The 144,179-nt window shown below is 36.8% G+C and overlaps 1 protein-coding gene across 4 annotated transcripts; it reads right to left on the bottom strand.

The window, feature by feature from the left end:
* Positions 1 to 46,656: 46,656 nt before the first annotated feature.
* SHPRH (SNF2 histone linker PHD RING helicase) lies at positions 46,657 to 132,129 on the bottom strand. Of its 4 annotated transcripts, none has more exons than XM_023513517.1 (30): positions 131,981 to 132,129; positions 124,290 to 124,960; positions 121,524 to 121,653; positions 119,459 to 119,677; positions 116,645 to 116,723; positions 115,854 to 116,004; positions 114,907 to 115,012; positions 114,092 to 114,348; positions 112,066 to 112,722; positions 110,435 to 110,686; positions 109,410 to 109,488; positions 102,230 to 102,393; positions 101,861 to 102,117; positions 100,672 to 100,793; positions 91,863 to 91,951; positions 90,014 to 90,106; positions 86,828 to 86,935; positions 85,713 to 85,855; positions 82,809 to 82,982; positions 82,422 to 82,484; positions 81,067 to 81,292; positions 78,681 to 78,824; positions 77,747 to 77,848; positions 72,883 to 72,954; positions 69,996 to 70,184; positions 58,291 to 58,383; positions 56,854 to 56,940; positions 55,724 to 55,902; positions 50,030 to 50,110; positions 46,657 to 48,555 (listed from the first exon to the last, which is right to left on the bottom strand). In XM_023513517.1, the coding sequence occupies exons 2-30, from the start codon at positions 124,926 to 124,928 to the stop codon at positions 48,459 to 48,461; spliced, it is 5,052 nt and encodes a 1,683-aa protein (XP_023369285.1). In that variant the 5' UTR covers positions 124,929 to 124,960; positions 131,981 to 132,129; the 3' UTR covers positions 46,657 to 48,458. The 4 variants fall into 4 exon arrangements, 3 of the variants coding, with proteins under 3 accessions (XP_023369285.1, XP_023369284.1, XP_023369283.1); XM_023513516.1 differs by lacking the exon at positions 131,981 to 132,129 and adding an exon at positions 131,573 to 131,964; XM_023513515.1 differs by lacking the exon at positions 131,981 to 132,129 and having other exon boundaries at positions 124,290 to 125,092.
* Positions 132,130 to 144,179: the final 12,050 nt, after the last annotated feature.

Below are 144,179 nucleotides of genomic sequence, written 5' to 3'. Positions count from 1 at the left end.
AAGTGATTTTTGGTCTTTTGGATATACCTGTACTGGAGGAATTGCAGGATCAAATAGCAGGTCTACTTTTAGATCCCTGAGTATTCTCCATACTTCTTTCCAAAAGGGACATATTAGCTTGCACTCCCACCAGCACTGTAGAAGTGTTCCCTTTTCTCCACATCCACGCCAACATCTGTGGTTTTGGGATTTTGTCATATGAGCCAGTCTTACAATAGTCAGATGTTATCTCAAAGTGGTTTTGATTTACATTTCTCTGATGATTAAAAACCATGAGCTTCTTTTCATGTCTTTAGGCCATGCTCCTATCTTCTTCAGAGAAGCTTCTGTTCATGTCTCTTACCAGCAATGAAATGAGATTAATTGTTGTTTTCTTATAAATAAGTTTGAGTTCTCTGTGGATTCTGGTTATCAAACCTTTGTCAGAAGCATAACCTGCAAATATCCTTTCCCATTCTGAGGACTGTCTGCTTGCTTTACTTACTGTGTTCTTGGCTGTGCAGAAGCTTTTTAGTTTGATCAGATCCCAGTAGTGTATTTTTGGTGTTGCTTTAATTGCCTGGGAGATTCCTGTCATAAAGTATTCTCCCAGGCCAATTTCTTCAAGTGTTTCTCCTGCAGTTTCTCCAAGAATCTTTATAGTTTCATGTCTTAAGTTTAAAAGTTTTATCCAGTGAGATTCAATTTTTGTTAATGGCAAAAAGTGTGGATCCAGTTTCATTCTCCTACAGGTCGCCAATCAATTCTCCCAGCACCATTTGTTAAATAGGGAATCTTTCCCCCAACTTATATTTTTCATAGGCTTATCAAAGATCAAATGACGATAAGTGTCTGGGTTCATCTCTTGGTTCTCAATTCTGTTCTATACATCTACCTCTCTATTTTTTATGCCAATACCGTGCTGTTTTGATCACTACAGATTTATAGTATACTCTGAGGTCTAGTAGCATAATTCCTTCTGATTTGTTTTTATTTCTGAGTAATGTCTTGGGCAGGGATCCTCAAACTTTTTAAACAGGGGGCCAGTTCACCGTCCCTTAGACTGTTGGAGGGTCAGACTGTGGGCCCCGGGATGAGTCGGCTGCTAAGCAGGACAGGCAGCAGTGGCAAAAACACCTGGCGGGCAGGATAAATGTCCTAGGCAGGATGCATGTGGCCCGTGGGCCATAGTTTGAGGATGCCTGGTCTTGGGTATTCGAGGTTTTTTCTGGTTCCATGTAAAACGAAGTACTATTTTTTTCAGATCTTTAAAGTATGACAGTGGTGCTTTGGTAGGGATTGCATTAAACTTATAAATTGCTTTGGGTAATATGGACATTTTAACAATGTTGATTCTTTCCAGTCATGAGCATGGTATGTTTTTCCATATGTTAACATCTTCAGCTATTTCTTTTCTCAGAGTTGCATAATTCTCTTTATAGAGCTCTTTCATGTCCTTTGTTAGGTAAATGCCCAAATATTTCATCTTCTTTTTCACAACTGTAAAGGGAATAGAGTCCTTGACTGTTTTTTCGGCTTGACTATTATTGGTATATATGAAAGCTACTGATTTGTGAGTATTGATTTTGTATCCTGAGACACTACTGTATTCTTTCATTACTTCTAAGAGTTTTGTGATTGAGTCCCCGGGGTTTTCTAGGTATAAAATCATATCATCTGCGAAGAGTGAAACTTTGATATCCTTTGACCCTATTTGTATACACTTGATCTCCTTCTCTTGCCTGACTGTGATGGCTAAGACTTCCATTACAATGTTAAAAAGCATTGGAGACAATGGGCAACCTTGCTTGGTTCCGGATCTGAGTGGAAATGTTTTCAATTTTACTCCATTCAATATAATATTGGCTGTGGGTTTGCTGTGGATGGCCTCTATCAGTTTAAGAAAAGTCCCTTCTATACCTATTTTCCTAAGTGTTCTGATCATGAAAGGATGCTAGATATTGTCAAAGGCTTTTTCTGCATCTATTGAGAGAATCATATGGTCTTTGTTTTTTAATTTGTCTATGTGATGTATTATATTTATAGAGTTACATACATTGAACCAACCTTGAGACCCTGGGATAAAACCCACTTGGTTATGGTGTATAATTTGTTTGATGTGTTGCTGGATTTTGTTTGCTAGGATCTTATTGTATATTTTTGCATTTATGTTCATTAAAGATATTGGTTTATAATTTTCTTTTCTTGTTGAGTCTTTTCTTGGTTTGGGTATCAAGGTGATATTTGCTTCATAGAATGTGTTGGGAAGTATTCCTTCTTTTTCAATGTTTTGGAAAAGGTTAAGGAATATAAGTACTAGTTCCTCTTTAAAAGTTTGGTAGAATTCTGATGTGAACCCATCTGGTCCTAGACTCTTCTTTTTTGAGAGATTTCATATAGTTGATTCTATTTCAATACTTGATATAGGTCTGTTCAGCATTTCCAATTATTTCTGATTAAGTCTAGGAAGTTGGCGTGCTTCCAAGTATTGGTCACTTTCTTTCAGCTTTTCATATTTCTGAGAATAAAGTTTTTGTAGTATTGTAGATTTTTTTTTAATTTCTGAGGTGTCTGTTGTTATTTCACCTTTGTCATTTCTGATTGGTGATATTATGGACTTTAATTTTCTATTTTTGTTTAGGTTGGCCAAAAATTTATCAATTTTGTTGAATTTTTTTTTGCAGATTTTGCCGGGGGCCAGGTTTGAACCTGACACCTACAGTATATGGGGCTGGCCCTCTACTCCTTTGAGCCACCACCAATTTTGTTGAATTGTTCAAAAAACCAACCTTTTAATTCATTGATCTTTTAAATAATTATTTGTTTTTGATTTCATTTAATTCTGCTCTAATTTTAATTATTTCTTTTCTTCTGCTGGGTTTGGAGTTGGAATTTTCTTCCTTTTCCTGTTGCTTAAGATGTCCCATTAAGTTATTGACTTCTTCTCTATCCGTTCTCTTGAGGAAGGCTTGCAACACTATAAATTTCTCTCTTGGGACTGCCTTTGCAGTATCCCACAAGTTCTGATAATTCATGTCTTCATTATTGTTTTGTTCCAAAACTTTGGCAATTTCCTTTTTAATTTCATCTATGACCCAACTATCATTCAGCATAAGGTTATTTAGTTTCCATGTCTTTGTATGAGTATGCACATACCCATTATTGGTGAGGTCAACTTTTATTGTGTGATGATCCAAGAAACTACAAGGAATAATTTCTATACTTTTACATTTACTGAGGTTAGACTTGTGACCTAAGATGTGATCAATTTTGAAAGATATTCCATGGGCTGATGAGAAGAATGTGTATTCAGTTTTGTTAGGATGAAATGTTCTGTAGATATCTGTTAAATTCAACTGTTGTATGGTGAAGTTTAAATCCAAAATTTCTTTGCTTAGTTTCTTATTGAAGGATCTATCCTACACTGCAAAGGGGTATTAAAATCTCCAACTATTATGGTGCTGGAAGATATTAAATTGCTCATGTCTGTTAGGGTCTCCCTTATAAATTGAGGAGCATTCTGGTTGGGAGCATAAATGTTAATAATTGACATCTCATCATGTTGAGTGTTGCCCTTAACAAATATGAAGTGACCATCCTTGTCTTTCCTTACTTTTGTTGGTTTAAAGCCTAGTGTATCTGCAAATAAAATTACCACCCCTGCTTTTTTCTGATTTCTATTTGCCTCAATTACAGATGCCCATCCCTTCACCCTGAGTCTATATTTATCCTTTAAGGTAAGATGAGATTCTTGTATGTCACAGATATCTAGTCTGAGTTTTTGTATCCAATCAGCCAACCTGTGCCTCTTAAGAGGACAGTTTAAGCCATTCACATTAATTGAGAGTATAAATAATCCTGGTAGTATTTTGGGTGTCAAGTTTTTTGAAAGTCCAGTGCACATTTTGAATCTTTTCACCACTGTGGAAATTGGGTTTTGGTCAAGAATTTCAGAGTGAGTTTACTTTGGTGGTAGAGCATTGTGCTGGTCATTGTGGATGATGGGTCTAAGGATATCCTGAAGAGCTGGTTTGGTTATGGCAAATTTCTTCAATGTGTGTATGTCATTAAAGTATTTTAACTTCTCCATCATAAATGAAGCTCAAGGTAGCTGGATACAGGATCCTGGGATGAAAGTTGTTTTGTTTTAGGAGAATAAAGGTCGATGACCATCCTCTTCTAGCTTGAAAAGTTTCAGCAGAAAGATCTGCAATCATTCTAATATTGCTCCCCTTGTAGGTTATGATTTTCTTTTGTCTGGCTGCTTGCAGGATTTTCTCTTTCATATTAACTTTGGCGAAGTTAATTACAATGTGTCTAGAAGATGTTTTATTTGGGTTGAATTGTGCTGGGGTTCTGAAACTGCTGTCTGAATTGCAGTATCTCTTGCTATGATTGGGAAGTTATCCTCAATTATCTCTTGGAGTAGAGTATCTGTGCCTTTCAGACCATCCTCTTCTCTTTGAGGGATTCCTATGAGGCAAATGTTCGCTCTTTTGGAGTGGTCTCACAGTTTTCTCAGGGAATGATCTGGTTTTGTGCTCCACTTCTCTTCCTCTCTGAGTGTTTGGCAGCATTGAAAAGCTTTGTCTTCAATGTCAGAGATCTTTTCTTCTGCCTGCTCCATTCTGTTATGGAGGAATTCTACTATATTTCTCAGATCTTTGTGGCCTGCAAATTCTTGTCTCAATGTGTCAAAATCTTTGGTGATTTTGTCTTTGAATTCATTGAATTCTTGAGACAACTTTTCAATTGCTCCTTTTATTTCTAATTCCATGTTTACTTCCATTCTGTTAATCTTATTTGCAATTCAAATTTGATTTCTGACATCTCAGCCATTTGTTTATGAATGGAATCTTCTGTTGTGCTTCTTTATCATTCCTTGGGGGAGTTGATCTACTCTGATTATTCTGTTGCCAGAGTTTTTCTGCTGATTCCACCCCATGATTATTTTCCACCATTTGGCTAGAGAAGCTGGCAAGGTGAAATTGAATTGAGGGCTCCTGGAGTTGTAATTAACCAGATCTTTACCAAAGAACTTGTCCTGATGATTGCAGCTTTTCCCTTAGAGCTTTACAAATGTCCCATTCAGAACTACTCCCTGAAACTCTGGGCACCTATTTGGTGTTGTGGGGCTAGATGGCGCTGACCAGTATTCAGCTAGTCTCTGTCCAATCCTAGTGAATCAGTGGCTTTGGGCTGAAATCTCAGCTATGGAGATATATAAGCAACTAAGACACCCCACCCCCCATAGGTGACAACTGGAATGGGAGAATCTCACACTCCCACAACAACACAATCAGTGTACAACCTTGGTGGGTTCCCAGATCATGCCAGGTCAAGAGTTCCAAACCAATTGTCCCAGTCAACACAAATACAGATCAGGTGGAAGAGTTCAAAAAGTTTTCAGCATCTAGGAAGTGGTGGTCCACTGGCAGCTCACTTTGACCCCAGTGGGAAGGACCGTGGAGCCACCACCACTGTCAGGAGCAGCACTGCCACTGTCAGGGGTGGTGCCTCCAGTCTGGGATACTGCGGTGTGCAGGTTGCAAGAATGCACAAGGTGTGCACAAGGATCACAGGAACCAGGCAGGAAGCCAGAGGGCAGAGTTGCTGGCTTCAGGGCCTCAGGGGTGTCAGAAGACAGGCAGGAGTTGCCAGCCATGGACTGAGGGTTTCAGAAGCCAGGTAGGGGAGTTGCTGGCCATGGGTCATGGGTTGCAGGGGCTGGGCAGGAGTGCAGCCACAGGCCACAGATCTCAGGAGCTGAAGACCAGAGTCCCAGGCTGTGGGCTGCTGGAGTTACAGGAGCTGAGCAGGAGTCGCCAGCGGTGGGTTGCAAGGGGCACTTGGGTATGGCTGGCCGCAGTTCTCAGGAGCTGGCTGGGAGTCACCACCCTGATTGCTGGTTGCAGGAGCCCAGCAGGGAGCCGAGCTGCCCATGGTGGGCTGCCTGGCCAGGGAGCTGGTGGGCCGTGGAACCCGGTGGTCTGTAGCACAGGTCCAGAGCTATGTCCTTTATCACACGGGGCAAGTCTCTCTCCCCTTTGACTCCCACCTCTATTAAAATTATAATTTCAGCACAACTGCCCCACAGCTCATAAGGTGCCTCGCCCTAGCAAAAATCTGCCAAACACTCTGGATTTTTCAGGGGGTAGTCTTCCAGACTGCCAGGAGAGCTGGAGGGGTGGATTGGGAGTTCAGGATGGTAGGGAGACTATTAGATCAACTTTGGCCCAGGCAAGAGACTGCCTGGGCTTGCAATGGTATCTCTCAGTGGAGGGAGCCCTGGCCCTCAGTCTTCTGTCCCCTTTGGTGAAACAAAAGGTCCTCTGTTCTTTCCTTGACTCAAGCCACTCTCCTGGTGTGTGTGTGTGCGCGGATTCCCATCCTCTTTGGGATGGATTTTGTACCTGAAATTTGTTTCCTTGGAGTGCCAGCTTGTCGCAGCAGGGGTGATGCGACCCTATCAATCCTCTCTCTCAGCTCAGCTCCCAATCTTCCACTTTGTTGGGTTATTTCTGGCCATTATTTCTCCCTCCAGATGAAAGCCTCTGCCAAAAGCTGGCCTTAGTGGGCCATTTTGCCTCCCTCCCTAGTTTAATTAATTATTGTCCCCTTACCTACCCCCCAATAACTACTTCAAAAAAAAATTTTTTTTTTTGGTTGCTAACTGTCAATGATTAAATAATTATTAAGAATCAAGGTAGAGGCTGGGCACCATGGCTCACACCTATAATCCTAGCACTCTGGGAGGCCAAGGCAGGTGGATTGCTTGAGCTCAAGAGTCCAACAGCAGCCTGAGCAAAAGCAATACCCCGTCTCTAGTAAAAATAGAAAAACTAGCTGGGTATTGTGGTGCAAGCCTGTAGTCCCAGCTACTTGGGTGGCTGAGGTAAAGGGATCGTCTGAGCCCAAAAGTTTGAGGTTGCTGTGATCTATGACACCATGGTACTCTACTCAAGGGCACAGAGTAAGAGTTTGCCTAAAAAAACAGAAAAAAAAAAATCAATGTCACATGTCACCTTGTTCACTGATTTTAATGTACATCTAACAAATAATCCCTCTTGGAATTCTCCCAGAGAGTAGTTCAAGCCTTGGTGCCCTCAAGTGTTTCATAGGGAACTTAACTTGCAACATAGAAGAATTGCCAGCTACTTGTTAGGAAGTACACTCTTAATTTTTTGTCTCTCAAGTATCTACTAAAAGCTCAACTAAAGGAAAAATACACATTTTGTCTCTCAAGTATCTACTGAAAGCTCAACTAAAGAAAAAATACACATTTTATCTATTCCTTTGTATCTTGTTCCCACTGTGTCTGACAAGTGGTAGTACCCTACAAGTAATATTTAATTTCTTAATTGAATAAATAAATGAAATATTTTACTGGATTAAGTCTCTTAAAAGCTAAGACATATATTCCCCGAATGTATCTGCCCTACAGAATTGTTCTTAAATTGTTTTTGATTGATAGCATGGTCTTGCACAGATAATTGCCCTGTGTACCTTCCTAAGGAACTCATGTTTTTATATTTCATACTCTCTACCTTACAAATGCTTCAACATTTCTTTTCTGGGATTAGTGAAAGGAATAGACTTACTTAGCATGAGAAATTGACTTGTTTTTATTTTATGGATGGCAATAAATTGTGTTACCAGTCAGATTTTCCTTTTACCACTCACTGTCGTAGAATGAAATTTGTAGCTTAAATAATAGTATGATTGCTTTTTAAAATTTTTCTTTCTTTCCTTTCTTTTCTTCTTCTTCTTCTTCTTCTTTTTTTTTTTTTTTGAGAGAATCTCACTATGTCGCCCTCCATAGAGTGCAATGGTGTCACAGCTCGCAGCAACCTCAAACTCTTGGGCTTAAGTGATTCTCTTGCCTCAGCCTTCTGAGTAGGGAGGACTACAGGTGCCTGCCACAATGTTTGGCTATTTTTTGGTTGTAGTTGTCATTGTTGTTTAGCAGGCGTGGACTGGGCTCAAACCCATCAGCTTCGGAGTATGTGGTCAGTGCAGTAACCACTCTGCTGTGGACTCTGAGCCATTTTATTTTTCTTATTTGAGGCAAGGTCTTACTCTGTTTTCCTGGCTAGAGGGCAATAACCTCATGGTACCTCATAGCAGCCTCAAACTCTTGGGCTCAAGCCATCCCTCCTAGTAGCAAGAACTACACAGCTCTAACACAATACCTGGCTAGTTTTTTTAAAAAAAAATTTGCAGCCATTGTGGGTCTTGCTGTTCCCCAACGTAGTTTTAAACTCTTAAGCTGAAGTGATCTTCCCACCTGGCCTCCCAAAGTCTTAGACAGTTTTCATTTAGCTCAATTCTGCTGTCAGTTTCTGTCCCTGTGCTTATTTTTCTGTTTCACTCTTGTGTAATTTGTAGTTTATGATCTGTTGGCATGTCTTATTGGTTTCCTATTGTTATTTCTGTATTAATATATCTCTTTAATGATCTTAAACTCTCTTGAAATAAGAGAAAGTATTAATACATAAATAATTTAATTGAATAATTAAATAAATCACTAAGTATATGGAAGAATTTGACAGTTGGTAATCTCTGCTTTTTTTTTTTTTTGGCTAGGGCTGGGTTTGAACCCACCACCTCCAGCATATGGGGCCAACACCCTACTCCTTTGAGCCATAGGTGTCACCCCGGTAATCTCTGCTTTTAAAAGCCACAATGCAACCTTTGTTGAGTATATTATTGGTTGTTCCACCAATCATTTCCCATCTTCTTCAGAAAAAAGAAACTCACTCTTCTGGAAACTTCTCCTTCTGCTGCAATTCTGCCCCCTAGAATGAGGTAACCAAACCAAACTTTTTGTTTGTTCATTTGGGGGCAAGGACGGTGGGATAGTGGTGTACGGGAGGCAGCCCTGTCTCATGATGGAATTGAGATGTAAACCTTAGGAACTGTCAGTGATCATATTTCCTGCCACATGGAGAAACCCTGGCTCAGTGTGTGAAAAAATTGGCATAGAGCCATGAGACAGCAAAGAGAAAGTGAGAGGGAGAGGGAGAGAGAGGGAAGAGACCTAGCATCATTCAAGTCCTAGTATGATCTGTTCCTCCAACCAAACTGAATGTTTGCCTATCACACGGGTTTGAGGTTCACCGCTTTTTAGGTTTTGTGTGATAAGAAATTCTTTCCCCTTTCCTATGTGGATTCAAATGGGGTTTCTGTCACTTTCAGGCAGGAATCTTTCCTAATGTATGTTGCTTTCAATCTCCCTTTTGGAAAGCTGTGGGCCTAATCCTGACCAACCCCAAGGCCTGCTCTTCAGCAAAGATAGGATTTTCTCCATCTTTGAGAATCTATATTTGGTTCTGATTTTCACTGAGAAGAAAATCAGCTTTACCTCTTACAGATTTGGTACATAAAACATTTGAAATTTCTTTTGCAAAATACCAGTATTGCAGGCATTTATTGGAGACCTCAAATCAAATTGTTTTCTTTCTTGATTAGGTTAAAAGTTGTACCTGTATTCTTTGCATTGTGGGAGGCTGAGGTGAGAGGATTCCTTGAGCTTAGGAGTTCTAGACCAGCCTGAATAAGACCAAGAGCCCATCTTGACTAAAAATAGAAACTTATCCAGGCATTGTGGCCAGTTCCTGTACTCCCAGCTGCTCAGGAGGCTGAAACAGGAGGATTGCTTGAACCCAGATGTTTAAGATTGCTGTGAGCTAGGCTTACCCCATGGCACTCTAGTGCGGGGCAATAGCATGAGACTCTGTCTCAACAACAACAAAAGTTGGACTCAAACAATGGCTATTGGAGGTGTAGTGACATGATAAATAGCATTTTCTGCATTGTTCTACCTCTATCTTCTCATTAAATCAACAGAAGCTGTATGCCTGGCCAAACAGAGTGGAAAGAATGTGATTTTTAGGTCAGGCAAGCCCAGATCCATGTCTTAGCATTGAGTGACCCAGGTCCCCCTTCACAGTCCCCCTATGCAAGTTCTAGAAGAACAGTATCTGCCACTCAACGTTGTGGGAAGAAATATGTATAAGGTCCTAACACATATTTATTTCTTAACACGTATTATCTTGTTCTTTCAATGCCTATATTGTATATGTGGCTTTTACTTAAGTGAGTTTTCTCAGATTATGCCTGGAAGTAGGTAGCAGTGTATACATGCAATGAAGGCATGCACTTTAGCAACCCTCAGATGGACAGTGGTGAACCAGGAGTGTGAAGGGTGTCACTCCTGCCTTTGACAGCTCTGGGACCATGCACTCCACACCCTGGAGACCAGGCAGCAGCTCCCCATTGACCACCCCTTTTCTCACTCTTGGTCAGGCTTTGTGAGAGGCACCCTTGTCTCTCAGGCCCAATTGCCCACACAGCCCATTGCCTTCCATCTACGAAGGGGGAGTGCAATGTCACAATCTCTTCAATTTGATTCAGGGCAATCCCAGACTGGGGGAAGGACATACCTGTTGGTAGACACAGGGTAGGTAGACATTTAGAGAATTAACATCTTCCTTACTGACTTGGACTGTCATTAACCTTGTCCCTCTGAGGAAGGATTGACCTTCCTTTATGTTTTTGTCCTCTGTTTTTATTTTACCTACATTTGTTGTTTATCCTCCTATCTCAGTCCATTTATGCTCTTATAGCAAAATACCACAGACTGGGCAAAGAATAAAAATTTATTTTCTCACAGTTCTGGAAGCTGGAAAGTCTATGATCAAGGCACCAGTGGGACTGGTCCCTGGTGAGGCCTGAGGTCTACTCCCAGGATGGCACCTTGTCACCATATCCTCTGAAGGGAAGGAATGCCGTGTCCTCACAAGGTAGTAGGAACGGAAGGGGTGAGGGAGAAGTGCAAACTACCTCTGTCAACTCTTTTACAAGGAATTCCAATTCCATTCATGAAGCAGACCTCATGACTAAATCACCTTTGACAGCTCACAAGTGTTTTTTTTTTTTTTTGAAGTTGCATAGCACTGAATATGGTTTTTATTTGTCTATTTTTTCATTTATTTTAATTGATTTAGGGGTACAGGTGTTTTGGGGGACTTGGATGAATCCCATAGTGGTGAGGTCAGGGTTTTAGTGTACCCATCTCCTGAACAGCATGCATTGTACCAGGTGAGTAATTTTTGACCCTTACCCTCCACCCCCTCTCCCCTTCTTCCTTTCCTATGTCCATTATAAAGACCACTTCATATGACCATAGGTAGTATGTACCCTTCCTTTAGCTCCACTTATAATTGAGAACTCTTAATGCCATTGTATTGGGGATTAAGTTTCAAAATGATTTTGGAGGGGATAAAAATCTTCAAACCATAACATCATCTGCTTTCCTTACTGGAAAGAGGACTCCTTGAGGTTCAAAGCTGTGGCTTACTCCTCTCAACATCTCCAGCATATCTTTCAAAGCTTTGCCCAATAATTTTGAAAAAATAAATAAATGGCAATGATCTTTATTGAGAATATCCTCATCGTGGCAAGCTGAAATGATCATTAAATCACTACTTCACTTGTACCATTAATCTAAAATGTAAGAGGTAAAAATATGAAAATAATTATTTCTGCCAAGAACAAAATATAAACAGAAATTATTCATCACAATGATATTTTGTTCTCAGTTGTAGAAATCAGTTTTATTTTTATTATAAAGAACATTTGATCTTAAAGTCTTGATTTAAAGGGATATAATGCATATAAGAAGTAGATTAACTTTGTAAATGTTCTGAAGTATCTGGAAAGCTCTCTAATAGAAAGATAAAATCCAGGAAATTTTACTGGGACAACAGGTTTTAAGTTGCTACATAAAATATAATGTGCCATTGTCAGACTATATGCCACCGCAGGGTCTCTGTTTGGGGTTTAGATATTCTGGCCCCTAGAGGACCTCTTGGGACAGTTGCTATCTGGTCACCATCCCGTTCCTTTACTACATGGAACTGCCTTTTAGTTGCATATAGTAATACTTCTTAGCTCTAGCAACTTATCCTTGTATAAAAATAGAAGGTAGATTCTAAAGGTGAAACATGTTTTCATATCCTTTTAAGCAAGTTTTTAAAAAAAAAATTTTGTATTTCCAAATTCCACAAACTGTTTCCTGAAAATATCCTGAGATAAGTAAACCATACATTTTCTTTTATTTAGCTCAGAAACAGCAAGTGTAGATTAGCCAATAGACTCTTTGATTATGTTATCTGTCTACTTATGGTTCTAAGTTTCAAGGTATGGCTTGGTGTGATTATTTTCCCAGAGTTATATCCTCCAAAGCAGCTTGGGAAACCTGAGTCAAAGCCCAAAGGATTTTTTTTTTTCCTAATTTAGGAAACACTCTGCTCTTTGTTACTAATTTCAAATAATTCTTCAGAGATGTTTCATTTTTATTTACATTACAGAATATATTCTCTCAGCTCCAAATACTTCCTGGGCTCTGACTTTTGTTAATTGAGCTTTGAAGGTGCACCAAGACCAGGACAGCTTTATACTCGGCACAATGATGGTTAACTTTGTATGTCAACTTTGCTAGGCCACACTATCCAGATATTTGGTCAAACATATTCTAGATGTTTCTCTGAAGGTTTTTTTTTTTTTTTAGGTGACTTAACATTTAAATCAGTGGACTTTGAGTAAAGCAGATTGCCCTCCATAATTGGTGTGGTCCTCACCTGATCAGCTGAAGGCCTTAATGGGAAAAGGCTGACTTCCTTGAACGAGGGATGTCTGCTGGCGACCTGCCTTCACACTCAAACTGCAACCTTAACTCTTCCCTGGTCTCTGACCTACTGGCCCACCCTGCAGATTTTGGAGTGCCCATGATTCCATAATCACATGAGCCAACTCCTTGAAATCTCTCTCTCTTCCTTTCTCTGTCTGTTTTTCTCTCACTCTCTGTCTCTTTTTCTCTCTTTCTGTCACTCTCTCTCTTCCCTTTTTCTGCAGAAAAAGGTCAGAACCCTGACTAATCCAGTGCCCTTTTATCCTATTTAATCAGTGGAACCTGAATAGTTTCAAAAGATGATGCCACGTGGATCTCTTCATTTTATTGATTTGCTTTAATAATTGTTACCGTATATTACAATTCTATTATACAATTATAATTACGTAATTACAGCATATTAAATACCAGGAAAAGTAGCTTGTTTAAAGCTATTGTTGGTTTGTTGCTATAACAAAATACCACAGACTGGGTAATTTATATAAACAATGGAAATTTATTTTTCATAGTCTGGAGGATGAGAAGTCCAAGATCACAGTGCCAACAAATCCTGTGTCTGGCAAGAGCTGCTTTCTGCTCCAAGAAGGCACCTCTCACTGCAAACTCACATGGAGAAAGGGGAGGAAAAGGGATCAAATGTGGTGTACTCCTGTGATAGGAGACAAGGAAAGGCATAAAGACTTTAGGGTGCTTCCTAAAACCTCTTTTATAAGAGGACCAAGCCCCGGCGCCTGTGGCTCAAGCGGCTAAGGTGCCAGCCACATACACCTAAGGTGGCGGGTTCGAATCCCCAGCCCAGGCCCGCCAAACAACAATGATGGCTGCAACCAAAAAATGGCCAGGCGCTGTGGCGGGCACCTGTAATCCCAGCTACTTGGGAGGCTGAGGCAGGACACTCGCTTGAGCCCAGGAGTTGGAGGTTGCTGTGAGCGTGATGCCACGGCACTCCACCCAGGGGGACAGCTTGAGGCTCTGTCTCAAAAAAAAAAAAAAAAAAAGAGGACCAAGCCACTCAGAAGGCAGAGTCCTCATGGGCTAACCATTACCAGAGGCTCCATTTCTTAACACCATCACCTGTGGGTTTGAAGTTCCAATATACGAGTTTTGGAGGAACACATACGTTTAAATCATAGCAGCTAGAAATAATTTTTTTTGTTCCAGAGTCTTACTCTGTCATCTGGGTAGAATGCCATGACATCATAGTTCACAGCAACCTCAAACTAAAGTTCAAGTGATCCTCTTGCCTCAGTCTCCTATTAGCTGGTTATATAGGCCCCGCTAGTTTTTCTATTTTTGGTACAGATGGGTCTTGCTCTTGCTCAGGCTGGTTTTGAAATCCTGAACTCTGGCAATCCATCAGCTTCAGCCTTCCAGAGCACTAGAGTTAAAGGCATGAGCCACTATGCCCGCCCTAGGAAAACTTTTAATTTACATATTCCACATATTTGGCTTCTCTGCTAAGGAGCAGGTGATTGTATGTAACTGACCAGTATACTTTTTAAAAGTCTAACACATGTTGATCAACTGCATACTTTTCTACTCACTGCTGTTAAAGCTATAATTTTCGTTTGAAAAATTCTCAGTGGCTTGGGCTACAATTTAGACCATACAGGAGATGGAGCCATTGTTCTATCAGGAAATTGTTTGCCAGGATTCTTGCCTATAGCTCCTACATTGTTCTATCAGGAAACTGTTTGCCAGGATTTCAGTTGCTCATCAGCTCCTGGAAGTGCAGAAATGCAGGGAAAGCTAGTCCTACAAAATTGGTGTGTTGTTGGGCAGTTTATAGTCTAAGTTTGACTACGATGACCCAGGTGCTTTTAAAGTTCCCTTCCCTCACTACAGGATATGGCAAAACTGGTAGAAGCAGAGCCAGGCAGAGGCAACCTTCTCTCTCCTCTCCGCTACCTCTCCCTGACTATCGTTCTTTAAATGAAGTTCATTTTCATAATACGTGAATTCTTTCCTCAGGGTTTAGTTCCACAAAGTGCCAAGCAGGGAGATGGGAGGAATTTCTCAAATCCTCCCTGAGAATTTGGAAGGCAGGGCCTTTAAGGACAGTTTGGAGAGCCAAGGACTAGGCAACTGCAACAAGAAAATAGCTTGATTCTGTGACGGGTGTCTATAGTCCCAGCTACTTGGGAGGCTGAGGCAAGAGAATTGCTTAAGCCCAAGAGTTTGAGGTTGCTGCGAGCTGCGACCCCACGGTACTCTACCAGGACGACAGCTTGAGACTCTGTCTAAAAAAAAAAAAAAAGAGAGAGAGAGAGAGAGATTCCGCCTTGACTCCTGCAGAAAGGAGACTGTTTCCTTTTTTAGTCTTTGCTCTTGCTCAGTGATGGTGGCTGGGCGGCGATTGTTTAACTTGTAAAATGCCTTTTATACAATCTGTTGGGAAAGGCATTTTGTTTATGGCATGGTCTACTGTGCCAGAGTTCAGAACTCCTTTTCTTTGTTGGGGTTTTTTTTTTTTAAGGTCTGACATGAAATGCTGGCTCAGAACCTCTTCTCTCTCCTGCTGTGGTCCCTGCCTGTCCCCTGCCTCTGCTTCCAAAGTCAGTCACAGAACAACAGGTTATAAGCAAACATTTCTTTATTGAACCAGAATGGAAGAAAGGGTCTTCTTCCCCCTAAATTGTGTACAGAGATAGGTTTGTCAATATTTTATTAAAACTACCTGATGTGAATAAAGTTTTGAATGATACCAAGGATTTTCAGCGATAAATTTGAGGGTTCTGGGCCATATAGCACAATTACAAGTTTCAGAAATGGAGATCTGCCTTTCGATTTAGTTATTTCCCTAAATGCCAGTCTGTTTCGCACTTGGTGTGTTGACGTGTTTTCTTTGCAGCCTGCATCAGCAAGCCTCATATAGTCCATGAAGATATATCCCGAACAAAGTTTTTTGTTCACTGCAGAGAAAATGTTAACTCATATTCATTTGAATTTAAAATAACTAAGTCTATTTAAAAGTGTGTTTTAATACTTACAGTTACTGGGAAAACATTTTGTGATTTTTGTTGATGGAAGTGAGAAACAATCTTTTTCCTTCTCATAGCATCATAACATATTCTTTGAATATGTGAAAGTATTAGAAATAATTATTTTTTAAAAGATATTTATATATTTTGGCTATTAATAAAGAAAGGTTTTCTGTATTTGGCTGGCCTGTATAGAAGACGTCTACAGTTTGTTTATTTTTTATTTCTTATGCATTTTTTTACTGGCTTTGCACGTTTTCCTTCTGGAGAACCAACCCATTTGCTATTCCTGGGTCAACCCAGTTCAGGGTGGTGGGTGTACGTAAGCAGGTCAGTCAAGGGTCCATTACTCCTCTGCACACAGTGATCAAGAACAGGCAGGTAGCTCCAGCCAGATTGTTGACTGTAATTCTTAGTGTCAGGGAAAGTGGTGCTTGTTTTCCCTGGAATCTGTGGCCATTAAGATAACGAAGCCTCAAGTGTCCAGGCACCATCCTTCCAGAACTTGGAAAGCCAAGGATGGAAACACACACTGCAGCACTAGAGATGGAGCAAAGGGCCTGGGGACCTGGCCTGGTCTCCCCAGTTCATTCACCCCTGACCCACAACAGACTGGGCGGTGACTGACAATGATGACAAATTCTCTCCTTTCTGTTTGCTTAAGGTAATTTAAAAGAGATTTCTAGCCTAATGTTGAGAACGTTCTAATATGCCCATTCATCTGTAAATGAAATGTAGCATATCACAGGCATATGTGTACCAAGACAGAATGTGATTTATATTTATTTTTACATCCTAATCCCAAATCTTTTTTAGATTTGCCAGTTTGCTGATAGCAGAACCGTGATATATTGGAACTACATTATGGAGTACAGATTGCTGTAAGACATCTTAACAAATCTGAGTATCTGGATTTGTTTTCTAGATTTTTTTCACTCATTATTTTCAATAGCGTTTTATGTTTTCTAACTCCAGTGTGCCTAGAAAAGAATTGAGAAGTCATAAAGTCACAGATTTTACCTGATCAAAAATCAGGAATCTTGTTATTGACACATACTGACCTTCAATGTTTAAAACATCATTTTATCTGGCTGAAACAAGGTACCTTGGCCAAATAAATGTGAAGACCCAGAGTTCAAGCATCAGTTTTCTATTGCTTAAAAGCTTCTTCTGTCTGGATTTAGCTCAGCATATGTCATGCCTGATAGCAAGTCACTCACAGGGAGAGGACAGCCAGGTCACCACATTACTCAACTGTCTACAAACTTTGCTCCTAACTTAGCCAAGTTGTTGGTGACTATGCAGTTCACATCGCAGGGAAAATGTTGTCATTCTTACTCAGTTATTTACTCATGAAGTTTATCATTAATAACTTGAATTCTCCGGATCGAATACCATTAAAAATAGAAGCAAGAATCCCATGATTCTTATTCTGCCAAATGAGTCATTTTTTATTTCTGCCAACGACCCCCTCGGAATCAGTCTAAGGTTTAACTCCTATAAGAGCCATGTAGGTGGATTTCCTACTGGGTAGTACAGAAGGGCATGGAAATCTGTGGCTTAGGAGCAATTTGGGAGCCGCAGAGCAAAAGACAAGAGAACACCAGCTCTCAGAATTCCTCCCCAGCCGCCTAACAATGTTTTATTTATTTTTTTCCAAGCCAAACTGTATCCACCTTTATTAAAGATACTTTTTGTAAACAATCATGATGTTTCAGACAGGACACAGACAATTGTTACTAACATACAACAACTTCCAAACTCCTTGCTTCAGTGGATTACCAAAATCAGAAAGCCACTATGAAACAGACTCTTCCAGTACACAGCTATCATTTAATAAAAAAAAAAAAAAAAGAAAAGAAAAGAAAGAAAAAAAGAAACAGTCTTCCTTGGATGCTCTGAACAGGGAAGTTCAGACTGAAGGTTGATGTTTCACATTTAATATGCTGTTTAGTACTTTTCATGAGCTAACCCTGACTATCAGGAATGAAAGGAAACTGGCAGAATTTATTAGAAGATCCACAGTCTAGAAACAGAACCGCTGGTCTTTTCATGGATGCCATTTCAGTGGCATCACTGGAAAGTCCAGATTACTGGATATACCGGTAACTGGTTATTGGGAATCAGGTCCCAACAGGTGTCTGGGTGTAAGGGAGTCAAGTCTGTGCTGAGGACAGAGAGAAGAGGACGTAAAAAACAAATTTATTTTCCTATACCACAGGGCATTTATGCCAAGGTCACTATGGGTGTCAAGGTCAGGAAATCCCTCCTCCTGACAGCCAAGAGGAAGCCTCTCAGAACTAGATGGGACAGATGTTTTCTCCACATCAATCCAGCATCGGAGACATTCTTTTAGCAGCATATAACCCATCAATGGGGCCAAAACAACAATGAGGTGTTCTGTGTGCTGACAACATAGCTTAAGAAAAAGTAAAACAAAAACCTCCCTTTTCATAAAACTTGATAAAAGTCAGTACTTCAAACTGAACAGTCACCAGAAGCACACAGTTATCAAAAGTGCACACTCTTCACTCGGCACCTCCAGCGGCTGCAGCCCCTGCACCTGGTCTGTCTGGGCAGCTCCGTTTTCTGCAGGGTTCTTCCTCTCCTCACCCGGGCCAGCTTTCCCCTGTCTCCCTTGGGGTCCCATCTCCCTTCTTTGTGGGGGCATTTTGAGGCCTGGGCTCTGGCTTTGGAGGAGCAGTTTCATCAGACAACCCTGCAGGTCTTCTCTGTGGTTCACCCTTGGCCTTGGCTTTAGCATCCTCAGCCTTCTCTCCAGGATGGTGGCAACGCAGCAGGACCCAGGTGCTGGACCTGGGGTTGCAGCAGCACGTGGCTTTGCTTGGTAGGGGATCGTTCTTGCCTCTTCTTTTTCACGCTGCTCCCTAACAACATTTTAGGGTCAAGAGGACAGTCTCAAAAACAGAATACTAAACAAATGTTGGCAAATGACTTTATGTTAACCTTCATCTCCCTTTTATAAAAATGACAATATGCTTTGTAAGACTCAGTAATATGTATGAAAAATCAGCAAACACACCTTTCCATCATGATCTGCCCCCACCCGCCTCTTCTGCCTTTCCTTTTCATTGACTGCTCCCATTCTCCTGAAGTCTTAATCCTAAACGCTATGATCTCTCTGGCCTCTGGAACCTTTTATGAAACGATTCCCTCTCTCTACCCCAATCCCCACCAGAACGTGGCCAGTGTCACTCATTGTTCAGAATTCCAGTGCATACCCTGCCTTCTTCATCTCGTCAAGCCGGATTTAGACATTTCTTCTATTGTGGAACTTCAGATATTGTGTTTTAATCCTCAGTTTTTCTCATTCCCTCTCTTCTCTGGGATGGCTTTGCCTATGTCATCAAATCTGGCATTATGAGGAAGATAATGCCAGGAGTTTTCAAGTTGGATTATAATTTTCTCTTTATCAAACTTCTGTGAGGAGATGGAGGGAAAAACCGATTAGATTTTTCTTTGTGCTCCAATTTTATACCCTGGATGTACTTATTGTCATGAAATAATCTAATTTATGAACAATACAGGTAACTCTTTCATTTTTCCATTAAAAGCTAACAAATAGCCTTAAAGTAATGAAGTGAGTGTTGACAGTGGCTTAAAAACATTCTCTAAAGATACTTTTTTTTTGCGACAGTGTCTCACTTTGTCACTCTTGGTAGAATACTGTAGCATTGCAGCTCACAGCAATCTCCAACTCTTGGGCTTAGGCAATCCGATTGCCTCTGCCTCCCGAGTAGCTGGGACTACAAACCCCCACCACAACTCCCAGTTACTCTAAAGATACTTTTAAAAGAGGAGTTTTAATAAGTTTACATCGATTTTAATATGTGGAGAAAATCTCCCTTTGCTTTGTAAATTTTGTAATGTACTACCATGAAATAAAAATTTTCACAGGTTTTCACAGGTGGTTAGATTTACTTGAGATGTAGTCATTCTACAAAAAGAAAGAAATTACAATGAGCAAAAGAGTTTAGAAAATTCTGCATTAGAAGATGAATTTAGGATTTTTCTTTTCTTTTTTTTTTTGAGGGGTAAACATGTTTATTATCTTTATTACAATGACTTGTGGCTATATATGTCAAATTTTAACAAACTATTGCTTAATTTTTTAAAAAATCAATACAACTGTGTCAATTATAAATTTAAAAATTAATTTTAAAAGTCTTAATATATCCTTTCCACTTCTCTTAGTCTACACTGCTGGTTTCCAGAGGTTAAATGACACTGATGCCTGCATTTCTTATAACTCATGGAATGTATGCTCAGGTACTTGTTTTGAATTTTTCTGTTTTATTTTCCAATAAGGTAGATATCTATCTAAAACCAGTGGTGTGCTCGAGCAGGATTGCACCAGCTCACAAGAGCTGACTGTGCATGTCTGTTCCCAACTCAGTGTTCACAGGTATCAACTTGATAGCCTGGACTCAGCCATGGTAAAGTATGCCACAAAAATCAGCAAAATCAGAGCTTTTTCTCTTTAGGATTTTTCTTATAATTGGCTTAAGAATAAACATTTCGTATATCCTTTCATTAAAAGACCAATTCCAGAATACGTTTTCCCCTTTCAAATTTGTTTGGTCAATAGGAAAGCATATATTCTGAGAAAGAGAATAATAGATATTTGGGGGCAATAGAAAAATTATATATGTTTATATTGATTTCTATTTGTGTGTCTTTTGACTGAAAAAATAGTGTCCTGATCTGTTCTTGCTGATATAGAAAAACTAGGTAATACCACTTGGCCAATTGCTGTAACCGATTGTGACTGGTCATTCTTTTACTTTAGGAATTTAGTTGAAAGAAATAAATTCTTGGTAGTAATGGAACTTACTTCAGTTTTAGAAAAAAAAAATTCCACAAAAGCCTGATCTTTCTAGTCAAAATAAACAACAAAAAAGAAGCTAATGATTTTCTTGCTATTTAAATCTAATGAAAGGGAACTCCTGTGCTTACATGGACCTGATTCCTGTTTCTGAATTTGGATCCAATTCTATTAGATCAGGTATCCTAAGGCAGATACCAAGACGTAGTTAGAGGTGCAAGAAATTAATCAGGAGTAATTTCAGTGAAAGATAAAGGGGAAAGAGAGAAGAAATAGACAGAGAAAAACTCAGGCTGTGCTGCAAGGCTGACTTCTATGAAAGAAGAACAAGGAGGAAGGTTAGAAACTGCCTCAGAAAAGCTTGCCCAACCCAAAAGGGAGCTCCAGCATGAGGGGTGACAGAAGAGGAGCCTTGCATTAAGGTGATACAGCTGGGCCTTGGAAGGCTGTGTCCAGGCATTGACAGGCGCTCTCAGCCAATGACACTAACCCAGCTGAAAAGCAAGTTCTTTATATCTGAGTGGCACATTGTGGCTGTCCTATTAGCAGTGAGAGACACTTCAAGTGTCATGTTTAAATTTCTTCCAAAGTGCCTTTCAAAATTTCTTTTGTAGTCTGCATTATCCTTCCAAACTGTGGGGACTCTGTGCACATCAAACAGCATTATAGTAAAGACCGCTGGGCTCCTGAACTCAGCTCACTCGTGGAAGCCTTATCTGACTATCCTGTGGGCCATAGTCGTCTACTGAAAAGTTCTATGGTTTATGCAAGACAATGAGGCACATTTATGACACAAATTCTTATTAACTAATTGAGGGAAATTTAGTAACACTGTCAAAAATAATGATACGTACTAAATCATCTTCCGGATGATAACTGGGGCAAAACTGAAATTGTCACAAAAAAATGGTTAAGGTACAATCAGGGACATTTCATGCTCTCTGCACTTCTGTGATATCTGTCTGGACTCTGGACTTCTAGTACCCAGTCTCTTTTTGTGCTACTCAAGCAACCCATTCCCAATGTACTACATGATAAATACCACATATTTAATTTGAAAAAACAGAGGTCATCTGCATCCAGTGTTCTACTATTAATCCAGCTTCTTCAAAGAAACAGCACCATGTTATAATATATTGGCTCACACAATTATGGAGGCTGAGATGTACCATGATCTGCAATATTAACTGGAGACCCAGAAAAGCCAGTGATATAATTCCAGTCCTACTCCAAAGTTCTGAGAACTAGTGGAGCTGGTGGTGTAAACCTCATGTCTAGTGCAGAAGAGTGATGTCTCAGTCCAAGAAAGCAGGTGAGAAACCAAAGAGAAAAATTATTCCTTCCTCTGCTTTTTTGTTCTATTCAGGTGATTAGCTGACTAGATGATGCCCATCCATATCAAGGAAGGTAGTTTATTTTACTGAGTCTACTAATTCTGATGCCAGTCTCATCTGGAAACATCCTCATAGACACATCCAGACATAATGTTTCATCTGGGCACTCCGAGATTAAACATAGCATAAGCAAGTTGAGACATGAAATTAACTGTCACATCTAGATACATAGGAGTAGAAAATTCTGCCCGGGGGACTTAGTGGGAGAAAGAAAGGGAAGATGACATAGGGAGAAAGAAAGAGACATTTAACAGGGATGAGGAAGGGGCATTTTAGGCAGAGAAACAATAGCAGCAAGTCCACAACAGTCTAGAATATGCTCAGGAAATAACAATTTGTCTGATGTGTGTGTGTGGAGGGGGCAGAGAGAAAGAGAGAGAGAGAAGAGAAAGTGTGTTCTGTTTGGAGGAGAACAGGTAAGAGGAACCACAGATAGATGAAATCATAGTAGATAGAGGGGCTTCATTTTGGTTCTTGGAGGCTTTAATTACCTTTTTTTGTGCTGTTTCTTGTGACGTCGGGTGGAAACTTCTCTATGATAGTTCCTTTATGCTTCATACAGTAGCCTCTAACCATTTGTGGCCATTTAAATTTAAGTTAAACAAAATTAAAATAAATTAAAATTTTTGTTTCTTAGTTACACTATTTACATTTCAAGAGTTCAATACTCACGTGATTTTTTTTTTTGAGACAAAGACTACTTTGTCACCCTCAGTAGAGTGCTGTGACATCACAGATCACAGCAACCTCAAACTCTGGGCTGCAGTGATCCTCTTGCCTCAGCCTCCTGAGTTGCTGGGACTACAGTTGCCCACACAAGGCCTGGCTATTTTTAGAGATGAGGTCTCTCTCTGGATCAGGCTGGTCTGGAATTCATGAGCTTAGGCAATCCACCCAACTCGGCCTCTCAGAGTGCTGGGATTACATGCATGAGTCACTGTGCTTGGCCCCTGATAAATAAGCTTTCAATGAAAAACAATTTTTTTTCTGCAAAATTATGACAGAGACCTCTGATTTCTGGCAAGACAGAAAAACAAGGACTAAGTTTATTCTCCTGTCTGAAACAAATTAAAACATCCCAGAAAAATATATGAAACAGTGATTTTCCATATAGCAGACATCAGGCAATGCAGGAGAGTGATATCACAGCATTAGGAAATAAACAAGGTGAGCCATGTGACTGCCCCAAATCACTTCCTTAAGAGTATTTGCAAGTCTTGGCACAGGGGTGAGATTGCTGGTGGATCCCAGCAGACTCCTAAAGTGAGGACAGGGAACTGAGAGCTTGAGGAAATTAAGGTAGCTAGACTTCACAAAACAGAGTTTTAACAAAAAGACAATTGTACCAAGAAAGAATCCAGGAAATAAGCAAAGCACCAATCAGTGCTCATATATGATGAAACTACTTGAAGCAAAAAGTTAGATTAAAAACAACTACAACAATGACAATACACAAAAGAATTAGAGAAGACAGGTGCCTGGAATTCACATGGACTAAGAACAGTTCATATTCCCACCAGTCAGAGCAGAAATTCTCATGTTTAATGGGGCATGTAGGAGGGAACTCAGGAAAGCCTTGCCTCAGTAGTGAGAAATTATTAGCCCTTTTACCTATCACTGACGCAGATGGCTGATCAAATTATAAAGGTAAAATTTTAAAAAATTTAACTGTTTCCAAGTAATTTAACTACATCTAAGATTCAATGATATTTGTAGAAATACAAAAATGTCCAACACCCCCAAAGATTTCCTTTTTCTAGCCAAAGATTATTAAGCATGTAAAGAAGCAGGAGAATATGACCCTTAATAAGGAAAATGATCAATTAAATAAAATGGACACAGAAATGACACATTAGAAATAGCAGATAAGGATATTTAAAAGTTATTATAAATGTATTCTATATAGTTAGAAAATCTAAGTGGGAGCCTGGTAAATATCAAAAGATTCAAGTTAAATTTCTAGAGAAGAAAACTATAATTAATAAAAAATTTTAAAAAGTAGATAGTATAAGCTGGATTAGACACTGTAGAAGAAAAAAATGAATGACTTTGAAGACATAGAAACAATCTAAAATTAAACATAAAGGCAAAAGAAAATTAAAAAAAAAAAAACAGTACCCAAAAGTTATAAAGCAACTTCAAATTACCCAGCATAGGTGTAGCTGAATTTCTGAGTGTGAAAGGGTGAGGGCAATGTATAGAAAAAAAGTCTGAAGAAATGATAGCCAATTTCTTTCTGAATTTGATGACAACTAAAATCTACATTATATATACGCGAATAGGTAATAAACAAATTGTTCAAAATCACTGATAAAGAGAAAAATCCTAAGAGCAGTTCCAGGGAAAACAAATACTATGTATAAAAGAATAAAGATACATATAATAGACTTCTCCTCAGAAATAATATAAGTGGGCAAACAAGAGTGCAACATCTTTAAAGAACTGAAAGAAAAAGAAATCCTGTAAGCCAAGATTTCTATACCCAGCAAAATAACATTTTTAAAAAGCAAACTATAGGGCAGCACCTGTGGCTCAAAGGAGTAGGGCACCGGGCCCATATGCCAGAGGTGGCAGGTTCAAACCCAGCCCCGGCCACGGACTGCAAAAAAAAAAAAAAAAAAAAAAGCAAACTATATGAACTATATGCACAAAATTTGGAAGAATTTATAACCAGCAGATCAGTGTGACAAGAAATGTTAAAATAAGACCTTCAGGCAAAAGAAAAGTGGTATCAGATGGTAATATGAATCTACATAAAGGGATAATGAGCAACAAAAATGGTAACTTTTTTATAATGGATATTTTTATCATGGATAAATATAAAATTTTTTAAAATATCTTTTTAAAAAGATAATGATTGAGTATTTAGAACTAACAATAATGCATTCTGAGACTTACAATGTCTGAATAAGTAAATTGCATACCCAAAATAGCATAAAGCCTGTAAAGGGAGAAATAATACATGTTATTTGAAGGTTCTTACACTATATATGAAGTGATATAATATTACTTGATAATATATTGTGGTAAATTAATAATATACTATAAACAACTGCTACAAGAAGAACAATAATAACAATGACAACCACCACAACAAAATAATTATACTTAATAGACAATCATAAAAAAGATTGACACAAAGAAGGCAAGAAAAGAGGAAAAAGGGAACAAAGAACATAGGAGACAAACCAAAAACAAATAGCAAGACATTAGACTTAAGCCTAACAATATTAATTATCACATTAAATGTAAATGTTATAGTCACCTCAATTAAAAGGCAGAGATTGTCAGAGTAGCTTTAAAAAGCAAGACTGTAATGTGCAAATCAATGAAATAAAAACCCAAAATTACTAGAGGGAAACAACAGTGAAACCAAAAGCTGATTCTTTGAGAAGATCAATAAAATTTACAAATAACTACTCAGATTTATTAGACAACAAACATAGAAACAGAAATTATTAATATTAGGAATGAGAAAGAAGACATTACTACAGATTATACACATACTAAGGAGGCATTAAGAGAATATTATGAATAACCTTATGGCAAAAAATTCAACAACTTACCTGAAATAAACAGATTTTTTGAAACACACAGCTACCCAGGATTACTAAAAAGAGAAAGATAGCCTGAAATGCTCTATAATTATTCGAGAAATTTCTGCAAAAAACCTCACCTCAAAGAAAACGTCAGATTCAGTGGGGTTTTTGGTATGTTCTATTGAACATGTAAGAAGAAATAGTACCAGCTGTACACAAACTATTTCAGAAAAATGAAGAGGAGAAAATACTTTCTATCTCAGTCTACATTGAAAACTATATAACATTGCAGAAATTGAAGAAGACCTAAATAAATGAAAGCTGTACCTTTTTAATGAGTAGGCATACTAAATATTGTTGAGATCTCAATTCTTTCTAGTTTTTTTCTGTAGATTCAACACAAACTGAATCAAAAATTAGACAGCTTTTTTTTTGTAGAAATAAACAAGTTACTTCTAAAATTCATATGTGAATATAGCTAACTAAATTTGAAAAAAAGATAAAATTCAGGAACTAAAATTACTAGAAATGTTTATTATACATCTGTAATTACCATGATAGTGTAGTATTGGTGTAAAGACTGATAAAAGGATTAATAGAACAGAGCAGAGAAGTACACTTATACATATAAGCACAACTGATTTTTCACTAATATGAAAAGACAATTTAGTGGCAAAAGATAGTTTTTCAAAAAGTGATGTCAGAAAAGTTAGCTATCCATATGTAAACAAGTAAAATTTGATTCATACCTTGCAACATATATCACAATTAACCCCAAATGAATCATAGTCCTATACGTCAAACCTGAAAGAAAAAAAATTTGTGCCTTAAAGTCAGGCAAAGATTTCTCAGATACAACCGTAAAATATGACCCTAGGAGAGAAAAAGTGATAAATGGAACTTCATCAAAATTAAAAACTGCCATTCTTCAAATAACACTGTTAAGAAAACAAAAATGACTCTATTTGGTGTTTGTTTTTTCATTCCTTAGAATGAAAATAATCCATTCAGATTATTGCAAAAGGTATTAAGTCATCTTTTTATGGGTGAGTAGTACTCCATGGTATACATACACCACATTTTATTAATCTACTTATGAATTAATGGGTACTTGGGTTGATTCCACATCTTTGTAATTGTGAATTGTGCTGCAATAAACATTCAAGTGTGTGTTCTTTTTGGTGAAAAGTCTCTTTTCTTCTGGGCAAATTCCCAATAGTAGTATTGCTGGATTGAATGGTAGGTCTACTTTTAGTTCTTTCAGGAAATGTAACTCAAAAAATTTGTACCTCCTTTGTATTTTGAAATTAGAAAAGAAAATATAAGTCAAGGACTAAGAGAAAATATTTGAAAAGAAAACGTCTGATACAGGACTTGAACTCAAACTATTTATAGGACTCTCAAAACTCAATAAAAATAAATCAAATAAACCAATTATAAAATGGGTACAATATGTGAACAGATATTTCACCAACAAAGATACAATGGGTGGCAAATAAGTATATGCTATGACGCCCAACATCATTAGTTATAGGACAATTAGAAAACTGCAAATAAAAGCCACAACAAGATAACATGATATACCCAGCAGAATGCCAAAATTAAAGACTGGCCATACCTAGAGTTAGGATGTGGAGGAACTGAAAAACTCATATGTTTTCTATAGGAGTGTAAAATCATATTTGCTTTGGAAGATAATTTGGCAATTTCTTTTTTCTTTACTGTTTTTGAGACAGGGTTTTGTTTTGTCACTCTGGCATCATCACAGCTCATGCAACCTCCAATCATCTGGGTTCAAGAGATTCTCCTGCCTCAGTTTCCCATGTAACTGGTATTCCAAGTGCCCACCTGGCTCAACTAATTTTTCTATATTTTGTAGAGACAGGGTATTGCTTTTCCTCAGGCTGGTCTTGAACACCTGACCTGAAACAATCCTCCTGCCTTGGCCTTCCATAATTTTAGAATCATAGGTGTGAGCTGCTGCATCCAGCCAGTACTTTCTTTAAAAGGTTAATATGCCTATCATATAATCCAGCCATTCTAATTCTATGTATTTACCTAAAGGGAAATAAAACTTAAGTTCTTACAAAGACTTCTGCACATATGCTCATGGCTGTTTTTTGATACCATTTATATGTAAAATCTAAAATAATTGAACTTATAGAAGCAGAGGGTAGAATGGTAGTTGCCAGGGGGCAGGGGTTTGGAAAAATGGGGTGATGTTGGTCAAATAACACAACGTTTTACTTATGCAGAATGATAAATTCTAGAGATCTATGGTCAATGTAGGGCCTATGAATAACAATGCCATATTGTACATTTAAAAATTTGCTAAGAGAGTAGAGCTTATGTTACATGCTCTTACCACCAAAGCAAACAAAAACAAAACAACCCCAAACAGCAAGAACAATAACAACAGGCGGGAGACACCTGTGGCTCAAAAGGGGAGGGCACTGGCCCCATATGCCGGAGATGGCAGGTTCAAACCCAGCCCCGGCCAAAAAAAAAAATAAATAAATAAAATAACAAAAGGGCAGGAGGAAAATTTTGGAAGTGATGGGTAAGTTTTTGGTAATAGTTTCATGGGTATATCCTTTCCCCCAAACACATTAAGTTTTTACAAAGTGTGCTAATGGCAAATATTGTGTCCTGTGTTTGCATTTACAACCAACCTCTCACACAGAGCTTGCTGGTCAGATGGTGAATGTTGAACCATTGCTTCTTTGTTTCTTTATTGAACTCTGAGTTTTGGGTCCCTGAGGTGCTGCGTTTCTGTCTGAAATAGTATTTTCACGTTTAGGAAGTGAGGTTGTCTATATTTCAGTGCTCAGAAGACAAAGGTAATACAGGAATCTTCATCCAGCCTGCAGAAAGCAGATACGGAAACAGATCGACTGTGACATCACCTTGTAAGTGCTATCACCAAAGTCTGAATGCAGACCTGCAGAAGCACAGTGGAGTCCCTTTTGCTGGGACTTGAAAATAAGAGAGATGAATGCCAACAGTTTGATTAAAGTCAATCAAGGAAAAGTTCTTCAGATTAACATGCTTAACATAACCAAGCCTTGCCATAAAAAGGTAGCCATAAATAAGATCAGGTTTCAAAAGGAATGAAGGGATAAACGCATAGACATTGTAATGTATCTCCTGACTTTAAGTAATACAGCTCCTTCAGCAAGCAACAAATGCTTTAAGCTACCTGAACGAAATTGATGGTGGTGGGTTGCCAATTTGCAATTGTCCCTGTTATTAAAAAGTCCAAGAAAGGGAAGGAGAACATTCTAGATAAATAGAACAGTTTATGCAAAGGCATATAGGTGTTGATGGAAGAGGGAGCTTAGTGTGAGCACAGTAGTGTCAAGAGAGAGAATATCTGAGAGGAACTGGACCAGTTAGTAAAGGACAGACAGTAGCCTCCTCCAAGGTTCAGGACATTGCTGACGTCTAGAAGGGGTCGTCAGGAACCGACATAATGAAAGTGTTCTCAGAAGGGTGACTTTGCCACGTGGCATCTTCCGGCTGTGGCTTCCTCCTGTCCTTAGTGATTCATTAAGGGCTGGTTTTTAGAAAGCAGGACCTAGACTCAGCACGACAGAGGTCACTGAAGAATTCCAATTATTCATTAAGTATTACTGGGAAATTTTTGCTCCATAGATTTTTTAAAAAATCTTTTGTGGGCTCGGCGCCTATAGCTCAACTGGCTAAGGCGCCAGCCACGTACACCTAAGGTGGCGGGTTCGAATCCCCAGCCCGGACCCGCCAAACAACAATGACGGCTGCAACCAAAAAATAGCCGGGCGTTGTGGCGGGCACCTGTGGTCCCAGCTACTTGGGAGGCGGAGGCAAGAGACTCGCTTAAGCCCAGGAGTTGGAGGTTGCTGTGAGCTAAAATGCCACGGCACTCTTTATTTGATTTAATCAAGGTGACACAAGATCACCTTTTTCAGAACCTGGGACAATGTAGTAGAGGGATTAAACTCTGAATTTGGTGCCAGCAAGTCTTAAGATTCTCATCCAGGCCTTATTCAAAAACTAACCCATTTATACACATATATCCTTCATCAGGTTGTCTGGTTCCATGGGGGTATTCTGCAACGCCATGTTGTACTTCCTCCATAGCCACACAAATCCTCTCCTGCCTGGTTTAAGCTCTAGTGCCTTCTCTTTTCCTCCATGGGCTCAACACTGTTTTGCTTCAATCTGCCACTCATGTCCACCTTACACCACATGAACTTGTGCTGCTCGACTGCTTTATGAGGTAGTTATAACATGTCTGGTTCCCTCACTGAATGAGGTAAACAAAATCTTTAACATGTATTTATTTTTATATCTCTAAAGAAGCCACACTTTAACATTTTTCTGAAAATTATCTTTTAACACTCACCTTTCTCCTTTGGAAAATGGGGATACTAATAACTCTCTTGCCCTCCTCCCTAAGTTTTCCTGAGGGACGTGTTCATGTACTTTTGTATTCCCAATACCTTGTAAAGAGAAAATGCACCTCAAAGTCCTTTCTCTTATAAGGTACTAGACTAATAGGCAGTATTGTTATTATTATCAGGAATTATCAGCAACACAGGGCTGGCAACCTCTGATCTCATTTGGAAAGGGGCCAGAGGGTTCATCTTAGGTAGGATTCAAAGAGCCAATGGCGTAGAAGTTTCACATGCTGGGAAAATGGGGGCATGGTACTCCACAGTGGTTTCCAGTTGCAGTGAGGATGCCACTGGGGGAAGAGAAGGGTTAAAGAAGACTTAGGAGGTGTCTTTTCCTTTCTGGGCCCTTTGCCACCAGAGATTCACGAGACACACAGACATGAGCTTGTCTACCACACAATCATTCGTCATTTCTGGCCTTTGCCTGTGCTGCCTGAGGTGGGAGGGGAGACAGAGAGGGGGTAGAGGCAGAATTTCTGGCATGCAAAATCCTCCAGTGAATGTAAAGATTCTTCAAAACACTGCACTCTTTGCCAATACTGTTCTGTACCCCATATTCTACATTCAAAATACCTCAGTTCCAACACATAAAATCTAAAGCTTTTAAGTAGGTAGTTACAGCTCAAAATTGAGGTCGCCAGGGAAACATTCTGTAGTGGCTTTTAACTGTTTCAGTATTCTTCACTGCACTTTTCCACTCTTCACTCCCTATTCTCAAAATGAACAGGTGCACTAAACAATTTGCTCAGCAAACATAACTAATTCAAGTTCGCAGGCACCTTGCATTCACTGAATATCCAAAATCCCCATGTTGCCCGTGGAATAATGACCCCAAAGATATCAGACTCTAATCCCTGGAAACTGTAACTGTGATGTTATATGGGAAAAGGGTCTTTGCACAACAAATTAAGTAAAGGATCTTGAGATGAGGAGATGGTCCTGAACTAACCCACTGTGCCCTTGATGCAATCACAGGTGCTATTATAAGGTAGAGGCAAAGAGAGATTTAACACAGATAGAAGAGAGAAGGCACTGTGACAATGGAGGCAGGTGGGAGTGATGTGGCCAAAAGCCAAGGAATGCCAGCAACACCAGGAGCTGAAAGAGACAAGAAATACCCCACCCCATCCCCCGAGAGCCTCTAGAGAGATTATTGCCCTGCCAGTGCCTTGATCTTATCCCAGTAAATCTGATCTCAGAATTCTGGCCTCCAGAACTGCTGTTCATGGTAATTTGTTCTAGCAGCCATAGGCACAAATACAGATATTAATACTTGCACAAAATCCCTCTTCTAGACTCTAAAAACAAAGCAAAACAAGAAAACTTTGCCAGTGTCCTAGTTTTCTAGGACTGCCCTAACGGAATACCACAAACTGAGCAACTTGAAACATAGAAATCAATTTTCTCACAATTCTGGAGGCCAGAAGTTTAGGATCAAGCTGTCAGTGGGGCTGATTTCTCCCAAGGTCTCTCCTTGGCTTGTAGGTAGTTGTCTCCCTGTGTCTTCACATGACTTCCACTCTCCACCTGTCTCTGTCCAAATCCATACTTCCTATAATGACAGGGACCCTATTGGATTAGGGCCCACCTACGAGATAGGACAGTTAAGTTTGTGAACTCATTGCAGAGAAGTGTTACAAACCTCATTGCTGAATATCATACAATACCCTGCAAAGTTCTCCCCTTGGGAAGCTGTGCACCCACGCCAGCAGCTATTTTATTCTTCAAAGCTGGTTTCTAGGATGAGTTTGCAAACTTAATTGTCTGACCCTGCAAAGTTCTCCCCTTGGGAAGCTGTGCACCCACGCCAGCAGCTATTTTACTCTTCAAAGCTGGTTTCTAGGATGAGTTTGCAAACTTAATTGTCTGACCTTGTATGATGACAGCTATAATGACCAGTTCAGAAAAAGAGTTCCAGAATTGCTTTGAAGGGTGGACTAGGGACTGGCATCCATGCATTGTTTCCCCAGGGGAGTGCTTCCAAGGTGACCAGAGTGATATGCAAGCAGTGAGGTAGGTAAGCACTCTTTCTAGGAAGAGTTTATGAACTTAATATTCTGACCTCATATATGACCTCATTTTACCTTAATTACCTCTTTAAAGGTGTTGTCTCCAAATACAGTCACATTCTAAGGCACTGGGGGTTAGATCTTCAACACCAGAACTTTTGGTGGATACAATTTATCTTCTATCACCAAGTAACATCATTATCCACATTCCTACACATGAAGACAGCCCAAAGCCCACAACTTTGCTTAAGATCACACAGCTGATGAGTTGTGGAGCTTAGTTGCTCTAACTCTATACTGAATCCCAAATAAAAGGGTAGAGTTAACATCTTTTGAATGCCATTTCTTATTAGGAAGCTTTGATAAAGTCACCAGTTTTCAGTGAGGCTAAGGTAAATTTATCAGTATTTAGGTAGGACAAAGAAAGATAATGGAAATAAGAAACCCCCTTGGTATGCATTATGAAATTATGCATTATTATAAAGCAGAATGACATAAATGAATATCTAATATTTTTACTTCATAATATAAACTGTCAAAAAGTAAAGAATCATCAACTGACTTTTTAGAAGAGTCTTGTTTTTTAATCCCCATCCCTCTAAGTCTCTTGCTCAGTAAATTCAATGTGAAGGTTGAATAAGGTACTGTCTTGGTAGTCATTACACTATAAAAAAGAAGTCTGCTATAAAGAAATAGCTTTTATAGCTGATTTCTTAAAATACCATTTTTGGGAAAAACACAAACATCTACAATGGATTACCAGTAAATTTTAGGAAAAAGCTAGAAATTTGAACCATCATAGTTTGCTTTGTTTTTCCTAAATAATAATACCTCTCATATTTATTTCATGAGACATTGTTCTTCCAATAAAATAATTGATCAAATTCTTAAATGATACTTTTTATTTTATTTATTTTATTCATTTATTTTTTGAGACAGAGTCTCACTCAGTGTCCCCAGGGTTGAGTGCTGTGGCATCATAGCTCATAGCAACCTCAAACTCTTTGGCTCAAGCTATCGTCTTGCTACAGCCTCCCAACTAGCTGGGACTACAGGCGCCCACCACACGCCCAGCTATTTTTAGAGATAGGGTCTCACACTTGCTCAGGCTGGTCTTGAACTCTTGAGCTCAAGCAATCCTCCACCTCAGCCTCCACAAAGTACTAGGATCACAGGCATGGGTTACCAGTTCTCCTGAACTAAAGAGGAGAATTTTCAAACATAACATCATTCAACAAATGTTGGTTGGACACCTACTATCTTCCATGGATTGTTCTAAATGTTGGGAATAAAATACAAAAATCAAAATGAAAAAACCCAAAGCTATCCAGAAAAATTCTTGCTTATATGAAGTCTACATTTTAGTGAGGTAAGGCAAATAGTAAACAATTCTATATGTCAAAAATTAAATACACAGCTCAGCACCTTGTGGCTCAAGCGGATAAGGCACCAGTCACATATACCTGAGCTGGCAGGTTCGAATCTAGCCCAGTCCCACCAAACAACAATGACGGCTGCAACCAAAAAATAGCTGGGCGTTGTGGCAGGTCCCTGTAGTCCCAGCTACTTGGGAGGCTGAGGCAGGAGAATTGCTTGAGCCCAGAAGTTCAGGTTGCTGTGAGCTGTGATGCTACAGCACTCGACCCAGGGTGACAGCTTGAGGTTCTGTCTCAAAAAAAAATAATAATAAAATAAAATAAATACAAAGTCCATCCCGGTTGAGCTTTAAGCTGTCTGCAGTTACAGCTGGCAACCACAACCTCATGAGCTCCTGCCTCACAAAAACCACGAGAGATAGAAACTAATAGTTATTGTTTTTTGAAGTCATTAAATTTTGGGCTAATTTGTAATTTATTTTATGTAACTAAAATGCTGTTTATAGTAATAATTCATGCATATTCTTAGTATCCATTTCATAATACCTTTGTGTTTTTAATTGGTGCCACAATTATCTTATATTAAATGTTGTGATCCAACTAGAAAAACAGAAATTTTCCTCAAGGCAGTATTTTGAAAGCCATTGTTGGTATGTCGTGTCTTTCTTATAAGAGTCTAATATTTCTGAAGAGCTTGTAGAAATCATTAAAATGATCAGGGTTTTATCAAAGGAATGTGAACTATAGAAAGAACTGAGCTTTCTGTGCTACTTAGTTATGTGAAAGGCAGGCAATTGCATACATCTGAAAGATGCTTGTCATAATATATACTCAAAAGGAGAATAATTCTCTTTCCCTCACATTGATTTTAACCTCTAACCAATTAGAGTCGAATAATTATCCACCCAGACCTAAAGCATTAGAAACTGGGAGGGAGGGAATAAAAAGTCCATGTTTTAACAAGGCCCCCAGGTGATTCTGATTCCAATGATAGTGCTACAGTTTGAAAACCAGTAATAGAGGCTGTTCCGCCCCAGCGGATAAGACTCATCCGGAGCTTGAGCCTGATGCAAATATGGGCAGAAAAAGGAAAGGTAAGCCGTGACTGGCATTGGCACTTTCTTTCTTCTTGGTTATCTTGTTTTCTCTTTAGACTTAGAATCTATGGATGATAGAATTAAGTTGCTCCAGAGTTGAACAAATCTAAATAATTAAAATAAGAAAATCACAATTGCATTCCCTTAACTGAGCCTTACTGTTGGACTGTTCAGTGCAACATCAAGGCTGGCTCTCTAGGGTTGTGCTTCAAGGACAGGAGAACATACCACTTTGAGGTTGCATTTTTTTTTTTTTTTTCTCTTTTGAGACTGAGTCTCAAGCTGTTGCCCTGGGTAGAGTACCATGGCGTCACCATAGTTCACAGCAACCTCCAATTCTTGGGCTCAAGTGATCCTCTTGCCTCGGTTTTTCTACTTTTAGTAGAGATGGGATCTCACTGTTGCTTAGGCTGGTCTCTAATTCGTGAGCTCAAGCAGTTCACCCGCCTTGGCCTCCCAGAGTGCTAGGATTATAGGCGTGAACCTATAGGCGTGCTTGGCTGAGGTTTCATGTTTTATGGTCAGTAAAGAACATCATTTGATTCTTTTTTTGTGGGGCTATAGGGTGTAGGGGAGACAGAGTCTCACTCACTCTGTTGCCTAGGCTAGAGTGCCATAGCCTCAGCCTAGCCCACAAGAGTGATTCTCTTGCCTCAGCCTCCTGAGTAGCTGGGACTACAGGTGGCTGCCAGAACTCCTGGCTATTTTTAGAGACAGGGTTTGGCACTTGCTCAGGCTGGTCTTGAACTCCGGAGCTCAAGCAATCTTCCTGCCTTGGTCTCTCAGAGTGCTAAGATTAAAAGTGTGAGCCACCACACCTAGCCACATTTGATTCTTTATTAGAAATTGGCAGGTGTACCAGAGGGAGGCTTTGCCTAAGACTGTTACGAGGATTATGAGAAGTTTTCAAAAGATACCAGTCACCAAAAAAGATAACCATCACCTTTGTTTCCTGTCCAAGAACTTCATCTTTGCATTGTTTGGGCAGTTCCTTGGCAAGGTATTCAATGGAGTATCAAGCGTAGCCATGATTCCAGATGCTACATTTTAACTGTGGCTGCCAACATAGCAAGATTCACAGGCCTGGAGTACGATATTCTTTACAACGTGTGCCTCATACTTTGAAGACCATCTGTCTCATTTTCATCTACAATTGGCTGTGCCAAAGCTTTTGCATGCCAAATGATTTTTTTTTAATACAGATCTTTTGTGCTACATTAAAAGTGTTTTAAAGTATATTTTTTGAGATATAATTCATACACCATAAAATCCAGCCATTTAAAGTGTACAAGTCAATGGCTTTAGTGTTTTCAGAGTTGTGTAACTATCACTACAATCTGAGTTTAGGCCATTTTTATCATCCCATAAAGAAACCCCAACACATTAGTAGTCACCCCAACTCCTCCCATAGACCTAATGTGTTTTCTTTCTCCAAAGATCTGCCTTTTCTTGCCAGGCCTGGTGTCATGCCCAAGCAATCCCAGCTATTCTGAAGGCTGAGGTGGGAGGATTGCTTCAGCTGAGAGTTTGAATCCAGCTTGGGCAACATGTTGAGATCCTGCCTCTAAAAATAAAATAAAACAACGATTATCCTATTTTAGACATTTCATATAAATAGAAGCATATGGTGTTTTAGGACTGATTTCTTTCACTTAGCATAATATTTTCAAGGTTCACCCATGCCGTGGCATGGATCAATGCCTCATTTCTTTTTTTTTTCATTGTACAAATACTATTCCATTGAAAATATAAACCATATTTTGGTCATCCATTTATGATTTGATGGACACTTGGGTCATTTCCACTTTGGCCCACAATAACTAATGTTGCTCTGAACATTCGTGTACATGTTTTTATGTGGACTCATATTTTCACTTCTCTCAGGTACTGTTATGGGCTGAATAGTGGCCCCCCCACCCCAATTCATGTGTTGAAGTCCTAACCCCTTCATATCTCAGAATGTAAAATAGTTAGAGATGAGGTCTTTAAAGGGGTGATTAAATTAAAACGAGGCTACTAGGATGGGGTCGTAATCCCATAGGAATGGTGTTTATAAGATAGACACCAAGGCTGGGTGGGTAGAGGAGAAACCACGTGAGGACCCAGGGAGAAGGCAGCCACCGGCAAGACAAGGACAGAGACCTCAGAAGAAACCAGAACTGCTAGCACCCCAAACTGTGAGAAATAAATTCTTGGCGTTTAAGCCATGCCTTCTGTGGTATTTCATTATGGCAGCGCTAACAGACTCATACAGGTGTACGCCTCGGAATAGAATTGCTGGGTCATGGGTGTCAGTGTGGGGAATGGCCAGACTGTTTATACACAAACTTTGTATGGATGTATATTTTTCTCTTGATAAGTGTGTAGGAGTGGCATAGCTGGTAGGCACACGTTTAAGAAATGGACAAATGGTTTCCCAAAGTGGCCGTACCATTTTACATTTCCACTAGCAATGTATGAGGGTTCCAATTCCGCATATCCTTACCAAAACTTGTTACTATTTTTTAATTATAGTCATTCTAGTGGGTGTGAAGTGCTGTTTGGATTTTTTCCTTTTAGCAGACTTCATTTTTGAGAGCAGTTTCAGGGTCACAGCAAAACTGAGCAGAACACAGTTGTCAAATACCTTGTCCCCCAACCTTGCATATAACCTCCCCCTCTGTCGACACCCCCACCACACATTTGTTAAAGTCGGTGAATCTGTACTGACACATCATTTACCCTTCGCCCACTGTTTACATTAGGGTTCATTCCTGGTGATGGGTGTGGAGCTCAGATGTGGGAGGTGGGTAGGCTGAGTCCCCAACATTTCATAGGTTCCCACAAATGGAGAATGACATGTATTCACCACTGTGGTCTCATTCAGAATAGTTTCACTGTCCTGGAAGTCTCCTGGGCTCTCCCTGTTCCTACCTCTCCTCCAGCCTTTCCCACTTCAGTTTGTATATCTATTTCCCAGTGACTAATGCTGATCATATTTTCATGTCCTTATTGGTTACTTATGTATCGTCTTTCTCATCTTCTATATCGGTTACTTATATATCTTCTTTAGAGAAATATCTATTAAAATCCTCTACCCAGTTAAAATTATTTGTCTTTTTATTGTTGAGTATCTGTACTTTTTAAGGTTGAATGTGCCCTCTATCAAAGAGGAAAACCCATGATTTTTGTCTCGTGTGAGAGAAACCTGGCAATACTTTATTATTCTGGGGGATGGGTTCCTTCAGTAATTCATGGTCCCTTTCTCTATTATTATTTCTCAGAAGAAATAATACTTCTTACTGTTTATGGAAAAGATTTATATCAATTTGTTGCTATCAGAACTTCCTGTAAGGTTAAATATGAAAGAAATAGTAATAATAAAGTTAGAGAAATAATTGCCAGTGGCTGTCCACTATCCCATCCTCCTCGCCACTTGTCAGGGCCAGGGACTGGCCAGGTCTCTGGTCCCGCTTATCTGTAGCAGGAGGACTGCTGTGCTATCTTGCTTAGGAACAATTACCCTTAGGTGCCTGAGTAGCAGAAGGGAGAGGAACAGTCTTAGCAAGAGAGTGAATCTTAGCAGTCTTCGTAGAGAGACACCAGGCAAATGCCCTGCGAGCAGGAGAAGCCAAAGAGTCAGAGTGAGCAAGTGCGTGAAAGAAGGAGCTCCCTGACTGCCTCCTCCTCAACTACTTACAGACGGGATCTGTGGCTATTTGCACCACAGGTGTAGAGACTGCCAAGCACTGATGTTCTCATCTCACGTGCTCTCATGTCTAGGCCAGCCGAATCCCTCCCCCATGCCCTTATCGCCAAGGTATTATATTACCAAGCTGTTACAGGCGTTTCTTATATTTACAGAGTGTTCCGAGCTTAACTCTTGCTTGTCCTTTCCATAAAGCTATATGGTCTGCTGCAAATAATCAATGGCTTTTCAGTGTTTACTACATGGATGCCATTGGCGGACGTGATTTGCGCAAATGCGTTAGTAACACATGACTCTGCTCTGTTGAGAGTTATGTTTCTAAGTTACTCCAACCAGTTAAATTCAACAACTATTTACTGAGCACCCAGTAAATGGAAGACTCTCTCTTTCCTATTTGAAAAAATAGTTGCTCTACATTCACTTTTTAAAAAAGAAAATAGCAGCCCCTTGCCCCTATGTTTTTATACTTATTTCACTAAAGAAAGCCAAGAACTTAATACTATGTATTTTTGGAAAAAGAAAAAAGCAAACATGGAAAATACTATACCACAGTTTCTTTTGTGTGTGTGTTACATAAATTAGCCCATTATGGGCGTGTGATTTCTGAAAAATGGAGCTTCTACGGGTCTGTCAATTCCTTCAGTCTTCTGGTGGCCGAGTTCACTGTGACAGCAGAAGTGGGTCACAGGTCCAGGCACCACCAGCTACTGTGTTCATGTAGGAACATGGTGCCAGACCCTCAAAGCCCGTCTCTTCCTCTTGGTTTTTTCCACAGAAGGACCAAGTGCACTTGGTTTGATGGCTGATGTCAGTTTTCTTCACCATTTTCTGGAAGGAGGCACCAAAGCAGGTCCAATGTTTACCTCTGATCCCGACCTTCTCGGTGCCGTTGGCTATGTTGCCAAGAACTAGGCCCCAGCCCAGAGAGGTATAGCATAGTTATTTAACCACCGGACTTAGAAGAGCCTCCTAAAGTTTACCTGCACTTAAAAAAAAATCTCTGCCTTTTCTTGAAATCTTTCAGAAAGGGATTCACTGTCTCTTTTGGTAATTCATTCTGCATTCAAAGACTCCTTCCCAGGGGTAATCAACGTTGTGCCTGATGCTCTGGGCTCCTCTTCTGTATTGGGTAGGAAAGGTGATGAGCTCCTCCCTACTGTTTTGAGACACGATGACACTTTTCGCCACACCCCTTACCTGATACACATCCAGAAGATAAACCTGAAAATAGTATGCACCGGAAGGCACAAGACTGAGTACAAACATTTGTTGACAATGTTAATTTCATTAGCGTTTAAAGTTTCTGCAAACAGAATATTTATTGTTGTTCATGTTACTAGGTTTCTTCCTGAAAACAGACTAGAAAATTTATGAGAAGATAAATTATCTATTATTAAACATAAATTAGGTGCACCTAATACTTTTTGACTGAAAAAAATTTGAGACATGGAATAAATTTAACATAACTTATATTTACATTTCCCAAGCAAAACTCTTGACATGATTATGAATTAAAAGATTAAAAATATAAACCATTTCAAGAAGTATCTATATATCCAGCAAAGCCTTGTAAGCAATGTGGTAATCAAATAGAAAACATCTTTTTTGGTTAAAAGACAAAACAAAATGATGTGAGGTTATGAAGAAGCTGCATGATTTCTTAACTGCAGCGATTCTCAACCTGTGGGTTGAGACCCACAGGAACTGTATTAAAGGGTCGTGGCATTTGGAAGGTTGAGAACCATTGCTTAACTGGTTTTGAAAGTAATTTCAAGAGTCCTAACGTTGTTTTGAGTGATGAAAGCATAACTGGACTATGTTCACATCCACAAGGACAACAATCATTTATCTTCCAGCGATCTCCAACCTTATTTAATCACCTAGCTCATCAGTAAAAGATCTATGCAGTTATATATCCAATGCATATTTAAAATTTCAATGAACTTGTATATTTCAATTTTAGAGCATATATAAATTAAAGGTACATTAAGAATGTAAATAAGATAGAATATTATTTTTATTTACTGAAGGGACAAACATCCTTTTCATGTTATTAAAACTTTTAGTTTCTTTTAAAATTTTAAATAAAAACAAGGCTATTCAAATACTTATTTTTTTAATTAAATGATAGCTGTGCACATTAATGCAATCATGGGGTACAGTGTGTTTTCATATACAATTTGAAACATTTTCATCAAACTGGTTAACATAGCCTTTATGTCATTTTCTTACTGTGTTAAGACGTTTATTTTCTACTCTTAGAAAGATTCACTTGTACCCTCGTAAGATAAACCGTAGAAGTGATCCCTCCAATCACTGTCCCTTTACCCATCCCCCCTCCCCTCTCCAAATACTTCAGTATTTAAAAAATTTTTTAGCTCAGCCACTTTGGCAAATGAAGATTTTGATTCTGAGTTCTATTTCAGTTTATTTCAGAATTCCCTTTTAGGGGGTTACATTAGAAAGAATACCTGCCAGAAACATCACAGGAATGCAGTTCTTGTTAATGATGGATATAAATCTGTATTTCAGATCCTCTTGATAATCCAGAATTTTTGTTGGCTGACGCCTTGACAGAGCTGATCAGTCTTCATTGCTTTTACCTACTCCCGTGGCTAATGGAGCTCAGATGTAAAAAGTGACAGCTGTGGTATTTTCTGCTTGTTTGTGGTAGTTATTACCATTACCTTTGATACGTGGGTTCTTTGTAGGAAGAATCTTCTAATGTTACTTGTTCATTTTGAGAAGGTGAGTTTAAAGCTGGGTAGTATAACCTGCGATGTAAACTCGTGTAATAAGGCACAGGGGAACAGTATGTTGGGAGTAAATAAGTAAGAGCACGGCCTCACACCTTCTCCAGTGACTCCTAACTGTCGGGGACGCGGATGGGAAGGTGTTCATGTTGATCTGCAGATTAAGCGAAAGCTTAATTTCTCTTTCATAAATTCTCTCCCACAGTCTTAGTCTGTTTGCACTGCTATACAAGAAATAACCCGAGGCTAGGATTTATAAAAAAGAGGTTTATTTGACTCACTGTATAAGAAGCATCTGCTTCTGGTAAGGGACTCAGGAAGCTTCCACTCATGGTGACAAGGCCAAGGAAAGCATGGTGGAAGGAAGGAAGGGAGAGAGAGAGAGGAGGGACGTGGCAGGCTCTTTGTAACAGGAGGTTGCACGCAAACTAATTGAGACAGAACTCACTTGTCACTGCTAGGACAGCACCAAGCCATTCCTAAGGGACTCGCCCACATGACCCAGACACCTCCCATGAGGCTCCACCACCAATACCCGGGATCAAACTTTGACATGAGATTTGGAGGGGACAACTAAACCGCATCACGCACCCAATATAATTTCCAGTATTTTCTTTCTTTTTTTTTTTTTTGAGACAGAGCCTCAAGTTGTCCCCCTGGGTAGAGTGCCGTGGCATTACAGCTCACAGCAACCTCCAACTCCTGGGCTCAAGCGAGTCTCCTGCCTCCACCTCCCAAGTAGCTGGGACCACAGGCGCCCACCACAACACCCGGCTATTTTTTGGTTGCAGCCGTCATTGTTGTTTGGCGGTCCGGGCTGGGGATTCGAACCCGCCACCTTAGGTGTACGTGGCTGGCGCCTTAGCCGGTTGAGCTATAGGCGCCGAGCCAATTTCCAGTATTTTCTTCCCACGTTTTAATGATTTCCGAGTCTATTCTTAGGTATAGAATTGGAGGCCACTATGGATACCAGTGATAATTATTTCAAAAGCTATCTCATAATTTTTTGCTTTGCATAACCTTTATTCTTTACATGTGAAGGTCATGTCTACACATTTTTGGATATATTATCTTAAAAACATTACAATGCTCTTTAGAAGTGGCAGGATCAATAGTATCATCATTCGCTAAGTAAAAATTTTGCAGTTTAGGTGCCTTGTCTATTTGAACATTTTTCTCAAGGGAAATCCTTTTCAATTGGGATTCAACCAGAGAAAAACCAGCAGCAGTAATATATGAATGGATTTATTGCAAGGAATTAATTGGCTCACGCAGTTGTAGGGGTTGGCTAGGCCAATCTGATATCCAGAGGGCCAGACGTCAGGCAGGGCAGAATAACAAGCTGAAGCTGCTGTTCACAGGCAGAATTCCTTCTGGGAAGTTCCACGTCTATTCTTAAGCCCCTTAAACTGATTAAATCAAGCCTATTGAGGTTATCTAGGATTATCTTCCTTACTTAAAATAGGCTGATTATGGACTTTGGTAACACCTTCAAAATATTCTCTCAGCAACCCAGTGATTAGTATTTGATTGAATGACTGGGATTACAGCTTTGCCAAATTGATGCATAAAGTGACCACTACAGGTGGCAATTATCTCTGTGGTCACACAGCAGTCACAGAATATTACTGTGTTTATTTTATACTCATATGGAGAAAAGGTTTGGTTTAAAAGCTGCTATATGCAAACTTGACCATTTTTTTATACAAAGCATAGGGCAGCGCCTGTGGCTCAAAGAGGTAGGGTGCCAGCCCCATATGCTGGAGGTGGTGGGTTCAAACCCAGCCCTGGCCCAAAACTGCAAAAATAAAAAAATAAAAAAAGAATACAAAGGTCCAAAATTAGATGGAAGTTCTTGTTATGCAAAGTCCACGGAACGTGCCTGCACTGTTGCTTTGTGGGGAGATGTCTTGCTACAGGAGCCTTCGAGTACAACCCCTGAAGATGTGCACATAGCACTTTGCTACAAGCAGCTAGAAAACTTATGCCAACTCCTTGCCTTGTTCTTGATGAAGAGAAACTGAAGATGATACAGGCTGTCAGCGCAGTTCTCAAACTTTTGAGGTTTGGGAATCCTTTCTATACCTCACAATTATTGAGGTCTCTAAATAGCTTTTGTTTATATCGGTTATATCCACAAGTATTTACTATATTAGAATTAAAACTGAGTAATACAAAAATATTAACTCATTAAAAAATAAACCTATTATATGGTAACATATTTTCAATTGAGAAATAATTCTTTTCCAAATAAAAAAGAAAAAATGGTAAAAATAATGGCACTTAGGATTTTGCAGATCTCTTTCAGATTCCCTAATCAAAGGCAACTATATTCTCATATACCTGCTTCATTAATAAATATGTTGAGTATGTTGTTTTTATTGACATATATAAAGAAAAACCTAGGGAACTTCAGACTTCCTGAAATCTTGGGGGTCCCCAAGGCCCACACTCAGAAACTGTTGTCCATGGTCATGGTTCCTTTGCAGGCCTTGAATGCCTCTGAGAATCTGCGAAACAATAATAGACTTTGGGGAGATGCTGGAATGGACACAGTTTTGTGAGTTACCCTTGAAGGTCGCCTGTAGTCCCATGTTCTCCCCATAAGTAAGTCCATTAGCTCCTGTTTAGGATGTTTGGACAGTGGTCTGACAAGTGTTCTTTTTATGTAATGGGAAATAAACTGCTTTTTCCAACACCTAGAGTTTCAAAACCAAAGAGGAAATAATATTAAAAACAATGAAGGAATAATGTAAGAAAAGAAAAAAAGAACTAAAAGGTAATTTACTAGCTGGGTGGCCTGTAGTCCCAGGTACATGGGAGGCTGAGGCAGGGGGATGGCTTGAGACCAGGAGTTTGAGGCTGCAGTGAACTATGATGAGGCTACTTTACTCTAGCCTGGGATACAGAGCAAGACCCATACATTAAAAATAAATAAATAAATAAATAAATAAAGTGGTTTTTTACTCAGTAAAGATCTTCATCATAATACTTGAAAGGCCAAACCAATTTTAGAAGGTAACTTGGCTAATCTTTTGCTGCATGTATAAAGATTATGAATAGAAACAATCTCATAAAAATCTGCATAAACTAGACGAATGCCTAATTGAGTCATCATCAACAACTTAAGACAGAAGCACCGTGTCAAGTATTTACCTGTACATGTCATGCTGGTGGCCAACCTTCTGCCAGGAAGAACCTGTGTGCAGGGCAGAATGGTCACCTGCTGATCATATGCAGTAACTCGTTTGTAACTGGGGAGTAGGGAAGTGAAAAGCACTAAGGACGTTTCAGGTAAATGAAAAGCACTAAGGACGTTTCAGGTAAATAGAACATTCTGCACTGGTGCTTTCGCAGTTTAAAAGCTCAATCATTTATAAACATTCTGATAAAGATCAGAAAGTAAAATACACTCTTGCTTAAGACATAGGTTTGCATTTACTAAAGACAAGATTCTATGACAAAAGAAAATTACACTCAGTATTGTCAACAGGCAATAATGCACTCATCTTAGTCAATGGAAAGTCTTACAAAGGGTCTACAAAAATAACTGAATGTAGCACTCATTTGACTATGGGAAGTTGGGAGGACACAGGTGCCTTATGGCTCTGGCTACAGAATCAGGGACATGACATGGTAAATGTAAGCTAAATGACAATGCCAAGACAGAAAATGACTATAGGTGACTTCAGTAGGTATACTCTAAGTGAGTAATAAACTTAGAGGAAACTACATTTCTAGGGAAGTTTGGGCACAAATGTTTTCTCTGTAGGGCACTAGAAGTGTCAGTGATCATAACTGTGCTGGCATAGAAACCACACATCTGGAAAGACTCCAAAGGTTGAAGATGGGTCCTTGGACAAAATATTCCTCCAATAGGCTCTAGAAGGGGTGTGAAGTTAAGAGCAGGTTTACTGAAGAGACAAAGAAACAAAGGGGCCTGGGGGAGAAAGACCTTTAAAATGACTGATTATTTGATAGGCAGAGGAAAAAAGGTTAGTGATTTTAATAACAGTAGTCACCTGTACAAAGGATCATTATATAATCGGGGCTATTTAATTTCCAATTTTGCAGGAAAATCAGTATTCAGCTGTGTTATGAAGCATTTAGTCCAATATAACAAAGTCACTTGAAAGTTACTAACATTAAACAATGAGGTAAGATCCAAGGATGGTGTGGGACCTTTGCTTTTCAAAGACAAGATATGCATACCCCTGGAAGGCTGTCTGCAAGCAGGGCAACTGTGGTCTCTGCCAAGTTTTCATGCTATTTTCTGTATGTGGTACTATCTGTTCTGTAACTCAGGGGCAACACAAATGCCCACTATAAGACATGAATTTCCACTGGGGTTATTAATTACTCACACAGCCTTCCTCTAAGGGAAGGCTTGTAAGTGGTTCATACTCAACACACAAGTGATGAGCATTCATGTGGCTTTCACTATACATACAGAGGTAAATGGAAATTCTTGGAAGCGGAGAACTTCATAAAATGGAAAATTAACCATTCTCATTTTGAAGAAATATTACTTAAGATTAATTTCTTATGTCAGAGCTGGCAGGCTTAAAATGCATTCCTTGCACTATACTGTTGCAATGAAATTTCATTTTTGAATTTGCATGCTGATTAAAAATTATGAAGTGACATTATGGTGCGATTTTGTTTAAATTCTGGAAAAACTGCAAAATACCTTTAATTCAATTTAAGTAAGTCACAGCCTTTCAGCACAGGTGATAGTATTCTTTCTATATTTCTGAAAAGAGTACTCTGTAGATTAATAAACATGAACAACTTAAGCACAGTAAATCTCAAGAGGCTAGTAAATCAGGGGCTAGAAAAGGCATCATTTTCCCCTGTCCACATGAAAGGGTAGCTTGGGTTGATTAATTCTGCATTGGTAAATTCAATTCCTAAATTTATTTTTTGAGACAGAGTCTCACTGTACTGCCCAGGTTAGAGTGCCATGGTCTCAGTTCTAGCTCAACTCAACTTCAAACTACTAGGTTCAGGTGATCCTCCTGCTTTAGCCTCCCAAGTAGCTAGGACTACAGGCACCTGAAACAACACCCGGCTAATTTTTCTATTTTTAGTGGAGACAGGGTCTTGCTCTTGCTCAGGCTGATCTTGGAACTCCTCCTGCCTCAGTCTCCCAGAGTGCTAAGGATAACAGGTGTGAGCCACTGCATCCAGCCAATTCCTAATATTTTGGTAAGTGGTTGGTTTGATAATTATTTGTAAAATATTAATAGTTACATGTTAAATTATGTTAAGATTTTTATTTCTTGTTGTTAATTATGAAAAGGACCAATTCCTAAAACTAAATGCATTTGCTCATTCTGCTGAGGTCATACCAAGAGAAAAGCTGAAGCTGCAATAGCACAGTAAAGCTATCTGGGTGTGAAGCAAATGGTTATGGAATTAGGTATGTGTAGTTTATATTGTCTATAAATATATCTTTTCAGTTCATCGGGAGTCATTTAACAGAGTGATTCTCCAGATTCAAACCCATTTAAATTCTAAGGATTGAGGCTATTCTAGGAACTGAGACGATGTGACTTTTTCACTCATTCATTAGTACAGCTACTCAAACAAAACTACTTATGAACACAGCTGTATGTCAGTGAATATAAAATGACAGAGGAAGAAAATTTAAAAATTCTTTGCTTGCAGCCAAGATGTGGGGGATTAGATCTACATTTCTTTTGAATTGGAAGAACTGTCACAATTGTTTCGAAGAAATAAATGTATTTAAAATATGGAATTCTATAGTACAAGAAATTTTGACATTGTTTGTTAAGAGACAAAACCAAAACATCCTGTATATTTTATGGCTTAGAAATTCAATAATTCCACAATTTTAATTTCCACTAAAATATTTAATTGATGATATCTTACAGAAATAAATAAGAGCAGCTTTTCTCTAATACAGACAAGTATATTTATATATGTCCTTCTTATTTTTTACAAAATTGAAGCATATCAAATTGTTTTCTCCAAAACACACTTCATAAAGTAATGCCAGGAAACAAACTAAAAGAAATACTGAAATAGTTTCATTATTAAATTATAAACATGGGCCTTCTGAACTTAAGCATGACATATGATTTAGTAAAAGAACATGAGATTTGGAGTAAGGGGACCTGAACTCCAATGCTTACTCGCTATATGTCATAACCAAGCTTCTCAGTATTTCTGAACCTCAGTTCTCTACCTTTAAAACAGGAATGATATTATCGAAACTTCTCACAGGAGTGCTGGGCAAATTAAATACTTAAATATACAGGAAAGCTCTCTAGACTACGTAAAGAGCTACAAAAATAATAGTTCAATTTAATTTCATATAAAATAATCAATGCATATCTCCCTTCAACTGAAGAATAAGCACCAAAAGTGTGTGTTTCTTCAGCTGAATTATATCACCCAAAAAAACTAGAGTAAGAAAATGCACCTTAACTAAGCACCAAAGCCTCTTGGACAAATGGGATCCACGGGATATTTCTATTAGTTTTTTGGGCAGCTAAGCAGGAGCTAATGAGTCCAGAGGGTCATTTAAAACTGAAGGCTCAAAGAAAACAAAACAAGAACATGTGTATTATATCAGATGGCCAGGATACAATGAGCTAGTCCTTATTCAGTGATTTCAAAGTTCATTAATTCTTCACAGAAGAAGAAACACTCAGTTATTACCACTTGCAACTAGTTGCTTATATGAACGTGGCATTCTCTTGTTCAAAAGATCATACACTAGACCTTAACGGAAGAACTGGATTAAATAACAAAGTCCAAATTTACGTATTCGTGGCTAAAAAGTCTAGTTACACAACACAGGAAAGAAAGAGAATCTAATACATTGGTATAATGATAATTAAAAAAACCTGCCATATTTTCCATGTTACAGTGGTTAAGACTTAAAATCATAAAAAATTGCCATATGTACAGATATATCAATCTTAAAAATGTATAAAAACTCAAAAATCAAGAGCAGAGAATGCAGATAATTTTAAGGTAAATGTTACAACACTTTGACACTACTTAATACATAACAGAAAAATGAAAAGTTTTCAATGTTTAGATTTTTTTGTAGCAAGACGTAGAAAAAAGAAAGAATTGTCTGATATTAACATATCGTTAGGAGTTGTATTACTATTAAACTAGTATGCATGGAGTCTAAACCTACTGAAATAACTAAGGGTTAATATAATTCACTAGCTACTTAAAATATCACCAACAAGATACTGGTGAATCATGTGCTATAGACACTGATGGCCCTTCCAAAAATGAGATTCATGTTGGAATATGAATCTGACAGGTCATATAAAACTAGACTAGTTTACTTTTTCTCTTATTATGACTCTTTTAACTTTTCAAAAGGAAAGTACACATTACTCTCTTAATTCTCTTGCCGCATCAGATATACTCTTTGAAACAAAAATAAATGTTTTATTAGGAACGTAAAATTAAAAATCTGTATAGAACTTTTGAATACAGTATGTTGAAGAGCATACAGTAAGTGCTAGGCCACTGTATAACTAAAAAAAGAAACAAATTCATTCACCTAGGAACAGTGTTTACTGACATCTACTGGATTATTGTAACTTATAACTTTGCTCTACAGCTATGAAAGTTTATTGATACACTGAAGTCTGTGGACTGAGTCAAGTGCAGTTCATTCAAGCTCTTCAGTTTCTTTGGTAAACAGGTCTGCCAGATCAGCCACGGTCAAGACGGATGCCTCCGAATGCTTCACTGATGAGTTCGTGTGACTGCAAGGTTTTCCAAGTGAGCACAGTCAGAAAGAAACACCCCCAAATCAGTGATTATACTTGTAATAAAAAAAGACTAGATACATATTTGTTCTTAAGTTTTTATAACTGGGCCGTATGAAAATGCCAGAAAAAAATAGGCAGTGAGATCATTATTAAATCTTGCCAAAATTGGTAAAGATGTCTATATATTATTTTCGGGCCTTGCTATAAAATATTTTTTCCTGCCCAATTAGTAAAACAAAAAAGAAGCTCCATACAACTGCTACTAAGGCTCTTACCTTAAAACTTATCTTCCTACCATCTACATTTTTGTTTATTTATTTATTTTTTGAGACAGAGTCTTGCTTTGTTACCTGGGCAGTGGTGTGCTCATAGCTCATTATAACCTCAAACCCCTAGGCTCAAGTGATCCTCCTGCCTCATCCTACTGAGTAATGAGGACAATATGCATGTGCCACCATGCCTGGTTTATTTTATATTTTGCTTTTAGAGAAGGGGTCTCACTATGCTGCCCAGGCTGATCAATCTTAAACTCTTGGCCTCAAGCCACCTCCCACGTTGGCCTCCCCAAGTGCTGGGATTACAGGCATGAACCACTGTGCCCAACTTAATTTGTTTTCAGAGACTTTCAATGGTTTTTCTTCTCATTGATATTTTACTAATGCAACTTAAACTAAAAGTCGCAGAAGTGTCACACATGGAAACAAGGCAAAAAAGCTTTCATGTTTTAGGTTTTTGTGATAGCATCCTCTTTCTTTCCCATAAACCACCAATGGAAAAAAATTTTTAGTTTCAAGTTGCTTTTTCACTATGCAAAGTACCTCTGTGGAAACAATCGCTTCGAAGAAAGTATCTCTTTCTAGGGTATCCTCCAATCCTTATCCTCCAAGGATGTAGAAAGGCATTGGTTTTTATTTTCAAAATGACTTTTAAAAAAAATTATGGCATAAACATTAGAAAGTTTTATGATTCCAAAGATCAAGTTTTTAAAATTAAAACTGTTTTGGCTTCTTCTCTGCTTCTGTTCTGCCTTTGGAATTGATACCACAGTTATCAGCCAAATTTTACCATCCAGATATTCCTATTTGCATTTGACTAACGAGTGTAATAGGATGCAGCAATACAAGTTCAGTGTATACACATCAGCCTAAGGCCTATAAGTCAGGCAAAAAGATATATTTCATTTACAAAGTGATCCATGTTACACAGACTAAGTATTTTTACTTATTATAACCTATTAATAAATTCATTCAAATATAGAATGATCACAGCAGTGACTATGAAATAACGAATAGACAAAATGTCACACTTTGCTTTTAGAAAGTATTTGTGTTTACATCTTTTGCTGTCATCTAATGAAGTTCCAAACATGTACATATACTTAAACAGGAAAACTTTACATGTCGTGAGTGACTTAAAAAGAAAAAAAGGGAAACTTTCCCCTATCGAGTTGTAGCTGACGGTTACCTACCTCCTCTCAGCTGTTTTCAGCATTGCCTGCATTCTTTCTTCTATTGTTGCTTTAATTAGGAATCTGTGTACAATAGTAGGTCTAGAAGACACATAACAATTTTAAGCTTAAAAACATCTTAAAGCAAATTAGTACAAACTGATTTCCCATATTATACACTCTATTCACTAGTCAGTTGGTGCCCACTTGTGGCAGGTACTAATCAAGGTGCCTGGGGGAGATTCAGCAACAAGTAAAATGTACTATTTAATCTTCACAACTAACATTCTCATGTGGGTGACAGAAAGCAAACAGATTTAAAAACAAGTTTCAGATACAGACAATACCATGAGGAGGCTGAGACAGGAGTGAACAGAGTGATGGGAATGAGGCCAGCAGGAGAAGGAGTAGGAAGAACACCAAAAGGAAGCAGCAGCATGTTTGTGCATGGTCCCTGGGAAGAGAAGACACTTGAACAAGCTTCAAGTGATCAAGGAGTCAAAAGAAGGCTAGCATGGTGGAAGCATTCTACAAACAAGGGAGAGACGTGGTAGTAAGGTTGGAGACTGTGCAGGGCCCAGATCATGTAGGGTCTTACAGGACATGACCAAGTATTTGGATTCTGTAGTGGTTATAATGGGAAACCTGCAGGGAGTTTATGTATGATTCGACTTATACTTGACTGTACTTTAGAAATGTCTGGCAGCAGGAGTGGAGCCAGATAGTACAGAGAAGCCAGTTAAGAAGTTCTGCAGTGATCTAGGTAAGAGAAGTGAACTGTACTTGGTTTTATCAGTGGAGACTATAAGTAGTTGGTAGATTTGGAATATCTCTTGGGTGTCAAGCTGACAAGACTTAAATGAAGATCTGGATGAAGATGTGGAAAGAGAAATATAGACAATCCCTAGATTTCTGATCAGAGCAACTAGAGGTGAGAGTGCCATGCTGTAAAATGAGGAAGGCTTGGGGTTGGAGGGCAATGGAACATGGTTTTATTTTGTCCATGATTAACCTGTTAGACACTCATTTGACAGGTACCCAAGGGGAGGGCAGAGTCCAGAGATAAGCATACAAAGACGGAACTGGATATGTGAACCTGGGACAAAGGCTACAGGGGCATGTCTGGTTTGGGGGATAAACATTTGGGAGTCATCCAGGTGAATGCTACTTAAAACCGGGATATTGATGAACTCATCTTGGGAGTATAGATGGAGAAAAACAATCCTCAGACCATGGCAAGAAGCAAGTCATTAACAATGTTATTAGCCTCTTTCACTAATATGATGGGGAGAAAAAAATCAGAAAGGAGAGAGAATGGGAGCGAGAGAGAGAGAGCGAGAGAGCGAGAGAGAGAGAGAGAGAGAGAGAGAGAGAGATATGGAATGTAGGGAAGTGTTTGCTTTTTATTTTTAAAAATGGATAACATGAAAGCACACCTGTGTGGTGATCTATTACAGGTTGAGAATCCCAAATCCCAAAACCCCAAATCTGAAACACTCCAAAATCTGAAATATTTTAAGTGCCAACATGACATCACATGTGGAAAATTCTACACCTGACATCATCTAATGGGTTGCAGTTAAAACTTTGTTTCAGGCTCGGTGCCTGTGGCTCAAGCGGCTAAGGTGCCAGCCGCATACACCTAAGGTGGCGGGTTCGAATCCCCAGCCCGGGCCCGCCAAACAACAATGATGGCTGCAACCAAAAAATAGCCAGGCCAGGCGTTGTGGCGGGCGCCTGTAGTCCCAGCTACTTGGGAGGCTGAGGCAGGAGACTCGCTTAAGCCCAGGAGTTGGAAGTTGCTGTGAGTGTGATGCCATGGCACTCTACCCAGGGGGATAGATTGAGGCTCCGTCTCAAAAAAACAAACAAACAAAAAAAAACTTTGTTTCACACACAAAATTATTAAATATACTGTATAAAATTACCTGTAGGCTACATATACAAAATGTACATGAAATATAAATGAATTTCATGTTGCCCTAAGATAATCTCATTATGTATATGCAAATATTCCAAAATCTAAAAAAATTCCAAATATGAAACACTTCTGCTCCCAATCATTTTAGTTAAGGGATACTCAACTTGTATAAAAGGAAAGTCCTTAAGAATATGAAAATGGATGGGACCCAGGGTGAATGGAATGGCTGGCTTTTCAAAACAAGGGGATCCTTCTTTGGCTGTACCAACAGGGAAGGCATACACAGTACCTTCCTGCTGTTACTACAGATGACACAGCTGTGCTCCCACCTGGAGCTGTCCCTCTGCTTCAGTCGTAGATCCCGGGTGTCCCTGCCTACTCGACAGCACGGTTCCAGCATTCTCCTCCCTTTTGCCTCACTAGTGTTTTCTGTCTCTAATGAATCCTTCCCTTACTTTTCCACTTAAAAGGAAAAATAAAAATAACCCCCTTCCCTGGATTTCATTCTCTTCCTTTTCTCTACAGCAAAACTCATCAAAATACCAGTCTGGTCCTTCCAGCTGCACAGAAGCAGCAGTATGCTGCAGTTAAGGCATGGACTGTGCCGGCAGAACGGCTACACCTGAAATCTGCCACCAATTTTACTTAGCTGTGTGACTACGGACAAGTTACCTAACGCCTCTTGGTTATGTGAGTATTTCTCATTCTTTTGTGCCCTCGAATCAGGCTATTACCTCTACCACTTCATCAAAATTGGCTTTGATCTCCATGCTGCTAAACCTAATAATTCTTAACCCTAAAATTTCTTGACATTTCACAGCATTTGACAGACTTGACTACATCTTCCTAGAATTATGTTCTTTACTTGGCTCCCAGGGCACCCGTCTTGTGAATTTCTCCTAACTCACGGATCTTTATCTGTCACTTCTGTGGTTCCTCTCTTTTCCTGGCATTTTAACGTTGGTGCCCTGGAGTTCAGTTCTTCTCTATCTACACTCACTTCCTGGGTAATCTCATTCCATCTCATGACTTGAAAATTCCATTACATGCTGTTGACCCCAAATGTTTATCTAGTCTAGCCTAGACTTCTCAACTCTGGATTTGTATATCCAATTACAGAATAAAAACCTCTATTTGCATATCTAATAAATGTCTCAAACTTAAATCTAAAGTAAATTTCTGTTCTTCCCTCACTAAATCTTTTCTGCCCCATCATCTTCCCTAGCTCATCAATGCTACAGCATCCTTCTAGTTGTCCAGGCCAAAAGCCTCGACATTCTCACACCCTATGTCCAGGCTGAACACAAACAGTATCAGTTCCACCTTCAAAATTTATCCAGAACCTGACCACTTCTCACCATGTATGCTGTCCCCACCATGGTCAACTCACCTTCAGCTCTCAGCAGGATGACTGCAATGACCTCCAAGGCTCTCCCTGCTTCTATTCTCCTTTGCCCCCTTTACCCCATCTCATCTCAACACAGCCCACAGAATGATTCTTTCAAAACTTAAGTGAGATCATACCAGGCTCCCTGTCTTCCAGAGTCAAAGCAATGTCCTCACAGCAACCTCCTGGGTCCAGTATAATTCCCTCCCCGCCAAGTCCTCTTATGTCATCTATGCTTCTCTCTCCCTTGGCTCATGCCACGGCAGCAACCCGGCTACTCGCCATTCCCTAAACATGCCATACCCCTGACTTAGGGTCTCTGCACCGAGTATGCTGTCTAGTTGAACATTCTTCCCCAAGATATCTGCATAACTTTCCCACCCCTTTCAAATCTCTGCTCAGATGATACCTTCTCAATAAGGCCTTCTATACCTTTCCACCTGCCCAGACATGCTTTCATAATCTTCCTCACCCTGTTCTACTTTTCCATTTCCTATTACATTTGCTGTTGACTATGTATCTCTCAACTTCCTTACAGATAGAACTAAGCTTCATGAAAATCTCAAGGATCTAGAGCAGTACCTGGTACCAAGAAGATGCTCAATAAAGCCCTAACACATGAAGGAGGAGGGCACTGATGCAGGCAGTGTTCATGGTGATGATGGAAAGATGGAAGTGCTTCTAATCTGACTGTATTCGGTTCCCTGGTATAAGGCGAGATTTTCACCAATGTGAGAAGGAAGATAGAGAATACTTAAGATAGTCTGTTCAGAAAGCAGAAAACTCAATTTACTAGGAAGCAGAGTAAGATTGTTGGGGAGTGCTCAATGGCCTTTCCTTATGGCTCTAAACCTGAGCTGAGTCCAGTCTATGCTGTAGAAAAACACTAGAAAGACAATATATTAGTGTTTGAAAATACAGAAAACCAACAAAACCCAAATAAGATGTAACTGCATTTTAAATGACACTTGGTGGTACTTTAGAATGAGCCTGCATTTATTTCCATTACACAACTTTCCCCTGTTTTAAGGCTAATGAACATCTCCTCCCTGTTTAAAATTAAAACTCCTTATTTGCTCTTGCAGGTACTGCTTGCAGAGCAGCGCATGTTTCCCGAGCTTGACATGCAAGACCTCTCCTCCTGCTACTCCCTTTCTTTACTTTATATGCCAAGTACTTTCTATGTCCTTCTAGACCCTAGAAACTCCATGCTGTTCACCACCACATTACTTGTGTACATACAAGTCTCTTTAGCTGTGTGAATGACCTTCTCTAGCCCAACTTTGAAATAATTATTCCTTCAAGACTCAACATAATGAAGACTTCCCTAGCCAGTACGTCTATTATTACACTCTACACACAGTACCATAATACTTTAAGTCACCTGTTTCCAGTACTACATAGAGACCTCCTTGGGGGAAAAGATGGTCATATTCAATTTGAATTTTCAGTCTTTATCATAATGCCGGACATATGGTAGGTGCTTAATACTGATTTAGTGAGAATTTAATATGAATGTGTGTCTTTTTAAAAACCATCTAACATGGAGGAGATAATGAATCTGGGGGGCCTTAAAAAGATAGTCATCCATTCTGATATTTGAAAAACGGTACACATACCACATAATTTTCACTACTAGGTTTGCTTTGGGTCTTAAACGAAATCTAGTTATTCCTTTAAAACTAACCCGAGGGATGTTCTTTCCTAAAGGTAAGAACTTAGAAAGGAGCCATTTGTTTTCAGTTGTGGTTAGATAATGTCTTCTTTTAAACACAGGCCTATTTCAGACAATCAAAAATCCATTCTTCCCAAAGTCATGATGGTTACCTTCAACTCTCCAGCTGTCTTAGGTATTTTGTTTCTTTTTTTTTTTTTGAGACATAGCCTCAAGCTGTCACTCTGGGTTGGTTGAGTGCTGTGGTGTCATAGCTCACAGCAACCTCCAACTCCTGGGCTTAAGCGATTCTCTTGCCTCAGCCTCCCAAGTAGTTGGGACTACAGCCCCCCCCACCCCAATGCCCAGATATTTTTTAGTTGTAGTTGTCATTGTTGTTTGGCAGGGCCATGTTGGATTTGAACCTGCCAGCTGTGGTGTATGTGACTGGCACCTTAGCCCTTGAGCTACAGGTGCCAAGCCTGTCTTAGGTATTTCTGATAAGCCTTTTTGATAAAAAGATCAGGTTTTTGAAAGAAAGAAGACAAAAATTTGGGGAAAGTGTGGGGGGGGGGTTGCTGCTTGCAAGAGGGAAGGTTGGAAATCTCATACCTTTTGGTCATAAAATAATGCTTAAAAAATTAATAAGTCAGTAATAAATAGGCTCTGATGAACATAAATGAAGAGTGTAAGTGCTGACTTGGTTTCTCAGCAAACTGAAGCAGATGTGACTGATGGAATTTTAGTTCTTACTTTGTCTGTCCGATCCGGTGCACCCTCCCTATGGCCTGCAGCTCATGGGCAGGGTTCAGTATGGGCTCCACCAAGAGGACATGGGTTGCTTCAATGATAGTTAGTCCATTAGAACCTGTGTGCAGGGGCAGCAGCAAAATATTGATTTGAGGATCACGTTTAAATGCTGAAAGGTTCTCCTAAAAAAGAAAGGTACATTTTAATTTTAGCTGAATCAGTTAAAATAAGAGCAGTATATTATAGCTCACTTTAAAGATGTCTAATGGTATCTAATGGTAAGAAAATTAAATGGAAAATTACCAATTTTAGAAAATATAAACTTGTTGCTTGACTTTATGAGGAAAGGTATCACATAAGTGCTCTTATCCTTTATAACAGGGGTCCTCAAACTTTTTAAACAGGAAGCCAGTTCACTGTCCCTCAGACTGTGGGCCTCGGGATGAGTCGGCTGCTAAGCAGGCCAGGCAGTGGTGGCAAAAACACCCGGTGGGCCAGATAAATGTCCTCGGTGGGCTGCATGTGGCCTGCGGGCTGTAGTCTAAGGACGCCTGCTTTATAATATCTAGTACAATCACATCACAGGAAGCATGTGGTTTGTGCAAATTAAACTATACAAGGTTACAGGAAAAAGAAATACAGACAGACAGATAATGTGCTGCAGTTCATGTGAGATTAGGGACATGAATCTGCTAAATTTTCATTTGGTCTTTGAGAGAGTGTTAGGGTGTGCACCTGTCACTGTGCTCAGTGTGATGCCAAGGGCAATTCTGACCACATGCAGTTCCTCCTGACACATCTTTAGAACCTAAACCCTGGGCACCAGGCTGCTGTCCATTCAAAAGGTCTGTCATAGTCAATCTTTTCCTGTATTAAAGAAAAGGACCCTAAGTTGGATCTTTCCAAAAAAACAAAATGGTCTTGCTATGGGTATAATTAAGTAGACCAAAAAGCTACAGTTTCTCTACTTTGCTTTCAACTGTTAATTGTATAATTCACCAAGAAGTCAAACCCTGACTTTGTGGCTTATACTATGTACGACATAGGACAATAAATGTAGTAAGCTACTTATTACCAGTTTCCATTTGCAACAGATTCTACTACAAAGAAATAGAAGGAAAATCTTGACATACCTGGAATGTCTTAACACGACTGATTTGTGCAAATTCCATGTTGTTGTCAGTGAGAGCTTTTGAAATAATATCTAATACATCTTGCCACTACAACACATAAAACAATAAGAAAACCAGTATGTACACATATCTTTTATCTAAAGAGGATTGAAAATTGATTAAATAAAATTAACTTTTATATGCTAGTTAAGTAAATAAAAACGAAACCCTTAAATGTGGCACCATCAATATTACTTAGTTCTATATTGAAATAGTAGTGGTGTATGTTTTTACTTTTTGCATCAAATGGTGGCTGCAAACAGGGTGAAAACACTGGTATCTTTGAAAACTGAATTAAGATAAATGAATAACAGAAAATAAATAATGGAGAACATACTAGATGTGGTCACTTATCTTTCAAATATGAGAACTAGTTTTTACCCAACACTTTATTTAGTAAATTAGTTTTCCTTTTTCTAAACACTTGGTTTTAAAATAAGACTTTCAAGGTTATAGATTCCAATTTTTTAATATTAAAATAAGAAAATTCCTAAATGAAATTAATATAAAACCATGAAACACAGGAATTGTCTTGTGAAGTATCATCAAAAAAAATTTTTTTGAAACTTTGTCACCCTTGGTAGAGTGCTATGGTAGTGTCAAAACTCACAGCAACCTCAAACTCTTGGACTCAAGCAATCCTCTTGCTTCAGCCTCCCGGGTAGCTGGGACTATAGCCACCTACCACAATGCCTGGTTGTTTTTAGAGACAGGGTCTCTTGCTTAGGCTGGTCTTGAACTCCTGAGCTCAAGTAATCCACCTACCTTGGCCTCCCAAAGTGCCAGGATTACAGGTGTGATATACTGTGCCCAGTTGTATCATCAAATTTTTGTAAAAAGAATTCTATCTTTGCCAGGTGTGGCGGCTCACACCTGTAATCCTAGCGCTCTGAGAGGCCAAGGCACGTGGAACGTGAGCCAGACTGAGACCCTGTCTCTACCAAAAAAAAAAAAAAAAAAAAAAAAAAAAAAGGCCAGGTGTTGTGGTAGGCACCTGTAGTCCCAGCTACTTGGGAGGCTGAGGCAAGAGAAATGCTGAAGCCTTGAGGTTGCTGTGAGCTATAACGCCACGGCACTCTACCGAGGGCCACAAAGTGAGACTGTGTCAATAAGGGAAAAGAAAAAAATTAAAGGAAAAAAAAATAACTTCAAACTAGGATGACTGAAAACTGATGGAAAGACAATTGAAAGCAAGATTCAAAAATAAAAAAAATTAAAAAAATAAAAGAATTCTATCTTATGGTTGGGGGAAGAAATCTAACATGGAGAAAAATCTAAGATTAATTTTAAATCTTAATTATATTATGGTAAATATTAAAAATTAGTTCTTAGCTATAAGCTAATTAGAGGCAAGAAATCAACCCGAGTTAATACTGAGGATGAAAATGTCGAGTTTACCGTTGAGAAAACAAGTGCTTTAGCCCCTGGATCTCTCAGCTGTATTTTCATCAGAGTTCTGACCACAGCTTCCACTTTTGTAGAATGGCTGCCCTTTAAACAAAAAGGAAAAAAATGTCACAACCAAATAAAATATAGTTAAGAATGTAAGAAAAGCAACATAAAATACCTTTTATTATCAAAACTATAAAACTATACGTGCATCAAAAAAAATTATTAGGGGCATGTGTTTACTTTTTAAAAAAATTACTTTTTATAATGTTTTTTAAAAAATTACTTTTAAATTTTGTGCTTGTTGGGAATTTTCCTTAGTCTCAAATTATAGAAGTAAGGAAATTTATACTCAGAGAGATCTGAATATAAAAGAAATAGCAGAAGACATTAACAAATAGAAGAACATACCGCGCTCTTGGCTGGGAAGAATCAACATTGTTAAAAAGCATATATTACTCAAAAAAATCTACAGATTTAATGCAATTCCCTTTAAAATACCAATAGCATACTTTGAAGAACTCAAAAAAATGGTTCTTTGTTTTGTTTGGAATCAGGAGGAAAAAAAAAAACCTATACAGCTAAAGCAATCCTTAGTAATAAAAACAAATCTGGAGGCATCACTCTACCAGACTTCAGGTCATACTACAGGTTCATAGTGATCAAAGCATGGTATTGGCACAGAAAGTAGAGACATAGATCTAAGGGACAGAATCAAAAACCCAGAGATGAAACCAACCTCTTACCTTTATCTGATCTTTGATAAACCAAAGGAAGCATATACTGGGAAAAGAGTCCCTACTTAGGAAACGGTGCTAAGAGAACTCATTAAACCACGTGCAAAAGACTGAAACTGGACCCGTACCTCTCACCACGTACAAAAATTGACTTATGATGGATAAAAGATTTAAATCTAAGAGATGACTCCAGTGCCCACCGCAGTGCTTGGCTATTTTCCTGTTGCAGTTGTCATTGTTGTTTAGCTGGCCTGGGCCGGGCTCGAACCCACCAGCTTGGGTGCATGTGGTGGTGCGGTAACCACCGTGCTATGGGCGCAGAGCCATCATCTCTTCAATACTTTTATAGGAAGAAACATTCAAAGGTAAGCATATAAACAAAATAAGGAAGAAAACTATGCTAATTATAAGTTGATAAGACAGAATTATGAAAAACTTTCAAACCTTCATGCTAAAATCATTTGTCTAGACTCATTTTTCTGAATTTACAGACTTTCAATTATACTTGCAAAGTTAAGAAAGTGGACCTAACTCAATCTAACAACATCTCAAATAAGAACAAAGAGAAAACAGAAAATTAGAATAAAAGTAATCCCTTAGGAGTACAGACAGAAATAGCCATGTTCTTTGCAAGGTCTCACTTTTTAAAATACTCAAGCGAAGTATCAGGATAACTAAGAATTCTTTCATTTATTAAGCTGTTTCTTACCCAAAGTTCAAAGGAAAATAGGATAATCTTCAAGTATGAATGCCTTGCACTACTTCTGAAAACAAGGCTGGTAAATAATACTTATGCTAAGACCAATGTGTTAAGGTTGTTCCTCTAGAGATAAGAGTTCATATTTTAGACTACTTGGAGACACTGACATTATCATGAATTATCATAAAAATGTTGTCTCAAGTTATAAGACGCTATGCTGAAAATTCACTGCCTTTATGAATCTATTTTAGTAAGAATTCAATTTGCCATTAAATGAAAAAATTCATGGTCAACAAAGAAAAGATCACTGATGTAAAAAGGTAATTTGGGGGCGACGCCTGTGGCTCAAAGGAGTAGGGCACTGGCCCCATATACCGGAGGTGGTGGGTTCAAACCCGGTCCGGCCAAAAACTGCAAAAACAAACAAACAAACAAACAAACCAACAAAAAATCCCAAAAAAGGTCATGTGGAAAGGCAGTATACTGTAGCAGAAAAAGTGAACAGAAGTGAGGTAAAGACCTAGCTGTCTGATACATGAGATAACATAACATGTACTTTTTCAATTAACTTTGAAAATAAATTACAAAAAAGCAATATGTGTTATTGGGCAAGCTAACGTATATAGTATATAGGATGAAAGTTGAAATCTTTTCTTCCTTTCCTCCCTCCAGACTAATAAGAATTCACTGCTAGGAATCTGGCAGTTATCATAGACCTTCTGAATTTTAGAAGTCTATATAGGGTGGTGCCTGTGGCTAAGTGGATAGAGCACTGGCCCCATATAACGAGGGTAGCGGGTTCTAACCCAGCCCCTGCCAAACGGCAACAACAAAAAAACCAGCCAGGTGTTGTGGCGGGCACCTGTAGTCCCAGCTACGTGGGAGGCTGAGGCAAGAGAATCAATAGCCTAAGCCCAGGAGTTTGAGGTTGCTGCGAGCTGTGACACCACAGCAATCTACAGAGGGTGATAAAGCGAGACTCTGATTCTAAAAAAAAAGAAAAAAAAAGGAAGCCTATACAAAAATGCATATTTATATACTCCACAAATAGTTTCAACATGTTTTGTAACACGGCCTTTTTGTTTAACATTAGTATCCTTAGCAGTCCTTTCATAAGGGAGGCCTATATATTTATTGTACTTAATGGCTGCATAATAATATATACTGTGTACAACATTTTATTAAATATTTACTTATTAATAGACATTTAGATTGATTTCATTTTGTGTTGCTATCACAAACAACACTGCAGTGACTCCTTATATTTACAGCTTTGGGTACATACACAAATATTTATTAGATATTTGGATTTTGGTAGATTCCCCACCAAACTATTCTCTAAAGATGCTTTTTTAACTTTTACCTACCAGCAGTTAAATGCACTCGTTTCTTTGCACACCTGCTGAAGCTAATTTTTTTGCCAATCTGACAGGTAGAATTAGGAATACAATTTTCATTTAGTTTGCATTTCCCTGAGAGTTAGCTTTAAAAATCATTTGTTAGTCACTTACAGTTATTCCTGAATGAAGTGTCTATTCACGTCTTCTGCTAATTAAAAAAAACTGAGTTACCCTTTTTCACTGATTTCTAGGACCCCTTTATACACTGCAGATGTTAAACTGAGACTGTAAATGTTTTCCTGCCTCTCTGTGTACAGTTCATATTTGTGTGAAATGCAGTAAGAGTGCTATGAAATTTACAGCTACATCACTCACAAATGCTTGATGAATGATAGATACTTGGAATTATGTATTCTTTGACTATATAATTTTATTTTCACATTTAAATATTTTTAAAAAAATTTCAGAACAGGGGGTATACATGTTTTGTTTACATACTTTGCCATTGTACAGACTGAATCAAAACTACACATGTAAGTGTGCCCTTCACCCAGATAGTGTTTTCATAATGGAAAGATGAGTGATTTTACTTGAAGAATAGCACTTTCCTCAATTAATTGCCCTTCCTTGGGTCTATTTAATATATAATTTCATATGATATTCTATTGAGCATATTACATTTTTGTCTTCCTTTAGTTGATACATTGCTTGAAAACAAGAATCAAACGGCTTTTACCTTTATGTCAGCTATAGCCTACCAAGCTATGTTTGCTTGGTAAAAGAAATCCCACAAAACCATCTCATTTCTTACTATGTTAGGTTGATAATGTTACATTTAGTTATAAGCATTTTGTCCTCTCTGAAGTTCTTTTCTCACATCTCATCCTTTCCTCTTAGTCTCTTCAGGTTTTCCAGATACATCTATCAGCCCAAGCTTGGTACTCAATGCTTGGTTTTTCTTCATGATTTTGACATAGCAACATCAGTGCCCAGTTTTGGAGTGAACCTTTTGTCCCTTGCCTGCATCTGACTGTTATCTCCAAGTCACCAGTTCTCTTTAAAGTCAACAAGAGAAATAGGATGGGAAACAAACAAAGGGTTAGTTACCACGCAGCTCAAGGCTGTTTTCCCTCCTGTTTTTCTACTTAGAGATGAAGTCAGCAGCCAAGAACACTAAACATTTAACAGTGAAATGAAGTTTTTCACTTCCTGGACAATAAAGTACAATGTTATAATCTCCAGATTTTGAAGCAGGATGTCAGGGTCCTGAAAAAAAGAGCAGAACCAAAGGCCAACAAAAACTATTTCTCATGAAGTTTAGCCTGAAAGCCCTGGACTAGCATGAAGACAAGATCAGAAATGGGTTGTAATTTCTCATCCACCTAACAGGTGCAAGTGACTTAGTTTCATCACAAAGTTAAATGTGATGGGAATAAGGTGCTCTATGGTGGCACTTGTTACAAAACTGTGAGAACCTAAATGTTGAATTATAAGTTAGATATTAAAAGAAAACACAGTTGTTTCTTTGCCATATATTCAGTAAACTAAAGCAATGAAGTAATATCTGATTCAGACTTTGACCATTCTTTCCCCTCTGGAATGGAACTACTTTGCCAATGCAATCCTAGAGTGAGGTACTGCTGCTTTTCATTCACTGAAGTCTTATTTTGGGGAAAATGGAGGGAACTGTATTAATAGTAAAAATGTTGGAGTATGGTATAAAAAATTACACAGTGGTGGGCATCACTCTATTTCCCTTATGTCCCTTTCCTATCTACTGAGATCTGTTAGAGAAGAAAGAAATGAAAGGAGAACAGATATGAGATCATCTACCACAGCTGTAAAGGGCTATTTGCCTTTGATTTACACAAACAGAAGAAAAATAGTGCTCTATGATTACAAAGACATTGTTTCTTTGTATTTTTCTTTAATAATTTCTGTAATAAATAGCTGGGTGTTGTGGCAGGCGCCTGTAGTCCAAGCTACTTTGGAGGCTGAGGCAAGAGGATTGCTTAAGCCCAAGAATTTGAGGTTGCTGTAAGCTGTGACGCTGCGGCACTCTACTCAGGGCAACAGCTTGAGACTCTGTCTCAAAAAAAAAAAAAAAAAAATTCTGCAATAAAATCATTTCTGAATACCAGGGCATAATTTGAATAGGGCTTGACAATCCCTGACCCTGAAGCAAGAACCTGGGATATACAAAGCCCATTATATCCCTTTGTCACCGGTCCAGTCCTCCCCCTTCATTTGCTACCTTCTGTTTTTCCAATTTGCCTGATCTGCCCACATCTCTCTACCACTCCTTTTCTTGTGCAGTAACCTATGGATTCCCACAGTCATGCTGAGCTCCACTGGCAGAATTGAGGCTAACATGGCTGCTGAAGAACATCAGAGAAAAGTCAACACAATGGATATAATCAACAGTCTTACACTGAGATGCTAGTCAGTCACTTATCACTCTCAAGTGAAGGCAGAATGAAGTCATTTTCAGAATTACAACAACTCTGAAAGTTGCCATTAATATACTCACCATGATGTCATAAACCATTATAGCACAGTAAATAAGAAATCTTAGCATGAGCATTACATGGATAATGGTGACATATAAAGTTGACATAAAAATAAAGGAAGCTAGCTTAAAAAAATGAGAAGTTCCTTTAGACTGGGATGCTTGGAAAATTCTTCTTCAAAAGGCAAGGTTTAAATGTGGGATTAGTCATGCCTTTCTGCATGACTTTAATCATTCCACTTGTTCTAGAGTTGAACAGTATTTAAAGTACATGCCATTTGTGCTAGTTTTGTACTGTACATGCCATTTACTAGTTTTTTTCTAGATATAAAAAACATGTTTATAATTAGATTATAAAATGTGGATATCATATACCTTATAATGTAAAATGATATTATAACAGAAAACAGATGTATATAGAGAAGGAAGATTTAAGGAAGAGATGTATTAATTTCCTCCTATTTAAGAGTGAGCAGACAGTAGATCACAGATTTCAAGAAACAAAACCTAGTATATTATTGGAAGTCATATGAGTGATTCTTGTAACTAAAAATAAAAATTGTTCCCAGTGGCAAGACAAAGAAGGCAGAATGGAGAAGAGCATTACTTCTTATTGTGTGGCATCACATTTTACTCTGAAATAATACGTTTTTTCTTTTGTGTGAATTCTTTCTACTAAAAAAATAAACATCAAGCTCTTTGTCTACCTTATTTCTTACAAACAAGGGTTTTAAGGGAATTGGTGGGTAGCCTGTAAGCTGGGGATTTTCGTTTATATTCAGTAGTACCACTGGGATCTGTTTCTCTGAAGTACCTGGCTCCTCTGCACTAGGTCGTTACTTCAGTGCTGCATGCTACCGCACCTGCAGTGGCTACGCTGCCCCCGGTCAAATGGGGGCCTAATCTGTGCCATCTACCAGAGATCACGAGGTTTGGTTTTGTCAAAGCTGGGACAATTATATCTGAATCAGAGCATAGGTAATATTTTAATATTTCAATTATTATATGAGTTAATTTTTACAATCTTTCAAACACACTACAGGAATCACAGTCTTAAAACTAGAGAATTTTTTTTTTTTTTTTTTTTGAGACAGAGCCTCAAGCTGTCTCCCTGGGTAGAGTGCCATGGCATTACAGCTCACAGCAACCTCCAACTCCTGGGCTCAAGCGAGTCTCCTGCCTCCGCCTCCCAAGTAGCTGGGACCACAGGCGCCCGCCACAACGCCCGGCTATTTTTTGGTTGCAGCCGTCATTGTTGTTTGGCAGGTCCGGGCTGGGGATTCGAACCCGCCACCTTAGGTGTACGTGGCTGGCGCCTTAGCCGGTTGAGCCACAGGCGCCGAGCCAAAACTAGAGAATTTTTAAGATTCATCCGAGAAATACCAATTTAAAGAAGATAAATTTATGTACCTTAGGTTTTTTTCCCATTCCCCAATACAGAAAACTTTTTTCCAATTAGTAATATAAACAACTGGGATTGTATTTAGTGATAATAGATTTTTCTTCATGTTTCTTTAGTGGTTTATAATTTGAAAATAAATCAAGTATTCCTATTATTGTTAGGTATAGGGGAAGTCATTCCCTATTTTGGTATTTCTCTCATTACTTTTGTTCTGGATTTTTCTTTCTGAAACAGAGTTAATGCCTTCACTGTGCCTGTGTTGCCCACAGTTGATTCAGCTGAATAAGATCAGTTAACATTGTTTTATTTCTGTCTGCACCTGTTCACTATGCTAAAAACCCATGCTGGTGGTGACGGATACAATTTAGTGTAGTTATGAAGCCTTTATGACTGGTGCTACTAAGTAGAAATATCCTTCAAGCACATGCCTTAGATAAGTACTGGGGGGGAGTTCTTCTGTAAATTTGAATAAAATTAAATGGAAATTCTACCTAGGCTGTGGGAAATCTTACAAGTATAATAGGTCTTAAAAATATTATCCTATTCTTACCTTGCATAATTATTTCAAAGAGATAAGTTAGTACTTGCAAAAAAGTTAAGAATTTTATTTGGATCCAAAGCCTCTTAGGGATATTATACATCAATACAAATCAATTGTTACCCACCCATCCAAGTACTTCCAGAAAGCCTGCTGTATGTCAGGCATCGTTTTAAATGCTTGGGATATAAAAGCGAATAAAACAAAGTCCCTACATTATCAATAATGCCCTCTCCATACTTCAAGGGAGTTTATGCTCTATGAGGATTAAGGTATTCATAAAGACGATTTCATAAAGATAATTTATAGTTTATTCTCAGAAGTCTGTATTGTGGGTTCAATCTATTCAATAGGAGGCGTAGTAATTTAAAGTGTTGACTTGTACAGTGAATAGAAACTTAGGTTTTTTTTTTTTTGCAATTATATTTAGTCACAATACATTCTAATGAAACATATAATTGCATTCTAAATTTACCAGTTAATACTTATGTATGCCATATAAAACATTTTTATCTCATAAAAGATTAAGATATATGTTTAAATATAATCATGTGTGGATATTTACCAAATTATTTTATACCTACTTTAAACTAGCCAGATTTATGAGTGTTTTTCCACCTAGATGTTTATTCTAATTATATTTTAAAAGTATGAGACAGATGCTGTAAGTCACCTTTGAATTAACTGAACAAGAACAAAAACCAAAAAATAAAACAAACAACTCCTTTCTCCCCCTAGGATTCTATACATAGGAGAATACAGCAGAATTCTACATAGTATTGGTAGGCTTTTCTGAGAGTTTGAATGTAGAGATCCAATATTTTTTTCTTTACAAAAACACTAATTAAGACATCTCTATTATCAATAGATTTTCATGTTAAAAATATAGATTCCTGGATCACATCCCTGGTCCAAAGAGTCAAACTTTATGGAGGTTGATAGGACCTGAAAAAAAAAATCTTTATTTTAAAAAAGCAGTTGAGTAAATCTTCAAATGCTCAAAAGTATGATAAGATGAAGCATTGTACACGTGTGTAGATGAGGGTGGATAGGAAGGGTGCTGTACTGTTATAGCTGTTATCTGTGTAGTGTATTTTCTCCTGGACAGAAACTTCTTATAAGAATCTTGTCCACTTGCAGGGTCAGGGTTTTCACCAGCAAAAATGTTTTGCATGAAACCTTGCCAAACATACAACACAGGGAACATGCCACGTGGAGCCCATGTTCTGCCAAAAGGCCTACTTCACCATCCAAAATGCCTGGCAGTTGTCAGAACTCGCAAGGGGAATTTTGTTTACTTTGTGAGATGTCTAGTAGTTCCAAAGGTCATTTAGGAATACTGTCAACTGTTGGGAGGGAGTGTACATCTTTAACTTATGTGCTACATCAAAAAGAACATTTGTGACCCTAATATATATTTTATTTCTATGGCCAAATAATAGGATTTCTTACATTGTGAAATCTCCCAAAAAATACCGCTTGAAAAAAACATCCATTTTGATACCAGTTTTATGTTCTCCAAATGTCTTTAATCTGCAGAGCAGTTATGTGATTAGGCCCTCTGCATGATATCGTATTAGTGTTTACTATGTCCAAAATTCTTGACATAAAATACAGTGAAATAAAGTTTCAGATAATACAAAAACTTCAGTGGAATAAAGATTACTTCTCAGTATTGTTTATTAAAGATCAGCCATTTGATAAGCAACAAAAAATTCCCTAGGCTTAAGAGTAGTTTGAACTAAGTTCTAAAATTTGAAAATTATGTCTTAATTAACATAGAGCTATCTTTATTATATAATATCACTTCCTTAAGGCCAAGATAAGTCATATGACCCTTTAATGTGGAAATTTCAGAAAGTCAAAAGAGTAAAGTCTGAGAATATAATACGTAGACGCTTCTAGGAGAAACAGGAGGGCGATATGTGACAGAAGTCAGATAAGGGGACAGGGAGCAGAAGGCAGATGTGGCAGACACAATGGGGACAGAAAAGGCAGTGGGAAGCAAATGTTACAGAGGAACAAAGTAACGTGCTGACGTGGAGGAGCAGTAAGACTTGCTTATAAAATAGGTATGAAATTCAGTTATGTGTTCCAGGTGAGGAAATGTAAGTACAAGAAGAAAATTACCAGCCTTAGTAAACTCTAGAATCATGCTTTTATAAGATGTTTCAATTAATTCATTAGTACCTATGAAGACAGGAAGAAGTGAGAACATAATAAACAGTACTTATACCTTGATATTCTTGTCCCAACAGGGTAGCAAATGTAACTGTCCTAATCTCTATCCTGGGTATCTAGGAAAGCTGCCATTAAATGAACAGGTGTTTGGGTCTGAAGGGCTCAGTGACTCAGTTTCAGAGGCTGTGTTTACTGGTAACTAGAGGAATCACTTCCTCAACCTCACTGTGGAAGCCTGACACAGCAGTTCTCTCTTATGATGTTCCTTGTACTCTGGTGAATGCTTTCACCTAAGGGTCAATCACCTCTTCTTAGCCACGAATGCCATCTGTGGCCCTTGGGATGTCTGTGGCCAGAGGAAGAAAGAAGAAAAATAAAGGACTAAGAAAGATTATCTTTATAGGAAGGAAAGGAGAGAGAGCCTTCAGGAGTAGGAAGAAAGGGAAAGTGGGACTGGGAAGAACAGTTCTTTGCATGGTGAGCACGATAAAGAATAACCACAAAATTCCTCAGGGCTGCTATAGGTCTCTTTTTCATTCAGCAACTCTTTTGGCATTTGCTTTAAAAATATGGTTCTCCCTTTGTCTCCACAAGGAGCTCCCATGACACCAAAATGCTGCAGTCCATTATGCAAAAGGTGTAATACTTGCATATAACCCCGTATACTTTCTACCACCTCTATATTAGTTACACTACTCAATATAATGCCTATATATGAGTTAATTCATGTTGGGTTGACATAGTAGTCAGCATGCTGGAAACTGAAATTTTGCTTTCTGAAATTTGTGTAATTTTTTTCTTTTTCCAAGTATTTTCAGTCAACAGTTATAGAAATGTACACAGGTAGGGAACAGAACGAGGTGGTCCTTAGGTCATGATGTCCTTGTCACTTACACATGCCCATTCTGTTATTCCCATATGGCTCTGCAGTTCCCTCCTGCTTGTTCACTCTTTTTCCTTCTACTTCTGCACCCTGTCATGATATCCTATGAAACTAGTGCTTTGTGATCAGCCAACTCACATGTTTTAACTGTAGTGGAAATATTGCACTACACGTCTTTGCTTTAATTAGTAGGCATTTGAGCATGCTGCTTTCTTGGCAATCCTTTTGAGAGAAGATATTTATTCTTTCAGTCCTTGCACTTGAGTGTTGGTCCCCAAATACAGGTTTCAGATCAGATCATTTCTCACTTTTGTAAAAATTTCCATTCTTTTGAGCCTCATTATAATACATTAGTTGTTTGTTAATATCTATGCTTCCTGTCCCAACTCAAGTTTCCTCCCTACCCTCTACTGCTAAACTCCATGAGGGCACCAACCATATCTGTTTATTCATGAGTGTATGTTGCATCTGTGAAGCCAAGCGCACTGCCTGGCACACATTATATGTGTGTGTGGAATGAATACTCATTCCAATTTTAAGATTCGGTTTATTCTAATCCACTAGAGAGTACTATTGATATTTTGAGGTTTACTCAAATAACAGAGAAAAAAATAGCAATTAAAAATTATTTAATTCAACTGTAGCTTTCTTTGGAGGGAGGGTACCCTAATAACTACCTAATTGCTACTAGTAAATTTGAACTTGTTGATTTTATCCACAAAATGCATTCCTTAAAAATACTTCTTGCTTCAGAGTCAACTCCACCATTAAACTATCCCTTGAGGCCCTTTTTTGCTACTTCCTTTATAAACTGATGGGTTGCAAAAAAAAAAAAAAAAAAGTCTAATAAACGCTTTTTATTAAATATCCTTTAGGCAGAAAAAACCAATCCTGTTTGATTCTCAAATTATATAAATTTTCTTAAGATTCTGAACGAAGCATGGGAAAAGGTAAAGCCACATTTGGCCGTACGCTGTCATCAGTGCACACCATTTAGAAGCATACTCCTTCTTGTGCTAGTCTGCACTAACTAATCCACTCCTCCCTCTCATGTTGCTTGAGCACATCTCTCTTCCTGACATATAGGGTTGAGTAAAAGAATGAGGAAAACTTGACGAATCTGTGACCTCACCAGAACTCTATCTATCTAACGACACTACACAAGATGATACAGAACTAGAACGTTAAGGAACTACCTTTTTGCCACAGTGGGCATGACTACTACAAACCATGTTCCTGTGCTCCTCCCCAATGAAGGAGTACACAGTAAAGCCGAGCTTCCCAGGAATCTCCTCTGTGGAGAACAGTGGTTTCTACGTGTTCACTATGCCAACCTTGTTCTGTTTTAATGATCTCATCTGCCAGCTACTGACTTCTGTTACACTGCTCCAATTGTGCACCTACACATTCTTCACCTACTTTACCTTCACAGGGATGTCCTCCTCTTGGCTGGCCTTCTCTGAGGTGAAGACATAGGAGATCTCTTTGTGAGATGTGGTCTGGCGACAGATGGCACACTTAATGGAGCTTCTGTGAGACCCCACGCTGTACTGCTCAATAATTATAGAAATGCATTCATTACAGAAACAGTGCCCACAGGTCAGTACTGCCCACTAAAAAGAAAGAAGAGCACAAACAAGAGCCCTTAGTGAGATGCTGTGAACGATGTCTTCTAATCTCGAAGTCTACTAAAAGGAGAAACAGTGAGTTGCAGTTTCACTTCCTAAATATCTCACAACTTAATATTTTTTGAATCGTAAAGGCCAAGTTGTACTTTTAAATTATTTTTTTAGTCCAAACAAAGTAAACTTCATAGTCTTTAATTCTATTCACCCAAACAGTGAGCATGACTGCTAGTCATCATGATTTTGGAAGAAGTGGTATCTTTATTTCAGTATTTAGGAAAAATGCAAATTACCCCACTAGAACTCTAACAGCAGATACAACAGAGAGGCTGAGAACAACATTAATTGGAGATAATGTTGTATATTCTACCTAGTTTGTTAAACAGATCTATGTTTTTACACATTAAAGCACTTATATAGAAAATGAGATGGCCTAGTATGTCATATTTATTTTAAAAGTGGTTCTGGATGGCTCACTGCCTGTAGCTCTGTGGGTAGGGTGCCAGCCACATACACCAATCTGCTAAACAACAACGACAACTACACCAAAAAAATAGCTGGGTATTATGGTGGGCGCCTATAGTCCCAGCTACTTGGGAGGCTGAGGCAAGAGACTTGCTTAAGCCCAAGAGTTTGAGGTTGCTGTGAGCTGCAACGCCACAGCACTCTACCAAAGGTGACATAGTGAGATTCTGTCTTAAAAAAAAAAAAAAAAAAGTGGTTCTGGATATATTTTTAGAAAACACAAATAAACAAAAACATAGCTATAACATCTTACACAAGTTATTTAACCTTTTTTCACCTCATAAAAACAACAAGACCAAGTGGTGTTCTGAGTGACAAAAGCTCTTAAATCCTAAGCATTTTTTTTTTTTTAAGTGATTTAGACATGTGTAGATTTGTATGGAAAGGAAATGTGTGGCTAGACCCGCCTGAAGTTCTTTGCAAAATGAATCTAAGCTCTTTGGAAAAGAGCTCACACTCGGGAGAGAAAACTCAAATACATAAGCTTGGTTTAAAAAAAATTATTTTGTGTTTTATTCATATTGTTCTCTAGATGGACTTCTGTTCCCAGGGAATTGTACCAAGAATCCTCAGGAGTTGAGACCATAACAAAACGAGTAGATATTTAAGTAGTATTTTTCTATGACACAAAACAGCACTGTCCTGTACACTATGTAACTCCAGTGACCCTGGGAAAAGTTGCTTTCTCTCCTGGAACAGACTTTTCTCTATTGGACAAGCTAAACATCAACAGGGGTCCACCTTCATCTGCGACAGGGAAGAAACCAAACTTAGCATCTGAAGGTTAGAAGTGACAGAAGTTGATTAAGTGACCCAAACAGAAGAAAAGACAAAGGATAATGCCTCTAGAGGCATCAGCCAGTATGGATGAGTTTATGTTCTAATTTAATTGATGTAAATTAGAAGAAGTGGAAGAGAAATGAAGAGCTGAAAGAAGAATACACAGAGCTCCCATAAATGTTCCAAACAGAGTTTAAAGTATGGTTTCGTTGCTATGATTATATCTAATATATTCTTCTAACCATAACTGTAGGAGATCTAGGTTATGCTAGAATAAAATAATGTATATGAAAGAACTGTAACTGAAAATGTTTAAGAAAAAATGAAAAAAATTTCTGAGACAATCCAGTCACGTGAATCATCACATTAAAACTAAAAGCAAAAAAGACACAATGTCTTCCATATTTATCAGAGCCTTTATCACGTTTTTGTTACAACTTTTGTCAGGAGTCACCAGCATTTGTACATTACTATTTTTCTGCTCAGATAGTTCCACTGTAATATTTTTCTAAGATTTATTACCAAATAAAGTATCCTTGAGATCTCACCTACTCCATAACTCTTGGAAACCTAAAGATGCTTTCTTCTGATACATTATGACTGGTCAGGAGCTGGAACTCATGCATTTACTTACCTCCCCACTCTCAGTTCCATAAAAACAACAACAACAACAACAAAACAGCCAACAATACTTTTACTTATTTAACAGTAATAAGCTTATCTTCCAAATTTTGAAAAGCAATGTTCTATTAGATATTGATTTATTAGAGAAAGAATTTATAGTTTCATAAATCACAGTTGGTAGGATAAAACATAAATCTCTTAGAGAAGGATTAAATATGGTACCATTATGTTTATACACATTTGTATATTAATATTCACATACAACATAAATACATACATATATTCACATACAATAAAAGAAACATTTAATATAATGGTCTTCTAAAAATTGTATCTAAATTCTCCTAGGAGAGAAGTTATTTGTATTCAAAAGCCTAGTGTTCTGAGGTATTAATATTACCACATCACCATACCTATGTTAAGACTTTCTCAAATGACTCTATATGAGTTGTACTATATTTTCGTACAATTACTGAATAACTATGTTAATCCAACAAAGTCAAGTACTTGGACAAAATCTTGTGACTAGAAACAATATGCAAAACTATGCATCATTAATGAAAAAGATGGAAATATTTTTTCATTTATCAGTAAGAAATACTGCTCAGACATATTCAGTCCTATACTCAAACCTAATCTCTTGGGAGGGAGGCAGGAAGGGAGGGCAGAATGAAGGAAGGAAGGAATATTATATGAAGGAATCACTGAAAACCACAAGGTATTTCATAAACACATGTAATGTTTATTATAATATCACCTGTTTTCCCAGCTGTCGAGCACAGATTGGACAAGGTTCTGGATTAACACCTCCTGATGTTTTGTCTTGAGACTATCCAAAAAACAATTAAAAAATAAATTAGTTACATTTTGGCACTTAAAACCTGATACGTGCTTTGTAACTCCTTTATAGAAGTAAATGCTGGCAATCACAATTTAAATAATCTAATAACTGAGATGACCTAAACATTTATGTATTACCTAATATTATTCCTGGGACTTAGATATAACATTTATTCAAGGGCTAAGTAAAAAATAAGAAATATATATTACACAGGTCGAGCATCCTTATTTCCAAATCTGAAATCGGATATGCTCCAAAACCCAAAACTTCTTGAGTACTAACATGATGGATGATCAAAAGAAGTGCTCATGGAAGCCCTTCAGATTTAGATTTTCAGATTAAGATGATTAATAGTATAATGCAAACATTGCAAAATCTGAAACACTTCTGGACTGCAAGCATTTCAGGTAAGAGAGACTCAGCCTGAGGCTTAAGTTATTGTATTAGTGTATTTGTGATTATAGTAGAAGGAAAAATTAAAAGCAAATTATGACAGATAAATTTTCAAAATTTTTTTCAGGCTGTATTTTATTAAAAATAGGGATTACAGCTGGGCTTAATGGCTCACACCTATAATCCTAGTGCTTTGGGAGGCTGAGGCAAGAGGAGGCCTAGAACTCCTTGAGGCCAGGAGTTCTAGATCAGCTTGAGCAAGAGTGAGACTGTCTCTATAAAAAATTAAAAAATTATCCAGCTATGGTGGTATGTGCCTGTAGTCCCAGGTATTCAAGAGGCTGAGGCAAGAGGATTGCTTGAGCCCAGGAGGTTGAGGTTGCAGTGAACTATGATGATACCACTGCACTCCAGTCCAGGTGACAGAATAAGACCTTATCTCAACAACAAAAATTGTGGGTCCATTAAAAATATATCATTTGTAATTGAAACAAAGGCTCCTTAAAAATCATGGCAAAAGCTATTCTTCATGTCGACTTGACATGGGATTCGAGGGGAAGGGGCAGAATTTTATTTATATACTGCAACTCCTTACTAATACTGGCTACTTCTTAGCATTCTTTTCTATCACATTAAGGCATGTAATTGTAAAGCAGAAATAGTATATTATTGTTTGAGACCTCTTCATGCTGGAAATTATATTAAAACACAATAGCATTTAAAAATTGCCTTAAAATGATTACAAACATTGAAAGAGATTAAAAAACATCACCATGTAGACAGATTTCAAAACTAAGGAAAACATATAACTAATATAATATGTAACTAGGAAAGGAAAGTAAATTAGATGAGTGATCACTAAAATTTTTGTCTGAGGTTTCACAAGCCAAGTATCTTGAAAAAATTATCCTTTGACAGATAAGCAGTATAAAAAAAATGTTAAATTGTGCATGGATTCAAGAACTCTAAGTGTTTAAACAATTGCATTAACTAAAATGGAAGTAGCTAGGCATTTTAAAAAGTTGAACAACTTAATTACCCGTTTCCTCTGATAATTAATGACTTCTGTTTCAGACAATTTGGTAGTGTAAAACAAATACACAATTCTCATGAACTGTGTCATCTGGGCCATTTGGGAAGAAGCTGACTTGGCTGGAGCTGGACAGTTCAGGACAGTCACACACTCACATCTGGCAGTTGGTATGCTAGCTGGTCTGTGGGAGGCTGAGCTGAGGGCTCTGCTCCTCAAAAAAAATAAGCTAGGCCTCCTCACATGGGAGTTTCAAAGAGCAAGAAAACTGTGGAGAACCCAATGTGCAAGGACTTTACAGCTATCTGCTTATAGCAGAAGCTCAAAAAACAACTCACCTGGCCAAGTCTGAAGTCAGCATGGGAGAGGATTGCCTATAAGCATATATACATGGGGGGGGGGGGAATAACTATAGCACTTTGTAAATAATCTACCAAAACACCATCACTCTTCTTCATTTACTATTTTAAAAAAATAGTTGAGACTTTTCCTATAAAGGGCGAGATTGTGTAATATTTTAGGCTTTGTGGGCATACAGTCTGCACTGTAACTAGTTAACTCTGTTAATGGAGTGTGAATGAAGTCACAGACAATAGGGTAAATGAAGGTGAATGTATTCCAATAAAATTTCACTTGTAAAAACAGGTGGCAGGCTGAATTTCTTCCATGCATGGGAGTTTGCAGATCCCTGATAAAAGGTACAAATTTCCTGATAAGCATGTGTTAGCGGGATTGTCACATATTCTCACTTTCATTCAGATCAGAATATTTTTTACAATTTCTTTGTCTTTTGGGTTACTTGAAACTACGCTGTCAATTTCCAAATGTGAGAATTTATCTTCCTATTTCTGATTTCTAGTTTAATTCCTCTTTAGCAAGAAATATACCCTTGTATACTTTTAATCCTTTGAAAACTTTAAGAGCTATTTTTTAACTTACCATAGGTCTTTCATAAGTATATGTTCTATGTATGCCTAAAATAATACATATTCTGCAGTGGTTGAATATAGTGGGGTCAGTGTCAAATAGGTCTTATTTGTCCAGTGTTTAAACATTGGACATCCTTATGGATTTTTTTGGTCCTCCAAAGTATTGATGACTCCTGTAATAGTTTACCCTCTGTTTACTTCTATCCTTTGTGCATCTATTTTAGTTCTGTATGTTGCACAACCTGTATAATAGTACTGGTGCTTCCAACTATCAATATTCTCTTACTTATCTATATATTTAAGCTTTCCCTTATTCTTCATTTCTTCTTATAGTCCCATTCTTTAATGTGCAATAATTTTCCTTGAGTCCAAAGAACTTCCTTGAATATCTGCTGTGAAGTGAGTCTACCAGGGATGAATTCCCCAAGTTTTTGTTTAAGTGAACATATTTTTATTTCACTTTTTAAACAAAGGATATTTTCTCTAGATATAAAATTCGAAATTGACAGTTTTTTCTTCTTTCAGCATTTAAAGATGTTGCTCCAGTATTAACCTGTTTACATATATCCTTTATATGTAATAGAAACATATATGCCATAGAAACCAGAATATGCCATAGAAACCAAGTAATAAAGGAACATCTTTAAAGGCTAAATAAAAAAAAATCTCTATGTAGTCACCAGTTTTATTGCTACTTCTTTGTAAATATTATGTCTTTTTTCTCTCAACTGTACATTTCTGTTTCCACATTTTTTGGTTTCAATGTACCTGGATATTATTTTTGTTTTTATTTATTTGTTTTCCTCAGAGTTCTCTGAGCTTCTTTAATCTATAAAACACCATCATATTGTTTTTACCAATTTTAGAGAATTTTTAGTCATTGTCTCTTCAAGCTGCTCCTGTCCCATTTTCTTTTTTTCTCGAACTTCAATTGCAAGTATGCAGTATGTGAGATTGTGTCACAAATCTCTTTCACTATACTTTCGTCTTTATTTTTCTTTCTATGCTTCTTCAAATTGGATATTTTCTACTGCACTGTGCTTGAATTCACAAATTCTGTCTTCTTCTAAGTCTGGTCTGCATAAATTTTTGATTTTTATATTTGTGCAGTTCTAAAATATGCATTTGATTCTACTGTACAGATCCTAACTCATTTTATCTACATAATACTATAAAATACTGTAAGAAGTATTTTGGATTTTAGATTTTCCTTTCTTTCACATATAGGCTTAGCATCCAAAATCTGAAAATCTGAAATGTAGAATGCTTCAAAACCCAAAACTTTTGAGAACTGATATGATGAACAAAGAAAATGCTCATTGGAGTATTTTGGATTTGGGATACTCACTGTACATGTAACTGTAGATACATATTGCTAACGCACTCCAGGAAAGCTTCTATCATTTTATATTCTCATTGGTAGTGCATAAAAAGCATTCCTTCACTGTCCCTTCACCACTCAAGAGAGGTACTTAAAAAACTTTAGCCTGACAGAAAATGGCACCTGTGTAATTTGATTTTTCTTTCATTTATAGGTTAAATGCCCTTTTTAATATTATTAGGCAAATTGTATTTCCCCTAGGTTAATTATCTATATCCTTGGAATTTTGTTCTTCTAAAAATAATTCAACATACAGATATAAACTTATGTCCTAAAAGTAATAGATGATTACCTGTTTCTTAATTTTGACTATAATATTTGAAGTATAGAAATCTTACATTTAAAAATTCAAGTCCAGAAATGTACTAGAAGTTATTTTCTTAATCCTAGCATTTTATAGACTAACTTTTTAAGGCTTTTTTCTTTTTCTTCTTCAGAGTAACAGTATTGGTAATTGCAGTAACAATGTTAATAATATCAATCGTAGCAAACACATAAAGCAGGAACTACCCTTGCACTTTACATACAGGGTGGACATATAGTCTGTGTGCAATTTAAGATAACTGTAACTTAAAACTGCATGTGAACTTTATGTCCAACTTTATGTCCAACTTTATGATATTTAGTATCTTTCCAAACACATTTCAGTTTCAAGTAACAAATTAAAAAATATTTATGTATGTTCAAACAAATGCAAGTATATATATTATATGATGTAACTTTCTCCAAGAGCTACGTTGTAAGACTTTACTATTTAAGGCTTTGAACTACAGTCTGTTTATGTTGTTCTTTAACATCGAGTGCATCCTCTTTACATCATCTGTGTAAGTTACAATTTCTACAAATATAACATTTTTGGGGGGAATCTGTCTGTTACAGGGACATGGCTAGGTTTTGACCCATATATCTAACACAAACAAATACAAGACTTAAAAAAAAAAAACCTGTACCATTAATTACGGGCCTAATTGATTAAATGGAAGGGGTCACTAAAGTAGTTTATGATAATACAGCATGGGAAAAAGTAGCGTATCTTAAAAACAGTACCTTCTCCAAATTAGTTAGGTAAAGAAGTTGCCCAAGTTTTTTCTGAAGCTGTGATCTAGCAACGGCTTTATCATTTAGTAGTTTTATTCGATTTTGTTCTACCTAAAACAAACAAACAAAAAAAGACAGGGAAAAAAACCCTCTTTATTCTTTCTCAACAATTCTTCAATAATACAAATACCTCTTAAGAAAATCTACTTATATTTTAAAACTTTTATATGTCAAATGAATATATGATAACATATTTCAAAAGTTTTTTTTTCCTTTTTTCACTTTATTGAAAGCAAAATTCAATCCAGAGTTTTTTTTAAATAGAAAGCATCCCCATATACCTGAAGTCAGATAAAAATCAAGCCAAATTCTATATATGTACCATTCTCCAGTAATATATACATGGGATGAGAAAAATTAAAAAGGATAAAAATACATTATAAAGGGAATATTTTTAATGCAGAATAAAAAAGACTGATGGAGTTATGTTTTAATCCCAAGATACAAATGAGGATCTATTAGTTGATAAATTGTTGATATCTATTCATCATTGGCAAAAGAAAATATTCAAAAGCAAAGGTTTTAGTTGTTCTTAAGGAAGGTTTTTCTTATTCTGATAAAACTGACATAACAGAAAGTATGTGTGAAAGGTAACCGAGAATACCTATAGGTCTTAGTACATAAAAAGTGCTCAAAAATAGAGAAATGTGTAATCGGAAGAGAAACAATTAATGCTAACAGCAGTTAATGCTAACAGATAAGAAACTGCTCACCTTTAACCTATTTAGATCTATAAAAACAACAGATTTTCTACAGCTCAAACTAAGAATGGAGATTAAACATATACTTATAGAAAAGATCTCCTCCTCTCCTTTTTCAATAGGTTTTAGATTTTTATTGTAACTGTTTACTGTCCTTTTTCTGCCATTTACTTACAAATTACCTCGTGTGGCTCTATGATATGCAGGACAGGTGGGCTGGGTTTGGGCTCTTGAGGATCACGCACTCTTAGTCGCTCAGTAGCCATTGCAAGTTCATCGACAGCAGACACACGATTCCTCAGGGTCATCCAATATTCATGAAGCAACTGTAAGGATGGAAAAGAAAAAGACAGTGTTGGTCAAGCATATAATTAAAATTGGTTTCAACTACCAAGATGTGCCTTTAGCACAAGTCTTCATGAGGTCTTAGACACTTTTTTCATTAAGTGTCTAAAGTAAAAGTAATTAATTCTTTGGGCCAGTTTTAGGGTGAGGAAGTTAGACTAAAAACCCTTCATTGGACACTGCCTCTTTAGATTCTTAGGAATAGAATACTCAAAGACTCCTTGGTAAAATCAAAGATCTTTCTTTTTTGGGAGGAAGACAGTCTCCCAGCAAGAGCAAATGGTTATCATCTGAGCTCAGTGCAAACAAAAACTCCTGGCCTGAAGTTATTCTTCTGCCTTAGCCTCCTAAGGCGCTGGGACTACAGGTATGTACTATCATGTCTGTCTAACTTCTACTTTGGTAGAGATGAGATCTTGCTCTTGCTCAGGCTGGTCTCAAACACCTGAGCTCATCCTTATACCTTAGCCTTCCACAGTGCTAAGATTACAGGTGTCAGCTATCATGCCCAGCTCCAAAGATCTTTATAATTCAATATTAGGCTGATGGAATCTCATCTCCACTTTAAAAAAAAAATTGTATTATAACCTACTCCATGTATTTAAAATAATATATATGGCAACAAGAATACTAAAATATACAACTAAGTATCCACCATTCAGTTTAAGAAAAAATTATTTGGAAAGCTGCTGTGTATTCCTCCTCAATTGTGTCAATTAGTTTCCTCACCCCACATCTTGCTCAAAAGAGAAATATATGTGAGGAAAAAGCCCAACCATGGGGTAATCACTATTCTGACCTGTACTTATCCTTACAGACTTTTCACTATAGTTACACTATGTGTATGTATAGCCTTAATAATCTAGTTGTTAAGTTTATAGTAGTAGTATTAATATAATTTTTTGGCATGCCTTCTTCACTAATGTTATATTTTGAGATAGATTTTAGTTGACATGTATAGCAGCAACTCATTCCTTTGCTTTTCTATGAAAAGTTCTGCAAAGTTATGTAGAAAAAAATGCACAGAAATATGGGAGAACTGCACAATAAGTTCTCCTCTGGACAAAGAGGATGCAACCAAACTAAGTCCAAAGGAAAAATAAGAGGGGCGACTAGACACTGCACATAATACTGTCTTCTTCTTTGGCCGGCTATAATGAAGGTGCTCTGTATTTACAATTAATGTGTGAGGAAAAAAGCTACTATGAACCAATGACTTTGACTTTATAAAAATAATCTCCAGTTTACCAAATGTATGAACTGATAGCATGGATTTCTCTTTCTGCATAAAATTTTTTATTCAAACTTCAAAAAACAAGAACTGGGTGGTATGATAGAGGGAGGGTAAACAGTGGGACCACACCTATGGAGTATATTGCAAGGGTACAAGTCAAATCTATCAAGTATAGAACATAAATTTCTTAACACATTGATTAAGTAAATGAGGTGAAAGCTATGTTAATTAGTTGGATGTAAGCACTCCAATTTGTACAAAAAATCAAAACATTGAACCACACAAAGGCATAAATGTATTCATGTTCTATGTGTACATGGCTTAATAAAAGGATAAAAAAAAATAAAAAGAAAGAACTTAGGAAAAAAAGATACTGGAATTATGACATTATAAATGATATAATTCTTTCTGTTCTCTATCTATCTCACCTGAAAAGTAAGATAATGGATAATAAATTCAAATACAAAGAATAATTTTAAATTCAGAACTCTGGAATTCATCTCAAGTACAGAGTTACAATATTAAAGTATAAATCAAAAGGGCTTTACTCTTTGGAAAAGTTTCCAAACACTAGGCTGAGAAGTATTTCCTATGTTTGCCAGTCTTACAGACTGTTGATGTCTGATTGTTAATCACAGAGTACAAGCAAAACAAAAACAAAACTCTACCTTAATTTCAAATAGCAATATAAAATCAAGCTAAGAATAGAATAAAACATTTTAATAGCTAAACAAAAGGTTACATATAAATTTCAGTTTAATAAAGAGTATATTCCAGTAATTTAATAAACAGAATGTCCTTATATGTCAAATATTATTGTATTAGTAATTCTTTATTACAATAGTTACATTTTAGGGAAGGAAAAATAATGACACCTCAAACTCTGGAGCAGTTTTTTTTAAAAAACTGGAACGAAAAAGGCAAGTAACAATTAAAATTCATGTAAAAAAGAATTTTTAATATGGGAAGGAAGTTTTGAAACACTATACCTTATACTCTTTCTTCCATGCTTCAAAGAGATCCATTGACGTACTTCCTTCATCAATGAATTCAACATCAAATCTATGTGATTTTGCAAATGACAGTATTGCTTTCATAGATCGTTCTGTCTCACTTATTGCCCACAGACCCCGGGTGGTGGTAGGTGCTCTGTCATCCACCAGGCCTTCTTCATCTTCTATCATCTCCTCAAATATTGCAGTCTGGCCTTTGACTCTGAAAACACACCAGAACACAATAGTAGTCACTATCAGGGTAAGAAGCACTTGTAAACATGTGAGACTGGCAGAAGTAGAGGGCCAAGGTCTATCAATTTTCAACAGCTTTCAGTGTGACATCTATAAGATAATGCTTGCAAACCCCTGGAAAAACCATAGCAACTCTGAAAATACTGGAAGCATCAAACAATTGTCCAATGTGTCTTCAGAGCAATATGGGATAATCAAAAATGTCTATAAATTCCAAACTATTAATCTCACTCAGAATTAACACATAAACCACAATCAATGACAATGCGAAAAAGAAAAGCACAGTATGATCTAAAAGTACACTGTCAACCCTCCTTTTTAAGGTCAGAACTTAGCCTTTTCTCAACTTCCCAGTTTGTAAAACAGAGATAGTTTTGCTCATACCATGGTTATATAAACTCATTAGGTATCTCAATCCCCAACACAGGATAAAGACCTAATATGGAGAAAGGGTATTAATAAAGAGACAACGTATGATAGGATACTTATTATGTACCAAGCTCTATGATGAACAATTATGTGCCTTTTCTTATTTAATATTCACCAAAATTCAATGAAGTAAAAGATGTTATTGCCTTTGTTTCATGAATGAGAACACAGCGATTTAGAGAGGCAAGCAGGGATTTGAGTTTAAATTAATCAGACTATAGATCTGGGACCTTACCACTCCTCTAAACTGTCCTTCAATTAATTACACATTTCTATGTGACATGAACATTAAGGGAATAACTTCCTCATAGGTAAAACTGAGCTTCGATGATCAAATCTCAAGGATTTATTGACTGAACAACAACAAAAAAATATAAGACAAGTTATCTACAAAGTCTTAAAATGAAACACAAAGTCTTGTAAAATGTTTCCTTTTCTTAATGCAGGGGTCCTCAAAATTTTTAAATAGGAGGCCAGTTCACTGTCCCTCAGACTGTTGGAGGGCTGGACTGCAGGCCCCAGGATGAGTGGGCTGCTAAGTAGGACAGGCAGTAGTGGCAAAAACACCCAGCGGGCCAGATAAATGTCCTCAGCGGATCGCATGTGGCCCGCGGGCTGTAGTTTGAGGACGCTTGTCTTAATGGGTTATAATCATATAGAGAACTTACGTGTTAGAAAATAGCTTTGATTCATACTCTGTGAATAATTCATCAGCCTTACAAAAAACACAGCTGAAAATAAAAAAAAAGAGCGTCAGAGAAATAAGTCACAAACATAACCAGCACTCAGGTAATTGCTGAGAGAGGGTTAGTATTTTATACTTTATTATTTTTTTCCTTGTAACAGATATGTTATTTTAGAAAAAAAATTTTATGGTCTACAGTACTTGTTCCTTGCGTTTTTTTAATTCTTTAAATTAGATTTAAAAACTTTCTATTTCTATATAAATTAAAAGGAAAAAAACTTTAGTATATGAGCCACTATTTCTTCTCTCAAAGGAAATCCAGCTCCCTAGGACAGTGCCATTTTATTTTTTGAATGCTTCTACTACCTACCAGTTGAGAGGAAGTCGAATTGGTCGGAGGTGGCAGATTGTTGCAGATTCAATAACATTACGAGATGGCGGTCTCTCCAGGTTTTTTACAGCTTCTCTTACTAGCTTCTGGAATCTATTTAGCTCTTCCATCTGTGTTGTAAGTAGGAACTGAAGACCTCTACAGTCACGGAATCTGATTCCCACCACCAGCACCACACACAACACAAACAAAAGAATAGGTTAATTTTCCGAAATTCAGAAAATGGTTGCCACGCAGAATGTTGAAGAAACCATGTGTTACATTTTACCCAGCCACACTTGAGCGTATTTCCCTTATGAGTGTATTTAAGTGGTATCTACTAGAGTCAAGGTATAGAAACACTGGGCTGTCTACTACAAAAGATTCTGGCAATCCTGTGCTCAGAAACAGAAAGAGTATGCAAAATCCACGTCTCTGTCACAGATGTCTTTGAAAGATCAGTACTGTCAGTCATGCTTTTTAAGGCTAACTATAGATGTTCTCCTGACATCCTTGCCCTATATGGAGAAGTGAATGCAGAATGATAAAGACAGAAAATTGGGAAAAAGAAGAAAAATGGCTAGGAGTTATATTCCTCATTAAAAAAAAAAACTATATACACACACATACATATAAATTAAATATTAAGCATTTATAATGTTCCAGGCACTTTTCCTGTAAAACGTCAAGTTTCTGTCATACGCACATTATGGATGAAATACCACAAATTAGTGTAAATAAAGTTACAAAGGTATGTGGCGGAATTAGGAGTTAAACCCAAATAAAGTGCTCTTAGCCATTTTCATGAATTGTGAATGAATGGGTTAAAGAAAAAAAGTATGTGTATGTATGAATATTCAGGTTTATGAAAGGAAAAAGGCACCCTAAAATAAGAAATGAGAAACTAAAAAATATAGTTCTTTTAAGTTAAGAGCATATATTTTCCTTCCTAAAATGCCATATACCTTCCTTTGCAAATTGCTCAAAAAAGGCTACTCTCCTTCCTGAAACCTTCCCCAGTATTTCCTAACACAAATCTGTGTTTCCTTCTGCCCATAAAGTTTATTTAAAATATTCATTTTTATACTGTTATGTTCAGTTTTCATACATAATCATATTACTCAAATTGCTCATCATCTTGTTTTCTCATTGAGCTAACTTTCAGAAGGTAGTGATTATATCACACCCTTTAAAAAAATACATTATCTAATAGGTACAGAAGGCTGTCAACATTATTCATAAAAAGAAAATAAAGTTTTTATTTCTAACTTATTAGAAATTTTAAGTTTATAAGGGAAAATGTAACTTTGCAAAACATTTCTCTCCACTAATTCATGTCTGAGTCATGTGAACATGAGGTGAAAAATAGGATCACACTGTAGCACTTAACCATTCTTGGCAGTGTTCACTCTTGCAGGTCCTTTAAATGAAAAAGAAGAAAATAATAATAGTGGAAGTAACGCTTCCACATCATACTATTTGGTAGACACTATTCTAAGTATGTCCTTAACAAATGTTAAGATATTTAGTTCTTAGAACAATGCTGGGGGCTCTTACAGAAGAAACTAAGACACAGACCTTAAATAACTTTCTTAAGGACTCGAACCTCTAAGTGGTGGCACTGGAATATGACAGCAATGTGACTGACTAGAGTACCTACCTGTGCTCTTCACTAAGCTAGGAGCCTTTCCCAAAAATCACTAGCAAGCAAACATGAATAGTGAGGCCTCTGAGGTACTGACTGCATATTAAAACATACAGAACAGTAAAATAATCTTTGAATATATAGTAATATAAAAAAATTAACTTACCTATTACCCTTGCACATTTTGAAATGTGTTTTATTATTTTCTATTTATGTCTAGTGTTTATGAAAGAAATGTTTGTGGAATAAACTATATATTTTAGTTTCCTATTGGTCATTTTATAAATCTAGGACCACAAAACATTCAATAAGAGTATGTCCAAGTGTGAGAATTCATATTTTTCGAGTAGTTTCTATGTAATTTACAAAAAACAACTTCAAAATAATTTTAATATTTTCTTAGTTGATTCAACCATGCTGGCACAATACATTAGGATACAGCTTTTAAAATGAATAAAATGAACCATGAGTGAATTGGCAACTTATCCTGAAATGGAGATTCTTGAACTTAATGGAGAAAAAGGAATGTACACAAGGCATACACATATATATGTGTGTATGTATGTATGTATACACACACACACACCATACACTCCAGAAATAAGAAGTCCATCAGGTGTGTACGGTCAAAAGATAATTGCAATATAACATGGAAAATGCACATATCTCTCAATAAAACATGGAAAATGTACATATCTCTTTAAGCAGACATTTAAAAGTTTTTGGAAGAGTAAATGAAAACATTTTAAAATCACACTGAAGGATGAATGCCTTATGTCAAGGATAAAATTCTCCAAAACAACATCTATTTTAAAACATGAATCCTTTAAACTAAAACCTGGCAATGTGGCTGAAAGTGGTTTTTGTTGCAGGCACTTCATGGATGCTGATGAGGTAGAAGATTAAACATCTTTCAGTGTTAATACATTTCTGTGAACTAAACCCTTCTCCCACCCCCCTGCCAAAAACACACTGTTGCAAGTTTGCTTTGGGTGTACTCAACAAGAAAAATACTTTAAACAGATCTTAAAAAGGCACTATAAAGGGAGTATTTTTCAATATCTAATAAATGAAAAAGTCTCTCTCTTAGAATTATGCCTAGTATTTTTGTTTGAAACGCACTCTTAACAAAATTTAAAACCCACAGATTTATAACCAAGATAAGTTCTAATGCTTAATTACACCTCTACATATTGAATAATCTGAAAATCTGGGGTGAATACTCAAGAGAGTTATTCTGTTCTGTGCCACTTTCTTACTTTTCTGACATAGAAAGCTTGTCGGTTTGTTGCTTATAGTTGCTGGTTATTTCATTTCGTACTCGCTGAACAAGCTCTTCATCCACAGCAAATTCTATTGCTCTGTGGATTACATTCAGCCACCAAGGAGAATTAGAATGAATCTGTGAAAACGACAATAATCAATTAATTTTTTTTTAGTGTAATTGTTTTTTTTAAACTATTTTTTTTTTTTTGCATCATTGGGAAGGGTGATTTGCATAATTCAATTAAGCAATAAATACTTTTCTCAAATAATTTATGATGGGTGGAGACAAATATACTTTCTATATAATGGATAAATACCTCTTTTGCATACATAATTAAAGAGAATGCCTATTTTCTGACTTCTCGGTATAAATGAAAATAGATTGCATACACTTGCACAACCAAGCTGTGCTGCAAACATACTTTACACCAAAATGAAAATTCAATACTCACTTTCTATATGTGAAAAGGTCACCATCTCCTCTTTCTCAGCATTATATAGGCAGCCTTCATTCTAATCTTTCACTAACTGAACTAGTCTACTTAGTGAATAATCTATAATAACTAACAAAACCATATGCCTCACTACTTATTAAATAATGAATTAGGAAGAATAAAATTGGAACAACTCATTAAAAAATTGAAAATGAGAGTGTATTTGTGGAGCCTCCTTTTTAGACTTTGTCACCAAGTTCATAAAAGAAATGTTAGAAATGAAAGACGGTATATGTATTCCGAAAGAAAGGTATCTGTGGTTCTACTGTTCTAACATTAAGATTTTGGAAACATATGTATCTAAGATTAAAAGGTTATAGAAGTCTTTACTTAAAAAGACAAATTGTTACATACTCAAAGGTAAGAAGAAACACATTACAGTTTAAAAAGAATAAAAGAGAACCTCAAAACAGCTATTTTGTCTATGCACTGTTCATTCTGCCAATAAAACTTCCTAACAGTAAACAAACTTGTATTGTGGATGAGGCACTCTGTACTAGATGCTAAGGATCACATAATGAACAAGGAAGTTTCAATTCCTCCCTCTCCCAAAACCAAAAATCAAAATGATATACACAAACACAAGTAAGAAACGCTGCGTTTTTCAGACGTACTTTTCTTTGAAGCTCACGGATGGTCTGCTGCACAGGCTGTAAAGCTTGCTGGGCGTCTGCGACCTCTGTATTACACTTGCTCATGTAGTGCTCACGTAGTTGTTTGGCCTGTGTTGAAATTTGATTTAAACATAAAATGTACACAATATGAAAGTCATGCTAGAAATTTCCAAAATACATGTGAAAGAGAACAAAAACTACCTGTCCAAGTCACAGAATTTAAGAAATGGCAAATATCTGTTCCTCAAATTTCTATTTAGTTTCTTAATTAGAAAAAACAGGAATAATAACAGAAATATTTCAAATTATGGGGCAAAGCAAGGATGCCTTTCAGAATTCCTTGTCTAATTCAGTTATCACAGTTTCCTGGAGTTGAGCTTAAAAATAATACTTGAGAATATACAGTAACACAGTGTTACAGATTGAATTGTGTTCCCCCAGATCCATATGTTGAGCCCCAATCCCTAATGTAACTGTGCTTAGAGACAGGGCCTTAGAGGAGACAGTTAAAGTTAAATAAGGTCCTGACAGTAGGGTCCTAATCCAACATAACTGGTCCCTTATAAGAAGAAAGATATACTAGGGATATATGAGCACAAAGAAAGGTCATGTGATGACATGAAAAAGTAGTCATCTGTAAGCTGAGGAAAGAAACCTTAGAAAAAAATGAAACTTGCTGATACCTTGATCTTGGACTTCCCACACCCAGCACTGGAGAAATAGGAGAATTTCTGTTTAAGCCACCCAGTCTGTGGTATTCTATTCTGGTGGCCCTAGCTGACTAATATAACAAGGAATTAAGAATTCTTACTATTCCACCAATTCAGGAGAATAATGACCACATAATTAACAAACAATAGAAATATCTTATACATAGAAAAACTCTGAAATATTGTGGCTTCACAGTCTATGACAATTAGACAAAGTGATAAAATGGCCTCCTTAGAAATCCTTCTATACAGTATGAATATTCCTTCTTATGATACGTTTTTCCTCTTCCTGTCATTGTCTTCCAATTAACTTTTATTACATTCCTTGGTTGTAATCTGATCATTAGCGCTGTCTACTAATAGACTGGGCTATCTCTCAGAGATAGTTTCCCATCACCGAAGGCATTTAAATGAAAAATGACTGATTGTATATGCAAGGATCAGATGCCTCTGCTGGGAATTAAATTTTACTTGAAAATTCCCAGCACTTTGTCATCTAACATTAAGAACAGCGCAGTTGAAAGCACAGCAAAAAAAAAAAAAAGTCAACAGAATGGGAGAAAATACTTGCAAATCATACATCTGATAAGGGGTTAATATCCAAAAATATAAAGAATTCAATAGGAAGAAAACAAGTAAACTAGTTATATTTTAGCCAAGAATCTGAAAAGATATTTCTCAAAAGAAGATATACAAACGGCCAGAAGCATATGAAAAAGTGTTCAACATCACTAATAATGAGAGAAATGCAAATTAAAATCACAATGAGCTAACATCTTACATTAGTTGGAATGGCTATTATAAAAAGATAAGTTTTGGTGAGGAGGTTGAGAAAAAAAGAACACTTGTATACTATTAATGGGAATGTAAATTAGTTCAGCCATTATTGAAAATACTATGGAGGTTCCTCAGAAAATTAAAAAATGTAACTACCATGTGATCCAGCAATTCCACTTCCACGTATATCATCTAAAGGCAATGAACTCAGTGTGAGGAAGAGATAGCTGCACTCTTATGTTCACTTCAGGATCATTCACAATAGCCAAGATACGGTACCAATCTAAGCATCCAACAACTGATGAACGAACTAAAAAATCATGTGGTATGTACAGTCTACCCTTGAACAACAGGGGTTTGAAATATGCAGGTCCACTTATACATGGATTTTCTTATACTCCAGCCTCTTCTAAGACAGCAAGACTCTTCTTTCTCTTCTGCCTACTCAGTGTGACCACAAGGAGGATGAAGATCTTCATGATCGTCCTCTTCCACGGAATGAATAGTCAGTACCTGTCTAATTTCTCTTTCTTATGATTTCCAGGGATGGGGAAGCTGTAGCCTTAAGGTGAAATGTGGCCTTCTAGCTCCTTAAGTGTGGCCTTTTGACTAACTCAAAATTTTGCAGAACAAATCCTTTCATTAAAAGGAGTGTGGCAGAGAAATAAGAAGCTTTTCTTGCTCCTTTGGTGCTTAAAAAATAAGAACCTTGAAATCAGAAGGCCATAGGTTCTCTATCTCTGAAAGCCGTATCTGTATATATCAAAACATCATGTTCCATACCATAAATATACATAATTTTCATTTGTCAATTAAAATAAATACTTCACCAAAAACTCCACACTATGAGTGGTCAGAGGGCTGTGCAAACTTATATAATCCCATTGTCTCTTTTTTTTTTTAGAGACAGAGTCTCACTTTGTCGCCCTTGCGTTACCGCTCACAGCAACCTCCAGCTCTTGGGCTTAGGTAATTCTCTCGCCTCAGCCTCCCGAGTAGCTGGGACCACAGGTGCCCACCACAACACCTGGCTATTTTGTTGTTGTTGTTGTTGCAGTTTGGCTGGGGCTAGGTTTGAACCCACCACCCTCAGTATATGGGGCTGGTGCCCTACTCGCTGAGCTATAGGCGCCACCCCATCATCTCATTTTTTATCTTGTTGATTCATGTAAAGGCTCCACTTACACGTTCAATAAATTTCATGCTTATCTACTCTTTTTATTTTAGTTTTGTTCTTTCTCTTTTACCTTTAAAAATGCCAAAATTCCCTGGGAGTATTAGCATACTAAGCTATTAACACTTACTATAGGGAAAACTTCTTTGAGATAAGTAATATTGAAAATCTGAGTTTATTTAGTGCCTTATGCAGTAATGACATCTTTTATAGATCTTCCATGAGAACAAGGTCTCCTTTTTTAAATGTGTTGTTTATTTAAATCCTGTGCAGCTGGCTACCAAGAGCCACAGCTACGCGACAAGCTGTTACCTTAAAACTGCAAAAGATTACTGAAGAAGCCAAAGTGGAGTACTGACGTCTCTGCCACCTAAAATTCCCACAGTGAAGTTCAAAATGTCAAAGTAACAGGAAAACATGTTTACACTTATTTAAATATTGTATGCTCTAGGAGGTATCATCTAAATGGAGCATGAAGTTTAAAAAAACACATTTTTATGGACTGAATGAAAAAATAATAATTACCTCTTCCTCGAGTCTGCCATCTCGCAGGGTAGGCGGTATGCCTGGGTGCTTGGCTACCAGCAATTCCATCAAGTTATGGGTAGCATGAAGTCTCTAAAGACACATCAAAGGCAGTAATTGTGACAGTTAATGTAGGGGCAGGATGTTAGACACAACCCATTATTCAAATTGCGTACACAGTATTAACACCTGTTAAGACTATATCACCAAATACTTTTTCTCTAAAACAATTTAAATATCAACTTTTTCAGAGAAAAATGATGCCAGTTTTATACCAAAGGTCTAAAATCATGAAATGAATATTCTTCAATTAAAAATACACTGTCTTATGCAGTGTGCATCCAGTAGATATATTTTTTCTATTATACATACATTTGTCTATAGAAGGAAGTGAGCGTAAGCCAAGTAGTTCAGTAAAGTACAAAGGCAAACCACATTCTCTTGATTCCTTTTGTACTGGGGAATGAATTTGGATGAGCTTAGAAATTATATTATGTTAAAAATAAGGTTATAAAACAAGGATAAAGTAGTTTCAATCTGTTAACTTCACATTTTACTCGAAAGTCTCCTAAGGGATAAGATATGATAGGGAAAGAGTCGTTCTGTAAGATCTGATTTGGTGTCAGTGATTTCAGAGTTTAAAGGTCCATTTTGTTTGGCAACATATTACCCATGCATGTTCTGTAGAGCTGATCTCAGAATTATCTCAAATGTCTTAGTCTTGTCAATATGGTTTCACAGATAATAGCATTAGTAACGCCATTAGAGATAACAGGAAAAAGAAATTTGAAGTGGTAGAAACTGTCTTCTCTATGTGTGCTTGTGGAAGAGGACTTGTGTAATTTTCTGTACACGTTAGTGAAGCAAGCAGAATATTGTGGTCTCTTTCCACCCACTTATGTTTTATCTTAAGGGAACAAAGTGGCTGTTCTGACTGAACAGACCAGCCAGCCTCTATCAGTCAGTGGGGTTACTATGCCTCACAAGCAAGAACCAGAATCAGGCTGACTGCTTACTCATCACTCTTGAACTTAGGCATACTAGACCTACCCATTTCTTTGTCTGTTCTTCTACTTTGTTTCCTTCATTCAGGAGCAGGATATCTTTGTACTCCCTCCTCCTCCTCTCACTGAGATAAACATTTGCTTAAGGCTAGGGCCTGTCTTCTGTAACTCTTATCTTTGCAGAATATAACCAGATGTATATTTAAATTTTTCTTCCTCCACTCGCCCAACTATATTCTTCCAAATACCACGGTGGCACATGTGAACATGTTAGTCTTAAGGTCAGTATTCTGAATAGTAAAGTCATCTCAACTCGGGACTTTAAGCCTAACCTTGTCAAAATTATTAAAAGTGGTTTTTATTTTCCAAAGCTAGACAGATTTGTCTTTATGACGCACTGAACAGAGCCAAGAAAGCAAAGAAAAACAAGTGTTATAACTGAAATACTCAAACCTCCCTAAAAAACTTCTAAAAATTAAATCGCAAGATCACAGGATACGTTTCATTACTTAGTTCCACTGTTGAGTGTAACTTTGGTAAAAATTCATATGCAAAAATGATCAAAGTAATCTACTCTTTGAATAACAAATAACTTGAACTATTTTTCTAATGTAGGTTATAAATTTATCATGTCAGGCTTTTGGCCCAAACTGACCCAAGCAAATGGAATAGTAGAGAGTCCCAAAGTTTGGTGTATGAACCCCAAAGTTCATACACCCCAATCATCTCCAGTGATTACAACTCATTTTATTTCTTAACCTTTATCCCCTTAAATATTCAGAAAAAATTTTGTGAAATACAAATAGAATGCATGCTTGAAACTGTTTAGTTTTTATTACACTTACTTGAAGTGAGTCAGTTTTGAGTTTTCCTTTGTGTTCTTCAGACGAGCGTAATACTTCTCTGTACAGTTCTGCAGCCAAGGCATACTCACCTAAAAAATTAAAATACGTTTAAAGCGTAAAAAGGTAACATATTTAGCTCCCAATGTCATACAGTCGTCTATCACTGCAAAAACCGTAACTTAATGATTATAACTAAAAATAATTTTTTGTTAAGTAATGGAATTTGGCTTGGTATCAATGATTGCCCCCTAATAAAACAGATTGTAGTTCCTTTTTTAATTCCACAGAATATGTTTTTATATCATATTTACAGTGTTTTAAAATTATACTGAAATGTATTTACAATCAAATATATTTATGTTTTAATACTATACTAAAAAACAAAGTCTAGCTTAACTTTTAATTTAGACAAAATAATTTTCTTCCTATTGAAGTTACAGGATGCTAGTAAGTAGTCATTATGATATTTCATATTAAGAACAAAGTTAGGATAATAACAGGCATTTGTAAAGAAATATTCAAGACACTATGACCAACTTACACGTAATTATCCGAAAAATAATGTACACTTCTTGGTAGCTATTATTGTTCTTTGTTTTAGGCCAAAATAATTTCTTTTTTTTTTTTTCCAAAATAATTTCTAATTAAAAAATTTGTTTCAAAAACTTAGGGACCTTCTTTCCATTTCTGGTCACACATATCACATTGGTCTGAGATATAGGCTATTTTCTACTGTTCATAATTAGCAGCTCATTCAAATAAACTAATTCCAAAAGAATCAATTAAACTATAGGCTGGCAACCTATGATCATATCTATCCTCTGAGTTTCTGTCTTACGAATCAGCTGATTTTTAAATAGTTGAAAAAATTCAAAAGAATAATATTTCATGATGTGAAAATTAAATTACATTAATTTTTAGGGTCCATGAATAAAGTTTTATTAGAACCCAACTCTGCTTATTTGTTTTTGTACTATCTGTGGCTACTTCTGCAGTACAATAGCAGAGCTGAGTAACTATACAGACAGCCTATGGCATGCAATGCGTAAATATTTATTATTTGGTAATTCATAGAAAACGTTTACTGACATCTCGATGAAAGAAAAGCTGAAGCATTTTTAGTGGCTTGAATAGTAGAATCTACCTTACTTGCTGCTTGGGTAAAAATTCAAAGTGGTAAATCACAAATATAATTAAAATACAAATCTAGTGGCAAAGTCATAAAATACCAAAAAAAAAAAGGTATAAAGATGTTCCAGTTTTTGTTTGCTGATAAAGTTTTTTCTCCTGCTTTTACTAACATGTTAAACTAGTTCTATTACTATTGTGTATTTTGGATTGTGTTCATAGCTACTATGAACTTCCTCTCTCTTTCTCTCTAAATAAACATCTTTGCAAATTGAGGTTCTTTTTTGTGAAAATGGATATACATACATACATACAACATATATGTGTGTGTATGTGTGTGTATATATATATATATATATATGTATATATATATATAATTGAGGTAAAATATACCTAACATAAAATTTATCATTTCAGCTTAAATATGTCGTTAAGTGGGATTATGTATATTCACACTGTTGTACAAAAACACTTGCTTTTATATCATTGCTTTATATTTAGTTCTGTCAGTTACTTAATACAAAAACTTTCTACAATATATACTTTTATAGAACTGCACAGTCAGCCAATTTCTATTCACTTTGATGTGGGAGAAAAATATTTTTTTTTCTTTCTTTTTTGAGACAGAGTCTCACTATGTCACCCTCAGCAGAGTGCCATTGCGTCACAGTGCACGGCAACCTCAAACTCTAGGGTGTAAGCGATTCTCTTGCCTCAGCCTCCTAAGTAGCTGGGACTACAGGTGCCCGCCACAACACCTGGCTATTTTTTGGTTGCAGCTGTCATTGTTGTTTAGCAGGCTGGAGCCAGCCTTGAACCCGTCAGTTTCAGTGTATGTAGCTGGAGCCTCACTCACTGAGCTACAGGCGCCAAGTTAGGAGAAAAAATATTTTCATAATAATGAAGCCACATTATAATTATCTTCATACAGAGAGTTTTCTTTTTTAGTTAAGAATCTTGATAAAAGCTTTTGAAAAGACATGAATTCTCTTGGTATTTATATATCACTCACAGAGAATAATTCATTGCACTATTCTCCCTTCATAATTACCACTTTTAAGGAAGGAACAGTCAACAGATGAATTTTAACTATTCACAATAATACCTGTATTTTTATGCTTATTAAAAAAGACGTGTTTTCTGAGGAAGATAACAAAAACATACATATTTGATGTTATACAAATTTAAGACAAATTTGGAAATAGCCATTCTTAGCCACTTGATGGCACTAATATTTCCAAGTAAAACAAACTGGATTTGATATTACCAGCCTAGTTTTCTGTAAAAATAATACACAGAAAACTGTTCAAAATTATAATATAATTTGTCTAATACCAGTTAATAATTTTAGAATATGTATGCATTATAAATCATCCATATTTATTTGCATATAATATGCGCAATCTTTAAAAGCTCGATACTAATTTTAGATTTCTTAAAAAAGTCAGCTCTTCACTGCCTCATCATCTCTACAATGTTAGAGTCTAAATTAGCTAAGTTAAATACATGTTACTTTTAAAAATGTGTATTATTTAACATACCACTATGAAGTTAAGCAAGGAAACAAAAAACAGCAACTATATTAAAATTAAGTTTATAATTACATTAAATTCAGATTGGACATATCCTCTATCAACGAAACTACACTCTAAAAGCAATGAAACCATCTGAAAGAACAGTGATGCAGCTTCTTGTATGCAATAGTGTGGTATTTCGCCACACAGGAGCCAACCACTACATACTGACCCTGCTAGAATGTGACAGTGCTTAGAAAAAATCAGATGAAGACCCCTTTTTCCCAGTCCCTGTACCATACATAACTTCACAATAGGGTAAGGCAATAATAAATCTGAAAAGAAGAAAAATGGCCAAGGGGGAAAATTCATTCCCTAAGTCTGAATATCAGAGTAAAATGAAGACTGCATTTTAAAATCAAGATGGGAAAGCTGAAATTTATTTTTATTATTGTGACAAATACAAGTATGGTACATGTATCATTCCAATTTAGACTGAAATTTCAACCTAGTACACACAGTGTAATATTGAAGTTTATATAAAGAAATTAAATATTTGAATTAAAATCAAGAGATCCAGGAGCACATTTTACCACTTACTACCTATATCTTGAGAAAGCAACTAAGTCTTTCTGAATCTCAGTTTCCTTAAGTAAAATGGAAATTAGGTCCCAATCACTGAGAAGTTACAAGGATAACACAGCATATATTCATAAAAGTGTTATACATAATGTAAAATGCTTATAGAACAATCACTTTTCAGGTATGATGCCAGATTTTAATGACCTGAAAATATTTTAAATAGTACATACATTATTCATATACAATTTTCAGGGTCAAGCACATGTACTTCTCATTTGCAATAGCTAAGCAGTCTGTAGATTTTAATCACAATAATACATCCTATTAGATTAATTTGGCATTGACAAACTACTATTAGATATGACACATATCTTCCTGATTTTTGCCTAATTATCTTCAAGTTAATGCAAAGGAAAGTTTAATTGCATTTCCTATTTTCATTGGGTTGTTTCCTTATTATTGGGTTCTAATAGCTCTTTTTATATTTCAGATTTGAGAACTTTCTCAGCTATATGATCGATAAATATTTTCTCCAGTTTCTTGCCTTTTGAGAAACAGAGGTCATTAATTTTGATGAAGGCAAATTTATGTTTTTTCTTTTACACATTATGCTTTTGCCATCACATCTAAGAAATCTTTGCCTAATCCAACATCACTATTTTATTTTTTTTGAGACAGGGTCTTACACTGTTGCCCAGGCTGGAGTGCAGTTGCACCATCACAGCTCACTGCAGCCTCAATATCCTGGCCTTGATCAAGCAATCCTGCCTCAGCCTCCCCAAGTGCCAGGATACAGGTTTTAGCCACTATGTGCAGTCTCAAGTCACAGAAATTATGCCTTTTGTTTTATTCTAGGAGTTTGATAGTTTTAGGTTTTAATTAATTCAGTCTACTATCCTTTTTAATTTTTTATGTGGTATGAGGTTGAAGGCTAATTTTTTCCATAGGAGTATCTAAGTGTTCCAGCCCCATTTACTGAAAATATTGCTCTTCCTCCACTGAAAATACCTTTGCATTTTTGCTGAAAAATCTACCAATCACAACAAAGTGGGAATATTTCTAGACTCTGTTGTTGCACTGGTCTACATGCCTGTCTTTATGCCAATGCCACACTGTCTTCATTACTTTAGCTTTAAAAATAGTCCTGAAACGAGGTAAGTCTTCTTCTCTTGCTCTTTTCTAAAGTCGTTTTGGCTATGTTAGGTTCTTTGCATTTCTGTATGAATTTTAGAATTAGCTTGTCAATCTCTACAAAACAGTCTGTTGAAATAAATGACATGAGTCTATAGCAGGCGTCCTCAAACTACGGCCTGCAGGCCACATGCAGCCTGCATAGGACATTTATCTGGCCCGCGGGTGTTTTTGCCGCCGCTGTCTGTCCTGCTTAGGAGTGGACTCGCCCCAAGGCACGCAGTCTGGCCCTCCAACGGTCTGAGGGACAGTGATCTGGCCTCCTATTTAAAAGGTTTGAGGACCCCTGGTCTATAGGTTTAACATGGGATGAATCAGCACCTACACTAACATTGAGTCTTCTGATCCATAAACAACGGTATAATTAGGTGTTTTTAATTTCTCTTAACAACGTTTTATGTTTTTCAATGTTTTGTGCTTCTTGTGTGTAGGGATTATACATCCTTATTTAAATTAATGCCTAAGTATTTCATATTTTTGGGTACTTACTATGAATAGTATTGTTATAATTTCTAATTGTTCATTCCCAGCAAATTGAAATAGAATTGATTTTTGTCTATTCATATAATCTTATAAAATTCACTTATAAATTCTAGTATTTTTCATATACAATCATGCTGCAGTGAATAAAAAGGTTTTTTCCAATCCAATCTGATAATTTTTGGTTCTATTTCTTATCTTACAGCACTAGAAAGAAACATATAAAATATCAATAAAAGGTTTGGAGACTGTAGCTCAGCACTAGCCACATACACCAGAGCTAGCAGGTTCAAACTTGGGTGGGGCGTGGGGCCTGCTAAACAATGACAACTATGACAAAAAAAAATAGCCAGGCATTGTGGCAGCCACCTATAGTCTCAACTATGTGGGAGGCTGAGGCAAGAGAATCACTTAAGCCTAAGAGTTTGAGGTTGCTGTGAGCTGTGATGCCACAGCATTCTACTGAGGGTAACACAGTGAGACTCTGTCTCAAAAAAAAAAAAAAATCAATGGAAGTGGTAAAAGGGAAAAACCACTGATTTGTTCATAATCTTATAGGAAATATTCAGTTTTCAACAATTAAGTATAACATTAGCTGTAGGTTTTTTATAAATCCATTTATTAAGCTGAAAAAGTCCCCTTTGATACCTAGATTGATGAGAAGTTTTTCTCAGGAATAGATGTTGAATTTTGTCAAATACTTTTCCTACATCTATTGAGATGATCACATGGTGTCTTTGTTTTTTAAAGTTTACTACATCATGAATAATTAAAAAACATCATTACATTCTTGGAATAAACTCCATATGGTCATAATAGGTTCCTGCACTGACTTCCATTACTCCACTTGTATTATCATTTTAATGTGTTATTGGATATATTTTAAAAACTTTTAAAAAGATTTTTGTATCTATGCCTTTAAGTGATATTGATCTGAAATTTGCTTTTTATGTAATATCTTTGGTTTTGGAATCAGGATATGCTGCCTCTTAAAATAAGTTGGAATATATCCCCTTCAATTTTCTGGAAGAGTTTCTTTGGATTTGACATTATTTCTTCCTTAAGTGTTTGGTAGAATTCACCAGTATAGTCACCTTGGCCTAGAAATATCTTTGTAGAAATATTTTTAACTACAAAATTAACTTCTTAAATAAGTAATAAATAAATAAATTACCTTCTTAAGTAGAGGGCTATGCTGGTTATATATTATTATTTCTTTCTGAGTGAGCTTTGGCTGTTTGTCTTTCAGAGCAGTTCATCTAAACTGTCAAATTTTGGGCATAAAGCTGCTCATAGTCTTTATAATACTTTTAAATATTTGTGGAATAGCAATGGCATGTCTTTTATCCCTAGTAACCGTAATTTGTGTTTTCTCTTTTTTCCTGAATAATCTAACTAGAAGTTTATCTATTTTTAGTCATCTTCTCAAAGAATCAACTTTTGATTTCACTGCTTTACTCTTGTTGAGTTTCTATCTTCCTTTTAATTGATTCCTGGACTGATCTTTGTTTTTTCTGCTTTTCACTTATTTTGTACTTTGTATTTTTTTGTATTAGATTCTTAAGGTATTAGCTGAAGTCTCTCATTTGAAGGTTTTTTCTTCCGTAATGTGCTTAATGCTATAAATTTCCTTTAATTATTTTCTATATCCCACAAAGTTTTGCATTTCATTTATATTCATTTCAAAATACATCCTCCTTTCTCTTTTGATCTATTCTTTAACCCCAAGGTTAAGTTCATCATTTAGTTTCCAAATATTTGGGGACTTTCTAGTTATCTTTTTGTTACTGATATGTAATTTAGTTCTACTGTGGACGTAAAATATAGTTGATAAGACATCTTTCTAAATTTACTGACTTATTTATAGCCCGGAATATGCCCTATCTTGGTAAGTATTTCACCCGCACTTGGAAAGAATGTGTAATCCTCTATCGTTGGACGATGGGTTCAATAAATACTGATTAGGACAATTGGTTGAAAATGTTGGTTGAGTTACCTATGTCCTTATTTTCTGTTTACTTATTCTATAAGTAATTGAGACAGGAATGTTGACATCTCTAACTATAATTATGAATTTGTTTACTTCTCATTATAGTTTTATCAGTTTTTGTTACTTATTTTGAAGCTCAAATTTTAGGTGCATAAACATTTAGGACTTTTTTCCCCCAGTTACGAGAGTAACACTCTTTATCCTTGGTAACATCTTTTGCCCTAAAATCTACCTTAGGAGTTCAGGGTGCAACTGGTTGGGGTACAGTACTGACACGAAATCTATTTGACCTGACAGTAGTATAGTCACTTTAGCTTTCTTTTGATTAGTGTAAACACGGCCTATTTTTCTTTTTTCAATCTTTTACATTTGCATCTTTACAAAACTGGGTTACTTATCAAAAACATATTGTCGGATATTGCTTTTTTAAGTCTGGTCTGACAATCTATGCCTTTCATTGGGCTATTTAAACCACTACATTTAATGTGATCACTGCTATGCTTGGTATTAAATCCGTCATTTTGCTATTTGTTTTCTTAGTGTCACATCTGTTCTTTTCCCCCTTTTTCTTTTCCAAGTTGAAGTTCTTTTTTTATGATTATTTTTTCTAATCTTTTGATTACCTCTCTTTCTTGTGATTTTTAGAGGTGGTTATGAGATGCACATATCTGCCTTTTTACAGTCTGCCTTCAGGTAGTATTATACTATTTTATATAAATATAAAGACCTTATAACATACATGCACGTCTCCCCACACTCTAGGGACTTTGTACTATTGTTTTATAGATATTTAAATGTTATTAAACCTACAACATATTATTTCATATTTGTTTCTTCTTTGGGGACTCCAATACCTTTGTATGAGGGAGGCTGAGGCAATAGAATCGCTTAAGCCCAAGAGTTTGAGCTTGCTGTGAGCTGTGACGCCAAGGCACTCTACCAAGGGCGACATAGTGAGACTTTTTCTTGAAAATAAAAGTTTAAAAACAACTAAAACTAAACAGCACACTATTAAAAAAAAATACTTAAAGCAATGGAAAACAAAATTCAGTGTAGCAATTACTTTGTGGGGGTAGAGGGAATAGGGCTGGATAGAAGCAAATTGGTAGATGTAAGGCATTAGGTGATGAGTTTACAACTGTTTGTTATCTTTTTAATATCTAACTAAAATAAACAGAGAAATTATGAGAAAGTATACACAAAAAATGACAATGGAACGTAAACCAAGGATTATAATGAAATCACTTATTTGCACCAAGGCCCATTGATATGGGTATACATTTTTTATACTCACAAATACACATTTGACTAAATGAATAAATAAATATATATTTTTTTGCTACACATAGGCTTTTCTCCCCTTTAATTGAGACTTTCTCCATGAGACCCCGAGGCAGAGATCCACAGGAAGAATTAGAGGGCACTCCGGCATAGAAAGAAACGGTGTGTTCTCACCCTTCCCCAACACCTGCATTTCTCCTGTCACTCCTGACAGTTCAGACACCTAATGTATGGAAGTGTCACTCACAGAAAAATGCTCCACAGCACATAGCAGCACGTAGGTACCACTGTGGAATCCAGATGCACCCCAGATGCACGTAGTCTAAACAGCACACTGAAAACAGCTAGAATGATCGTTCAAATACAGATAGATGCACAGGCAAGAGGGGTTAAAGACTAACACTTTCTAGCCATATCTTCATTCATATCCTCAATTCCTTCGAAAGACCTTCTAAAAGCATATGCAAATACTGAAGGTTTAGGAAGCATTCTGCCTAAGTGCTCTCTCTTATGTTGAACCTATTTAAATTACAGTCAATAGGGTATGAGAGTGCTTTTTGGGAAAATTCTAACTTCTGTTATAATTAACCTTCTACAGAGAGCATTTAGAAGAATCAGAGATAACAAAGCAATGACCTCCTACCTTTAATAATGTGGATGCCTGCTAAGCCATTGAGGGCACAGACTAGCTGGCGATGTGCTTCTTCACATTCAGTCCCACATTTCTTTTGCAAAGAAGTCAGCAGTTCTTCCATTGTCATGGTACTAAAAGAAAAGGCAGACTATTCAAAACCATGAAGAAAATTCCAACTCTTATTTCAGTGAGAGTGTTACATCACATGTGATCAAGAATAGGAGACTCCCACAGAATCTCTGTGATACCTTCAGCATTTTTCTCTTCACCTCCATTTTGAGCATTTTTGTTACCAACTCAATTACCTCTACCTGATCCCATCATTCTTTTCATTCTTCCCATTTCAGGACAGAGAGAATAGAACTAGAAAAAATCTTCCTTAAGTAGAAAGTACATCATGATGGATTTGAAACACTGGGTGTTATAATGTAAGACTACCTGAGTACCAGCAATGCACCTTAATTAATTAACTTCTTTGAACTTGCTTACTTAACCCGAATACTGAACAGTCAAGGATCAAGCCAAATGCTGCTTCCACTAGAAGGCTATTTAACCTTAGTCACTCATATATAAATTGTTTCTCTCTGTCTCTATAAATCTGTATGTATCCCTGCAAATTTACCATGTTCACCTTGTATTTCTGAAATCAGTAATCTTATAATTTCCTTTGTCTATAATCTGATTAAAGGACAAAATCTAATACTCTATCTTTTATGACCCTAGGTGCTTAAAAAAAGATTCTTTGTCATAGTCTGATCCATAAAAAATTCCTAGGACATGAGCATTTTCAAGAACACAAATTCTTTACTGTTTTCAGAAAGAATAAACAAAGAAATACAGTCATATAACTTTAAAGAAAATATGTGATGGTAATTTAATTCCCTAATGTTAGAACCAAGAAATATAATAAGAGCAACATACTTTCATATCTGGAGTACAGCCAAGTAACATCCCCTGACAACAAAAACTACTGAAAAACCCCAAAATCTTAATTTTAGTAGAAATGTTTAAAACCATGAAAATAAATATGATGCAATTCTCTTTTGCAAATGAAATTCTCTATCAAAGAATAATCACAACACCATTAAAAATTACTGACAACTCAGTTATAAGTGTTTGAATAAAACTTAATTGCTTAAATGTTATCTACTGTTATGATATTATCACAATTATAATATAAGGATGTTGATAATAAAACCTTTTTTGGAGTGGCAAGAACTCCCCACGCACAGCCTGTGGGTGGCAGCAGGCCTGCCTGAGCCTCAGCAGTGGGTACAGGATGGAGGTGACAGTCCTTCTGTCCAGGCTGCTGAGCTTTAGAGCCCAGTCAGAAATCTTCCTGAGTTTTACCACTGCATCCTGGCAGCACACCTCATGCTGACGATGGTAGAAATGCCTTTCCACTGGAGAAAAGTGGAGCCAGTGTACTTCTTCAGTCTGTGGCGGTATCTGGATCTATAAAGAAGAGGGGGAAAAAAGAAAATATTTCACCAGAAAATTTAACTTCCAGCCCAATATTTCTTTTTTCTTATACTATATTTAGTCAATAAAAACTTATAGTACTGACTTGATCAATCACATCCTTCTTTGCTGACCTCCACAGTATCTTGGCAATAAAGCTGTGGAGATGCTGAGGATTCTTCTTACAGTAAGGGCGATAGAGAAGTCTAATCCACCAGTGTTTGATACAGAAAGGTTCAATACCAAGAAAGACTACTAATCCAAAAAGATCTGGAAAGAAAAAAAAAAAACAAAAAACACTTCAAGAATAACTGTTTCTGTATTTCTTCATAACTATTTTAAATAAGCACTTTTATAGGGATTACACCATACACAGTAATTGCCATTAATTAAAATGCAGATTGTATAGGGTCTTAAATCTGAAATTCAATTCCAACTCAATTTATACTTACTGAACATCTAATTTTGCTCTAGGTTTTTGCACAAGGTGCTAAAATATTGTGAAGTTTATCAAACCATTATACAAAGCTTATATTTAATTCCAAAGTCTGAGATTACCATCAGAGGTAAAACCAGAAAATTACTCAATTACAAGTATTTGATAAGAAATATATAAGAAAAGTCATGCACTGAAACTATTAGGTTTTAAGTATGAAACATTTGATTTCCTTAAGTACTAATTTTGACAGTTGATAGCTCTGATATTTCATATTGACACTTTTTTTTTTGAGACAGAGTCTTATGTCACCCTAAGTAGAGTGTCATGGCATCACAGCTCACAGCAACCTCAAACTCTTCGGCTTAAGTGATTCTCTTACCTTGGCCTCCCAAGTAGCTGGGACTACAGGTGCCTGCCCCAACACCTGGCTATTTTTTTGTTGGAGTTGTCATTGTTGTTTAGCTGGCCCAGCTCAGTGTATGTGGCCAGTGCCCTAACCACTGAGCTATGGGCGCCAAGCCAACACTTCTTGTTTTATTTTTATTGTGAAGGTATGCCCTCAGTCTTTCAAATGGACATTTTGGTTTATGATTATCTTTCAAATTTAATTTCTGTAAAACTATTGATAAGTGACAAATATGTGTTATTTTCAAGTATGAGTTTTGTCATGGAACCAATGCTGCACAGTTTGAAATATTGACAATGTGTTTGGGAAGAATGTGGGTAAAGAACGCACAGAACATCGATGGTTTGAGAAGTTATGTTCTGATGATTTTATCTTGAAAATGAGTCATGTGGTCGACCTGAGACCAAGGTGGATAATGATGAGCTGAAAACAGTAGTGGAAGTGAATCCATCTCAACTTACATGTGAATTAGCAGCTAGGTTTGACATTATTATTCCAACCTATTAGACTATTTGAAATAAACCAGCAAAGTAAAGAAGCTGGATAGATGGGTTCTGCATGAATTAAAGAGTATCAGAAGAGAAACAGTCTCCAAGTTTGCTTTCCTTTGTCATCACAACATAAAGGCAAACCATTTTCACACTGTACTGTTAATGCATGATGAAAAATACATTTTTTGACAATCACAAGCATTTGGCACAAAGATCAGGTTTAAAGACGGAGTGCTGAAACACAGTCCAAAACGGAATATTCACTAAAAATGCTAATGGTGTCTGTTTGGAGGTCCAGCATTGGTATTATCTATTACAGTGTCATGAAACCTGATCAGTAAATTACAGCAGGTATCTACTTCAAGCAACTGGATGACATGAAGAGGATGCTTGCCATTAAGCGGCTGAGATTTGTCAACAGAACCAGGCCAATCCTTTTGCAAGACAACACTTGACCCATGTCGTAGAAATAAAGCTACTCAAACTTCAGAGGCTGGACTTGGTAATATCCTGTTATCCACCATATTCACCAGCCCTTGCCCCAAATGACCACTGCTTCTTCCAGGCTTTGAACCAAATTATGATACCTGCATAACCATCTTGCAAGAAAAAAATACACAGTTTTCAACAACCTGTGGAAAACAACTTTTATGATTTCACTGCTCCCCAGGCTTCTTTGCTGCTGGCATAAATAAGCTATCATCAAGAGGACAAAACTGTATTAATAGTTTAGGTGCATACTTTAAGATACAGTAAACTTTAATTTTTATTTGGAATTGGACATTTCATATTTAATGACATAATAATAAATGCAAGATTTCCTGGATGAGAAAAAAAGATTTCTAATCTCATGGATGATAAAGAAAATATTCTCTGATCCAATATTCCTCATACCCCTTGATCTAACAATTCTAATTCTAGAAAATAAGCCTACGATAATAATAAAAAACATAGATAAGATTTATCCACACAGCAATATATATTATCTTATATCATATTAATAGAAATAATATCAACAATATATAAAAATGACTCAAAGAAATAAATAAATTATGATACCTGCATAAAACAGCACTGTTTTTCTTTTCGGCTCTATACCTGGCATTTGTTAGTTTAGAGGTGCTACTCCTTATATATCTCTTGATTGGTCATACTGAATTTCATATTTTTTTTTACCACTTAACACATCCTAAGCAGTTTTTTATGTATTTATCTGTTATGAATTATGGAAAACTGCTTAGGATGCAATGTAAAGTGAAAAAAAGGAGCACTAAAATTATTCATACAGTATGAGCTCATTCATATAGGTAAGACTGGATGTAGTTTTGTCTTCAAGTGAAGATTATTGGTGAGTGTAACTTTCTTTATTTTTCCCCATATTATTAAAATTGTGCACAATGGGGATGTATTCTTTTTTTTTTTTTTTTTTTTTTGAGACAGAGCCTCAAGCTATTCCCCTGGGTAGAGTGCCGTGGCATCACATCTCACAGCAAACTCCAGCTCCTGGGCTCAAGCCAGTCTCCTGCCTTTGCCTCCCAAGTAGCTGGGACCACAGGTGCCCGCCACAACGCCTGGCTATTTTTTTTTGGTTGCAGTCGCCATTGTTGTTTGGCGGCCTGGGCTGGATTTGAACCCGCCACCTTAGGTGTATGTGGCTGGCGCCTTCGTCACTTGAGCCACAGGTGCTGAGCTGGGATGTATTCTTTTTAGAAGCCATTAAAAATAATAAAAAAAAACTATCTAAGACATCATTTTGAAGATGACCAATAAATAACTTGAATTAAGCTACTTGGATATTCCTGGGAGTTAGTACCATCTGAAAGAACACACATTTGCCTAAAAACAGAGATCACAGGTTTGTATTTTTAGCTCAACTCTACTGCCTTCTTTGAGATCTCAAAGGTACCTCAAACTGAATCTCCCAAAATCAAGTTCATTTCCCCCAGACATACTTCTCTTCTGGTGTTATCCACACATGAAAATCGTTATCAGCCACAGATTTATACAAGCAGAAACCTTGGCATCTCCTGGCCTGTCACTAAAGCTGGTTAATTTTCCTCATCTACTTTTTTTCTGTATCTTCAGGACATCCTTAGCCCAAAAGTCCCAGCATCACATGCCTAGATTTATTATAGCAAATCAACTGCTATCCCAATATACACTCTTACTCCCCTCTAAACCATCTTCTACAATGCAAGTAGAATTATCTTTTGAGATACAAATCCAACTAAAAGATGATCTCCAACCACTGGGTTTAAATCCTTTCAATAGTTCCTACTCTTTTTAAGAAAATAAATAATATTCTTTATCATGGTATATAACATCCCTCACAGTCTCATCTATACTATCTATTCAGTCTCTCAATGAGCCATGGTTTCTCTAGCTTTCTGTGATCTACCTCTGAGGTTACTTTTTCAGTCTCTTCCTGCAACATGATCTTTGTATTTTGTTTCCTCTACAAAAGAGAAGTCTTCCCTCCCCTCTTTACCGAATTCATGTGAATATTTCAGATCACAGACCAGTTATCACTTACTCCTGCATCTCTATTACATCATAGAAACAGGTCTTTTGTTTTTTTTTTTTTTGAGACGGAGCCTCAAGCTATCCCCCTGGGTAGAGTGCCATGGCATCACACTCACAGCAACCTCCAACTCCTGGGCTCAAGCGAGTCTCCTGCCTCAGCCTCCCAAGTAGCTGGGACTACAGGCACCCGCCACAACGCCTGGCCATTTTTTGGTTGCAGCCATCATTGTTGTTTGGCGAGTCCGGGCTGGGGATTCGAACCCGCCACCTTAGGTGTATGTGGCTGGCGCCTTAGCCGCTTGAGCCATAGGCGCCGAGCCAGAAACAGGTCTTTTTTAATGAAACTTGAGATAGTTAGAATTTCATATTTTTCTCATTCATGAAAGTTATCTTGATTAAAATTTATTATTTTTCTAAGTATTTAATAAATATATCTTCTAAGCTGTAAGCTCAATAAACTCAGGAACTTTATCTACTTTTGCTCATTATCTGATATAGTTTGACTGTTTCTCAGAAGTTCATGCACTGGGAACTTAATGCTCAATGCCACCATACTGGAAGGTGGGGCCTCTTTAAGATGTGCCTGGGTCATGAGTGGGAAGGTTTGTTAGAAAACAAGGGTGCCTCCTGGTTCTTCACTCACTTCTACCCTTCCACCACGGGATGACCCTTGCCAGATACCAGTGCCATGCTCTTGGACTTCCTAGTATACAGACCTATATAAACTATATAGACCTAAATAAACTTTTCTTTATAAATTATTCAATCTGTGGTATTGTCATAGTAGCATAAAACAGTGATGCAAAGTCAACACATCCAAAAAAGTAAAATAAATTACTGCATAAAAGGAAAATAAAAATAAAAGCTGAAGTGGAAGCAGCTATCATTCACTGAATATCTAATATCTGCTAGATATTGTGCTAAAATATTAATACTTTTGGTATACTTTATTATAATTAATCTTTAAAACATCTTATTTTACAAATAAGGAAAATAAGCATTTATATGTTTAAGTAATCTGTTTATGGACATCCAAATAAAAGTCGGCATGTGCGCCAGGTTTATATATTCTACAAACCCAAGCCTTTATATATTCTACAAATAAATATTTCATACAGATGTGGGGTATGAAAGACAGGGGGTAGAAGGAATGAGCAGTAATTCCTGCCTATTTGACTTTCCAAGTAGATGTCATTATCCTCCTGCCTGTAGAAACAATCTAAAGACCTGGTAAAGTATGAAATAAAATCACCCTAGTCACATTTCCTTATTTACTATGTGGTCAATCAGAGATTCATAAGAGCTCTGTGAATCCCAGATTGGCTGTTACTAATTAATAAATCATCAAATCTGATTTATCTATCAGTCTAGCACAATGAGGTAGAGATGTGCAATTTTGCTCCCCAGGGAACATTTGGCAAGGTCTGGAGACATTTGGATGCAGAGTGCTATCAGCACCAGCAGGTGGAGGCTTAATATCCTAAAACATACAAGAAAGCCTTCAACAATAATGAATTATTTTGCCCAAAATGTCTATAGGGCCCAAACAAAAGCCCTGGTCTAATACAAAAAAGAAAACAAGCAAGACTTCCATTTCCAAATACAACATAGCAAATCCTGGGCAGGCTAATATTCCCACTTGTGACAACTAGAAAGGAACAAATACATCTCAAGCATCGTTATGTTAAAGATGCCAGAGAACTGCAGAAATAAGAAGAAAAATAAGTCAAATTCTAGAAAGTTTGGAAAAGTTCTTTTTTAGGTGACTTAAGAGAATGAGGAAACTTTTGGGGATGTCATTATTGCATCTATTTCCTTACTGGAAATAGATTCACAGCTATTCACACATGTCAAAACTTTCTAAGTTTCACATTTTAAGTATTTAGTTTTATTACATGTCATGTATAAATGACATAAAGCTCAAATAATAAAGTTTAAAAAAATTACTCAAAAATTTGGATGGTGACAAGTGCTTGAAACATCTGCAATATCTTACATCTCAAGAAAAAAATATTATTCACGTTCTATCAGCATTAAAATTAGAAAAAGTAACTGATAACCATTTACTTTTTTCTGTACCCTCTTAGATAACTTTGGAGCTAAATGAGATCTTAATATCTAAAGATCTAAAACATTGGAAGAGCATTAAATTTGTTTTTATAAGCCATTAAAACAAATATGGAGATTAAACAATAATTCTACAAATATGTATCTTAATGTAATATTAAAATTATGTGAGCGTGGACATGGTGGCTCAATCCTAGCACTCTGGGAGGCTAAGGTGGGTAGAATGCTTGAGCTCATGAGTTCAAGACTAACCTGAGTAGGAGTGAGACCCTGTTTCTACTAAAATAGAAAAATTAGCCCAGCGTTGTGTCAGGTGCCTGTAGTCTCAGCTACTCAGAAGGCTTAAACCCAAAAGTTTGAGGTTGCTATGAGCTAGGGCAACAGAGTGAAATTCTGTCTGGAAAAAAAAGATTATATTATTTAAATATATACTTTATCCCTAGAAAACTTCCTAAAACTAATCATAAAAAAATACAGTATTTAGGTCAAAGTAATAGATATTGATATTTTTGCTTCAGCAGAATGGTTAAGTTATCCTGCTGAAAACAAACATGAGAGCTTTATTTTCAGAAAGATAAGTTTTGAGTATAAAGATTTACTACAGAACTCCAAGTATATTTAAATTTGGTAATTTAACTACATTTTAACAATAGCTTTTTAAGAAATTATACAAAACAAGATTTACTTAAAATTTTAGTTTTAAATATTCACAATTTGCATAAAGGTTTTAAAAATGCAGTATGTCTGTTCTATGGTGAAAGTGAGAACTGAGATTAATGAAGCAGCATCATTATAATGTACGTGTGGAAGGGAGGAGACTGGACATAATGTAATTGCCTGAGAGGAAATGTAGAAGGAATAATGGTAACATACATACAGTAAGACATTATAAAGCTATTAATAATTTGTAACATTTACGATTAGTAAAATTACGGTCCCACTACTTATGGATTCAGACAATGAGATCACAGTCCCTATTTGTAGAGATAAAGTCAACTGAAATTAATTCTTTCTCTTTCTCTCCCCTTCTCCCTTTTAAAGTCAGATTCTCTCTGTTTTCTACCTCCGACTTTGGAACTCTGATTTTAATTTAGACATCTATCTACACTGTTTAGGTAGGTACAACAACTGCTTAACTAAGCCAATGGGATCAATCACTACATATTTGTTCTCGTATATAAAAACAGAAAAATCACCCAAATTCCACTTAAAAAACAAATGCCTGAAACTATTAGGAGTCAAGTATGAATACATGTTCACCACTTAAATAAGGATTTTAACAAGGATTAAGCATAATAATTTTCCCTCAAAAAACTGAAGCTTTCAAATACATGCAATATGTGAGGAAATCCTACGTTACCCTCCAATCCTCTCTGCACTGGAGTGCCGCTGATGCACCACCGATTAATCCCACTCAAACGCTGGGCCATTTCTGCAGCCTGAGGAAAGAGAAGTATAAAATAAACACAAACAAACCAAAAAAGACACAGAAAGAACACAGAATTCAGGCATTTGTATGAAAACAGCTCATGAAAAGATACACTGTGGGTGAGATGCACCTGCTTATTTATCACAATGCTGAGGATCATATTGAATGGACCACATTTTAGTACAATTGTTCTCACTAGTGGGAGACGGCCATGTACCCCCCTGGAGTGGAGCAGCAGTTCAAACATGTACAGAATGAAAAAAACTCCCTGAACCGATACATCCCCTACACTATTCCATCTTCTAGATCAGTGATTTTCAACTGTGTGCTGTGGCACACTGTTATCCCATGAAGAGAATCTTAGGTGTATCATGAAAATCTTTAAAGATCATTAATAAAATTATTTTCAAAAGAAATTCAGAGCACAGTAAGTGTATTCTTTTTTGGACTCTATTTTTGATCAACATAATTTAAATGTTCCACAGAAATTTAACACTAGATTCAAATATGCCTTGAGATAAAAAGGCTGAACAACACTGCTCCAGATGCATTAATAGATACGATCTATAAATCCACTTCTGATTTACAGACTGGTCAAAGAAACAGAATACAGACATTCAACTTGGCTCAAAGGTATCAGCACCTATATGATAATTCTCTGGTTGGTAACAATGCCAAAAATTTCCCTAAACATGGTTTACTCTGATCTGCATCATGCATACACTAAAATATCTACTGAAATATATAGGAGCATTGTGTATATAGCTATGATTCAAAGGGTTATATCCCAAAGTTCACAGCACAAGAGAAAAAGCACAAAGACTGTTTAATAGCAAACTTTTGACCAATACCAATACTATGGGTTAGCTATTCTTAAACTGTTATTCAACTATTCAGTTCCTCTATCCTTTCTCCTTTCTTCCCCAGTCCTTAAAAGATTTTGCAAAAATTCTCACTTTTACTGTAGGACACTCAACCATCTGAGCTTCATCGAGGCAGATTCTCCACCACTCCACAGCTACTAGGGGGCTGGGAATAGCCATATAGCGTTTCTGGTTCCGAAGGCGACGCCCATCCTCACTATTGCTATGTGGGATATCGACATAGTTTAGTTCCGAACGAAGGACATCATAGGTAATGATAACTATATCCTGTTCTGCCAAAAAATGAGGCTGTAAAAAGCCATCTTTCTTCACTCCTTGATATACCTAAGAAATAATCAGTATAGACATAGTTATTGCAGAAAGGTTTGTCACGGACATATGAAATACTCATTTATCCTCTTTCTATGTGCTCAGGACCAAGGTGAGACAGGTCCCATATCTATTGAGAGAAAGACATAGTTTAGTGTGGAAGACTAATAACATAAGGAAAATGAAAGGAACTATAACAGAAGTAAATTGTGATAGCACCACAGTGGAAATGCCAATTCTATGCGGCAGAAAAGGTGAATTCACAGGGGAGATTTAACTTGAAGAACACTTACGAGTTCTCAGAGGTGGAATTAAGTGAAAAGGTAGGCATATAGGTAGCAGATAGAAACAACAGCATTTGCTAAAACATAATGCTATGAAAAGTAAGAGCTATTATTTATGAAACACCCTTTAATGTTTCAGACGCTACACTAAGCATAGTCTCTGAACTTCAGCAACAACTGTTTAATATTTCTATCCCATGAATAAAAAAATAAAGCAACTTGCTCAAAACTGATGGAGCTAAGACTCAAACCAAGGCTTCCTATTCATACAGAACAGAGCTCTTTAGTGGCAAAAAACTGTTTTACTAATTATTCTCCATGCCTGTGAGAGTGGATAAAATACAGAACACCTTTGGTAACACTTATATGGAAAGAAGGGAAAAAAAGTAGTAAAGAGTACTATTATTTTTTATTAAATCATAACTTTGTACGTTGATGCATTTAATGGGGTTTGGGGTAAAGAGTACTACTATTCGTAAACCATATGACTGACCACTTGCTACGTGCTAGCACTTTATGAAATCATTTAATTGTCACAAGTGTATTTTCAGAACTTAACATAGTTCCTGGCACATAATAGGTGCTTGGTAAATATCTACTGAATGAGTAAGGTTTTATTTTTCAGACGAGATAATTGAAGCTTTATAGGTGATTCTGGAACTAAGAGCTGGCAGATAAATAAGCAGCCACTATTACACAATGTTGCCTTTGGATTCCATTTCTTTCTTTTCTTTTTTTTTGCAGTTTTTGGCCAGGGCTGAGTTTGAATCTGCCACCTCTGGCATATGAGGCCGGGGCCCTACTCTTTTAAGCCACAGGTGCCACCCTAAAAGCATAAATATTCATAGCAAGACTTTTTCATTTTAATGTTTTCACAACTTCATGCTCCAAGTGCTTTAACTTCTGAAATTCTGATGTCAGAAATGAATACAAATTCTACTGTTCTTTCTTAGTCTCAATTTCTCTTCAACCTCTGATTTAATATTACTCAAGATATCATGAAGTTAATTTTCTGATAAACAAAGCAACGAAGATTATAAAACTATCATAAAGAAATAAAAATTTACATTTTTTACATTTCCTATTCCTTCTCAGCACAAACAGCCTTACCAAGACTCGAAGAGATGATGACCTCACATGCCTGTTGATCTCATCTACCCACTGGTGACAGATGGAACTTGGAGAGATGATCAGAGTTGCTCTTGTTGATACTGGCTCCATTGCAACAAGGCAGTGGGGGCAGTAAAAAGGCTTAACCTTCAGATTCTTCTCTTCATAATTCACACACTTGGCATGCTGCCACAGCTGACAATTCAGGCACTGAACACGTGGCTTGCGGTCCATCTGGTCCAGTTCACCACATATGCACTCAAAGCGATAATCAGAGGTGTTACAGGGACTCATGATATTAGAAGGTGGCATGTCACTACCAGCAGGATTTAAAGATTCAGCACAGTCTTTTGCTTCATGTTCTTGTTTGAATTCAGAGACAGACGTACTTTGAGATGAAGTAACATCAGTAATTCCAGAGTCACTGGTAGCTGGACAGTGACCCTGTGAATCAGAATTGATATTTGGTTGACTTTTTCCTTTTTTTGCAGATAAAACAGGTTTTCTCCTCCACTTACTACGATTTCTCTTGGGCTTATAATAATAATAGTAAGGATCATCCTCATCAGAGGTGTTTGATGGCAAGTATTCAGAATCTGTGTCCTTGTTCCCTGATTTTCTAGATTCTCTCTGGATTTTCCTTGGACTCCCTGCTACCTATGAAAAAAAATATTTAATTAATTTATTTCAACACAGTTATATCTCTGAAATTAAATTCCTGACTTTATGTATGTACTTTACATAAAAATCCAGTAGCCAGTCTTCGCGACTTTTCCCCTGAAGGGAATCACTGTCGGTAAATGGCTTCTAATCTATACTCTGTCTCAAAACAAAAGGAAGGCTTTACTGCTATATAAGGAAGATTTAGGTAGAACAAAAACTAGGAAGATAAAGGGAGCTACTGGTATTTTGTTAGTAGCCTCTTGATTTATAGACTGCCTAAATCAATAAAAGACTAGTACTTTTGAGTATATAAATATACAAATTAGGGTAATTACCCTACTACTAACTACTAAAATAGTACATCTACAGAAAGTAAACCTACTTGTTACTGCAATTAGCAAACGGATTCCTTTTTTCCCTTTCTACTTTGTCTTCTCTTGCAATTATTTATTTAATGCCAATTCCATGCAGGAATTGTGTCATATGCTATAAATACAAATATGAACCCTATTCGTCCCTAGGCTCAAAAGGGTCTACTGAAAAAGTGAGTGCAGTAAAAAGTAAAACAGTGCTACTGCAATGCCTAAGGAGTACATAATGCAGAGGGTGGGCAGACAGGTGATAGGAATGGTTCCCTCCAAGCTGAGTTGAACAGAGGAGTTAGAACACTTGACACAGATTTAATGGCATGAATTCAAAGTGAATTTCTGATTTGGGGGGCTGTACAGAGGTTCACTAAAGTCTTCTATGCTAGCTGGAGATTTCCTGCTTTAGAAAAAAAATTCTGTCTGTTGTTTTTCTCACAGTGGCCAGGTTGGTAGCTCTGCATTTTGACTTGCATTAGCCTTTTCTTTATTTATGTTTGCAAATACATAATTACTATCCTAGAAGCAAATTGAAATTACTGGCTCAATAAAAACAATCTTCTAACAAAATGCCATAATCTTTTAAATGCTAACATGGGGAAAATGAGATTGAAAATGTATATAAAGTGCTATGCAAATTTAAAATATTATTTTTAAAATCTAGAACAATCTTTTTAAATGCTAACAGCAATATGATAAAAACAGAGATGTTTTAAACTCCACATTATGCTCAGCCAACTAATTTCACAATTCATTCAGTAAGTACTGAGTACATGTGGCTAGCACTACTCTCTGGGCTTATTGGTAACCAACATAAAGCTTTTATTCTCATGGAGTTTATATTCACAAAGAAGACAAATTAATAGCCATAAGTGATTTTCTTAACTGGTTTGGGTTTTATCTTCAGACTGTAAGAGCTTCAGTGTCAAGGTGGGATCTCTCAACTTATTAAAGCATCACATATATTTATTAATAGAGCTTAAGTTAAGCTCTGTTACCTGCTTTTTTGTTTTATCACATATATCTTCTTCCTTATAATTCTTTCCCAGAGTAAAAGTCCCAGAAAAACCATGGCCTTTGATCTGTTTCACAAGACCTTCGAAAATTAAACATTTCAGCATCCGTTTCAGAAGACTCCTATTCCGCTGAACATCATATCTGTATGTGGAACTGACATATTTATAGATGGAAAGGATGGAAACTCCTTTTTTACCATTCATTTCTTTCACAGCTGTCAGAAGCATCACACGTGTAGCTAAATGCAAAAAGATATGCTAGTTTAGTCAGAATAATTACAACGAAAACAAAGGAAAACTTGGTTAATCTAAATCTGCTGAGGACTATTAAAAAAAATCAAAGATTTAATGCAGTATAGTGCCATTCTGAACATACAGTAAGAATTTATCTCAAAACATTAAGAAACAAATTACTGTACAGAAATAATTTAAGGAAGACTCATGTTAATTTGTTAATCTTCCAAAGCAATAATCATTAAAACTCAGAAAACTCTTAAATTTATCTAAGCATATCCTACCAAGGATAAGGGAAACATTCATTTGGTAACAGACAGACAAAGCCTGGTTTAAACCATAAGCTAAAGAAATTTAAACATCAACAGACTGAGTAAGAACTACCTGGATCAAATCAAAAGAATAAAACTTTTGTTAAGCTAGTATGGCCTATAATTGAATCCATTTATGCAAACCATAAACAATGGTAATAACAATTATTTAACAATTACAAGATACCTCTAAGGACTGCAAGAACATTATCAAAGTTCACTATAAATAGGTGTTTCCTATGTTATACTTACGAGGGAACTGAATCTTTTCTTTTGGTTCAATTTCAATATTCTGGCTTTCTGTGTCTTTTACTTTTCCTCCAAAATGTGATGGAATGAAATAATTCACCACTTTTCCCTGACATAAACAACATTCAATAGTCACGTGGTGTTTTTCTTTCAGTATTTTGAATTGCTTATTAAAATTAACCCTCCTTCAATTAAGGAAATACAAAACAACTGTAAAAAAATTATGAGAGAAAGAGCCAAATAGATACAAATACAGATATATACATCTTATTTTTTATTTTTCACAGCTGTCCATCACTTTTTGAAATTGTATTTATCTTAAATTATCTAAATTTTAAGTGTGAACTAAAAATTTAACTTTTGGGACAAGGACTTAAGAGCATATTTCATTTAGCATTCTATTCACTAAGTTACCTATCCTTTAACAAAGTTCCACTTATTAGCTTTTCAGACATATATCTGAGATTTGTACAATTTTTAAAAATAACTCTTAAAACATTTAGTGGTAACATGGAGACTTGTAATAATGACAAACCACTTGAGGAGTCAACAGAACTTTTGTAAAGGAGTTTCTCTATCAACTAGAAGGAAGCTTGGTAAAGTGATTGCATATCCCCTTCTTAGTTGGGCAACTTCACTTAAAAAAACCCTGCTGAGGGGTGGTGCCTGTGGCTCAAAGGAGTAGGGCGCCAACCCTATATACTGGAGGTGGCAGGTTCAAACCTGACCCAGCCAAAAACTGCAAAAAAAACAAAAGACAAAAAAATCCTGCTGGGTCACAGACAGCCCATTCTCTGTGCCCACTTGAAGTTAACTAACCATTCATACAAGTCATTAATTGCAGGGTGAACAGAAAGTGGTGACTTAAGTGCCAAGCAAATGTTCAACATATGATGCTTTTTGAGAACATATGTCCTGGGCTTTTCCAAGCACTACAGTACTCCTCCTACCTCAGGAAGAGCGAGAGCATCTTGTTTGACATCTTGTCGAGTATGTGTCAGAATCAGAGCCAAAACTTCCACTGTCTTTCCAAGACCCATCTCATCTGCTAAGATTCCACCAAGCAACTGTGGCCCAGAATTTGGGAATTCACGAATAATGCTAAAAGAAAAACCCAAAAACCACAACATAGGAACATAAATAAAAATTATACTATTCCTAATTACTTCTCCTAAAGAGAACTGGATAAGTTAACTGAAATTGTATTTTTAGTTGAAACAATTCAAATCTCTAGATCATGAATATAAGAAATATATAATCAAAAAACTGCCTCCACTGAAAGCTAAGTCTATAGGAGTAAGAGTGGTATTAGTAAATACTCATCATTTTTCTCTTTTAGAGTTAAAAGGAAACACGTCTGCTTTCTTTCCATGACCTTTATGAATTAAACAAATATGAAAGGCAATCACTACCACTTCATTAATTATGTTTAATGATTCTCAATTAAACAAGATAAAATTTTAGCCCATATTAAACAAGATAACAATTTTTACTTATAATAGTAATCTCTCTTTAAATCTTAATAACTAACTACCATATGTTTATTATTCTGCGTTTAGTTACTGAAAACTGGCTAGTGCAATTAATTCTAAGTCTATCCTATTGATAAAAGTTGTCTAATAAGATTTTCATTTAGTATTCCTTCATAAGGTACTGCCACAGCTAAAGTCATGTTCTAACAATCTTAGAGTTTCATTATATTTATTTTTTAATTCAAGCATGTAAATAAATTGTGTCTTACCAGCCTGTATATGGATTATAGTAGAGTTTCAAACCCTCAGGTGTAATAATCTCTCGCCACAAGAAGTGTAGGGTACTTTCTAAAAAATATATATATAATCATAAGTTTTTGTTTGTTTTCCTTTCTGTTAAAATAAGTTAACACTCAGGATACTGTAGGACGTTGACATCCACATTCTTAAAAAGTCTCACTCAGGAAAAACCACATAACTAATACATAGGCAAAAGGCTAATGCAGGGGCAGGGGTCCTCAAACTTTTTAAACAGGGGACCAGTTCACTGTTCCTCAGACTGTTGGAGGGCCAGACTGCAGGCCCTGGGATGAGTCAGTTACTAAGCAGGACAGGCAGTGGTGGCAAAAACACCCGCCAGGCTGGATAAATGTCCTAGGCAGGCTGCATGTTGCCCGTGGGCCACAGTTTGAGGACGTCTGGGCTAATAGTTTCTCTAATTCTTTTCTTCTGATATTAATCTTTAGCTTCCTTTCATTTGGGCACAAATCCTTATGAGCAAAGTGTAGCAAATTACAGAGTATAAACAGGGGGGGGAAAGTACATATAACCATCTTCTACCTGATAAAGGGAAGCAGCTTATCTTTTATAATCCTCCAATAAATCCTTAAATATCTCAATAGATATATGATAGCAGGCTAGTACATTTACCCAAATCCAACCTGATCTCTTCCATGGTCTGAGAGTGGAAGGAAAGGCTTATTTAACTGAGAAAAACTTTTCTAAAACTCTTAAGACTCAAGTACTGAGTTTGTTACAACCAGAATGTTCCACTATCCTTCCCCTTAATATTTTATAACTTGTTTAAACCAACTGCCAAAGTCTCTACCCAGCAGTGAAATTACAAGTAATTTTTTACCATTTTGTTTAGGGATTAATAGATAAATTAGGAATACAGATACCCAGAATTTATAAGTAAAAAAGAGATTTAAAAGTTTCAATTTATGGGAACCCTAAGGGCCAGAAGAACTGCTAAATGAAATATAGGGATTTCATCAAAAAACCCTAGTCTGCAGACAAAAAAGAATTACTGATGCCCATAACAATAATACATATAAAGTATACACATAAGTGATTCTACTTATTGTTTCAAAAACATGTACAACTAATTATGGTGTGACAGGCGTCCTTCCTAAAGAGGATGAAGAACAGACCTAGGACATGAAGGAGTTTTCTGGGTGATGGCATAGGTAATGCCTAATAAAAATGAGTCACATGTAATCTTAAATGTATAGCTTTAGTCAAAAAAGGAATAGGTGGAATTTTAATAGTATATTTTATTTATCCCAAAATAACTCAAATATTATCATTTCAATATGTAATCACCATAAAATTAGTAAGATATTTTATATATTTTATGGTATGAAATCCAGTGTATATTTTAAACTTCGAACACATGTCAGTTTGCACAGCCAGCCACATTTCAACTCTCTTGAGCCATATGCGGCTAGTGGCTACTGCTGGGAAAATCTAGTACCATGTCTAAATTGGGTTGCTGGTTACACAGATGCACAATTCGTGAAAACTCATCAAACTGTGCCATTATAACCAGGCATTTTAATGTATTTAAAACATTTAAAGAAAAATACTTCTTTTTGGAAAAAAATAATTTGGTCTGGAGAAAACTTTGCAGAAAACAATTTCTTCAACAAATAAGGAAAAAATACAGCAAGAGAGACTATTTACGATTAAAGAAACTTGAGTGTGATCAATTCCATTTGATTTCAGATATAATGTGTGCATGAGAGAGAAAGAGAAAGAGACAGGGTGGAGGATAGAGAGGAGGGTGAGAAAGAGAAAGGGAGGGAGAGGGAGATTTGTTGGCATTAAGTACTAAAAGGTTTTAAAATCCACTGTTTATATATATATATTTATATCCATTTAAAAGAATCCTTTTAATTAAACAAACTGAAATATTAATATATAAAATAAGATATATGGGATTTTTCATTTAAAATATGTCAGAATATTGGGCAAGAAGAGTGGGAAGAAATATTAGCTATGAATTGATATTTAAAAAATGAAGTTTGCTGGGTAAGAAAAGGCAAACTAGAATACATAAAAAATAAGTAAGAAATAACTAAGAGTCTAGTCAATTAACTAAAATAAATCTATATAGGAAGAATGAGAAGTAGTCAACACCTTCCTTTCTAGAATATATAAAAATCTCATCATCACCCTCATCCCATCCCTTTAAAGACAGATTAAAGAAGTAGCATAAAGGACACACATAAATTTACTACTTTCATTAAAACACCAATAGATAATGTTTTATTACTCACTGTAAAGAAAATAAATAATGCAGTATCTAGGGAAAAAACCCCACGTGGCCTAATTTTGTAAATTTCCTTTCTGTCACTAACAGTCATCATCAAATTGTAAAAAGTTTCCTGAGGCGGCGCCTGTGGCTCAAGGAGTAGGGCGCAGGCCCCATATACTGGGGGTGGCGGGTTCAAGCCCAGCCCCAGCCAAAACTGCAAAAAAAAAAAAAGTTTCCTGCAGATGATTAGCCAAATTCCCATCTGATCAAGTTCTAGAAGCACTTCTTAGTTGGAAAGGCATGCAAACAAATTATTTTTTTAAAATTCCATTCAAAGCAGCATATATTTTAGCAGAAAAAACAGTTCAAACTTTCATGAATAAGATGATTCACAAATGTATTTTTCTAGATTTTAATTTCTTCAAAAATAACTTTGTTCACATCCTATCTCTGCAATATGCTTTGTGTAGTAGTCAATTTCCCCTTACTCTATAAATATCTTTCACACAATCGTCTCATTAATTTCTAAGTATCTTATACTTGCCACCACTAGGAGTGCTTCTGAAATGCTCTTGTTGTAGCATCCAATGGACAGCCTCTCTTTGGTAGGGTCTCAACACTGGGATCAATGCAGGATGCTGCACATCCACTTGGATGGACTGTGTTTCTTGCTGATGTGTTTGCTTCACAAAGTGATAGAGCTCATCAATGTCCTGTCCCTCTGATTCACTCTCTGAGTCTTCATCATCCTCTTCCAAAACATCTGTACATCAAACAACAAATGTTCTCTAAACCCAATTTACCTTTTATACGTAACTACAAGCAATTCTTCTAAGAACATACAATGCACTTGCCGAACTCTGTGGCCTTGCTCCGTGTGTTTTGTGAATAGAAGGGCCTTTCCCAATTATTCCCATTCATTCTTTAAGATAGTTCAACTGTTACTTTTACAAAAGCATTTTATTTTGTTTTTCCTTGCTAGCATCAATGTTCCCCTCTGTGTGCAATACTTTCATACTTTGGCTATAGCAGCACATTGCCATTTACCTGGTACTGCAATCAGTGACATGGATTTGTCCCTGCCCCAAGGAGACAAAGGCAATGTCTTCGGTTTCTATAGCCCCTCTGAGAAACTGGCACATACTTTGTCCATTGTGGATATTTAATAAACATTTGAGGAACTAATAGTGAGTATCATTTGCAGTTTAAAAAAGGGTAATATTTTATTTTTATGCCTTAACATTAAAAAGTCCACATGCAGACATAATTTTTCTATGTCCAATAAGATAAGGGTTCCCATCTCATTTAATTTCTTATGCTAAAAAAGAATAAGTGTTTGGTAGCAGCAGCACTAGCCAATTAGACAACAGGTGATTAAGCTATTAACGCAAATTTGTAAAAATATCAGATTCATTTGGTGGGCATAATCACTCTGCAGAAGACAACGTGTGCTTACTATAATATGAAAAGATAAAATAAAACCTGGAACAAATTTACAAACTCTTTTTAGTTAATGATTTTTCATTAAAAACAACTTTTTCAAGGTGAATAATTGTACCATTTATTTCTAAGCTGCTTTCAAAAAGGTCTCTGCACTTTAACAGGACATATCAAAAGCTCTAAAACCAAAAAACTACGCCAAAAAATATACAACTTACTTTTTGTTAAAATATGCCATGTGAAATTTTCACAATTAATGTATGGTTATATGCTTGGTTATTTCACATCATTACTATGGTTATATAATCAAAGATTAATAACTAAATTGAAGTTTTCCTTAAAAGTCATGCTTGAAAAAGTACAAAATTTTTAAAAGGTAGGATAATAAATTTCTTACTATAACTTTAAAAACTGTAGATGTACTTAAAAGCCTAAATGTACTTCTAATCCTAAAAAAATTCTAGTTCCTTCTCCTAAGTCTCTAATTTGCAACATGATTTATTCTATTACAAAGCTCTGCAAAGAATGTGCTATCAAAAACAACTCTACAACTAAGCTTAGAAAATGATCTTCCAAATATACCAGTATGAAAATGTTCTATAGTTTGCACCTGAAATAATACTAACCCACCATGAGTACTTAGGAGAATTTGAGCCATTTTTCCAGTAGTGTTGACAGGTATACCAAGGCATCCACACTCTGCCTTGATAAGCAATGATAGACGACTCTGAAACTGCAGTCCTGACTAAAGATGCAACATCATGTCAAGAAACAGCAAAATTATCTGGTCTTTATGAGAACTGGGCTCTTGAGGTTATTTGTTAGACTGCAAAGGAGGGCTGTAATAAATGCCCAGCCAAGATCTCTGGCCATGTCAAATAAAAGCAGAGGCTCAAAAATTCCAACCTTGAGACTCTGCCTCTTAACTTGAACACTGACTCCACAATAGTTAATGCTTACTATAAGTTAAGCACAGTATTAAGCAAATAAAATTAAAAAACAGTGGGGATATTTCAGATCAGTATAATTTTGCCATATAGTGATTTTATGAAGGTCCTTTAATCCTTATTATGGTTTTAGTTTTTCTACTTGTTATATGTTGAAGTTAGGAAAAAAACCCCACAACTCCTCTAAGTAATAGCAATTTTAAAATTTACTTTAAATATTACCTAGAACAATAAAATTGTATAACTTTTCCATCACTCTCTTCATAAGCTGATTGAACTTTTTCATTCTTGAACTTGCATCACTCAAAAAGTCTAGTTTTGCCAGGCCAGCTTCCAAAAGATAAATTCCAACCTACAAAGAATTCACCAACATAAAAATAGTTTTAATTGAAGTACATCATTTCTCATGATGATGGAAGAATAAAATTTAGCATCACTGTTTCTAAAGTTATTCACAGTATTTGCCCCACAATCACTAAATATATACCTACTAAATCTCCCCCACATATTTTCATTTCCAATAATAAATTCATACTATGAACATTAAATGCCTACAATGTGCAATGCATAGTTCAAGTGGCTGGATAGAAATATTTTCCCAACTGAAATCAAACCCTGGGGGAATATGATAAGAACATCTACTTTTACCTACAAACTCAATGATTCTCCAACCTGATGAGTTATCTGGATAACCAGTGAAGTTTGCTACAAATGCAAATTCCCCTGGAAGATTCTGATACAAATGCTAGGATTCTTATACCCAGTTAGGTTGGGCATCCTTATTACTGAATCAAACACGAAAATGTATAGGAAAATAGATCTTGATCAATGTCAAGTGTATTGACTTTGCAGAAGTTATGCAGTACAAAGTTTTGCAGTTGAAATACATAAATCTAAATATTGGCATTAAATAACTGATTAATTTTGATCCAAATGTTCTCATTTTCAAAATAGAAGATTAGCATAATTAATATAATTGAAAAATTTCTAATGATTGACACTCAGTAAATGTTAATTCCCTTCACTTCATTGGTCTTTGCTTGACCTCTCTAATCACTGAGATTACCACTTTCTTCCACTAACAAACAAGAATCTACCAGGATTTCAAAGGAACAAATAACAAAGATTGTATTTCATTATTACTTGAGCTCTGCCTTTTGTTCACCTGGAGATGGCTTGCCACAGTGGCAATAAATGTTTAAATATTCATAAAAATTAGGGTCAGGTTAAACTTAGTTTGCAGGGGAGGTAGATAGAACACCAATACACAAGCCAGAAATTCATATATATTTGAGATCACTAAGACACAATTTTAGTACTCACCATAGGTAAAAGAAATGCTTGGTTACATACTTTCAATATCAGGGGAAAAATTAATTAGAATCCAATGCTTCTAACTTTTCTCCTTTTCTCTGTCAATTCAGAAACTATAAATAGGGTTACTGATGCAGGAACTGCATGAGATAGTTTTCGGTTAAACTATGTGAAATTAACATTTTAGATTTTCTTTTCAAGTTTTAACACAAAGGAACATTATCCTGCTTCACAGTTTACAAAGTACTCTTTCTTACATTATCTTACCTGATTTTTTTAAACACAATTCTATGAGGCAAAAAAGAATGGGAATTATTTCCATTTCTTACAGAAAGAAGGCATTTTTTTTTTCTTTTTTGTTGCCCTGGGTGGAATGCCATGGCATCATCATAGCCCACGGTAACCTCTTACTCTTCAAGCAAGCCCTTGGCTTACCTCCTCCTTTTGCCTCAGCCTTCCAGAGTAGCCGGGGCTATAGGCATGTACCTCTATGCCAGGTTAGTTTTTCCATTTTTAGTAGAGATGGGTCTCACTCTTTGCTCAGGCTGGTCTTGTACACCTGAGCTCAAGCAATCCACCCACCTCTCTCCCAGATTGCTAGGATTATAGGCATGTACCACTATGCCTGGACAAAAGAAGGTACTTCAATGATTCATATTAAGTTACTTGGCTAGCAAATGGCAGAGTCTGAAATCAATTAAAAAGTATTCATTTTTTTTTGGCCGGGGCTGGGTTTGAATCCGCCACCTCCGGCATATGGGGTCGGTGCCCTACCCTTTTGAGCCACAGGCACTGTCCATATTCATTTATTTAGTGAAAATCTGTTAGGCACCAGGTGTTTTACTAGGCTATGAAAACAAAGGCTTCATAGTGTAATAAAAGGGAAAGATCTAAAACATAAGTATATATAAGTAGCCAAGGCAAAAATAAACATATGCATCAGGTACACTGGGGGAAAAGCATATGACATTATCCATGGGGTTGAAGAAAACATCTCCTTGGATAAATTAAACTCTGAACTGAATATTGAAGAATGAGCAGGAATTGCCAGGTAAGGGGAAGGGAAGTAAACAATTTCGGCAGATAGAACTGAGAGCGCAAAAGCAAAGATGCAAGAAGACAGCAAGGGATGCAGGAAGTAAATCAGTTTTCAGTTTCTCAGACAAAATAAAAAGCAGGGTAATAAAGGAAGACTCAAGGGCTTGTCAAAGGAGAGACTTTTAAGCCAGATTAGAAAGATTACACTTAATTCTGTAGGCAGTAAAGAATGGAATTTCATTTCCATTCATTAGAAGCATTAGATTCCAAATTTTTCCCTGGACAGTGAAACTACATAGCCACGCATTCTAGAGACAAAGTAGATGAAGGATTTGAAAATTCAAGATAGGAAACAGAGAAATGGTTTTATGACTGCTATAGTAAGACAGATGATGAGGACCAAACAAGTCACTGAGAGATGAAGAGGAGCAATCAGGAAGACCTCCCTGAAAAAGTGCAGCCTGGAAATGATTCCCTATAACATAATTTTTTTTTATAGTTTTCAAAGCCCAAAATAGAGTGTATTTTGAAACGTAAGAGGCTTTTTGCTGACTTTATAGCCCTTCCTCCTAAGTTAACTTAAAAGTGGACTGTTAATATAGAAGCAGCTTAAAAGACAACTGAGAAACTGAGTACCTTGATAATGTGATTTCCTTCTGGTCTTTGGTAAAGTTTTATCCTTCTCTTCTTTTGTAGCCATCCCAAATCTTCTAACATTTCACCACTGAAGGATGATTCCACTAAAAGACTTTTCTCACGAATATGGATTGGTTTGTTGACTCCTTTTTGTTTTTTCTCTACTTCTTCACATTTTGAATGAACGTAGATCAGGAAGTGACTGCTTGACTCTGAACTCATCAATGTAAAACTCCTTTCAGAAAACCTTTCAATTAAACTCTGTTCAGGAAGAAGCTGAAGAGTTAATTCTCCCAGAAGTGCTTTCCAAGAATTATCGAAGTGATAGGGAGTAATCAAAACATTCAACTTTACAGACAAAGGGGAAAAAATACCAACAGACTCTTCTTTTTTGATTGATTTTAAGATGCTCACTGCCTCTGCACACCTCTTCTTATCTCTGTGAGCCACTTCTTCCTCTGGACTATCATCCAGGATGATGCAATGAGCGGAAGTGGCATCTGAACCCAGGCAGGGGAACTCCTCATCACTTAAGGTGAGAGGTTCATTCCTTCTATCCTCATGCATATTCCACTGAAGCTGCTGCTGCTTTTCTTCATCTATCCTCACTGGAGGAGCACGCTTCCGTCGGCTGCTCATTTTCAAGTTTTCTTGGTTCGTAAATGTTAACTCTAGAAGACAAACCCAACAATAGACATACCCAGAGAGGATTTTAGTTTTTAAGAGTTCCCAGATGAGAAAGTCAGCATAAACTCTATAGTCCACACATAAATCCATGAAATCTTCAGGGAGATATATAAAAAGCAATAAGTAATTTTTTTACTAAGTCAAATCAAATATGACTAAGGAACACATTAACCATAATCTCATATAGTAAATCAATTCTAATGGTTTTACTCTTAATGGATAAATTCAGTAAAGACATCTTGTTATAAAAATCAAACAATGTATTTCAAAAGCAACATAATAAGAAGGCAAATCTCTCAAATAGCCTGAAAATGCCTATTTGATGTATTTTAGTAATATTTAAATTCATGTCGTCACTACAAAAAGTTCAAAAACAGGCCATGGAAAAAGTATATCCCTTGAAGAAATGGACATCCATATGCAGAAAAAAAGACGAGCCTTTGAGATTTACCTTATAACATATATAAGAATTAACTTATAATAAACTAAAATATTAAAGCTGAAACTATAAAACTTCTAGAAAAAACAGGAGAAAAATCTAAATGAAATTGGATTAGGCAAAAAAAGAATAAAAATAATTTTAAATAGTGCACAAAAAGCAGAGACTAAGAAAATGATAATTAAGCTTCATCAAAATTAAGTATTTTGGCTCTTCAAAAGATACTGCTGTAGAAATAAGAAGGAAGCCAAGGATGGGAGACGATATTAATAAAACAAATATCTGATGAAGGATTTGTTTGCAGAATACATAAAGGACTCTTACAAATCAAAAGTAAGACAAACAACCTTATGTAAAAAATAGGCAAAAATTTTGAACAGATATTTCATCAAAGAAAAAATAAGGATGTGAAAATATCTTCACCACCATCAGTCATTAAGGCAATGTAAATTCAACTCACAAATCACAATAAGATGCTACTACATCTTAACACTAGAATAATTCAAATTTAGAAGACTGTGGATACTGAGCAACCAGAACAGAATTCTCAAACACTCCAATATAGCATTGTCACTTTGAAAAAGTTTGTCTAATAAAATTACATACCCACTACGCTGCATATTAATCCTACTCCTAGGTATTTACCCAAGAAACAAAAATAAAGATCCCCCTCAAAAGATAAACTTGAATGTTAATAGCAAGTTTATTGATAAAAGCCAAAAGCTGGGGGGAAAAAAAGAAAAAAAAAACACCACTGTCCATCAACTGGTGAATAGGCAAACAATTTTTGGTAAATTCATACAATGGAATACTATTCTGTAATCAACAAACTAATATATATAGCAACACAAACAAATTTCTAAAGCGTTATGCTAAGTAAAGTAAGCTAGATGTGAAAAACTCCATACTACAGGATTCCGTTTACATGAAATTCTAGAAAAGTCAAAGGAGCAGGAGAAAAAGTTTTGGGCTAACAGAAATGTTCTAGGTGTGATTTTACACTATGTATTTGTTAAAACTCATCAAATTATACATTTAAAATTGTTGAATTTTATTACATATAAATTACACTTTAATACAGCTGATTTATAGAGCAAAAAACAAAAAAGTACATGCAGGAGGGATTTAAAATTTTTAGAAGAATATTAAGAACAGTTTTATTCTAATAAACCTGAGAATGAGAAATTTAAATAAAAGGAGTAATTTCTTAACAAAATATAAATGAACAAAATTGGCCCAAGAAATAGAAAATCTGAATAGACCAATAACCATTAAAAGAAACTGAAGTAATATTACTTACCTACCTAAGATGTATTTCCCCTTCTTGCTTGCTCTCCTTGCTGAAAGACCCTTTCTTTTATGTAGTGGCCCTCTAACTAATGAGTGGTTTCCTTGGCAACCCCAAAGAAGTAGCTTCCATCTACTGTTGGCCAAAGTAAATCCAATAAGGAAGCCACTATCTGCATGCAGACATTTAACTTTAAATACAGTCATGTGCTGTATAACATTTTGGTCATCAACAAACCACAAATATGATAGTGGTCCTATAACAGTATAAAAGAGCAAAAAATTCCTATGTACTAGTGATGGTGTAGTCATAACATCATAGCACAATTACTTTACTTATTTATTTTTACAAATTTAGTGTAGCCTAAGTCTAGTGTTTATAAAGTCTATGGTAGTGTACAGTAATGCCCTAGGGCTTCACATTCACTTCCCACTCACTCACTCACTCAAAGCAACTTCCAGTCCTGCTAGCTTCATTCATGTTATGTGCCCTATACAAGTATTATCATTTTTTAAATCTTTTATACCATATTTTTACTGTACCTTTTTATGTTTGGGTATGTTTAGATACACAAATACTTATCACTATGTCACAAGTACCTACAGTAGGTGTCCTCAAACTATGGCCCGCAGGCCACACGCAACCCATGTAGGACATTTATCTGGCCTGTCAGGTGTTTTTGCCGCCACCGCCTGTCCTGCTTAGCAGCCGACTCGTCCCGGGGCCCACAGTCCGGCCCTCCAACAGTCTGATGGACAGTGAACTGGCCCCCTGTTTAAAAAGTTTGAAGACCCTGGACAGTATTCAGTACAACGACATGCTGTATAGTTTGTGGCCTAGGAGCAACAGGCTGTGTAGCCTAAGTGTGTAGTAATCTATGCCATCTAGTTTTGTCTAAGTACACTCTAAGATATTCACACAGCCATGAAATTGCCTAACAGATTTCTCAGAGCATATCCTCATAATTAGGTGATGCATGACCATAAATAAATTAATTATTATTATAAATTCAGCTCCTCAGTCTCAGCAGCCCCACTTCAAGCTCTCAATGCCATATGACTACCATATCAGTGCAAATGTAAACCATAATTGCAAAAAGTCTATCAATCAAAGAGTGCTGGTCAATTACGAGAATTCCATTCCCTTAGCTAGTGCTTGGTTTATAAAAGTGCAATTGATGGATTAAAATCAATCCTTGGCTATGGATAACTACTTTTTAAACATTTTATATTCTCTCTTCTCTTGGAGCCAAAATATAGAAAGCCCTGAATTTCCTAAGTGTTAATCTTCCTCCAGTTCCCAGAGCACAGGCTGGAGTACTGGCCCTGGGCCACTTTGCTGGAACTTTATGATAGGATGTACCAGCTTGTTATGTAACTACTGCCACAAACATGCTGTATAACATATTGACCCACTGAGTGTGGCTGATCCAGGTTAGGTTCCTGGAAGAGTAATTTGGTTCTGCTTAAGGTAGTTTCTTATCCTTCTCTGGGACCAGCAATGTAACCTAGGATGTTCCCACGGCAATGATTGATGTAAGAGTATTAATTTATTAACACAAGTATTTGAAAATGCTTGGTATATTAAAACCACTAAGATTTAATGAGCCAAAGCAACTCACATTCGGGGACCCAAAGCCAAGAGGTGGGGAAATGCACCACACTTCTACACTGGGTGGAACTGCTAACTACGTGTAGCAAAGAGCATGAATATGAGAGATGAGGGTAGGAAGGGAACTTGGCAGGTTATACAATATGTCACAGTAACCAAAATATTAATAACATGGTATAACAGAATCATTAACTCTTAAAGCCCAAAGGCAACTGGCTAGTCTCACATCTGCAAGCAATATGGCTTAAAGATGAAAATGTGTGAAACTTTAAGATTGTAATTGCAATTGCTGGAGTTGTGGTGGACACCTGTAGTCCCAGCTGTATGGGAGGCTGAGGCAAGAGAATCGCCTAAGCCCAGGAGTTGGAGGTTGCTGTGAGCTGTGACTTCACAACACTCTACCAAGGGCAATAAAGTGAGACTCTGTCTCCAAAAAAAAAAAAAAAAAAAAAAAAAATTAAAAAAAAAAGGATTCTAATTCCAGCTTTGGCATCTTTGTATGCTACTAGAATAATTCTCTAACCTTTCCATGACTGTTATCTTATCTCTAAAATGGGTATAACAGCATAAATAATTTAAGCACAGTAGTGTAACACCAGAAATTCAGCATGTATTCATTAATCAGTAGTTGCTTTTATCATGCTGAGAATACTCTAAACTACATTTGTTAATAACCAAACATTAATATGACAGAATGGGGTAATAAAGATCAGTGCTTCTCAAACCTGACTGCACATTAGAATCACCTGGTAAACTTTAAAGAATTCTGATGCCCAACCAACAAAATCAGAATGTCTAGGTGTACAGCCCAGAATTTTAGTGAACCTATAACTACCCCTGTTACAGGCTCACTAAAATTCTACTACTCACTACTATGCAGCCCAGTTTGAGAAATTATATTACAGATAATCAGTAGCCTACTAATGTACATTTCTTTCATTTTCAAGTATAAAGAGGAGTTGGAAGATGGCTGCCCGGCTTAGTATGGTCCCATGACCAGTCCTAGTCAATGCAATGGGAGAAAAAGTAAAACATGTTATATTTCTTACAATAATCTTGTAACAGAGATATTACTGAAACTGAACATGTTCTTTCAACAATTCTTTTCTCTGATAAAGCTACCTGGTATCTTTTAAAGTACACATACCACTATAATTTGCACATTCCTTCAGATCTTTCCTTTCAGGCTGATTCTTCTAACATTACAGCCTCAAAATATTTATCAATGATAATGATAAGTTAGAGAAAAGTAATTATCTAGGAAGGCGCTCCCTTTGTCCAGTTCAGCAAACATTCATGAACAACAGCAAAAAAATAGTAACAAAAAATCTAATTTTGATTCCTTAATCTCTACCCAGGGATAATTTTTGAAACAAAGAAGATATTTATTTGGTCAAAGACATTTATAACCAAAATGCAACTTGGCAGCTAGTAATTCAAGTACTGGTAAAATTCTTTATTTACCTGGTTTTCCTCACATCTCATCAATATCTTTTTTTTTTTTTTTTTTTGTAGTTTTTTGGCTGCAGCTGGGCTTGAACCCACCACCTCCAGCATATGGGGCCGGTGCCTTACTCCATTGAGCCACAATATCAATATCTTTAAGGGTTGAACTTCCTCCTCCTCCTTAAACAGCAATGTTTGGGTAAAAGATGATTATGTGACGTTTTCTATAAGGACCACATTTTTTCTGTCCTGCATTTAAATGTAAAAAGCCTTTCACTTGAACGGCTCTTTCAAACTTTTCTGCTTGTCAGTGTTCCAATCTTTCCAGAAAGACTTCCATAACCAAGGAAGCCGAGTTACAGCCTCACTCTCCTGATTAGAGCCTCCTCACTACAGTGTTCTCTTTGAACTACTTGAAAGCTGGGCAGGGGCAGTATCCTACTTGGTGCTTTACTCCCACTGGTCAGTGTCAGTATGTAAATGATACACAAAACAAGGTGAAACAAAGACCTCTAACTCCCTGGATCTCTCTCCTCATTTTAAGGACCTAACAATAATTTACTCATATCTCTTTTAGGAGAAGTTTCTCTTATTCACATTCTAGAAGACTAAAGGTAAATAGTCTTTAGTACTTCTGGCCCAGAATGAGGCAGCAAAAACTGACTGAACTGAATTTTTAACACAAAACAAAGATGGACTGCTAGGAAAATAAATGTAAATTGTTAAGTTATTAAGAAATAAAAAATATGAATGACAATTCAGATTTTTCCCGCTCCATATTATTATCTCTTTGTTAAAAGATAACGCAACTCCTGAATTACTAGAAGTCCAAGAGAGACCTGATTCAAGGCTATCAAGGGCAACAAGGAATATACATCTACCATAATGCTGTCCAAGATGTTGCATTATGCAAGTGAAATCCAATCATTACTGAGTACTGGAAAGCTCTTAAGGGCCTACCATTACCACAATCTTTTCCTTTTCTGTAGTGATAATTCCAACAAAGTAAAGAGTATTTTCATCTACTGAGCTCTGAAATATGTTAGTTACATAAATCTGAAAAGCCCTTATAAGTAGCTTTTTCACCAACAGATTCTGTTTCCCCTTACTTTTCCTAGCCTAAACTCTTAATGAAAGATTTGTTTTGAATCTATAAATCCAGTTCTCTTAGGTCAGGCAAAAGAGGAGGAATAACAGCAACTTTCAACAGGAAACTTTTATTCTCAAATGTCAGTGTATTGGTTAACTGGTCCTTCAGAGTTCTGAGAAGAGCAGGATATCCATAATAGACAAAATTATTCCAATGCCGCTCAGAGCTGCTATGCTGCTGATTATAAACCAAATGGTCCATTTCTATTACAGTTTCATCATTCCCGCTATTGCCCATTGGAATAATTAGAAACAGCAGTAAAGACTTTAAAACTATCTTATTTTGTGTGTTCATTTATAGCCTCACTTTAAGTAAAAGTAGGAAAACATAAAACCTACGATTTTTACCTTATGCTAAGTCAAGGGTCTTGGAAAAAGGCACCAGCTTAATGGCCATTATTTAACAATACTGTATTATACCGTGACCATTCATCATCAAGTAACACTATCGCTTCCTATCAGTCAAAATATACAACGGGCAAGGATGGTTCTGAATGCGAGTGTAATTAATCTGACTCCAAAGGTAACTGAGAACTTCCAGGAAGACTAACTTAGAAGGTTCTGCCTTCTCTTTTTACTACACACAACCCCACGCACAAAGAACTGGGTAGCTGCCCAGTTCCGGCCTCCAGAGGCACAAGTGCGGCAAACGGTGATACTCACTGTTATCTTCCATAGACCCAAAAGCGGTTCCCGGAGGCCGCACCTTCAGCCCGGGATCGTTCCTAATACTCCGGGCAAACAAGGTACCGCGACTCCGGAACGCGACGATGGACCCTCGGATGCTTCAAGGTGGACGCTCTAAAAATACTGCGGGGGCCTCAATCCCCGGGGAAAAGCACGGCGTCCTTGCCCACGGCCCCCACCTTCTCCCGGGAGAGCCTGGCGGTCCAGAGGCCCGCACGTCTGGGGCGGGGAGGCGTGGGGGACACTCGCGCCGTGGCTCCCTATCAGCCCTGGAGCTTCCCAGGCTCCGGGACAACCGGACTCCTCCCTCCCCAGCTCTGGAGGCCAGACACGCCTTTCCTCCCCGACCCCTGACCCCTGACCCTCCCTCACCCAAGCGCCTACCTAGGCTGGTTCTCCGGGCCTCTTGAGTCTTCTGCACCAGGACCGGACCCCTCTAATGCCCTGGTAGAGCCTGGGCACGCATTTGCCACCGACCGAACATCCGCCAGAGGTGGCCACGAGCGCTTTACACTGGGTTGTGTTAGGGTTCCCAGGGTCCCAGAAACCACAGCGCTTAGAAGCCGGGCGCGCGCTGGAGCGTGAGTTCAGGTGAACGCGCACGTCGGAGCGCCCCGCCCCCTCTCTCCGGCACAGGCTTCGCGAGTCCCTTCTACGCAAGTCCACACGGTTAGACGCTATCATGGAAACAGTTGGAGTCTCGCGATAGCTCTGCCCACTTCAGTAGAGAATGTAGGATTGGCTGAAACACCGAGGGAGAGGCGGGGCTTCCCGCGAAGCGAGGTTTAATCAAAAGGCCGGGGAGATTTTTCTGTTTTCTCCTATTTTACTACTTGTCGGAAGCGGCCGTTAATTAGGTACGAATGAAACTTATCCTTCAAAAAAGTTTTAAGACTTTCAAGGGAATTGTGAGGAAAACTGTTAATACAAGTATTGTGCTGAAACTGGCCTTCTCATAGTTTGTTCTCTTTCCTCTCATCTCCCACAGGGTTAAGCTTACGCTTGGTAACTTTGGAAGAACTCTGGGTGGCTTCAGAGCCAGGAACCCGTAAAGTAACACCCGGGAAATATTGGGCGCTGCTTATTAGTGAGAACCTAACAGCTGAGCATTTCTGCAGTGGAGGAGCGTCTCGGGCAGGTGTGATTGCAGAAACGCTAAGGAAAGTTTTTACCTAGGAAGACATCTGTGGTAGCTGTGGAGACAGCACGGAGTAGCCCACTTACTTAGAATAACCCTTTATCACAAATTTTAAATAGCCTGAAAGAAGCCGTTTACAAAAAGGAAGCCCTGTCACGTTACAGGCATACTTTATTTTATTGCCCTTTGCCGCCCCCCCCATTATGTTTTATGAGTTGAAGGTTTGTGGCAAGTCTGTGTCCAGTAACTGTGTCTGCACCGTTTCCATTTTTACAATAACATGTGCTAACTTTGTGTCTCTGGGTCACAATTTGGAAATTTTCATAGTATATCCAACTTTTTCATTATTGTTTTTGGGAGTGCCACAAACTGTACCCACATAAAATGGTAAACTTAATCCATAAATGTGTTAGTTCTGACCTCTCTACTGCCTGATGTTGTCTTGGTTTCTCTCTCCTCAGGTCTCCCTATTCCCTGAAAGACAACAGTATTGAAATTAGGCCAATTAATAACCCCACAGTAGCCTCTAAAATGTTCAAGTGAAAGGAACAGTCACATCTCTCACTTTAAATCAAAAGCTAGAAATGTTTAGTGAGGAAGGTGTGTCAAAAACCAAGAAAATGTGAAAGCTAGGCCTCTTATGCCAAATAATTAGCCAAGTTGTAAATGCAAACAAAAAGTTCTTGAAGGGTTTTTAAAATGCTGATCCAGTGAACACACAAGTGGTAAGGGATAATCTTTCCAAGCTAAAACCTAATCCAGAGCAAGGCCCTAACTTTTAACTTTTTTCAATCTATGAAGGCTGAGAGAGCTGCAGAAACTGAAGAAGAAAAGTTTAAAGCTAGCAGAGGTTGATTCATGAAATTGAATGAAAGAAGCCATCTCTGTAACATAAAAGTGCAAAGTGAAGCAGCAAGCAATCCAGAATATCTACTTAAAATACTTAAGGCGCCTAAACTAAACATTTTTAATATAGATGAAACAATCTTATATTGGAAGAATATGCCATCTAGGAACTTTCTTCACTTGAAAGGAAAAGTCAATGCCTGGCTTCAAAACTTCAAAGGGTGGGCTGACTTTCTTGTTAGGGGCTAATTCAGCTGATGACTTGAAGTCAGTGCTCATTCACCATTCTGAAAATCCTAGAGTCCTTAAAGAATTACTCTAAATCTATTCTTCCTGTGCTCTATAAATGTAACAATGAAGCTTAAATAACCCCACATCTATTTGGAGCACACTTTACTGAATATTTTAAGCCCATTGTTGATGTATTAGAAAAAAGATTCAAAATAATACTGCTCATTGATAGTGCTTCTGATTACTCAAGTGCTCTGATGGAGAATTACAAGGAGATTAATAATTGTTTTAATGCCTATTAACAACATTCATTCTGCAGCTCATGGATCAAGGAGTAATTTCAACTTTAAAGTCTTATTTTTTAAGAAATACATAAAGCTATAAGTAAGGGTATAGCTGCCATAGATAACTGATTTCTCTGAAGAATCTGGGCAAAGTAAATTGAAAACCTTCTATGAAGGATTCACCATTCTAGGTGCTATTATGGACATTTGTGTTTGCAGGAGAAGGTCTAAATAGCAACATGGCTAGGAGTTTGGAAGAAGTTGATTTTCTCATGGATTACTCTTGAGTAGTACAGGACTTCAGTAGAGGAAGTAACTCCAGATGTGGTGGAAATGGCAAGAGAACTAGAATTAGAAGGGAAGCCCAAAGATGAGACTGAATTACTGCAATCTCATCATAGAGTTTAAATGAATAAGTAGTTTCTTCCTATTGCTGAGCAAAGGAGGCAATTTCTTGAAGTGAAATCTACTCCTGATGAAGATGCTGTGAACATTGTTGAAATGACAACAAATGATTGAGAATGTTACATAAACTTAGCTGAAAAAGCAGCAGAAAAGTTTGAGATAATTGATCCCATTTTTGAAAAAAGTTGGGTAAAATGCTATCATATGGCATTACATGCAACAGAGAAATCTTTCACAAAAGAAAGTCAACTGAAGCTGCAAACTTCATCCTTGCCTTAATTTAAGAAATTGCCATACTCTTCTAAACCTTCATCAGCCACCGTCTTGGTTAGTCAGCACTCATTAACACTGAGGCAAGAACCTCTACCAGCAAAAAGATTATGAATCACTGAAAGCTTAGATGACTGTTGGAATTTTTTTTTTTTTTAGCAATGAAGTATTTTTATGAAGGTATGAATTTTCAAAGACATTTTAGATATGGTGCTATTGCACGCTTAATAGACTACAGCATAGTATAAATATAACTTTTATATTCACTGAGAAAACAAAAAGCTTGTATGACATGCTTTATCATAATGCTCACTTCATTTGAGTGTTCTGGAACCAAATTCACAATATCTCCAAGGTATACCTGTAATTAGAAATCAGTTGCCTTGTACAAGGTTTCATAAGTTGGAAAAAGTGCTAATGCTGGAACAGTGGGCAAGCAGAAGTCCTTCCTCATTGGAGAACCAATCATCTTACCAAGTACAAGACCTAGTAGAACCTTTCTTCTGGAAGGGTAACTTGGAATTCAGTATTTACGTGTATGTTGTGCTGTAGAAAACTATCTTTGATAGTTATAAGTCTCCTATATATCCCTTTGAAAATTTTCTCTATGGAATATTTTTTATGTTAGAATCACCAGAGCTAATTTCAGAACACACGGTTCACTATAGTATCTTGGCTGTCTGGCTGCTCCCAGTTGTGACATACCTGTTCACTCCTGAGAACACTGAGTTCATCTACCTATTAGATGCTAATGACCTAATGACATTCCACAAATGAGAATCAATTGATTAGACATAGGTGTGTCTTACCAGTGTACCACTCCATATTCATATAGTTCAACTCTTCGTTTTGAAATTAAATTTTATGATCACATGCTTCCTTGAATTGGTCTCACTAACCAAAGCTATAGATTCATTTCCTTATGGAGACAGCAGGTTTATTTTACCTATACCGCTAACTCAGATTATCTATTTTACAAAGGAATGTTAGACGATTTTCTCAAGGAAGAGGCCTGGTTGAGAGGCAATAGATGAATTAATATAAATTTAACTTCCTCTGGGAACAGATGCAGGATAACTGATGATTTATCAGTGAAGAAGTTCATTTTTATTTTCCATTGGGTAAGCAAAAGAATAATACAAGATTTTTAAAAACTTCCATTTCACAGAAGAGCAATCAAAGATTCAGAGAAATTTGGTAATTTGTCACAGTTTAGTTCTAATAGAAAAAAAGCACCGAGAACTTGTGACTCCTTTGTTGTTTCTTTTTACTAAATCATATTGTCTATCAAATAAATTATCTGGTCATCACACTTACAAGGTTAGCATGGCAAAGCTGAAGCAAGAGGTGTGTGTATCAACAATATAGATCATTCAGGATCAGCACTCTTTTCTCCTCAGTAGAAAAATCATCAACAAAATTATTCTAAAAATTTATTGTGTATTCTCCTTATCTTTGCCTGCTCTCTTGTAAAGTAGGTGGCCAGCCAGTATGATTGAAGATTTCCAAAGATGACACCTTGTTGCCAGTTCTTAATATCAACATGTTTTGGTACTGCTTTCTCTTCTAAACAATGGAAAATATTAGGGTCAAAGTCAGTACTCTGGAATGAATTATTAGTGTCCAAAGCAACTGTGAAATATGTGCAGTATTAACAGAGAATGGGAAGAAGAGACATAGTTTTGGAAAATGTGTGCTAGCAGGAGTGAGGAGTGATATAGTTATGCTGAAGGGGGTGATATTAAATGAAACAAAATGGTATCAGGAATCACACAGGCTTTGCTAGAACATGAGCAGAATATATTTGGGGCAGGAGGTATGGGAACTGAACACAAATCTTCATATTTAGTACTTTACAGATTTCCTAAGGCTGGTCCTGGATTAATTGTTAACTTTCTTTTTTTTCTTCCTCGGTGGTTGACAGGTTAGATTTATTTCAGCATCCAAATTTTGTTCTCCCCTCCTGCAAGCTCAGCCTGCAAATTGAAACTCAAGCTGTGTTCCTTCTGCCTGTCATAATTTTGTGTACACAAAAATTGTATTGGACATGCATAGATTCACTTTCTAAGTATTTCAGGTGTTAATAAAATTTAAAGGAAAAAGGTTGAGGGTAAATCTACTGCTAAGGAAAGTTGTGAGTTTCACTGGTTATCAATGAAGATAACACAATCAATGTCATGGGCCAACCTCCCACCCCCAGTCCCTGTGCCCAACTGTTACTCTTTCCCCTAAGGTATATTTTTCTAATTAATTTTGTCAATATGGCCTTGGGACATTAAAGAATAGGAATATATTAGATAAATCTGTTGATACTTATGAGTAATATTTATTCATTTTTTTCTTTTTTTTGGGAGACAGAATCTTCTCTGTCTTCATCAGTAGAGTGCTATCGCATCATAGCTCACAGCAACCTCAAACTCTTAGGCTTAAATGATCCTTTTGCCTCAGCCTCCCTAGTAGCTGGGACTACAGGTGCCCACCATAGTGCCTGGTTGCTTTTAGAGACCAAGTCTCACTCTTGCTCAGGCTGGTCTTGAACTCCTGAATTCAAGCAATCCACCTCCCAGAGTGCTAGGATTACAGGTGGGAGCCACTGCACCCAGCCTGAGTAATATTTATTAGACAGTTTTGATATCTACAAGTAAAATGTTCTTTGAATATTTACAGGATAACTATCATGCCAATTTTAAGTAGAAAAATAGTATTATAATACTTTTAGAATAAGTCTAAAACTTCAAGGAAGCTTACTCATAGTAGTATTAGCATAAAATGGTGTTTGCCAGGGAATAAAGAACCTTTCCAAAGCTTCCATCCACCAGAAGGGCAGCATCATTCTCACACATTAGCATTTGTGTATTGTTTAGGTGAGTTCTTGGGACAATGACAATTAGATCTAAGCTCTATTTCCTTTAAACCCTGTTAAATTTCTGAACTACTCAGTAGGCCTTTACATAAATGTAAATACTTAAGTAATATACAGTGTAGTATTTAATTATTTATTATTGTCCTTATGCCATAATACTCCCATCTTGACTCAGCCCCTGGGAGTTCATTGTTTTAAAAAATTAACCAAACCATCTAAGCATCTCAGATTATTTTCTAGTGAAATTAGTTCAGAGATAGATAATTGGGAACAACTTGAGCAGATGATCTCCAGCTGATGACTTAAGTTATTCCTGAATAGTTAAAACATGAGCTCATACAAATCAAACACTTATTTCTTGTAGCCACAGTGTTATAAATTGGGGCTCTATTCCTGGAAATCCATTTCATACCTTTAAATACCAAAGTTGTCTTGTAAATAAGTAGAAAAAAATTCTCAAATATATGCTTTAACAATCATGTCTTAAGTACGTTAAATAAAACTCTTAATTGGAAAGTATATACAAAATATCTTGAGAAAATTTTCAGCATTGACTAAAATGCCTGAAGTGTCTCAAGAGAGTTCAAAGGGTTTGGAGTGCAGATGCATCTTTTTGTTTTTGGTAAATCTTTCAGAAATGAGTAGGTTTTGGTATTCTTCATTTTCCCAAAAATCTTTAACTACCTTCAAATTTAGAGACATCTGTCTAAGAATGTCACTGCCAATTCAAAACCTATGGAGGTTATTCTATACCATGGTATCATAAAATCTCCCACAATTCTTAACAAATGAGATTAAAAAAATTGTCCAATGGGTTCAAATAAAATGTGCAAGGAGGGCAATTACCAAGTTATGCTGTATTGGTGGCATCAGTTTTTTGGATGATGTAGGCAAAATAAAGCTTTCTATTTTCCCCCAAATAATAAAGAGATTTGACTCCCTGAATTGTTGCCCTCCTTCCCCATGGTTACTACATGCACAATAGCTAGATTTGAGTTGAAGAAGTACAAGTCAAAGCACTTCTCTTAAGAGCAGCATCATTTAGGGCTCTTCTTTTCCTTACAAATGGAAAAAGGGTACAGGATCAGATTCTTGTCTGAGAGACTGAAATTTATGGGGGAAAAAGCATCATGACAAATTTCATCACTGTTTTTATATATTCTACAATACAGGATGAGTATTTCCTAGCCAAGGGCATATTTCTCGAACTTCTACTGGAATGAATCAGACTTTGCAGACAGGTTAAAATCTTTGATCCAGCACTTCCTAGCTGCATATCCTTGGGCAACTCATTTGTCTCTTTGAGTCACATTTAAAAAAGTTTAATGGGAATACAAACACTTATTTTAAGGATATTATGTACTAAGAAGACATTCTCTCAAAAGGTAGAAATTATATTTTGCAATTTTGAGAGGAATAGCTTGAATTTCAGGGAAATTAAAACATGTCTCATGGTCAACATTTCTCAGTATCAGTATTACTGACATTTAGAGTCAGATAATTTGCTATGAGAGGCTATCTTGTGCCTTGTAGGATGTTTAGGAGCAAAATGCCAGTAGCAAACTCCCGCCATAGTCGTAACTGTCAAAAATGTTCCCCAACATTGCCAAGCATCCTCTGGGGACAAAATTGTCTCTGGTTGAGAATAACTAAGCTAGATTCTTCTATTGTATCTGATTCCTCAGTACCTATCATGCTACCCTTCTAAATAGTAAGTGTTTAATAAATATGTTAATGTAAGCATGTGCAACCAGGTTTTGATGCTAAGTAAATACTACTAAAAGCCATGTGGACTTTCAAACTGACATCTGTATGTAGAATATTACATTCAGATGCTTTGGCTTAATGTCCACTCATAATTTAAATGGAGTTTGCCTAAATTACACTTATCTTTTCTAAACAGATGGACTTCAGCCAAGTAATGCACTTGATAAATAAAATGAATTTATTTACTCTTTCTATATGCATTTCTTGTACATTTCTTAATGTTTCATATTTATTGACTAAATTACATGACAGATACTGAAATTATTCATTTTGTACACCCCAGCCAACAACAGTAATAATCTATACAGTGCATTTAGTTTTCATGTAATTTCATTTGTGTGGCACGACCTGATTTAAAACATTATTTATAAGTTTTATTAATTATAGTCTCAGTTTAAAGTTTTTATAACCCTGGCAGCTTATTTTAAATAAGCCTTACATTATTTAATTGTTAGATGTTTTGATTAATTTTCACATTGGTGGAGAAGCTATGATGATTTACCCAGGATTGAAAAATCTTTATAACAGTATGAAAGCAGGAGCCTTTCATATAGTATATTAAGGACAGTATATTATGCTGCCTTTAATCCTGAAAGGGTACATTGAAAAACTGGGTTGTATATTACTAACACTGAAATGATATGAAAATATCACTTGACAATCTTAAAATAACAATAAATTTCGTGGAATGTGGAGTAGTATCTGGAGCTATAGAGAATAAATCTGTTAGGATATTTTTCCTAGGTTTTCTTGGTTTTCTGATTTTACTTGGAAGGTTCTAATAGTTTGTTTTCTGGGATTGTCTAAGTCACAAGTAGAGTTCTTGGCATGCAGCAGCCATATAGTAAATATTTGCTGGCTTTTTTGCATTATTCATTTTCCAATTGTCTCTTCCCATTGCTAGTGTCCTACTGGTCACCAAATTCTGTCCACTGAGCTTCCATCCTTACTGTGATTGCCTTAGTTCATGTCTCTAGTCCATATTCCCACTGAAGGTCACCCTGCCTCAATTCAGGTGCTCATCTACTCCATTTCCCATATGCCAATGGTATGTTTCTGAAACATGTGATTAAATTATTATTCCACACATTACTATTCAATAGCATCCCATTTCCTTCAAGACAAAGTCTAAACTCTAGCATGATCAAGGATGTGTTTTCTGCCCTGGCTTCTACCTACTTGTCCTTGTTTTTGCTTAACTTAGTCCCTTTGGATTTCATAGTGGGCTACACGCAGCTACTCTAGCACTGTTCTCTCCCCTCCAATTGTGTACACATTCTCCTTCTGTCTAGAATCCTATCTGAAACTCAAGGTAGTTGACTGCTTTTCACTTCTGCTGAACTCACTAGGCATTGCCTCAGACCACCTTGCCTTGACTTTCCCAGTGTGGGTTGCTGTGTTCTTTTGTGTTCCCAGGCTATCCTCTGGGCTGGCCTGTCATAACATTTTTAGCCGTAATTGGCTATTACTTATTTGTTTCATTCTTACTTGACTTTTGGTTCCTTGAGGGCAAGATATGTGTTCTTTTCATCACTGAGTCCTGATTACCAGAAAGCCAATTCAGTTAATAAATTCAAGTTCTTCTTTTTCTTCTGTTCCAGATTAGCATCAGAGGATATATTTTCTCTGAATACGGTATGTTCAGCTTGATTTTCTAGATCCTGGAGGTTGATGTGAAGGACAGTAAAAATGATTCCATTGTGTTGGCTGATCTTATCCTGTGAGTGGGAGGATATCCTGTTGGAGGGAGGAGCTGATATCATGTTTGCATATATCAAAATTATGCTGCTTGTCAAAGCAAAAACATTGGCATTCTCTAAGAAAGCATTGTCCAACAGCAATAAAATGTGAGCTACACATGTAATTTTAAATTTTCTATTAGCCACATTAGAAAAGTACAAAGGAACAGGTGAAATTCAGTTAGTAAACTTTATTTCACCCTTTACACCTCAAATATTGTCATTGCAACATGTAATCAATATAAAAAATCCTTAAGGAGACATTTTATAGTCTTGCTTTTTGTACTTGATCTTTGAAATATGGTATATGTTTTATACTTATAGCACATCTCAATTTAGACTAGCCATATCTCTAGAACTCAAGAGCGACATATGGCTAGTAGCTACCATATTGGACAGTGTAGCTCTAGGAGCGTAAGTAGAACATGTTAACTTAGAATAGGACTGCAAATATTTCCAGAGTTTCTGTTTAGGATTCTTGATGCTGTGATGAAATAATGTCTTTTCCTCCATAAGGGAGATACTAATGAGGAGGAAATCTTAGAGAAGAATAATAGGAAGAGTGAGGAAAGAATGGCATTATAGATCTAGTAGATTTCAAGAAGCAAGAGCCAAATAGAGAGAGTTCTCTTAATCATGCTTCATTAGGGGCCAAATGGCCTGACATAGCACTTCCTAGGCTGCGTGAGATGCCAACAAGAGTTTCAGGGAAAAGAGTTAAATGGCCAAATATATCTAACATATAATGGGTTAAATAGGTGGATCAGGCTTTTTTATTGATAATTTATGACAAATTTTTAAAGAAATATACTTTAAAAATTATATAAGGAGGCCATTAATATATTCACTTAAAAAATCGAGGTATTGTAAAAGCTCTTTTGGATACCAATCTAATCCCATTTCCCAGTGCATCCCAAATTCTGTTGCTGTATCAGAAGAGATCTTTCTGATTTTTTTCTATATATTTAGAAACACACATAGCCATTTAGGTATTTTTATAATATGTTTTTGTTGTATCATACCATAATTATGTTGCTTTTTGCTTTGTTCACTTAACAATATATTTTGAGTTTCATATTAAATATGTACGTACACACACACACACACACACACACTGCACATAGCCAATCAGGGTTTGGGTTATGAAACAGAATGCAATTCAAATGGTTCAGGAAACTTTAGTGAAGAATGCCCACAGAATAATGGGAAGGATTGAGAAAGCTAGCTTGTGAGAAGGAGCCACCCAGACACTGGCAACAGGAGAAGCTGTTAGTGGCCTTCTTAGTGGGGAAAGGAAGGAAATACTGTCTGAGATAATTGAGAGCTGACTGTTCAATGGAAGGTTAAGTCTTGGAGGGATATAGCTATGACCAGAAATGAAATAGGGGAGAGAACATGTGAGAAATGGTCTGATCTATCTCGCTTCCTGCCTTCTGCTTCTATCTCCCTTGGCTGAGTATCATGGAAAGGCAGCCTGTGATGGTGCCTAGGTGATAAAGTTCACGGGCACCAATGTCTCAAGGAACAATACAGGGTAGAGAAAGGCAGACAAAGTCTCTGGGGATGGAGGAGAAATGTAGAATAAGGAGAACTCTTTTTTTTTTTTTTTTTTGCTGTGATGTAATTTTTCATAGATGGATGTAACTTTTTTTTTTTTAGCCATTTGCCTTGTAATAAATGATTAGGCTACTTCTATTTTTTCATTTTTATAAACAGTGCTGCAATGGACATTCTTGTATGTATCTTGTGTTACATTCATAGGTATTTAAGGTTAATATTAAAAAGTAAAACCAATGTCATAAAGATTGTACATTACAGATTTTAATGGAACTGTCATTATTGTTTTCCAAAGTAGCTGTACCAATTATTTTCCAACCATCAGTGAGAATACATGTGTGCCCATAAAGTTGCCAATACTTGACATGAAAAATGCCAGCGTTTTTCTTAGATATTTGACTTAATAACATTTTGTTTATAGACTATATTTTGAGAAACATCAATTTACTGGATAGAAGTCTCTGGAGCCATCTGCTTAATAGCTATGTGGCCTTGGTCAAGTTTCTTAGCTTCTCTGACCTTCAGTTTCCTGGAGTTAATAACATCTATCTTGCAGGGGTCTTGAGAGGAATAAATGCACTTAGTACAGTCTCTAGTCAAAGGTAAGAAACACAGAATGTAGTTACTACAAAGGCAGCGGGTGAAGGGAGAGAGGATATGTTTTAACCAGGTTTTTAAGTAGAAGCTTCTTTTGCTAGACTTAAACTTTTCTACCAAAATTTTCCCAAGGGGAGAGGAAGGTCAGCTATGCCATGTGGTCCTAAAGTATGGCCTTCGAAGCTATGCAGAACATTTGTGAAATGGTTTCTTTTTTTAAAAATCATATGAATATTACTTTCAAATCAATGACTTATACTTTTTAAAATATAAAATGTATTAAATATATTTTTTTCAGCTAAAGTTATTTTTATGGGAAGTCTTTTGGTAAAATTTGTGAATAGGAAGATAAGCCTTTTTAGCCTACAGTTTCAAGAAAATTCCTATTTATGCTATTACATTTAAGGGGCTTGGCCAGAAACAGTGCTGCCATATTTATTTAAAAATTAAATTACTTTTGAGCAAATGCAAGGTACTATGCTAGAAATTGGGAATAAAAAGACAAAGAAACCAAATTTTTGTCCTTAGGGAACTTATAGTTTAGGGGTATAGGCAGATAACAGTAAGTAAATAATTATAGAAGGAAGATGACTAGCAAGTATAAAATTTATTCCAAAGGATCTTGTAAAGAATCTGTGTAGTGGACTGCAGGGGACTATTTTGAATAAGGTGGTTAGGAAAGGTTTTTCTTCTGAGAACGTATTATTTTAACTATGAAAGGAAGGATGAGAATGAGCTAGGCACTCTAGGATGTGGGGGAAGGGCATTTTAGGAAAAGGAAATTGCAAGAGTCAGGATTCCAGGTGGAAGTTCTTGGCACATTCAAGAAATAGGAGACTTTTTGATGCACAGTAGATATGAAAGAAGTGGGCAGAAGTCACATCAT

The sequence above is a fragment of the Otolemur garnettii genome, unplaced genomic scaffold (genome assembly GCF_000181295.1).
Source record: "Otolemur garnettii isolate 467f Iridium unplaced genomic scaffold, OtoGar3 scaffold00042, whole genome shotgun sequence".
In the NCBI taxonomy this organism is placed as follows: Eukaryota; Metazoa; Chordata; class Mammalia; order Primates; family Galagidae; genus Otolemur; species Otolemur garnettii.
This window is presented reverse-complemented; position numbering and strand designations above follow the sequence as displayed.

Bases quoted from the DNA above. Each gene is read 5' to 3' on its own strand.
- SHPRH (XM_023513515.1), bottom strand. From the start codon at position 125,066: ATGGATTTATGTGTGGACTATAGAGTTTATGCTGACTTTCTCATCTGG. The intron at 77,849-78,680 runs GTAATTTGTAAG...TGTTTGTTTTAG, and splicing joins ATATCATAGAGCCACACGAG to GTAGAACAAAATCGAATAAA. The intron at 58,384-69,995 runs GTAAAGTAGGTG...TTTTGTTTAAAG, and splicing joins AGGAGGACATCCCTGTGAAG to GGCAGCCATTCTACAAAAGT.